The sequence below is a fragment of the Calidris pugnax genome, unplaced genomic scaffold (genome assembly GCF_001431845.1).
Source record: "Calidris pugnax isolate Ruff unplaced genomic scaffold, ASM143184v1 scaffold63, whole genome shotgun sequence".
In the NCBI taxonomy this organism is placed as follows: Eukaryota; Metazoa; Chordata; class Aves; order Charadriiformes; family Scolopacidae; genus Calidris; species Calidris pugnax.
Genome location: NW_015090852.1, coordinates 4,556,406 through 4,663,467, shown reverse-complemented (window position 1 = coordinate 4,663,467; position 107,062 = coordinate 4,556,406). Strand labels below are relative to the sequence as shown.

The 107,062-nt window shown below is 48.6% G+C and overlaps 2 protein-coding genes across 12 annotated transcripts; one reads left to right on the top strand and one right to left on the bottom strand.

Annotated features, from left to right (window-relative positions):
- Window positions 1–4,446: 4,446 nt before the first annotated feature.
- PACS2 (phosphofurin acidic cluster sorting protein 2) lies at window positions 4,447–87,740 on the bottom strand. 11 transcript variants are annotated; one of them, XM_014943494.1, is made up of 25 exons: window positions 87,562–87,740; window positions 58,531–58,618; window positions 55,153–55,242; window positions 51,245–51,370; window positions 48,819–48,981; window positions 47,704–47,777; window positions 46,875–46,955; window positions 44,537–44,596; window positions 43,091–43,248; window positions 40,885–40,975; window positions 40,191–40,268; window positions 39,521–39,642; window positions 38,266–38,401; window positions 37,447–37,551; window positions 35,796–35,902; window positions 34,953–35,107; window positions 31,477–31,587; window positions 29,254–29,362; window positions 27,269–27,301; window positions 22,063–22,105; window positions 18,408–18,450; window positions 17,120–17,255; window positions 13,563–13,789; window positions 10,965–11,078; window positions 4,447–9,996 (listed from the first exon to the last, which is right to left on the bottom strand). In XM_014943494.1, the coding sequence occupies exons 1-25, from the start codon at window positions 87,687–87,689 to the stop codon at window positions 9,878–9,880; spliced, it is 2,697 nt and encodes an 898-aa protein (XP_014798980.1). In that variant the 5' UTR covers window positions 87,690–87,740; the 3' UTR covers window positions 4,447–9,877. The 11 variants fall into 11 exon arrangements, with proteins under 11 accessions (XP_014798980.1, XP_014798981.1, XP_014798982.1 ...); XM_014943495.1 differs by having other exon boundaries at window positions 38,266–38,398; XM_014943496.1 differs by having other exon boundaries at window positions 40,191–40,265.
- Window positions 87,741–88,076: 336 nt separating this feature from the next.
- On the top strand, window positions 88,077–97,003 carry SEC22B (SEC22 homolog B, vesicle trafficking protein). The gene is made up of 5 exons (XM_014943566.1): window positions 88,077–88,261; window positions 88,517–88,626; window positions 93,303–93,463; window positions 93,971–94,117; window positions 94,974–97,003. Exons 1-5 carry the CDS (start codon window positions 88,187–88,189, stop codon window positions 95,126–95,128), a joined length of 648 nt encoding a protein of 215 aa, XP_014799052.1. The 5' UTR covers window positions 88,077–88,186; the 3' UTR covers window positions 95,129–97,003.
- Window positions 97,004–107,062: the final 10,059 nt, after the last annotated feature.

The following is a 107,062-nucleotide window of genomic DNA, read 5'->3' as shown; positions in this document are numbered from 1 at the left end:
AGCGCCTCGCCTCGCTCCTCACACACGCACACACACACACACACACACACACTCCGGCTGTCCTCACACACCCCGCCTGAACACACACACACACCGCCTGTCCTCACACAGCCCTCCTCGCCCACACAGGCTCAGCCCTCCTCAACAGCCCCCGCCTGTCCTGGTGTGGACAGCCCTCCTCACACACACACACGGTGTGGACAGCCCTCCTCATACACACACACACTCACAGCCGGCCTGTCCTCACGTACAGCCTGACACACACACACAAACGCCACCTGTGCTCACACACACACATCTGCCTGTACTCACACACACATCTGCCTGTACTCAGCCCTCCTTCCACACACACTGGGTATCCTCACAGCCCTCCTCACACACACATCCGCCTGTACTCACAGCCTTCTGTACAGACACACACGTGTCCGCCTGTAGTCACATCTCTCCTCACACAGTGGTTATACTCGCAGGCCTCCTCACACACTTGTCTGCCTGTACTCACAGCCCTCCTTCCACACACACTGGGTATCCTCACAGCCCTCCTCACACACACATCCGCCTGTACTCACAGCCTTCTGTACAGACACACACGTGTCCGCCTGTAGTCACATCTCTCCTCACACAGTGGTTATACTCGCAGGCCTCCTCACACACTTGTCTGCCTGTACTCACAGCCCTCCTTCCACACACACTGGGTATCCTCACAGCCCTCCTCACACACACATCCGCCTGTACTCACAGCCTTCTGTACAGACACACACACATGTCCGCCTGTAGTCGCATCCCTCCTCACAGGCCTCCTCACGTCTGCCTCACAGCCCTCCTTCCACACACACTGCATATACCCTCCTCACGCACACGTCTGCCTGTACTCACAGCCCTCCTTCCACACACACTGGGTATACCCTCCTCACACACGTCTGCCTGTACTCATAGCCCTCCTTCCACACACACTGGGTATACCCTCCCCACACACGTCTGCCTGTACTCACAGTCTGTGTCACACACACACAGCTGTACTCACACACAGCCCTCCTCACACCCCCACACATCCGGCCTGTGCTGACAGCCTTCTTCACACACACCAGGCCTTCTCACACACACAGCCTCCATGTACAGACAGCGCCTGTTCCTGCAGGCAGCCCCCCACGCTTCCTGTCCCCAAACACATCCACAGCCAGCTCACACCATGCAGCAGCCCCCTCACGCCTGTACCTACATCTGTACGCTGCCCAGTCTCTACGTACATCCCTCCATCCCTTCACACGCACATGGAAGTCCCATGCCGTACACACACCTCACACTCACACACTCCTACCCCTTCCACACCGTGTCCCACAGGTCCCTGAGATGGTGAGGGGCCACTTGTCCCATCCTCTCCGCCACCCCTGAGGCACTGCCATGCTGGGGCTTTCCCCCCCCCTCAGGCATCAACCCAGAAGATAAAATGTCGATGATCACCTTCGCTTTCCCTTACCCACTGACCTGGGGGTGTCACTGTCCCTTCTTCACCCACGCACTGCTCTTCTCCAGGTGTCTCCTCAGCAGCCCCTGCAGCAGTTACATGGTTGGTGATTAGTCCCCAGCTCCAGATGGCTCTGCAAAACTTGTACCTTGCCGTATTTCCTCTCCTACAGGAACTAACAGGCTGACACCAAAAAATACCCCAAGAAACTATCAGTCTTTGGTACATAACACCTTTACAGCAAGTCTGCCTGTGAGGCCTGACAAAGTACAGCACAGCAGGTGACCAGCCACCCCCCTTGAGTATTTCTCCACCTTGGAGAAGTGAACCCCAAGGAAGAGCTACACCTCCAATGGTCAGCATAGGTGGACTCAGGGCACTGCTGGTCTCTGTCACGGCAGGACATCTACACTCGCTCCTCAGCTCTGGCGCCGAGCTGGAGAATCACCTCATGTTGCCTGAGCCCAAGGTGTCAGCCCAGGATCCCTCCTCACAGTCCTGATGGCCAAAAAAATATCCCTCACGAAACTCTTTGCTGGAGTTAAGTGGTTGATGGCACAAATGGTCATACCCTGTACCAGGGCTGGGCACAGCCACCGCCTGCACTCTGAACCCCCAGTTCTCATAAAGCCCTGAAACAGCTACACAAGACTGCCCAAAACCTTGACATCTGCCAAAAGACATCTATTTGAAAAAGAACAGGGCTTTCGTTAAAATTCGCTTTGCGTGTTAGAAAAAAAAAACCCCAACATCCCAAATCTGAGAGTCCTCAGGTCCCAGTAGGGCACAGGGCTCTGCTTTCGTGCCCCAGTGTGCGCAAGGAGCACAGCTGAGCGAGGAGCGCACCTCGGGGGGTGAACATTGGTCAGCCAAAAGAGTTCAATGTGCCGGGGGGGCACCACTGTGGTATTTCCCCCTTTCAGAGCCAGGCGGGGTAGCACGTGCCGGCACAGCCATCGGGGACACCGCGGGACGGCAGGGCTGGCTCTCCCCCGGCTGCTTCTGCAACCGCTCTGCAGAGCGGAAAATAATTCAGTAGGACACAGAAAAATTATCCAGAATAAATATTTACAAATCGCATCATGGGGCGCTTGGTAGTTGCACACGAAGCAGTGGTCAGTCACATGGTGCTGGCCTGCTCTTTCCAGATGCTAAATTGTTTTTTTAAATGGATAGTAACAAAACCATGTCGGAACTTCCCTGCTGCTCCTCTTCCAGGTTAAGCAATAGCTGTGGTCACCGCCGGGGCGTTGGGCAATGGGAGGGAGGGGAGCTGGAGGATACAGCCTGGGAAGGAGCGGGCTCCTGCAGTGCCTCATCTCCCAACACCAAACCCCACTCCCACGGGTGCCGCCGACTCTCACCGTGGTGACCCCAGTCCTTCCAGAAGGCTTCTGGTGCATCCTGGCAGGGCATCGCTTGCATTTGATGCCTCTCCCGTGGCAGTGAAGGGTGCATCTCCGCTGAGGGAAGCCAAGACCTGCAGAAGGAAGATGCTGGCACTTTGAGAGCCTGGTCCAAGGTTGCCTGGCAGAAATTGGCTTGTCCCAGCATGCGTGGGTGAGGGAGGTTCTCCAGGCCCATTGCATATGACCTGACACACCCAGGTCCTGACCCATCCTTGCTCCACCCGGCTCTGTTTTCCTTCTTTTCCCTTCCAGAAAACAGGGGAGTGTCCCCATGGTCCCACCAGGACTTTGGGCTTGGTGTGAAGAGCTCATGCATGCTCCCTGGTGATGTGGGGAGCACTCTGCTCCCTATGCCAGCTCCTGAGCCTTCCCACCACCCCAGTCCCCTCTGCTTGCACTCTCCTTCCTGTGCTGAGACAAGGTTCTCCATGGGCTCTGAAAGGTGAAGCTCAGACTGCTCCTCTTCCTCGTAGCCAGGCCCTCAGTGCAGGTTTACAGCTGAACCTGTGCAAAAAATCTGTGGCCAAAACACAGCATTGACCCGCTTCTCTCCCCTAGCTGCCCCATGGTGCTCCCCCCATCTCACCAGCAGCCAGGCCTTCTCCATGGCTTTTGGTGCTGTCTCTGCACTCAAGCCCTGAATTTTCCCCCTCCTGAGCTACACTCCTTCCTCCTGCATGGAGTTCTCCAAGCCCCACTCAGTGCCACCTGGGTGGGACTTGTGTCACCTCCTCCAGCAAAGGGCTTAGGCCATAAATGCACCTGCAAGCCTGGCGAGGCCAAGAGGAGGAGCTGGGACACCCATTGAGACCTGTGTGCTTTGAGAGCAGCCTGGCCCACCGCAGGGAGGTCCCTTCACCCCCAGCTGCTTGCTCCATCAACAGCCACCCCTGCACCCACCCTCAGCCAAGGGAAGCACAGGGATGCAGGCTGCTCCAGCTCAGCATTCCCACTGCTGCCTCCAATGTGTTATACCCTGGGGACCACAGCTATGGGGCCATTTACTAAAATTTATTCACCTTTCTGCCTCAAGACCGCTGCTTAGCTCTCCTCTTTCTTTCTTCTCTCCACCTTTCCACTCCCCAGCACCAAGCCCACACATCCTGGTCCCTCTCCCACAAGCACACACAGCTTCAGGCTGTCGCAGCCTCAGGCTTTCCCCAGTGAGACCTCCCCCTCCGTGCCCTAACACCACTGTGTCCATCCAAGGCAGCCCCCAGACCAGAAATGGGCACCTGCCTGGTCCCTGCTCGCTGCGAGGGGGTGAGCATCGGGTGCTAGAGAGGGCTGTCAGATCCAGGAGAGCTGCAGGAGGCAAGCAGGTCCCTCTGGGAGAGGAAGCATCAGGAGCAGAGGAGAGGGCAGCAGGGCTACAAAAACCACAGGAGAGCTCAGTGCCCAGGAGGACATGCAGATCCACCAGCTCTGCCCTGGAAGTGCCACCGGGCAACTGGATACATAACACAAGAGATACCCCCACACTCTAAAGCCACGCTGCTGTCTCCCACTGGAGACAATTGCCCCAGTCACGCCAGAGCAGCCCCCGCTGAGAGATGACTCAAGGGACGGGTGTGTGCTTTCATGTCCAGTTTTATTAGTGTTGCATTAGTACCATAAAATAGTTGACGAGGTTGAGCACGTTGCAGTTTGTTCCAAAAAAAGGCTATTTACATTTAATCTGTCTTCATTAAAAAAAAAAAAACAAACCAAAACAAAAACAACAACCTAGAACCCAAACAATACAACAATGAAACAGATGGACAACTCGGGAATCTACAAAGTGGTAACGTCCCCTCGTATGCCACATTCCAGACGAGGCTGGTGACATGCAGCCCCAGCATACCCAGTACCCACGCTCGCAAGGTGCTTCCCTACAGCCACGGCACATACACAAATGGGAAAGCAGCAGCTGACTGGATGTTGCCCCAGGCTGGTGCTCTTCCTTAAGGAAACCAGTGACCTGCTGCTTTCCAAGCTGGCATGTCCCTTTCCTCCCCTAGTCTGTCCCAAAGCAGCCAAGTGACCCTGCAGGAGCCAGCCCTGCCAGGAGCATGTCCCACGAGAAATTCCCCATCAGGAAACCTCCGAGAGATGCTGCTGCTCATTTCTGGCCTTCTCCCTGCCAAATAAGCCTGGAGGGAGTGTCACACTAAAATGCCACCACACAGCTATCCACTGAGATTGAGATCCCCCAAAAGAAGGGGGCAGAAGTACTGCATTCAGCCTAACTTCAAGAAAGCTCCAGGGTCCCCAGCCCTTTACCGCTGCACAGCAGGACTGCCCCAATTCCAGCCTTCCCGATCCCTCGGCACACCAAGCAGCAGGAGAAGGCCACCAGCTCTGCTGCCTCTCAACAGGATTTTCTTCTTAAGCTTGGAGGTGCTGGATGCAATGCCCTCCCACCCTGGCTCTTGAGTACTCCCTCCAGCACACACTGCTGGTAAGAAGCACGGTGAGGCCTTTGCTGCGATGGCAGGTTAAGCACAGGGCAGCGTGGTTCTCAGCCAAGTTTGATGATGGAAAGCAAACAGGCCTATCTCCAGCCCCAGAAACCTCCCAGCCACCTACCACTGCCCTCTCCGCAGGGTAACGCCACAAGCGTGTGCTAATTAAAGCAGCAAAACACAGCCAAAGAGACAGTGGCTCTCCCCAAACTCATGCGTAATTAAGGAGCACGCTGCAGTTATCGCCGGGATGTAACCGGGAACAATTGAACTGGATGGAAACTGCAGCGCTGAGCTAAAAACAGCCGCCCGAGATGCCTGCGAAATCACCGGCGCCGCAGGAGAGAGCCGGCAGCTGATGGAACACTGGCAGGGCTGAGGCCGAGCCTTTGTCTCCGGGAAACTCAACCCCAAGGACCAGGAGGCACTCAAGGTGCAACGCGACGCCGCAGCAACCGTCCATCTCTCATCCGCTCGCCAGAGCTGTTAAACTAGGCCAGTGCCCCACAGCCCCGCGCAGCAGCGAGCCCTTCCCCGAGACCTCACCTCTGAGCCAGGCAGGGGCACTTCGCCCAAGAGCAGCTGGAAACCAAACTGGCAGTGCTGAGAAGCCAAAGCAGGAGATGAGCTCTGCGGGGAGCAAGGGCAAGCCACGGGACACAAAGGGTCAGGGAAACCAGGGGACACCAACTTCAAAGCACGTCCTGGCCAGAGATCAGCTCAGATGCTGCCCGCTCCAGCCCCTGCCTTTGCCATCAGACCCCATGGCTCCAAATCAAGCCCCATCTAATGCAGGAGGGCAAGATAATGCCTCTGTGTTTCTTCTTTTGAGTTGCACCTTCCTCACCAAAACCCTCAAAAGCTGAAGATGGATCAGTGCTGTCTCTGCTCTAAGCCATCCTTTTGTATTCACCAACTCGCACACAACCACCTACCCCACCAAGCTGGCACAGTTCTGCAGGCATGGACCCATCACTGTGCTGGCAGCTCTCCCTGGCCCCACAGCAGGGATCTCTCTGGCTGGTGGGGCTTGCTTGTGGGAGGGTCCCCTGGGACACTGGTGGGGAAGCTGGGAGAGTGGGAGACCCGACACTGGTCACTCATACATGCTACCAGGTGAAAAACCCCTTCCCAAAACGGCCTGAGCCACGTGCATGCTTTAACACCCATTTCCCTTAGAGACAGAAACCTGCTTCTCCTCCCGTCTGGGATAGAAACAGCTGCACAAAGTGGCTCCACGCGATTCAAGAGAAATGAAGAGGCACAACACCCTGATCAGAGCAGCACCACCAAACGTGCATGTCAGCGCTCACCCCAAGGCATGGAAACACCACGGCCATCCCCCGGGTGCACAGTTGCCCATGGGCAGGCCCAGCCTGCCGCTGACGGAGTCTGGGAGGACAAGGCTGAGAAGCCAGGATGTTTCCTTGCACGGGGGAGGCATCTCAGAGCAATGGCAGCTTTCCACAGAGGAGACGCCCTGTGGAGACACAAGCCCTCAGGTCTCAGGTGTACAGAGAGTTTCCCGCTGAATTCACTTGTATAAAGTTAGAACCAAACACAAACCAACATGAAATGCCACGAGCAGAAGTGTTTCTCTCTCACACACGTACACACGCAGGTACACACACACACACACGTACAGTAGAGCAGGGCAACACACATTTGATAGGCAGGACCCTGGAAATCCTGTCCTAGCTACCATTTGTTTCTTTACAGTAGGTTGAAATACAAAGAGGAGCACAGTGATGGTTCCCCCCCACCCCCCCCAGTAAACAAAGTTATTGCAGGCGGTCAGTCCACCCCATCTCTGCAGCCCTGACGCGCTCCGGCACCGAGAGCTGCCCAGGCTGCCTGCGGCTCCTGACGCTGGAACCCAGCCCAATCACTCTTGTCACACCAGTGTGAGACTCGAGGAAGAAATCACACACTGACTAATTTCCTTTAAAAGCCTTTTTTCTTTTTTTTTTTTTGATGTAACAGCCTCAATGAAGAAAAAGAAGGGATGTGCTTATACACCATCTCCCACGATACTGCTGCTAGGCAACGCTATACAGTTCCAGAGCATCAGCTCAGGTCAACCGAAAACACACGAACCGATGGACACCACAACACTCAAACTAGAGCTGAGCTTCTGCCACAGCCAAAAGCCAGCAGACGGCAGGCAGACCTGCCTGTGGGACTGCAGGAAGAAACAGAATATTGCAACCAGACAACATGACCTGCCCAGCAGCGTGCCACCAGGCGTGGGACCACTCCCCTGCATGGTTTGAAGGGAATACCCAGTCCCTGGCCAAGCAGGTTGCACTTGTGCTGGGAGAGGGTTCCATGAAATCGGTGCTGGTGAAGCAGCCCTTGCTGTGAGCTGCAACAGGCACCGGCGGGGACCACGCTCCCCATCAGCAGGAAAAGGCCTAACAGAACACACCACCACTGCCCTGCCCAAAACAAACCAGGAGGCTCCTGCCCAGCGAGCAGGGCAAAGCAGGTTCCCCAAGCCTTTAAAAACCCAAGGGTAAGAGATCAGAAAAAAAAAAAAAAGGAGGAAAAAAAAAAAAAAAGTATTGACCTGCAAATGCTGGTAAAGGTTCAAAAGCATCACTGCCCTCAGAAAGTGCCTTCTGGAAATGCTCACACAGCCTGGCTTGCCCACAAGGCTGGGATTCAAAAGGACTCCATCAAAAACTTCAGTCCCTTACCCTGAAATGCCAGAGATGTCTGCTCTTCCACACAGCAAGCACACTCTGCTCCCCAAACCCCGTCTGCCACCTGCTCCAAGTCCCTCCCAGGCATGCCCCGGGAAGCCTGGAGAGCAAGAGGCCACATCTGCAGCAGATGGAGCCACTGCCTGGGGCTTGTCACACTGCCTCCCTGTGAAAGCATCCCCTTGTCTTGGCACCCCAAGTGTCCCTGGCAGCAGCAAGGTGGACAAAGCGAACACGAGTGCAACCTGAGCCAAGCCAACAGTGCGAGACACCTAAAAAGCTCACTTCTTCATCTCCCAGGTCACCTTGCTGACCAAAGGGGATAGAGAACCTGGCTGGCTTCATCCTCGCTCATGTCCCAGCCACAGCTTCCACTGCACCTTGGGACTGAACTCCCTAACAAATCCTCAATCCGTAGGCCATGCTGTGCCATGGTAAAAGTAATTCTGCTGGGGAAGGGATGCAATCCACAGAAAAATGCCCGTGGGGAGGAATACTCAGGAAGCAGAAGGAAAAGACAAAGCAGCCTTCAGGAGGCTGCCTACCCCCAGCACCCTTCATTTTTGTTCCAGTCTCTGGGTCCCTACAGGAGAGGTCCTGGGTGGTTTAAGGGCACGGCAAAAACGCCCTCCTGCAGTGGCCCTGGAGCCAGGAGGTCTGCACCCAGCCTGGGGAGGTGCAGGAGGGTGAGAGCAGGCTCTGGGGAGCACAGGGTGGTCAGGGCAGGACAAAGGCAGCAGATAAAGCAGCCCACGCTCCCTCACGTGTGCGGTTGGACAGATGGACGGGAAGGCAGCTGGACATGCAGAGCGCCTGGCTGGCTCCCAGTCCAGCCACTACAGTGATGTATCACTTCACAGACAACGGCTCATCTTCCTGGGTTTGTTTTTTTGGCAACTTAATTTTTTTTTTCCTCTTATTTTTTCTTATCTTTTTTTTTTTTTTTAGAAAGCATTAAAAAAAATCTGCAGCTATTAAAAAAAATCCTTTCCCTTTAGAGGCTGGGCGAGGTTTTATTGACAGGTAAATAATCGGTGTGAGTATGTAAATAGCAGCGACCCCACTGATGTGGTGTCCCGCAGCAGCACAGCCAGCTGCAGGGACATTGTGACTGGCTTGGCTTGGTCATTGTCACAGACCTGGGACATTGGAGTTTCTTTACACCTAGTGTTTCCCTAATTCCTGTTCCTGCCCAACCCTCCTCAGGAATTGCTTCGGCGCAAACGCCTGCCCGTCCCTGTGGGCAGACTCCACGCTCCGGAGGGGAATCTGCTCTCCAGACCTCCCTAGCTATGCAAGTGGCTTGTTTTTCAAACTGGGCAGTTGAACTCCCTTCCAGACTCGCTGATCTCTCGTCCTTTGGCAGCAGGAAGAAAGACTGGCCATCTTTTTTTTTTTTTTTCCTAGAAACGCAGAGAGAGGGGGACAAACGCACCGGAACACGCATGATCTTCTGCAAAATCCGTTTGAGCTGATCCACGGCTCCCCCAGCGCACTCACACCAATGAGGTCTCAGGTTAATAAGCAGTGCAGTTATTCACTATCTGCTTGTAAGTGGTAGGTGTTCTCGGGCAGGTTGCCTGCTCCTGCCAACTCCCCCACGACTTCATGTTGTCAGCACATCTATATTTAAGACTGGGTTTTTGTTTTTTTTTGCCTTTGTTTAAAGGGGTTTCCTTCCCTTGTAGTAAACTTAAGAGTTAATAGAAAAATGTAATTCAAGAGTAATCCAAGCACATCTGTAATTAATTCTGCAGGAGAGGGCAGAGCGACGCGAGTCAGAGTTGGCACGCAATTCCTGGCTCCTGGTGTGCAGTCCCCGGGACGGACAGAAGGTCCCTTCGCCGAGCACGGCTAGAAGTTAGATTTGGAGTGTCCAAATATGCAGATGGGAAAGTGCTTGACATGAGAGGACCACTGTGCTGCCAGCTGAAAGAACTTGACGTCATTCCACTCCACCCCATCGATCAGGACTGCAGGGGAGGGTAAAAAAAGAGAGGAGAGTTAGAAAATACCGAATGGAAGTGGCCAGCCTGAAACAGCTTTGCTAGAAACCTCCCTGCAGTCAGCAGAGGGAGGCCTGGTGCTGCTCTGCCTGGCCACCCCGCCGCTGCTGCTGTAAACAGCTGCACACTCTGGGGGGAAAGGCTCAAGAGCAGACCAGGTTTAGGGAGAACAGCTCAGATTGTTGTTCCAGCATCGCTCACTGACACTGGATCTCCCCAGACTGCTGATTTCAGCATCACCTGATCCGATTTCTCCAATTTCCTAAACACACTCCATTTTCTTTTTTGGACAAATGAGCTCTTAAAGAGATGGACATCAGTCTCTCCTCACTGGCACTCTTAACCAGGAGTTCTGCATCTCCTGAAGTCATGACACATGTTCTGTGATCACCCCTCACACTCACCAGTCTCACAGGGACTGGGCCAGGATTAAGGAGGTGACCTATAAGCAGATCCCCCTGCTGTTAACAGCGGTGGGGCTTATCAACTGAACAGGCTACAGGGATATTTTTGATACTGGATGCACAGCTCCACTGACAGCCACTTTAGGTCTGCCTGCGGGATGCGTGTACATCTCCTGCCATGGCAGGCCTTTGTGCCAGAGTCCTGCCTGCAGGAGCAGCCACCCTCTCACCACTCTCCACTGTCATTTTCTAGACATGCAAGGGAAACAGAGGATGAGAGGGAGGGGAACGGACGTTGGCGCAGACCTTGTGCTCATTCAGTGCACGGATTCAGAGGAGTTCCTAGGTAAGGGAGGATTTTCCCACATCCTGCACCTTCCCACATGGTGGACACATCCAAGGCCGTTCCCCAGGAACACCCCCATTAGGTTGGCTCCAGGGCATGGGGCAGGATCAGCCCTTTGCCTGGAGGAGAAAGTTAGCAGCTGAGCCTCGCCCCAGAGCCTGAGGGGATGCAAGCACTGCACTTACCACGCAGCATGTTCTGCTGATGTTTTGCTGTGCAAATCAACCTGCTGATGCCTTCGATACACTGGCTCTTTGACTCAACCTCCTTGTCTTTTGTTTTCTTGGGCAAAAACATCACTGAAAGAGAATCAAACCAGCACACAGTGAATCTCTGCCACTCACAGGAGCTGCACCAAGACTTGTTTGGGTTTTTGAATTTAGAATTTTCAGACATGAATGTTTAACTCATTTTAACTCCTAAAATCATTCCTGTTTGACAGGAGTTTGACCATGTCAGTGCTCAGCACCATCACCTAACACACAGACATCCTAGCCCTCAGCATCTCTACGTGAAGCATTCCCAGCTCAGAACCCAGGCCCCAAAGGGCACCTTCGGAGCAATTCCAGCTGCTCTGTTGGGGACACCAGGGCAAACAGCTGCATCTGTGGTGGTCCCCAGCCTGTGCCCTGTGCTGGGCTGCCGGGATCTGCCGGGCAGCCGCACCACCTAGGGGGAGTCCCACATACTGCACAGGGCTGCAGGACAGCACCAAGCTCCACCATCCCATGCGGCTGCAGGCAAGTTCACTGAACACCAACTGCAGCCCAACATGAGCTGGGCTGCACAGACACCTGGAGAGCAGGAGGGACTACAAACTATGGGCTACTGGTGGAGAGGGAGGGCATTAGGAGAGGTAAAAAGGGTCCAATTGCCTGAGAACCTTCCAAAGAAAGGAGCAAAGATCATAGAATCATAGAATTGCCCAGGCCGGAAGGGACCTCCAAAGGTCATCTAGTCCGACCTCCCTACAGTCAGCAGGGACACCCCCAACTAGACCAGGTTGCCCAGGGCCTCGTCGAGCCTCTCCTTGAATATCTCCAGGGAAGGGGCCTCAACCACCTCCCTGGGCAACCTGTTCCAGTGCTCCACCACCCTCACAGTAAAGAACCCTCTCCTAATCTCCAGTCTAAATCTGTTCCCCTCCAGCTTGAAGCCATTGCCCCTCGTCCTGTCACTGCAGGCCTTTCTAAACAGGCCTCCCCAGCCTTCCTGTAGGCTCCCTTCAGGTACTGGAAGGCTGCTATTAGGTCTCCCCGGAACCTCCTCTTCTCCAGGCTGAACAACCCCAGCTCCCTCAGCCTGTCCTCGTAGCAGAGGTGCTCCATCCCCCTGATCATCCTTGTGGCCCTCCTCTGGACCCTCTCCATCAGGTCCATGTCCTTCTTATATTGAGGGCTCCAGACCTGCACACAATACTCCAGGTGAGGTCTCACCAGAGCAGAGTAAAGTGGCAGAATCACCTCTCTGGACCTGCTGTACACACTGGTTACACAGAAGCTGGTGGTGTTGAACACCACTGCTCCAGGATAGGCCAAGTCCAAGTGAGGAATATTTTGAGCATTTCAGGATTGCTTCTCCCACAGACATGCCACTGAAAAAGGGTGTGGTCAAGGCTGGGAGCTCTGGTGCCAGCAGTGCCATAGCTATGCTGGCCCAGTAGTGACCTGGTCGCAGAGTTATCCACCCCTGTCCTGCAGCCACAGGTCCAGAAGGCTCTGCTAGCCTTCTCCCAGAGCCCCTCAAACTCCTGTTTGCACCACAATGACTCCCAGACCCCATGGATGAGAAGATGTTGTGAAGGACAGCTACTGGCAATTGAACGTAAGTGCAGAACTGCCCTTCTGCTTCTTTGAAAACACTTCTCTGCAAAGCTGTTCTTTGGTTTCTAATGTTTCATGTTACCAAGGAGCAAATACAGAATTACTGACAATATTTCAAATGCCTTTTTTTGGTTTGTTTGGAGAAAATAAACTCAAAGCCATAATTTTAAGAGCAGGAAATTAAACAAGAAAATTGTTAACATCAGGCTTTGCACAGAGCATTTCTCTTCTGACTCCTTTTGTCCCACAAAGCAATCTGTGCATGAACGTAAGAGCTCCTGTAGAAGACCTTACATTGCTGCAGCCCTGCTCTGAGTGACACCACCTCTTGTATGGAGATGAATACCTAGCAATGGCTGGGCAGATCTGGCTGGTGCGTTTGTCCAGCTGTGACTGGTATTTTAACGTGAGGACACCACATCGAATCCAGCAAAATATCTGCTGAGACTTCTGCCATATGCTGCAACATGACGGGATGCACACATGTCCTGTCTGTCTGCATCTGTCATGTGGCAGAAGAGAGACCAGAGAATGAAGCTGTATGGGCTGCAGGGTCTGCTCTGACTCTGGTGGTTGGGGCACAAGCTCTTACCTAACCTGACACCCCACACCAGCAGGCTCACAAGGGAAGCTGTCCAGAGCAACATACCTCTTGGCTTTCTGGAAAGCCACCTGTAAAGGTCCTTGCTTCATCCCCACCTTTGTTCTTTTGGGCTATACCATCTCAGCTGTAAGTGTGTACATATCCCCTTCTTAGAGCACAAAGAAGAACCACCCTTTCAAACTCCATCACCTTATGCAGTGACTTCTCATCTACAGACAGACTTGGATTTGGGGGATAAAAATATGACTGAGGTGCTGTAAGGCAGGACTGACAAGTCAGGCAGCCCTGAAGTGGCAGAACAGGGAGAGCAGCATTGCATTCTTGGCCTTTGGCAACACTAAATGTGTCCATCTTACCTTTCTTGTTCTTTTCTTTTGTCACGACAGTCATGGACATGGTTGGAGTGGTGGCAATCTCACCACTGGCAGGTAACCTGCTGACCTGGAGGGACCGGAAAGTGCATTTCAGTGTGTTTTTGGTAGTGGAGGGGTCCTTCTTCTCCGGGTCTCTTTTTCTGTCCATGGGTGGAGCTGCAATCCAGTAATCCACCTGCAGGCCCATCAACTCAGCACCGAGGCTCTGGCTGGAAAAGAGGAGAAGGTGGTAATTTCTGCATCACACTCAGAGTTCTCTGCATCTGCATTTTGTCAGAGTGGCTGCCACTCCTGACCAGATGATCAGAGGACAAGCTCCTGGCTCTTTAGGAGATCAGGCAGCAACATTTCTTAGTGAGACCCGTTAATCACAAAAAGCACAAGTCATCATTCAGTGACGCAGTCTGGGTCATGTTACATGGTGGCATCGGCTTGGCAGCAGAGAACTGCAATGAGCTGAGACAAGCTGACCTGGTGCACACCACAAGGACGAGCAGTGGGAAAGGCAGGAGACAAGCAGTTTCCTAATGTGATTCTGAGTTCAGTGACCCAGCCAGCAAAGGCAACCCCTGAGGAGGCCCGGATCACTTCCAATTGTTGAGTGGGGAAGTGGGTCTGTAAGCATCTTGCTGCTGCCTCCCGAGCACTGATGAGTTAATGATGCTGGCCAGATACAGGACTGCCAAAACCACCTCTGAATTGGGGTGAATAAAGAGGTGGAGGGCCCCTGAGCATTAGGCACTCAGTTCTGAGCCCCCCTGATTACTTCCAACTTCTATGTCCATGAGATCTTCCTACCACCAGCTGCTTCCCTTCCTGTCCAGATGCTCCATCAGGTCACACAGGATCTCTACTCTCTCCAGGTCCCTGTAATGGAGTTGGCACTGGGCAATACACCCCATGAGCCCTGCTGTGGGCTGGGGAGTTCCTGTGCTGGGAAAATGCTGTGCCATTCCTGTGGTGTTTGCTAAACAATAACAGATTTCAGGACGTGATCTGCTGCTGAGAACTCCTGCGCATCGTGTTGTAACAGACGCGCATCACCAAAACACACTGCCAGCCTTTCCTGAGTCAGAAAACAGAAGATGAGTAGCCTGAGAAATTCCACTCCTTGCCTGTCCCTGCCTCTCACTAGCTAACCCCAAGGGAACAGGGTTCATCACTCAGCAGACCTACGGTTGACAGCCTACACTTCTTCCTACCCAATGACAGTGTTGAATAATATGCAAGTACTAGGCAAAAAATTAATAATTAATCTACCAGTTTGTGTCCATGTTAGAGAAATGGCAATTGTTAAGGAAGAGGAAACTGTGATTTTGAATGAAATATGCATCCCTTTACACCACCGGTCTAATAAGAAACTCTCAAGAACAGCCCATCATTAAGGTCCTCTCAACAGATCATTTCCTTTTCTTTGCCATTTATTCAGCTGAAAGGCAGGCTGCAAAGCAGAGTTCATTTTTAATCACCAAACCCAGGTTTTAGATTCTCAGGGCAATTTCAGAAGAGAGATGATGTTTAAAGATGATGTTTTGAAGATGCAGCTTTGGATTTTAAGGGTCTTTAGCATCACATTTCCCATCTTAGTTGTAAAGACAAAGCATCCTAATGTCCACTATGCCCAGGCAGGATTTTCTGTTCCATCTCTGGTTAAAGATGTGAACTAACTTTCAGTCTGGGTCACCCTCCACCCTCTGTGCTGTCATATACAGATCAGCAGAGATGGAATAATTTTGAACCTAAACTTCCTCATTTCTTGATGATTTTACCACACAGCATCAAGTTAAAAAGTACCCGATTCCTAGAGCCGGGGTGTCAACTTCAGATGTACCACCTCCAAAGCTCAGAACTTTAATAGCCAACGCTCTTGTGGGTACAGGTTCCCAAACTGCTTCCAACTTTGGAAAGCCCACACAGAGCTCACACTTGAGAACCTGTGCAGCCCCCAACTCTGTACTGTTGGCCAGCTGTTGCTGGGACCAGCCTGAGGCAGACAGGACCCTCCTGCCACCAAATCACAGGGGGCCAACAGGAGGATTTGGGGAACTGGGCCTCCTGGCACAGGCTAGTGGTCACTAACACCTTCCAGTCACTGTCCACCTGCTAAACTGGGAGTTCCACATTTCCATTTCCTCTTATTAGAAAGGAACTCTTAAGCCAGTTTAAGAAGTCAGAGGTTAAAGGTCACTGCAGGGGTCTCTGGGGTGGGGAAGAAAGGTCCCCATTCCATCTCCAACAAGGACAGTGGGAGATGATGTTTAGGGAGAGCACGTGAGCTCAGTCTCTAAGTGCAGAGCATTCCCTTGGATTTTCCCAGCCTGACATTAGGGATGTTAAAGGGGACATCCCTGAATCACCCTTTAGTATCCATTAGTGGATCTGCTGCCTATGAATTTGCCTCGCCCCTCTTTGACCTGCTGATCCCAATGCCACACAAGCAGCAGAGGTGACACAGTCCTAATATGCCTTTCCTACCACGTGCCGCAGCCCCTTCTTTTCTCCCTTTGAACTGACCTCTTGCCAGTGTCGCTGTGTGCCCCCAGGTCTTGTACTGCAGCTTTGGTGAATGACAGTTCAGTATTCAATGAAGCCACCACCACCACAATTTTGCAGAACCTAAGTGATTTACCTCTGCCCCCTCCTCCCCAAAACTGATTCTGGTCTCCCCTTACAAAGCAGCTGCTCTGTCCCCTTGATCCCATCGCCTGTGCTCCCCTGAACCTTTAACTTCATCATGTGTTCTGGGTACCAGAACTGCACACAAAGTGTTAGGCAGCTACACCAATATTTTGTGCAGCAACGAAATGAGAGTCCTGGCCAAGCCAATTCTTTACTGGCAGTTTTCTAGTGGTTTCTTCACTTCAACTCTAAAAATTTCAGCTAAGCCAGAGCTTTATGTTGCCTATAGATGCTGTCTCCTTGCTGTTCTGATATGCCTTCAGGCACATACATGAATGGAAACTGCAATTCCACTATGCCACCTTACAACTGTCAGCTCTCCCCTCACAGAGAAAAACCCTGCTCCTCCTACAGGGTCACTGACTTTACAGTCACTTGGTCCTTAAAAACATATTGTAAGAATTGTGAGGGATTAGGCTAGCACCCATGCGTATTAAGGTCAGTATTTTCTTTGGCAACATATCTCCCCTAAAGAATCCAGTCTCAAAGGGAAAATATCAGCAGATGGAGAACACAAACCTTCCCAAACAGGCGGCCACAATGGCTCATCAGAATCAGGGTTTCTGCCAGACTATGAGAAACAAGGCTGCCCCTTCTAGTAAATATGTGTCTGCCCTTGAGTAGTGCAGCCTTCCTATCAGGTGCAAGATCCTATCTGCCCTCCTCAACTCCTTGTTGGCCAGCAAGGACACGATCACTCCAAAGGCAAAAGAGGTGAAGGGGAAAGGTGTCAACTTCAAGTGTTTGCTACAGAGGAAGAAAGCAGAACTATGGGTTTTCCTTTAGAAGAGTTTTCCTCTCTCCTGTATATGTCAGATAAGACAGCCAAGGGAGGTGTAAAGAGACAAAACATGCTTTACCTTGAGGATGAGAAGCTGCCTGTGACAGACGGTGAGGAAGGTGGTGTGGGGGAGGCTTCTTTCACAGCAGGAGACACAGAAGGTGGGGTAGAAGAAAGGACACTGGAGCTTGAGGGAGCTGCGTCATCGGAGTCACCTTGCAGGAAAGAAGTCAAGCTGTTTGTCTGGGCTCGTCTCACAGCCCAGCACACACACTGGGATAGCTCAGTCTCTTTACTCACGCTCCTGCTGCACAGGTTTTGTTCAGACTCAATCCACAGATCAGCTATAGCCCATCCGTTCTGACTGCCTGCACACTTAAAACATGGGACTTTCTACATTTGGGTAGGAAGCAGGCACAGACATTCACTCTCCTCTGGGCTTCCCAGCCAGCACCTGCTCTCCCAGGGTTTGCTCCCAGTTGATTTTGAGCCTCTAGCTCTGCTGGGAATTCTCCCCCCACAACCACTGCAGGGCAGCATCCCTGAGAGACTCTTGGAGAATTCAGTACCCCTGGGCTGATCACAGAGATGTCCCCATTCCCCCCGCTTCCACTCTTCACAACCAAAGCATCAATCCCTTCATATTGGCTCTTTAGGGTGGTGGGAGCAGTGTGGCACCAAGGAGTGATCCCCAGAAGGGCTGTCTTCACACACAAGCCTATGTACAACCTGGGGCACAGGAATCTGGGTTTAATAGTGAAGCAATGTAAGAAACAATCCCAACAGGTGAAGAAAAAAAAAATATTCCTGACTAGTAGTGTTTTCTCCTCCTTCATACACAATTTCCCATTGATAAAATAGCACTGCCCCATGTACATGTGTGTAAGTAGGTAGTATCATGTAAGTCAGCTTCGCACTCCCCCATTAAAAAAAATGGGTCTAAATGTGTTGTCAGATTGGCAAACAGGTTGCCTGTTCTGGAGTTCCCATTGTCAGGCACATGTTTGAGACTGATTTTATTAGGCAACTGAACCCAGAGTAGGGAGATAGGCATGAACTTCTGATAAATTGCCTCCCCAGTTTGGAGCAGGAATCTCAAATAACCGCAGTGGTGAATTCACCCCATCGAGAACACACATAAGAAAAAGGGGTGTTTGCACACACAAGTGGAGCTTCCCTGAATGAGGGTGTGGTGAATTTCAGCTGGCCTGAAGCTCCTTGTAAAGTAACAAGATAAAGGGCCCCTTGAAAGACAAAGGCCAATTCCACCGTACAAAACTTCAAGACATCAGCAATGGACAAGTTTGTTCAGCCTGTCAAGCTCCCACCACCTGCATGACACAAAGTACACACAAGATGATTGTTACCTGATGTTGCAGAAGATTGTTCCACTATTCCAACCTTCACCACCTAGAGGGAGTAAAACAGAAGAGCTCTATGAAACAAGAGTCCCCTGAACTTCAGGAACCCTCAACCCCCAAACTAAGCTTAGCCCTACAAGCCCCCTTGGCACTGTCCCTGCAGTCAAAGAGTAGCGTGAAAGTATGTTGAAAAGTGGAGTCTTCTAAGAGCCAGACAGGTCCCATCAGTGTCCAGACACAACCTGTGAGCACATGGAGCTGTTACAGACCTGAGCAGCCCATTGCCAGCCCCAAGCTATGGCAACTACAGTGCCTGTCTGTGACACTTGTGGGAACAGGGCAAGACTAAGAAAGGAACATAAATATCCCTTTGGCATTGCTTTGATGCACCTGCTAATTACAGACATATTGCTTCTACCACACAAGTGCTGCCACTTCCAGGGTGCAGCATATTTGGGGTTTGTTAGGAAACCGCAAAATCAACAAAGTACAGTTTCTGATCATAATTTTCTAGTTTCCCAACAAGGACAGTGTCTGGCAAAGAAGATAAAGCTCCTGGCAAAGCCTGTGGGTACCAACACGGATAAACCTTCACATGGACATGTCAGAAAGATCCAAATCACACTGTAATAAGGATATAAATGTGTTCTGATATGAGCAACCATCTCCTAGTGCTTTTGAGTTAATGCCACTGGCAATAATTTATGGAACAGAGCATGTTCCCAACACAAGCTCCCAAGTACAAACTATGTCTAGAAAGACAAAGTGACCCATGGTGATATAAAAGCGGGGTGCTTCTGTAGCGATAATCTGCTAGGGTGCATGGGGATCATTATTGTCAACACTGCAGAAGAGAGACCCTTCTTAAGGTCCTTAAGAAACTTGTATCTGGGGTTAATATCTACCCTATCTAAATGCTGACAAATGGGAAAGAGCTGCAAAGGGAACCCAAGTCAATAAAACCCGCTTCAGAATGAGAAATTATGTCAGTCAGTCTATTTAGTTTGAAAACAAAAGATGGTTAAGTTCAGACGTGGCCATGTCTGGACCACATCCCTAGGGAGCACATTTCTGTGCTATGGGATCAAGAAAAAGGACCTAATAATTAGAAAGAAAAAACTTTGCACAGTTCAAGGTGGGGTGGTGTATGCTCAACACCAGATCTTGGAGAGCTGTCAGGCACTCCAGTGGATTCTCTATCAGCTCCAGTCTTGGGAAAGCCATCATGAACCCAGCAGGGAGTGTGTGCAGAGGCTCCCTGAAGGGGCACTGGCTTGGGAGAAGGAGGCTGCAACTCAGTTTGGTCAGTCTGCATCCAAAGAGCAATAAATCTGGCTTTGGAGTCCCAGCAGCCATTTGTGCTACGTGTTAAACCCCAAGAGGATGTTTCACAGACTGTAACTAGCTGTGAGCAAGAGGAGGTGAGGCAGAAGAGTTCGGGGAAGAACAAGCAACACAGGAAACTGCCTACAGCCACCTTGATCTGCAAGCCAGACAGGAAATCACTTTTGGCCTTTTCCCTCTTGTTTGCTGACTGAAGACGCTCAAGTTCAGACCCATGGGAGGAAGACAAGGTTAAACACTTTCCCTTCCCTCTACTCAGGGAGGCGCTTGAGACTGCTGCAGTCTCAACAAGGCCTCCATCCAGGAACGCTGCAGCAGCCAGACTTCTTTCCCTTCAGGAAGGAAGCACATCCTGCTAACTCTCCTGGCACCTGGCTGTCAGCACAACAAGGGAGCACGACCACACGGCCTCACCACCCGAGCCTGCCTTTTGCATCCGAATGGTCCCTTGCGAGGCTCCGCTTCCACCACTTCAGAGCGTGGCTGAGCAGCACAGGTCTGCCCTGCTTGCTTCTGGGTCAAAGACAGCACACAGCCCAGCTGCAGGACAGCAGTTTTTGCACCCTAAAAGCCAACAGAGTCCAGCGGATGTCAGGAGTCTCAAACCCAAACATTGCTGGCTCCCTCTCTTCCTTGGCCAACAGCTCCAAGCAGGCTCCAGCAGAGGGGAAGAGCTTTGGTGCTCATATTCAGCCTCAGACTTTGTGAGACACCTGCAACTGGGCTTTCAGAGTCTCTTCAGATGTGTCCTATAGGCAATTCTGTCAGGAACACTTCAATGATCACTTTAGAGCAACTGGACAAACACTCTGAGGCCCATTTACTTGCACATAGCACTGAACTAAATCAGTCCCAAAGAAAAGCTTTGCAGAGCCTAGCAGCCACAGTGAGATGAGTCCAGGTGCTTCCAAGCCCTTCTGGGCTTTTCCTGTTACAGGAAAAGTTGAAATGGCTGTTTCGTAACAACAGTTTTTCACCAGCAATTGCAGTTCGTGGGAGGGAAAAGATCACAGTAAAGCTCATCAGCAGGGAAGAAATTGGGAAGATGTGTCTCTCCGCTTTAGCGGAGGACATCTTTTCTTCAGCAAACAAAGGTAGATTGTCGTCACAGGAGCACTGCAGAGACACACTCTCGCTCTGAAGAGGCATCAGAGTGAAAGCAGGGTCAGCCTGAAGGCAAGAGAAACTAAGCTCTTTAAACACCTTGGGATTTCAGATTAGCTCTGACGCACTGACAGGGATACAAACAAGAATGCACACAAGTCAGCTTAACGCAGAAAAAGGTAGAACAAGACAGCCAGCGTGCAAGACAAGAGGAGCTTCAAGAGAGCAGCAAAAACTGTGAAGAGGACATCTAGTAGCTGAAGAGCAGTCAGGGGACATCCTTTTGGCCACAGGTCAATGACTTTATACCTAAAACTTAATGAATTGAAGAGCACAGTCAAGTAAGGGAAGCTAGAAAATGCAAAGTACATAGTGCACAAAATACACTGACAGAAGCAAAACCATACCCCTGCCTAGATACTCTGCACTTGGCCACCTGATCTGGGAAGATGTAAAGAAAAGGACAGGAGGAAAAGCCTGGGACTACCATCCTAAAACACGTAATAAAATGTATTAAATACCTACTGTCTCAGACTCAAACCTAACAGTGGCATAAATGATCTCCCTGGTGGAATGTACTCTCCACTTCTCAGGAGTGGATGGGATATTAAGAGGCCTGGAGACTGTTCACGATAAGCACACGCAGGACTGACACTGGATTAGCAAATTTGGCCAAATCAATCACCCAAGGCAATGCTGGGCACAGCAACCCTAAGATCAGGTTTCCCAGAACACACCACCTTCCTCTGCACATGGCCCAGCACCAAGTCTCCACCAATTTGGTCTGCAGCAAAGACAGGCTGTGGGTCAGAGCACTTCAGAGTCACGCTTTTCTCTTTGCATTGAACAAACAAGGCTACGGTGCCTGGTTCAGTGCTGGAAGGCAGGCAGCACAGAGCCACTCAGAGCCAGCTGCTTGGAAAGTAAAATACACCTAGTAGTTTGTTGAGGGATCTTTGAGGTTCACTTATGTGCCAGGAAATTGCATCCAACCATCAGGTGCTCATGCTGACACTCTACCTTAGAGCACCCAGTGCTCAATGCTCTACCCCAGAAACCAGGTAAATTTGCATCCAACCATCAGGTGCTCATGCTGACACTATCTTAGAGCACCCAGTGCTCATGCTCTACCCCAAAAACTAGGTAAATTTAGGTTAACACTTGTGGACATATTCCAGCTGGCTTGACACAGCGTAACTAAGATAACACTCACCCCGACAAAGGGAATGAACTTCTGCGAAGATTCTTCATCAGGGCTAAAGGTAAAGAGAAAAGAGTTGTTAACAGCTTGCTTCCACACCGGCCACAATGCTCGCTTTAGATGTTGCATTCAAGCATGCAGCAGGGACGGACAGTATGCAAGCGCCAGTCCAATGTCTCCTCTCAAGGCCCCCTGCCAGCACGCTAAGAGTCTGCACGGGCAGGGAAGAGCACGCAGCTTACGGCACATCTCTCAGGGGACAGGTCTCTTCCTCCCTCCCTCTCGCTCGACAGAGAAACATGCTTTGATGGCATGGCAGTCAGTACAGACACACGACCTCCTACTGCAAGGAAATGGATCTGTGCCACAACAACACGGAGAACTGTGCGTTACTTACTAGTCCCTGAGGCGCTCTGCACGCATGGCCTTCACGCGTCCCACCTTTGGAGCCATGTGCCATACCTTGCATATCCCAGCATCGCTAAAGCAGTTAGCCTGCCACGGGGTTACAAGCCGTGACACGTGGTTATTTGTTTAGCACTAGCAAGTACACACACACACACACTCATACAGATACGTGTTCCCTGCCACTGGGAGCTTGCAGTCCCTTAGACGGACACGCTAGAGAGGTCGGACACCAGAGTACCCTGGGTAGATCAGGACGCCAACTCAAGAACAGCAAACAGCTAAACCAAACCCAACAAAACATACACCATGTCCCAGAAACAGCTGAAGACAACACTACACACATTTTCAAGGCAGGAAGGCATCAGCCCCTCCTGCTCTGGCCCTGCCCAGGATTCAGGAGCCAGAAGGTGGCAAAGGACAAAGGCCACAGTCAAGCCTAGGAGGAATTAGGGAGAGACTCAACAAAGACAAGAGGGGGAAGACCTGAGTGAGGAGGAAGGCAGGCTGGGAAGGCCTGCAGAGCCACTGCTCCCTTCAAGGGTGACAAAGATGGACCCACGGGATGAGGAGAGGACTGCAGGAGCATGTCCACGTGTTCAGAGGAATTATAGTTCATCAGCAGAAGTGACTGCACAGGCAAGACACACAAAGTTTCTCAGTGGCCAAGCACAGGAACAGGTAGGAAGCAGACAAACACTAAGATTTCTCATGTTTCTCTTTTTGTGCATCTGTCAGTGCTCAGAGCGCTGCAATGTTCAGAGAAAAAACATCCAGCATTGCCTTCATCCAGAATATTGCTGGGTACAGTGCAAATACTTGAAGAAAGCAGGTTTTTCTGTGCCGTTTCCAGCACAGATTGGAAATGCACCTAATGTGCAAAGGGTACAAACCACCGCATGTCCAGCACGGGACAGTCTCCTCTAAGCCCTACAGAAAGAATGGCATAGAACTGCTGCAAACACGCCTCAGCCAGAGCTCCCTCTTGGTCCAAAGCAGAACGTCCTTTTCCAAGGGGCTTTGCTCCCTTCCTGCCTCACAATCCTGGGTACTGTACCTTCATTTTTCCCCCAAAGCACATGACAAAATGACCGAGTTCCTGATTGTGTGTTGGAAGCCCGAAAGGTCACATCTTTCCAAACATGGCTGTAGGCCCTCCAGCAAATAAATCTCCTACGAACGTGACATTTCCAGCTCCAGTTTCACAAAGGGAAACAAGAAACTCACAGAGCTGTTGGGAGAAGCACAGAAGAGAGGCTCAGCTTTCTTCTCGTTTCTTCAGCTTCACAGGCTGAGCAGCAGTGAAGAAACAAGTCCCCTTGACCAAGTGAGGGAAGCACAACAGACGCCTAGTCATTTCTCAGCTACTGGATGGCTTTGCTCTGAGCTCTCAAAAACCAAATCATGCCCGATTCCAGCAGAAAACTCATTCTTGTTCCCCTGGGAGCTCAGACTCCTACTGAGGAGAGCTCAGGGGCAGCTCGGAAATAAATAATTTGCTTCAGTCACCACTTATCACGGCTCACAATGATGCATAAACTGTTCCTGAAGCAATCCAGCTGGATTTCAGCTCAGCTAGTCTAGTCCCATCACACGTCCTCTCGGGAAGTCTGATCTTGCCCATGTGCCTCTGAAAATGCAGCTTATCACAACAGCTGCTCTTCGGGTGGATGGAACAAAAGATGAGACGACCACGCTTGTTCTCCACTTCCTCTTTCATGCTCTTTCCTGTTTCTTGTCCTTTGGGATTCAAAAACATTAATCCAGAATCCTCTTGCCTTGGTAACATTCTCTTCTATTCCTCCTACCACAGCCCTGCAACTAAAATATCCTCTGTCCCTGGAAAAGCAGCTCCCCCTTATTACCTAGGCTGCACAGAATCCCAGGCTGCAGAGGTTTTACCCCCATAGCGACGTCCACGGTATTGGTTTTATCCACAGCGCTTCTGAAGGTCCTGGTATCTCAGCTATTAATTTAAAGGCAGATCTGACCCTGGTTTGCAATTTTTAACACTGATACTTCACTGCTGTAGCTTGCGGGGGGAAGGGCAACGTGCAGATTGGAACCAACAAAAAAAAAAAAAACAAAACAACCAAAAACCAGACCTACACAGAGAAGCCAGAAAGAAAGAAAATATTTATCTGGAATAGGGAGTTGTCCACCTACTATTTTTCCTTGGAAAAAGCCCATTTACCTATAACTCTTCAAAAATGGGCTTGCAGGCTCCCTCCCTACGCCAAGAAATTAACTCAGATTGAACAAAGGCATACAGACGGATTTATATGGTTTAGAACTCTTAGAAATGAGAAGAAGCCACATCACCAGGAGTTACCCAGCTGACAAAGGGAGGGAATAATCTCTCTCTCTCTTCTGGGGTAAAGTACAAACTAAGCTGCAAAGCACTCAGATATTACAGTAATAGGGACTGAATAATCCCTTAGAGCAGCTATGCCAGTTACTAGTCTTTTAATAAAATTTCATTTACAATTTAAGCAACCCAAAGTAGATTCAAATGTCACCAAACACCTGCAATTTCCTAGCAGGAGGGTCTTAGGTACTACCCTTATTCCAGGCAAGTCCTGCAGGGGGCAATAGGAAAGAGGAGACTTTTATTGCTGAAGGCCCCTAGGCCATTTCAGACCACACACCATCACCAACTCTCCAGGGTTCATCTTTGGTATGAAGAATCTCTTCCTCCTGCCGGGCAGCTGTAGCTGTTTGCTGGTTAACACTGTCCCTGTTCCACCAAGTCTCCAGCAGTCAAACCAAACAAAGGGACAACGAAACTCCAGGTCCCCAGGACAGACACATCAGATGAGTCACCTCTGCTTCCCTGTGAAGCTCCCGTCCAGCACCCTTCATGTTCCCACAGTGGCTGGACATACTCAATAGCACATTTCTGGAGCCTTGACTCTCCTCTGCCAGGCAACGGGTGCAAGTAAACTCCTGTTATGTTTCCACAGGCTGCACAAGGAGGTTCATGCAGCAACCAGCCAAGTGATATGGATACTGCTGAACCAGAGGAGGGATGGGGTTCATCTTCACCAGCTGTGTCCATGTTCAGCAACCGCTGCAAGGTGTGTTTTAGAAGCAGCACTCAGAGAACAGACGTGGACTGTGCCTAGCCACTGCCCTGCAGAGTCAGAGACACACAGCAGGCAGAAAACAGTATTACCCTCCTTCCCATTGCCTGGGAACCCACAGTGGCTCACCCTCCAATCCAAGGCACTTGGTGCTCCAGGGAGCAAGAGCTGGGGAAGTGCTCTACAGCACACAAGAGTCAAGAGCTTTTGGAAAACCTGTAACTAAGTAAGAAATCACCCAGCCCTCACCCTGACAAGCGAGCAGTGCTTTTATTTTCAACAACCAAGCTGGTCCTCAGACTCACGCAAGCCACACGGCATGAGCTGAATTACAGTGGGCAACACCAGCCCAGGTACACAGAACTTATCAGCTATCCAGCTCCACTGGAATGAGTGTCTGCCAAGTCTCACATCTCAAATATTGCAGGGTTTCATTCAAGAAAGCAATGCATAGAGGTTTCAGCATCAATGATACCCGCCCTCTAGTGAGAGGCCAACCTCTGCCAGCATGGTCTCAGCTCCCCAGATGCTGCCAGGACTGCAGCGTTTCTCGACAATCCAGTAACCAGTAATTCTCCCAGTGTTCAGAGACAAAGCCAGTCACCCAGTGTAATGCAGAGGAGCTGAAATTGTAACTCATTTCCTTCCTGAACCCCTTCCTCATTGCCAGCCCCCTTGATTTCAGGTAAGGTCAGCAGATGCTCCAAAAGAATGGGACAAAGCTTTTGCACCATTGCAGTCCATCACAGGCAGTACATGCGCCAACCGTTTGCCATGACAAACAGAACAACGGGACAGGAAGGAGAGCAGAGGTAAGTCAAAACAGGGAGAGCTAGCAATAAAGTTATAAAGCAGGTCATCACATACAGCTACGTCCTAAAGACTGGCTTGCTAGCTTGGCTTTCCTTGGATCACTAGGGCTTGTTTAACAGAGCAAATGCTAGGATACTGGGAGGTTTGTCTTGCAATGAATTTGTAGGTAGTGCTGCTGTTTCTACATGGACCACTGCCTTGAAAACTGGCCTGGGAGAAGCTACTCACCTCTAGCCTCGAGCAAAATGGAGTCACAGTAACTTTATGAACTGAGGACAAAAACCCCAATGTCTAATAATCATATGATTTGCAGCAGGGAACCCTGCATTGCAAGGGGGGCTTGGAGGCAGCTCACTGAGCACAACTTCCCTGCTAGCATACATCTGTCTCCTCTTTCTTAAGCTCAGAGAAGACCCATATGTTTGGGATAGATTGTCAGTAAGAGACCAGTCCTCAATTTTTTGGTTAAAGGGAGAAGATTTGCTGGTCTGCACTTGGAAACTGCACAGCTGAATGCAGACCCTGAGCCACTGAGTGCCACCTACAGCACTCCAGTTCCAACAGATGGGAAGTGGAAAGCCTTTGCTCAGTCCTGATCCTTTTGGAGCTATGGAACGGAAGAAAAAACCCTACTTTCTCTGTGTTTTACTGCTCAAAGCTACACTCTCAATAACCCCTTCATTTTCACTCAATCTACACCCTGGGAACCCGTACATGTGGTCCAGAGGCAGAGCAGTCACTTTGAACAATGCATTCTGCCAGCAGATGCCATAGTTTCAAAGCAGCGAGCAGAATTTAACCTAAAGCACAAACTGTGCATCCCAGACCTGCAGGAACTGTTAAACAAGGCAAAAAAGACCAGTTTATAGAGGAAAAGATATAGGAGATGGGAGAGGGGACCTAAAAGGAACTGATACCTTATGGTAAAATCAAAATGAAAGCTCTTTTTCCTTTTCAGAAAGCAACCAAAGGAAAAGATAAATATGTTATTATACTTACAACAAAGTGATGCATTCATTTAGATAGTACTAATGTAAACACAATTTCTGTGTTGTTTTTCACAATACCCTCCCTAAATTGTGGCCAACGACAGAGAGCTGCATTTCTAATGAAAGCCACACAGGGAAATAGCTGCCTATCACTCCATGGGAGAACTTGTTCCTGTAACTCACTCTCTAGTTTGCTAATGGGGTACTTTGCTGAAAGCAGAAGTTATTTTAAAGCCGACAGAACAGAGATACTAAGAGACTGCAGGCTATGCCATAAGTCTGACTAAAAGTCTCAGCTATCTCAAGGAACCTTATGCAGGGTTTCAGCCTGATCTAAATTTATCATCAGCTCCAGGCATAGCACCTGGAGATCAAGTCCAAATGGTCTAAAAATCCAAATCTAAAAATCAGACCAGCTCGGTAAAACAGTCATGCATGCTGCTGGGAGGGCTACGTGTATGTATCACTGAAGTACATTTCAGATGTTTGTCAATAAAGTCCCAAACTGACCTTTCCTGGGCACATTAGAAACTCAAAATGATTAAATGTGTGTTAATGACAACAATAAACCTGCACCAGAATGGAGAAGGCAGTGGATATCAGTGCAGAACCCAGCAACTGAAGGGTGCAGAGAAAGAACAAGGCAGCCATCAGAAGGCGTTTACACTGCACTAGGGGAGTCTGAACTCTGTATCTGTAACTAAGGTAAGACTTCACACCAAAAACAAAATAAAAGACTGAAGCTAAGAGCTCTGAGTACCCTGCAGCTCTCCAAATCTCACCTTTATCAGGTTAAAATTACAAGTTCACAAACAGTGAAGAGAGCACGCTCTTTTTAATGGACTAGTCAGTCTGGAAATATTTGCCCTAGGAGAGCACAAAGAATGGGCTACATTTTACTTAATCATTTCTGCAAAGTAATGTAGAGCAGACACAGGAACGGAAAAACAATATACAATGAGCATTTCCAAAAAGAGGGAAAAAAGTGACTCTACCCACACCTTTAATCCCTCCCAGTTCTTATGCAAAGGAGGCACCAATGAGAGATGTTAATGGACCAAAAATGAAAGATCAGAGATAACATGGGAAGGGTAATAATTAACAATTAACATAATCCATGCTTCACAGGACATTGCTAATCACTAATCAAGAAAAATTACATGCACTGAGTGTCTGTCCTGCTCTGAGAAATTATTGGGATGTGTATGAGTTGGAGTCTATTGTTCTCCTCTGTGCCTCGGAAATGATGCATCTCTACCCTTCAGTGACAGTTACTCTTCTTCCTGGACCACAGCCACATGAGGCTCTACGTACTTCTGAATCTGATTTTCAGACCCCAATCCTCCCTCCTAAAATGCTGCTTATCTCCTAAGGGAAGTTGAAATAAAACCTCATGAATGTCAGCCCGCCCCAGGAGGAGTCCTGGTAGCCTGCAACTGCCAATCAACAAGGCTTTTGTCTCTCTTGTGAGAAGCTCTGCTATTTACACTCTAAAAAGAAAGGGTTTCAGTTTCCTCAACGCTGGTGCAAAAAGGCCAGGTCTCATGGAAGATACTTTGGTGGTGGGGGAGAGGGGGAATGCTGCAGTCCAATCTTACACAGCTAAGGTCTCTGTGGTAAGGGAGAGATCTCCAGAACATTACCAGATACAATCTGTCTGTCCCCCATCCTGCCCACTCCTTGCTTCCCCAAACCTCTCAGACCTTCAAAGAAATCACTGCACTTAAAGGAACCTCACTGTTGTTGATTCACTGTTATCTAAGTGGGACAAATCCCTGGTGCAGGCTACAGTGAGGCTTTATGGTGGTGTAGTTTGGAGTGATTTTAAGACTGCTGGCACACAAGATGAGAAAAGCACTTTGCCTTCAACCTGATGCTCATTCTGGAAAGTCAGTATTATGTTAGTGACATACCTTTTCTGCTTGTACGTCAGCATCGCTTCAGCAATGGGCAACTGGTGCGCACAGTTTGCCCCTGCTATATACTGCGTTATCCGGGAGACAACATCAGGCGCCTCTGGAACTGCAATACAACAAAGACAGAAAATAAATTAAGTGACTCCTCAGCATCAGGCGCCTCTGGAACTGCAATACAACAAAGACAGAAAATAAATTGACTCCTCAAACCCTCACCGGCACTGTCCTCCATTTGCTCAGCCAAATGGCTCATGGTAGCCAGCCAGCTGCATCTGAATTGCATCTTCCAAAGGAGTCTCTGCAGCTTACCCCAGAGCTCTGCAAAGCTGTCTAACCAAACGCAAACATCCCACAAGAGCACCTCAGTAAAAACTGCAGGAAGGCACACTAGGTACACAGACATCTGCACACAGCATTATTTATTGAAGTATTAGTTATTTTATATTTGGTAAAAGGCTTTTCTTCAAAAACGTGTGCACAGAGTCAGCTTTAGACTTTTTTGCACCTTGACTCTAGGTATCTGCTAAAGGGAGTGCCTACCCATCTCTCCCAGGGCCTTGGTGAGCTGCTTTGCTCACATCCACATTTGAGCTACCTGATTTCCTAATGAACTCATGGCTTTGCTGAGTTAATTCAAAAGACTGAGAGCCGTGCAAGGGTAGGAAGAGCACAAAGAGCTAGTATGCTTCAAGTCTGTGAGAGAGCTTGATTCAAGTTCACAGGAAGACATTTCCTAAATGCCTTTCATATTTCTTTGGCTTCAAGCAAAGAGCCTCAACTGTGAGATCAAGGGAATGCAAGCTACCTTCACTGGGCACTTCTATACCTTAATGGCCATTCTAACCCAGAGCCTCTTACAATAATTATTTGAACAATGAACTGTGAAGAGCTATGATTCTTTGCCAGATCTTATGCCATCACAGGGTTTCTGTGCAGTTCTCAGTGCACAGATGAAAATGGAGAATCTACAAGGCCTGGACTGCACAAAAACGAGGCTGCATTTTCCTCATAGCATGCAAGCAAATAAATAAGGGCTGCAGCATACAACCTACTAAAGAACAAAAATGGCTCTTGAGCTGGATTTCTATAGCTAATGAAGCATTTCTAAATCAGACACTAAAAGCCAGTCTGTATTGACGTTTGTCTGCATTTTCAAGTGTAGCAAGGAACTAAAAGAAACCTCTTCCAGAAATCTGTTCTTCCACAAGCTTATAATCAAGGAAAAGTGTAGGCTGGATGGCACACTAGTTCAGCCTCCTACTCCAAGCAGGCTAACTTCACCTCCAGAAAAGGCTGTCCAGGACCTTGTCCAGTCAAGTTCCCATCTGCTGGAAAAAGCTCTGAACAATCCCCTGTGAAGTGGTCTCTTTCTCTCCTCTTTTCTCACAGCCAGAAGACTTCCAGGATCATCCTGGGACCCTGAGGCTCTCTGCAATTCCAATAGGAGAACCCACTGCAACCTCCCCATCTGTGCAGTGCTCCAAAAACCCCAAAGCTTTTTCCTGATAGTGGTATTTCTGTGGGGAATATGCTGCCATGAGAGCATCACTCCTCAGTAAAGTCTCAAGCCTTCACTTAGCCCTCAATGTCAGATGCAAATCCTCCTTTCTCCTGTCTCTTTCCTTTCTTGAAGGAACGGATGGAAAAACTGTAAGCATTAATATTTTAAGCAAATTAGTACTTTAACACACAGTAAGGCTTTATCCTGGCCTAGAACAGATTCAGATCAGAACAGGAACTTGTTGATCTGACCTAGGGCAGCTCCCACATTACAATACTGATGAAGAACAAAATTCTTTTTTAATGAGAAAGATCCTTCCAGCAGATTTCAGAAATGTCAAGGTCATTCTCACATGCAACTAACAGAAGTTAATCTTCCCAGATTTTCCAGTTTTCCAACACTTTTAGGCTGGACAGTTTCCAAAGAGCCAAAGAAAGCAATGTACTATGCTTGGTAATGAGACCTTGACACAGCTGAGAGATAGGTAAGAACAGCATGACTCAGAAGCAACTAGTGCCTCTGGGAGCCAACAACTGTTTGCAAACCACCACATGGAGGACATACAAAGGTCAGCATTTGAAAAGGGAATGTGGTGTAGGGAGGAGAAAAGAGGAACAAAAACATTTGTCTGCTTCCTCTTGTATTTACTCGACCTTTGCTAAAATTACTCATTCAAGTCTTTTATCCCACACAGGCCAGACAAAGACACGTGGTCTTACCAGTGGTCTGTGCTTCAAGTTTGTTGAACAGATCTCTCCAGGCTAGATCTTGGAAGAAGTTGTTGTATCTATAATCTACAGACCCCAGATACTTGGCCACTGGATGAGAGCCTAAGAAAGAAAGGAAAACATGACAGTTGTTCTTCCTGCACTGAACACAGGTGTGTTTTTATCCGTAAGGAATTACATTCCAAAATCAAAACTACACTAGATACCCCTGAATTAAATTTCTTCAAATATAACAAAATAAAATAGTACAGCTTATCTCTACAAAGCATGCAAGTAGACTTCTCAACAGACAGACTGCTTCAACACCACCGATATTTTTCAGTGATACCTCCCCTTCTCTCTCACCAAATTAAATTTTAAAAGGCCAAAGAAAACAGGACTGGGAAACTGCTGAGGAAATAAATTATTTGGAAGACAGAGAGACCCTAGGGCTCTCCATCTCAGTCTCGTAGTTTTGCAAGTGACTTTCCCAGCAGACCTTCCCGCCCACAGGTTGCACCACGGCCAGGTCACCTCTGCCAAGAGGAGTCAGACCCCTTCCTCCAAACGCCATTCACACACAAAGGCTGTTTTGCAATACTGAAAAGAAGCAATTGTCTCTAGCCAGGAAAAAACAACCCAGGGAGGCTCGTTTCATTGGTGGAGAAGGGCTATAAGTTCAGTAAATAGGCTGTAATTAAAGACAGAAGGCAGAGTCCAAGGATTACAGCCCCTGGTGAGTGTTGGCATGTGCATCAGGTCCCTGCTTGCTCTAGCTAAGCCTTATGGCTCCTCTGTGAGCATGGAAAGACCTACTTACAGAAAGTTTGCATGTCCAGCCTCCATCTTGCAGCCCTGGATGGAGATTGGCCTTCACACTTACTTACAGTGAGCAGGAGGGGGAAGGCATTTAAGTGATCAACTCTGCCCTGGGAGGTGGCAAAAATCTGCCACCTTCATTTCAGGCCACATGTGTCCCCAAAGAAGATTACCTGCTCTTGCAACTCTCCAGTCTGCCAAGACAGGAGAGAAGGTGTGCCAGAATTGCACTTTCCAGTCACCACATTTCAGTCATGCTCAGCTTAAGCCCTATATATTTACCATCAGTCATGAAGTGGCCTCTGAGGTCCTTCTAATCAGCTTATTTTTATCCTTCCTGCATACCAAATTCTCACATCAAGCCACACTTCCAGTGACTGCAAAAGTTGAGTCATCAGCTGGTAACCGGTAAACCTAAAAACTCCTTCTAAGAAAAACTCAGTTGCTTTAACTATATTCACTATCCTCCAGGAAAGCTCATGGTGGAAAAAACTCCAGTCTTTTCTCAGTCCTCCAAGCCAGTGCTAATTTCCAGACTTCTAGGAAAGGTTCAAGCAGAAGGTCTCTCTGAGCTCCTCTCAGTGTCATTAGAGACTGGGACTTAAGTTCTTCCTGGACCCTCATCATGGCTACTTTCAGACTCATAACTCCTTTTGCAGTGGAGTTTTAAACAGTGCTTGTGGAACAGCTCTGCACCACGTACTGGAGAAGCTTTCCTTTGCTGGGAAAACACACTGCACATGGCAGATGCAGTTGGAAACAAGTACTATACACTAGGTCTCCCAAGAAGTTCTACCCATGGGAGCTAAACCAAATGATGAAACACCCCAAACTGCCAAAAATAACCCCCGACCATTTTTTCCTATTTTATTTGCCCCCTTTTCCATTGCTTTTACACTGGTTTGGACATCAAAGGAGTCTTTTAGCCATAGAACGAGAAACCTGAATCAGGACCAAATTTCCTTGCACAGATGCTTACAGACACTAAACATTTCTCATTGTTAACAAACCACTGTAGGTTGACTCTTCTGTCATTGCAGCATATAGTTGTGGACTAAGAAGATAAAGCCATCTTAGAAAAAACTCCACCACTCCTACCGTGCTGCTCACAGCAGAAAGTCTTTTCCTTTAAGACATTTATGGCATGGTCACCATTCTGTCTTTGGTGCTTTTTCAACTGTCAGAAAAGTGAGGTTGCTCCTCAATCACTTTAATGAACTGCCAGATAGCTGGCCAGAAATAAGCACTTGATCTGATCAGGAAATATCACAGATTTCTTTGGGAAAGGCCCTGTTAAAGAAGTTTCTATATTTAAAGTACATTTAAAAAGCATTCACAGTTCTGAAGTAGTTCCATTATCAAAGTGCTTTGTTAATTTATTTTTTTTTAATTACCAAAGAAAGTTTTAAGACTAAAAAACCAACCCAAAAACACACTAGCCGAAATTTGTGTTTCACTTTCAGAGAGAGAATATTTTCATATGATTAAAGGCTGCAGGACAGAAAACTCTTCTTCTGAGGCCAGGAGACAGCCAGCATGTGAGGACCAAAGCCCTCAATCAAACAGACTCTCATTGAAAGCACATTTAACCCTGTAGAAATATTTCTTTTGTGTTTTTACCCCCTAAAGGGCTCTCTCATCTTCCTGCCAACCTCTTTGGAAATTAAATGCCTTCCTTACAGAAGGATCCAGCCTTCCTCTTCTGCAAATCCCACCACTGAATCAACAACCTAACCCCACTGTTCATGGTGTCAGGCAGCAGCTTCTGACTCATACAGCAAATGCCATCAGCTGGTTCCAAATCTAGAAGACCGAAAAATACTGAGCAAAAGTGCTTTTTAAGTTTTCTGTTGCCTGCCCTGTTCACACAAGCCAAGCCTCGGACTAGTCCAGCTTCTGGCATCACACCCTTATAACACCAACACTGCCCAGAATGCCCCTGCCCACAAGCATCAGTGACCACCTGGCTTTCCACCCCTCTCCACTACAACATTCCTCACATTTCTGACTATGACAAGACCCCTAATGTTATTATCAGCCCACTCCACTTGCACAAGAGATCCAAGCTGGGTTACTTTCCAGCCAGGCAGGCTTGTTGAGCTCTTGGAAGGGCAGAGATAAAGTGCTGGAAAACTGAGGGAAAAACCTGAGGAGAACAGCACATGAAGGAAAGGTCAAAAGACACATGTAATTTGAATAATTTAAACTCTTAGCAGTTTCAGAGCCTTTAAAAAATTTTCAACCCCCCTCTCCTCCATAAACATTTCCTGTGTCAGTCAGAGAGGCCAGAACAGTTATCGCTTCAGGAAACACGGTGTGCAACGAATTTAAGATTTCAGCCAGGGAAAGGGCTTCCAGAACATTATTCTATGCATTCATTGTACCAGGATAAAAAGACATACAAGAGCCTCCCTGTACAGGGAGAAAGTACTGAACCCCTTGCTTCAAACCAAAAGTTTACAAGCAGATTTTGGCATCATAAACATAAAGATGAAATTCACTCACACAAGAGCAGCAACGCAAGCATTACAAAATACTATGACAGTATGACGTTTGCCTCATTTAACAGCCATATATCTAGCCACAGCTCCCAGGAGGGTTTCTCCTGAGGGAACACATCACATTTAACCCATTCAGCTTTCTATGAAGCAGAATCGTTCCTTATTTACCTAGAGGGATGATCAAAAATCTCATGTAGCCAAGCCAGTCTGGGGTTTTGTGAGACAGCTGCTCTACAAAGAGCCTCAATACAGCACTGAGGTAATTCTGGGCTCCGGCCACTGCAATTTTAATTGGGTTTGGAGGTTGTGAATTGCAGTTACAGCTAGACAGAAAAAGAGGGAACATATTCATCATCGTGCTTTCAAACAGCTATTTCAGAACAAGTGAAAAAAAAAAGTTAATAACAACTAAGGCAGAAGAGAGCTTGTTCAATACAAGGCAATAACACAATGATTATCAGCAGGTTAAAAACTTTTATTAATAAAATGCAACATTGCTCAGTACTTTCTTAATTGGTCTCCTTGCCCCTTCTTTCACACATTTTGAGAATCTAAAGGGCTGGACTAACTTTATCTAGGTTAGGATGTAACTATTGCAACTAATTCAGGGATCCACAGCCCTCAGGAGGGCCTTGAGAAATGGGAATTACTTGGGAGTGGGGAGAAAGAACTATTTAAAAACCTACCTATTAGCTTTGCATGCTTTACTGGTTATTAGATCCGACCTACGAGGCAGCCTCCAAAGCACAGTCTTTTAAAATCAGTGGTGTAAATGAATGGAGACTTGTATCACCACACACATGGCAGAACAGCAACAACTTTGCAGGACTGGCAAGTGCTGAAGAGCTACACAACTCTGACTTCAGGAGAGTAGATTGAGGAGAAGTATTGGAAGGGACCAGTATTTGTCAGTTATTGGATGGAAAACTCCCTGGGCACTGGGACACAGGAGCTGAGAGGCTTTTAGAGAGCTGAGACTCAACAAACACCACAAGCAACACGAGAACTTACTATCTCTGTATCCTGGAGACAATAGTGCTGAAAGCTGCCTGAATATCAGCTGAGGAGCATGTGCAGACCACTGGCAAGGTATGCTTTTGCAAGACATCTGATAGATACTGAGGAGAGAACAGAATATGTTATGGTCCTTTTTTTGGTACAGTTTGTCACAAGAAGAAAATCTGCCTCCCCCAGCCTCCTAGGTATTCTCGCACGCAAGTGCAGGCACTCTACCCATGTCCAATTTATAGGCAATGCAGCTGCTTCCCAAATAACTTGTCTTTGTGCATCAGCCAAAGGAAAACTGTTCCTCTAGAAAAATGGGAGCACTGCACTTTCTTCACAAACACCAACACTATATCCAAAACACAGCATTTCTGGCGACAACAACTCTAGAACAGCAGGGGTTTTATGGACACAGAGCAGGGCAGCAGCAGGCCGTTTGTCTAGCAGACAGCACTGGGTAAGAGCAGATGCTCTCTATTTGCCTGGTTCTGGAACCACAGTTGCACCTCCTGGATTTCAAAAGGACTTAAACAATGCAGCGTTCTGCCCACCCCTGGGCACTAAAAAAAAGGAAGACTAATACCAACACACACATGTTCCTCATGATGGACTGTTTCCCCTCTGTGCAGCTAACAGAAAACTAGTTAACACACACCTCAGGTATTCATGGACATAACACTGATGAGACTCAACAATTATCTCACACTTTCAAACTCTGCATTGCTAATCCATACACCCTGGCCAATGGCATCTTCACATCCTGATACTGCATGTACAAGCTGGTAAAGGAAGCTATTGGGAGAATACCAACAATACTTCCTACCTATCTACAGGAGGTATTTCTCCATCTTCCAAGTACAGAGAAACTGAAACCAGTAGCTCAGCTGTTATTTTTGATCTCAGACACTGAGACCACAGCTCTTCCAGAAGCAAAAAGCCAAACCAGTCGACATAACTCCACATGCCTGGCACAAGTTCTACAGGCCACAGTCAGCCAGTACACGTTTACTGTGTTTCTTCCATACACATTTTATTACTTTCTCAGACTGAGGTTCCAAAAGGAGCAAAATTTATTCTTAACTCCCACCCAAACCCATAACAAATCAGCCCATGTTGCCACCATAAGAAAGCACTGCCCAGGGTTCTCCTTAATACAACTGTCATACAGGAAAAGATGTGGTGACATAACTTGTAGTCAGGAATCACAAGTGTGTATGTAAGGCAATAGAGCAAACCTGAAATATCTTCTCCTATGATCAATACCTGTGCCCAGAAATCTCAGCCTAAACCACAGGTCAGTCCTCCCTGCTTTCTCTGTCCCAACCTACCACGGTCAAAAAGTAAGGTCCTGAGTGTAAGGATCTAGCCATTCCCAGTGTGCTGCTAACCAGGAGGAACGGCAATTCCTAGAAAAGGAAAAACCTCTGGGGAAAGACTGAGGTGGTAAATTCTTACAAGATCCACAGCATCTCCCAGTGAAACGAAACCCACTCTGTTGGCACTGAACCCTCAGTATACTGCCAGTCTCTGTGTACCACCACCGTTCTTCCAATCAAGCAGCAGAACATATTTGGTTAGTGGTAGAGTTCAAGGCCTGTCCATTCCTGAGGAGGAATAGTGAAGGAGAACTTTGCTTCAGGTAATCTCCTGCTTTTACCTGGCCTTGCCAATCAGAAGTATTGACAAGAATAATGTTTTCTGGCAGCTGGTCGTCCGAAACCAGGATGTGATTTAGTTGGTCATATACTGTTTTCCTGGGGATCTGGAAACAAAGACACAGAGAAAAGAACAGTAGGAGATATCAGCTCTAATCCTCAAGCCACCAGCTCCCGCTCTTGCATTCAAGCAGGTGGCTGTGCACAGTTGGCCAGTGTTTGGTCACCCCATCAACAGAAGCATGCTAGCAGCATCAACAGAAGCTGGCTACTGGAACTGACATTTATCAGCTTCTTCAATACTTTAATATTCTGCTGGGTCCTCGATCAGCCACCTTCATTTTGTCAGACATTACTCCTGCCATGCACTTTATACCAACCAACAGTAGCCCAAGGAAATTTGGATTCACAGAAGCCAGCAACACCCTCCTTGAAAGAGGGAATTAACTGAGTCCTTCAGCTAAGAGAAGCATGGCACATAGGCTCTGTACAAATCAGTTCCCTTTTGCAATTCATAGTGATTTGCCTTATTTCAACGGAGTAATTCCTCAACACATCCCTATTCGTTTCTCATTGTAACAATCTGTTCCAGTGTTTTCAGCTTATGGCTGGCTGACAAAGAAACAAGCTGGCAAAGCCCAGCAGATTGCATGGAAGATGCAGTACCAGCCAAGACATAAACTCCCTCCTTCCTGGAGCCGCGGGGCCCAGTTCCTTTCCAGCAGGGACAGCACTTGGACCAGAAGGAAAGAGACCACAGGAGACAGTTGGAGAAGAGGAAAAACTATGAGTGGCTGGAAAGACAGTAATCTTTTTCACACCTGTAAGTGGTGCCGGGTGTCTGGAGAGCGTTCATTGTCCAGACTGTTTGCTCTCTCGTTCTGCGGCCTCACTGGCTGCCTCTCCTTCAGAGACGTGCTCCTTCCCCGACGTCCCGTCTCCTTCCTTTCAGATCTGCTAGAGAGATGTGCTTGCATTCCAGACTTGGTTTGTACCCGAGCAAAATCCATCCCCCAAGTCCCAGATCACCCCCAAGTCCCAGACCACCCAGATCACCTCTCCTCCCAAGGGAATAACGACAGGACCAGAGGAAATGCTCTAAAGTTGCAGCAGGGGAGGTTTACATTAGATATTAGGAAGAATTACTTTACTGAGAGAGTGGTCAGGCACTGGAACAGCCTGCCCAGGGAGGTGGTAGAGTCACCATCCCTGGAGGTATTTAAGAAATGCATAGATGTGGCTCTTCAGGGCATGCTCTAGTGCCCAAGATTATTGGTTTGTGGGTGGGTGTGATGTGGTGAGGTGTTGTGTTTTTTGTTTTGTTGTTGGTTCTTTTGGGGGGGGAGGGGGGGGTTGAGGTTGGACTCGATCTCAGAGGTCCCTTCCAACCATGGTGATTCTGAGTCTGGCAACCTCAACAATTTGAGTAGAGGCATTGGGGAATCATGCATGTAGACCTGAGCTAGCTTAAGACCTTCTGATAGTGCAGAGCACACAGTTCAGCAGACTTCCACAGCCCATGCTAAAATCCACACCACCACCCTGCTAAGACCCACACCGTCTACACCAGCATAACAGGATCCAGCCATGCAAACTGCAGTCACACCCCCAAAAGCAGCACAGAAACACCTCTTCAAAAGAGCATCTATTGGTTTGCAAGTAACCACAGAAAATACTTGGTGGGGTTGATGAAGCTCACATTCACTACCCTATTTGGGAAGGTTTAACAGGACATAAGTTAGACTTGACAACCACCTTTAAGGCCAAAATCTGCACCAGAAATTGACTTTGCAATAGTATCTTTGAGCAAGCAGCTCCAGAGTTTTATAGAAACTCCTTTGGACATGGAGCAGGTACAACACAGGAGGCAGGATCAACCTCAAAGCAATGTTGCCCCTCAGGGTTCTGAGCATTCATCTATCCTTAAGTGCTCGAGACCCATCATTGGAGTGTCTGAAGACAATGAGGGTCTCCTTGTAGTCAGTGGCTTACGGCCATCCTGAACAAATGCTAGCAGGCTGTCCTTGACTTCCCGAGCAGCCCTGCAGCAGGCACAATTCTGTGTCACCACTCTACCTGGTGGATGGGATAATGAGAGACTCAGTCTTAGTGATCTTCCCGCTGGGTGGGAGCTTCTCAACAAACACATCTGGTGTGGGAAGTTCGACTTCCTGGACCTCAGCTTGCTGGTTAGACTCCTGCAAAAATACAGGGAACAGAGTCAACAGTGAACAAACCCTTCCCTCTGTCTCACTACCACAAGGGCTGTCAGGAGGCACCCCAGTCTCCTAATGCAATGCTGATTAATTCAGCTTACTCAAATGAAAGACATGGGAGAAATGTTACAAGCTGCATGTCCCCAGTAAAGCAACTTTAGCTTTGGGATTTTTTACCCCAGGACCAGCTTGATTCCTGCCAATTCAGATTGAAGTAATACTTCTGTCTGATAAAATGGAAAAGCCCCGAGAACACTTTTCAGGACATACTCAGTAGCATCCTTTGGGCCAGCCTCCCTCAAACCAAGAGAAAGACGTGAAGCATTTCAGTTTCAAAAGGCTGAAAGACAAGAACCTCCAACAACTAAGGTCAGGAGGAGAGCTCAGCATTATCTTCACTGCAGCAAATAATATCTTGGTAAATTGTGGTGCATATGCAACTATATGGACAGACACATGCCACAGAGCGCAGTTCACAGCTGACACCCAGACTGCCAGGAGGAATGTTAACAAGTGCATTTTCAACTTACATAAGGAACAGTGTCAGAGATACTGTCGCCTGCATGTTTGGCTCCAAGACTTTTTGTCTTTTCAGGCACTTCTACCTGCTTGAGAGAAGAAAAATCATTAGGAGGCACAGCAGAGTCTTCAGCCACACTCTATGGATCAGACACACTTCTTCGTTTAAACATGGAAGAGCTCTGCAGCATGACCAGGAATGGTTCCTGGTCAAGCTGGGACTGAATGCATTAGTGTGGGATGTGACAAAGCAGCAGCTGAAAAGGGGACGAAAAAGCAGGTGAGCTGCCCCTCAGCATTCACTCCCAGCCACCATGAAAAGTATCCCAACCATAGTAAAGTAAAGCTTCCTTGAAACAGTGCCAAGGAGTCCCTAAAACTCTCAGGCAACAGCTTTCATCCTGGCAGTCATTGCAAGTACATAGAAATCTGAAGCTATTCATATCATTAGCAAGTATTCAATACATAACCTGAAGATGTCCCATTGATTTAATACAATATTTGCTTTAAAAAAAACCACACCTACCACCGTTTCCAAAAAGCCCCAAAACAACATACATGTTTTCTTAGGAGAAAATTTGTATCTCTGCATCCACATCTTCGGAGGAGGTCAGAGAGGGTACTTTAATTTACATATGCAAATAGAGACAGTGTAGGTCTGCTATATTATCTGCAGATAGATACCCTTCTTGAAATACAACTTACAGGACTTGATGGCTCTCTCTGGCTCCTGATGCTGTGGATGCTACCAATTTCTGTCTGAGAGCTGGAGTGCGACAGTCCTTCAAAATAAGGTCTGAATAAGGAAAACAAAAAGAGTTTCTTATTATCAAAAACACTAACAGAGAAAGTCTATCACATTCACACCAAAGCAACGTGACTGTTCCCAGGTATTTCATTGCTCCCCAATGGTTCCAGTAAAATGTACAGGCAAATTTTGAAAGAAGATCTCCAGCAGAGCAAGAGAAGCCAGGAAGTCCAGGGACCCCTGTCTAGCCCTGACACTGACTGACCAATCTGCATCGAATGCACCCAACATATCACCTGTCACATAGCACACCTTATTTATAAAGCTCTTACTGGGAACACTTGCACCCTGTCACACTACACACCAAACAGCAGCTTTTGTCTCCATAAAATCCAGGGTGGGCGCATGGGTCCAGCATTTTCCCACAGCAGAACAGAATGCACCTTCACCCCTCACAAGCAGTCATGTCCTCACTACTGCAAGCATCAGGTGCAAAGTTTCACGCTGCAATTCTTGTTTCAGTGTTGCAAATGCTGATTGAGCTACATGTCATTCCAGACAGGGTCTAGCTCTTGACTGAAAGACATCAAGTAGAGTTAACCGCCCCCCACTGATACTCTGATACTTGCTCCTGCAGGGAAGTGACTCTCAATGCTAATACGCATTTTATTTCCAGCTCGCATCTAGATTTGGCTGCCAGCCCTAGGATCCAATTACACATTTGCTCAATAAGATAAGGCAGGGCGTACAATCAGATTGCACTTCCACGTAAAAGGCAGCTCATCACATCAGGCTACAAGACTCAATTACAATTTAAGGAACTGATTTTTTTGTTGTTGTTGCAGGAAAAACCTGCCTACAATCACCAGCATTTATCACATCCCTTTCAAGATATGGGCAAGAACTGGACACAGCAAACCACAAAGCGTCTCCCCAGGACCAAAGAGACATAAGTTCTTATTCCAGCAATATTCCAGCCATCACATATCCCAGAGCTCCTCAGCTCCAGGGAATAGGACATGAGCTTTCAGTGTATGCAGTACCTTGCTTTGGCTTGTTTCAAAGCAACTGCTTACCACAACACATCTACTTTCAAAACCCTTCAAGGTGGGGCCCACCAACTGGCAATATATCAGGTCAAGCTGCAAATGCCTTTATAAACCATCAGCCCCATCACTTACCACTGCTGCCCCAGTCTATCCTCGATGTCTTCTGCCTCACTGATAGGCAACAAGTCACTTCAGACTCAGAATTTATTCTTAGCCCAACTAGGTTACTCTACACTAATTAGGATATTATGACAGCTGGCAATTAGCTGGCACCTACCAGATACTGTACTGACCAACTGCAGTGGTTGGCTTTGTTTGTTTCAGCGCCGTCACAACAGTGGAGGCCTGAGCACACAACCACATGTCAGTCAGAAGCCTGTGTGCAGCTTGTACAGTCTCACATTTTCAGTCTTTATTCAGGCAGGGTATGACACAGCTCTGTTAGCTCAGGGTTCTGCACCTGCTTGAGACCCCGAGCCAGCGATGCCCAGCTCAGGTCCACAGTGCTGTGTTCGCCCACATATCATCGCCCACAAAAGCTGGTTCAGGATAGGCTTGTGTATATTTACGTGAGCTGCAGCCAGTCAGTCCCCTTGGGCCCTGAAAAGCTCCTTCCTTTCCTTGCTGTTCTGCTTCCTTAATCCCTGCAAAGACTCTCTTTCCACATAGGGTCTTATCAGCTTTTCCAGAGAGACACAGTCTGCCTTGTCCATCCCTGCCTCTACTTCTGCAGTTTCCAACTACGTCTCTTCCTGCCTCAGCACAGATTTCCTGGCTGTTTCTACCACCTCTTCAAAACATCCGTGTACAGTTTAATTCTACTGCCTCCCTATCAGCATTTCCTACCCCAATGCTCAGCTGGCAGGGAAGGCAGAACATCTGCAAAGGGGACAAGGAAGAAATGAGACTGAAGGGACATTAGATCACTCCCCCCAACTATCCCCAGTTCACACGCAGTCATACAATTTCTAATGACACACACACTAGGGCTCCAAACTAGGTCAAGAGAGGGGAAAAATCCAGGATGGAAGGGTGGCAATAGAAACAACATCTAAACTGTGCTGACAGCACGCACGGTGTCTCTGTGGCCTAGCATCAGCCACCCCACACTTACTTTAACTTTGGCTTCGGAGTGCTCAAGACGCTGTCATCATCCTCCATTTCTGGCCCACTGTCACTGGGATTCTCTATATCCAGTGTGTCATACAGAAGGTCCAAGTCCTCCTCCACCTCTGGAACGTGCTCTGCTGGGTCCTGCTCTGAATCCAGAACCTACACACGGGACAAAAGCAGGCATTGCTGACGCTGCTAGGAGCCAGACCAACCCCATGTCACCCGAGCTCCCCTGAGGGCTGCCGCACACCAGTCTTAAAAGTAAGATTCTGTTCCCAGTGCAAGGATACTATATCCAACAGAAACATTAGTATACAAGAAGTGCTTATTTTGGGTCAAGCTTGTCAGTGTTTGATTAAGCAGCAGTTACCTATTGGACTAAGCATCCACGAACAAGCCGTTAACCACAGATTAGGTCCATCATTCAGTACCGTTCTATAAACAAAGCTTTAAAAAGGCTCCTAAAGGCACCCCAGTTTTCTTAGAACAAATAAAGAAATGCAGTACTCCCAACTGCATAACCTGTCTTGGGTTTTACTGAAAAAGTTGCCATGAGACCTCCTGATTTGATACCCAAGCAGGTAGATGTGACAAAAACGTCCACAAGAGGCGCCTGGAACCTGGACAAGGATCAGCTGCCACCCACATGCAAAGCTGAAGAGAACAGGTATCTCACACAAAATTTCCACAGATTCTTTCAACACATCCACCAGAGTAAGCAGGCAGTTGTGCACAGTTCAGAGCTTGCTTTTTGAATGGCAATTCCAGAGAAGCAGCAGCTCAGCTGGCTGAGACCTCAGCTATGAGTGCTGACTCCACTGAGCTAACTGGGGAAGAACAGCAAAGCTAACAGAACTGTTTGGAAGCATAAGGAAGTATGAGGAGTTACTCACTCTTCCCAACAAGCCACAAAATCAGCACACAGACAGCAAATTGAGATGTTAACAGCTTTTATATTAGATACTTAACGTTACACAAGTTTCTTGGGTTCTGGATCTCTTTCATTTTCAGCTCTGACCAGACAGCTGACTCTCCTGCGGATCTGCATTCCCTATCCAAGTTTTTCTGTCTCGCCTAGCTGTTCTAGTAAGATGATCAAACAGGCTGGGACTTAACTTCATGGGCAACATACACAGTTGACTACTTGCCTTTGAACAGGTCAAAGATATTTCAAAGCAGTCTGCAAAACTAGTGGGTACGCATGTGGTTGCCAAAATCTGGTTTTGATAAAACTTGTTCTAGAAAATGTTTGATGACATTTTAAAGTTGGCCCTCAAGCCTCCATGCAAGGCCAGGGTGTAAGGAAAGGTCACATCCACTGCAGACTTGAAAACAAAATGAAGGAAACTACAGGGAAACAGGAGAGTGTTTCCCTGCAAGGGAAGGTGCACCAAGCAGTTAGAGGGCAACACACAAGACAGGAAGGCTTACAGATTGAATTACTTACCTCATCAGACACTTTAAACCTCTTCAGCAACGCCACAACCTTCTGTTTGAAGTTTTGTTGCTGCAAGTCAAAGACACATTTACTTTAATAAAGTGTAAGTGAACTGTTTTCTCCCAGTCTGCAAGAAGCCCAACACATCTGCCACTGGTGATCTAGCTGACGCTTCAAATCAAACACACAAACCAAGCTTCTGCTGTTCTCATGTTGAAATTACGTTTTCCAGACACTTCTTTCCTGCATTACAACAAACCCAGTCCCGCTCCACCAAGCATAATAAACCTTCTGGCCCTGATGAGCACATCACTCTTGGTTGGACACAGAGTGGATAACAAATTCTTTTAACTGCCAGATCACCTTCTGTACCTGTTTGACAAATTTCTGCCAAACGTTTGACAGTCAACTTTTCTGATTCTTAACAAGTGTGAGCCAACACCAGCCATTCTACCCACTAACCCAAAGTACAAATGTGTTTTCTACCAACAAAGCACTGTTTTTCCAAGAGCTTGCAGTTCATCCTGTCATTTATTTGACTAGCAGCACTGTAGAAAAGTTGTGGGGCTTGTCCTTAGCACTCACCTATCAGAAAAACGCGTTCCAAGTCTGATACCCACAGATCCTAGACACAGCAGGCACCAAGGCCAAAACAACATAAGCCAAACTGCTGCACTTCTTTTGTGTTTATTTGCCCCCAAGAGCACTCTCTCTCTGGTTGGACCAAACAGCTAAGATTTGCTATGAGCTGCCCAGCCTGCCTTGTCTGTTACTGACTGAACTAATACGCACACTCTGAAGAAAAAGAAGGTAAGAAGGGCTCAGTTGTGAGTGCTGGTACAGAGCATTTGAGGTGTCATCCCTGTGTCAGGAGGAAAGGGAAGAGAAAATGGCTGGCACCAAGCCACTCAGTTGAAAAAGGTTGCTCATTTGCTGGCTGTCCTGTATCTCACATGAGCTCTTCTTGCAAGTACAACTGCCTGCTCCTGCTCTGGCCTCAGACACTTCACACTGCCCCACACCTCCAAACCTAGCCCTTAAGCTCTGAACTCATCCTGCAAGCTTCAATCACCTCCTAAACAGCTAAAGTTTAGGTGAAATAAATCCACCAGGCCTCAAACAGCCAAAGACCGCCCTATCTCTGTCCCAAATGCACGTGTGAGACAAAGCCACTCTCACAATAGTGAGAGTTGTCCTCTGGCTGGAGATGCCAAGTAAAACTGTCCATCACACAGATCACCTTGGATCAGCACAGCAGTCTGCAGAGGGAGGACACACAGCATGCAGTAGCTAAGGTGACGTGGCAAGAGCTATTTGTTGGCCTGAATGGTTTGATAGTCAGCAGACATGAAACCTGTTGGGTTTGGAGCTGGACTGATGTTAACTGGCAGCACCAAACTCAGCTTTGCACCAGCTTCACACACTGGAGATTCAGTATCGTTTAGTGTTAGAAATACATTATTCTTACTAAATGTAGGTTGCTTATTTTATGCTGGCTGGTCACTAACACCTGAAAACAATACTAAGGACACCAAGGATATGAAATAGTATGCTCCTGGTTGCATACAGAGGGCCTTTTTAGTGGCAGATTCAGGTGGAAGTGGGGTTTATTTCAGACCTTATCAAAAACATGGATTTCAGGAATAACCTCACAGGAGGAACAACGATCTCCAAACTTACTCCTAAGTCCAAAAAAGAAAAACTAGTCCATCCTGGTGGTTTTGAATTGTTGTAATCACAGACAGGCATAAACACTTGTGTAAGCAGAAAGCTGCGTTACGGCATGGTCAAGCACAAGTTGCTGCTCTACACAGAAGTGCAGCTTTGCAGGCACTTACTACAAGAGGGTGGATAGCTGCATGCAACGAGCCAAAGCCTTCAATATCCAGCCACTTCTTTTGCCTCAGCACCACATACACCACCTCAGGTTTATCTGTCAAGCTCCAGTCCCTGATTGAGCTACTTAACTTCATTTTGACACCTTCCCACTGGCCTCTCCCATGCACAGCACAAACAGAAGAGCTTCCATTCACTTAAAGCTCCTTTCAGGACTTACATGAGCATGGATCCTGCACTGGTTTCTTCATGGGGGTGACTTTCACACACTTAGATGACTTTTGGAGCTCCTTAACCTTGCAGCCAAAGGACACTCAAGACAGCACATACACACACCTTGGACAGCCCCAGCTCCTGAACTGCCTGCTTCTGGTAGCTCTTCACATGCTGTGACCATGCCCCCTAGCTCTCTGCTGGGCCAGCATGTCTACTACTGCTGCTCCCATAAGCCACATGCACTGTGCATCCTGACCAAACCCCATCAGTGTTAGTAAAACTAATTTCCACCGACCCTGGTTATGGACGTCGTTCTTACTATCGATCTCCGCTGCTTCTTGGGCTTCCCCAGCTCGTACTCATCATCATCCAAATCCTGAACAGAAAGAGGATTCCTGTGTTACCTTTGTGATTTGGGGACACATAAGCATTTAAGGGCTAAAAATGTTCCCTCTAGGAAAATGAACCCGTTGCTCTGTCTTCCAGGCTTTCAGCATTTGCCTTAATTGCAGTTATGACAGCAGAGGGAAAAAGGAAGTGAACCAGGCCTGCAGAGAGCCAGGAATAACTGCTCGGAGAAGCCAAACAACCCTAGTTCTACATGCAGTGAACAAGGATAGTCACAGCCCCACATTTCATGGGTTCCTCTCTCTGCACACTCCGAAAGGTTGAAGGCAGGTGATGCCAGAGTCTGGAGGCAAGTAAGACCCAAACTCCAAAGCATCTCACACCTAGCCAGTGGGTTTTCCATAAGGACCTATTTTGCAGTAGGTATTAAAGACTAAAGACCACAGCTGGGGTTTTACTTGGGCTCTTTGAATCCAATCAGTATTACAGAAACAATCAACGGATACCTTGACCATTAAGTAGAGAAACACACAAAGATGCTAATGTTTTAGTGTTTAAAGGAGGCTCAAGTTCAAACATGTGAACAGATAAATCACAGCATGGTGGAAGAAATGGGCTACTGTGCAGGCCTTCTGCCACTGTAGCTAAACATTTGGTGACAGTCTCACACTGTCATGATTTAGCTAAGGAAATGGGCTTTTAGTTTCAAGCACAAGCTGAGAATGTACACACTCTACTGAAGCTCTCACAGGGAGAAGCCATGCCCTAAACAGTACCTGGCCCTGTACGGCATCATCACTGGCCTCCTGCTCAGAAGAGAAGCTCTCGTACTCTTCCTCGGAATAGTTGTCTGAAAGGGAAGGAAAGAGGGGAGAGATCCCGTGAAACTCCTTTAAGGTCAGGGGACAGTGTCATCTCAGGAGCAGAGAAGGCCAACTAACAGTCACAAATCAAGAAAGGAGGCACACAAGGAGATGCCTGCTAATATATCTTCTTACTGTGCTAGAACCAGTGAGATGGGAACCTCCTGAAGGTAAGGAACAAGGAGAAACACATCTAATAGCAAGGACGGACCAGCACACAGATAAGGCTCCTTGAAACACCATCCCCTTTTACCCTGGAAAGAACCACTTGGTAGACAGCAGCAAGCAAAGAGGTTTCTCCACAAGGGAAATTACTTTTTTCACTAACATGGGCATAACTCACTTAAAGGAGCAAGTAAGACTTGCCAAGAGAGTCTAAGTCCTTCATTGAAATGTTCAGGTGAGCTGCCTGGCCTCAGGCAACAACACACAAGTACCTGTGTGCACTACCTTCAACAGGTCACTCTTCTAGCAGTGAGCAGAAGGCTGGTACCACATAAAAAGACTGTCAGAAGTAGAAACCCAATGACTTCCCTATACAGTGAACACCACCATGGATTTACACTCATTAAACCAGGCCATAGTTCATGGCAAAACATGTTGCAGTTTGCAGGTCTTATCTAAGTTAGATTTATTGTAGAATAATCAGAGGAAAAAGAAGTTGGAAGAGTAGCTGAAATGAGAATCTCCTGAATACAACACTGTTGGCCAGGTGAGAAGCTACAGGTTCCCAACACGCCAATGCTCTTCCAGCATTACTGGAAGGTAAGAACACAGCTAACAGGCTCAGGTCTGGTGTGATATGCAGGAGAAGCTTTGACAATTCAATCCCCCACTCCTGTGACACTCCCTGCTCACTCAGTAACAGGTTGGCAAAGTGAGTTTTCTTTGCATTAGTCAGTTACAGACACAGCAACTTGTGCAAACCCATTCTCATTTGTCCCAGGAAGCACCTAAGCCCAGGCTGGGCTTATCTCCAGCTAGTTCAGGAAGACAGTGGTCCTCAGAGCACGTGGTTGTACTCTTACCTGTAGACTTGATTTTCTGGCTGGCCTGCATAGTGCTGTCTTCATGGTCAATTGGCTGACTTGACAAGGAGAAGATCCAGATTTCTGCTACCTTCACTGCAGCCTCTTTGATGTTGCTGAAAAGGCTCAGAACCTGGCCACCTTCTGTCGGGTGCTGCATGACCTGGGACAGAAATTAAGCAGTAAAAATCTGCATTTAGATGTACTTCAACTTGCATCGTTTGCATACTACAAGAGTTACTTATGTTAATAGGGTTACTTCACATATCCAAGTACAGAAGAAAGGCAACATCCTGCAACTGCAGGAGCCACTTGCAGGCAATACACAGTGCTAAGTTGAGATTTCATTTGACTACTAATAGAAGTGATCGAAGGAAAGAAAAATCATTCTGAGCTTGACAGTTGATTAGCTCATCCTTGAAGCACAATACTTGACTACCTCATTACTATGTATTTGCTTTCATGGCACAGTACTGATTTGAATTATCAAGTTACCAACCTTCTGAACACCTAATTAAGTAACTTAATTTTGTGCTAAATCCCAGCAGAAGAGCCAGTAAAGGCAAAAAATTCTTGATGCGATACAGACGCAAAGTGCTTCCTAAAGCAAAAATCCACGCTCCAGAGAGCTGGCACCTGCATCTCAGAGGAGCTGCCCACCCCAGGATAATGAAGCAGCGGGTCAAGAAAAACAAGACGACGGTGGAGGCAGAAGAACATCTTGGTATGGTTTTCTCCGTCCTTTGTCTCTCACATGGCTGTCCCTAGAACCTAAGACTTATGTTCTTCTTTTGCCCCACTGGAGTCAGAAAGCGCCTCCCCACAGCTGCACCTCAGCTTTCTAATACACACCAGGCTGCTTTGTCAGCTCCTCACACAGATTTAGAATGACCTGAGCTGATGAGGAACATATGCCTCCCTGCTGTTAATCTCTGCTTAGACTCACAACTCCAATTCATTGCTTTGTTTCAACAGCTAAGAGATTATTATTTTTTTTAAATAAATTTTAAGACATGCATCAGTGCTGTTTAGGGGTCATTATACTATAAACTGCAGGGAGGGGGGGGCTTGTAAAATTTGTTTTCCTGAAGTCTTCAATTTCAGAAATATTACAGATGAGCTGGAGAGCAATTATTTCCTAGCATTGTGAACCTTTGAAAATTTTTGACCTTCTAACCTCAGTCAGCTTACACCACAAAAAGACTTAAGAAAAACCACATGCAGCAGCAGCAAATGCCCAACACTTAAAAGTTCACTGATGGACCTAATTAATGGGCTCACATGTTTTTTGCCTTACAGCAGTATTTAATTTCCAGTTCCTAAACAAACCAAACAGTACAAAAAAAAAACGTTAGCTACAACACCACAAAACAAAATGTGGCCAATCCAAATGGGGAGTTCAACGTTTACTTCAAGTCTAAGGGAAGCTGAACTACGCATGAGGAGTGATCTTTATAATTAGTTGTTTAATATAGTTGTAACTCACCACAGCATAACACTAGCTTATTTTGCTTGGAAATGATTTGTTGACAGAAGGCAGTCTGATGAAAAATACTGGTGTTAAGATGAACTTGCTACTGCTAAGCCCATCTCTAAACACTCAGAAACAGAAACAGCAGAGATTAAACAGGGCATGAGATAACAAAGCATGGAGCTAACTGTTCAGAAAGCCTAAGTGAATAATTTATTCATACTTGATTCCAGCATTAATTTTCAGATGTAAATCTGAAAATTTTATCACTTAGCTCACATGACTAGAACTCCACCCAAATCACTAACAGCTATGAAATAAGAAGTGCACAGGCTATTTCAAGCAAAATGACAGAAACGACTTGATTCTGAACTCTCGTACAGTGGCACAGAGAAGAACAGCAAACCTTGCTTTAACTTGAACATTTCTTAGGCTTGGCAGGCTTGCCCGAGTGACCCTATCTGTCCATTCTGTACACATAAAACAACAAAACATTTTACACCTATGACCGACCCGAGACAAATGCATGTATTAGTTCAACTGAACGCACTGCAACTTCTGCTGTTCCTTCCAGGAAACATGATACAAAAGAATATTTACTAGTTCTAAACTTATGCTCAATTGTCCTGAATACAAAGGGGACTGCATTGTATTCAGGTGAAACGACCTGGACCTCCTAACTCCAAAAAAATCCCCACCCAACAACAAACCCCTCACAAGGTAATAAGCTTCATGAAACCTTTAGCTCTCAAGATATCATCCAGAAGATGTAAAATATTATTACTCAGTAGTAAAATCTGTTTAAAATATTTCCTTGTGAATACTGATTACAGTTATTAAGACAGCTACATGAAATTCTGTCAGGTACTTCTCAAGAAGCAAGTGACAACACTGGGTTTAAAGAACAGGAAAACGTCCCCCTTTGTAAACAGAGATCATGTCAAATGCTCCTCACCTCGGCCATGTTAATAGACCCCACAGCCAGAGTCTTGTAGCCTAAAATGGTTCGGTTCTTGTACCGCTTCCGTCGCTGCAGCATGATCTGAAGCTTGTTGCCTTCTCTCTTCAAGAAGTGAGGGTACTGCGGTGGAAACACAACGTCAAGAGACATAATAAACTTTTCCATTATCTCCCAAGCTGCCTGCTTCACCAGTAAACGCTGTTCCTAGGAATTAACCCAGGGCTTTTAGAAGTGCTAGAGCTAACTCGCACTCCGTGGACAATCCTTCATTATCCCAAGGAAGCCTTCATCTCTGCCCAAACAGCTCAGCTCTTGCCTTTCACTTCCACAGCCAAGCACACTGAAAACACAATCTGGGATGCAGAGGAGCTGTTGAGTTTGGGAAGGACTGAGACCAAGCCTGGTTCCAGAGAGATAAGAAGCCTCCAGGAGATGCTTTCCCCACCAGCTAAACACAGGCTGCCTAGAACTGGAGCCCCAGAGGTGCTGCTCGGGGCACGGGCTGCCCCTGCACATACAGCACAGCCTTCCCTCCAGCACATGGATACTTTGCAGTGTTTGACCCTCTACTGCATACGTTTAAGAGCCTATTGTGCTCTGAGTGGCAAGTAGAGACACAGCTATGAAGAGGCCAACGATTTGTTCATGTCTTTTTTGCTAAAGCACGGAGATGATGTGGTCTGCTTCAGGCACGTGGCTCTTGCAACTGTCAATATTTTCCAGAATTAACACAATCAAACTTCTGTTGCTCAAAGTGTTTTGATTTTAGGTAGTTAAGAAAAAGCCTGTCCTACTGCCAGGCTACGTTGCAAAGACATAAAGCCTTCCAAGACACATTCCATAAAAGAAAATACATTTGTTTACATATCACTCAAAAAAAAAATCCCAAGAGCAGAAAGGCTCTGAAGTAAAGCAGAGACGATCAGGCAAGAACTACATGTTTTTGTTTTTTTTTTTTCCTTGGGACATTGTGAAAACAACTTCCTCCCTATCAAAACGTTTGATAAATACAAATGCTGAGTGCCACCAGAAACCCTGAGATATTAATTTGCAGTCCAGAGCAAGCCTGACTGCTACGCAGAGAGCTGGGAGCAGTGGCCACACAAACAAGCAGAATACTAATTAACTGATCACTCTGCAAGGGCGAGATCTGCTGTGCATCGCACAAGGAAGCAGCCCTGCAGAAGAGAGAAACAGCAGTCCACGTAATTAAAATACAATCTCAAAACACACCTGCATCCAGACACAAATTGAGCCTGTGACTTTGCAGACGTGCAACATCCCTAAACAACCATCTCCCTGCCTCTGGGGCCCTTCCACGGGTTGGAAGGGCAGCAGAGGAGAGGGACTTCTTGCTCTCAGCTCCAGGCACTTGGACCACACCAAGGCTGCCTAAGCACATGTCTGCAACTAAAGTCCAAAGTCACGCTTGGTCCTAGGCCAACCCGATTTCCATGCGTACAAGTTTTGAGGGATTAAACTGGATGGCTCAAGTCCATACATGTGCAAGTTTCTGTTTTGCAAAGGTGTGCTGCCTGGCCACCTCTGATGAGAATTTACAGAGATGATAAAAGAAAGACACAGAGAGATGCAGGCCACTCAGCTCCTCAGTTAAAAGCAAAGGCCTCTAGAAGAAAAGCCAAGCCATTTTCACAGGACAAGCTATTTTTAACACCAGCCATAGCTTATCAACTCTACAGAATGGTTTTGACCAGAACTTTTTAGCAATTGTCAGTCCATGACAGAGACTGGGGAGGAAAACAGTTTGGCTTAAAACATTTGAACACAAGACTTTCCAAGGAAGCACCAACCACTTCAAGGCACCTCCGAGGAGTGAGAAGAGGGGACCATCTCACACACCAGAACAGCGAGAGTCAGGGCAAGACATTCCTTCTGAAGCCCCGGTGATGTAATTCCTTCCATCTGGAAAGGTTTATTAGATTAAACACAGGAATTAAGCGCTCCAGAGAGCTGCAAAGTTGTGCTTGGAGTATTTGGGCAATTTCATTTGATGCTGTGAAACCCATGGAGAGTCAGAAGTAGCCGCCATTCCAGCAGTAAGGTTGATGGTAGCTCACCTGCCAGAAAGTGAGCTGGCTACTGCTGACCTAGCCCTAGCGAGCAAGGTGTAACAGGATCAGGCACACCACCACTAATTCCAGTCTTATCCCAGCTGTGGAACAGAGCAACAGGAAACTCCTCCCTTGTGTTTGAGCAGGGGCCGGCCAGATGCAATGGGCGGCTTGCTGTTACACCAGCCTGCACCGTCACCTTTCCAGCTTAGCTCTGACAAGGAAATGCTCCATGCAAAGGACAAGCATTTCACCCAGGAGAAGCAGCTGAGAAGGCGGTGGCTGTGAAGATACAAGGGGCTGCAGTTCCAGACAGCCAGCACAAAGCCAGGCATACAGTTTGAAGAGTTAACAGTGGGATATGCAGATACCAGCTGCTGCAAGACACTGAGACCTTCTTGTGCTGTGACATCCACATGCTTTTACTTTGTGGCCCATCATCACTCTCAAATATATCCCAGGCACTAAATTCAGACTGTATCTGGCTTAAGCCACAGTTGTTAGCTAGGAGTAGCTCCCAGCTAACGTCCAATTAAGAAACAATAAAAGCTGTCATAAAAATCCTGCTGTTCCATTTCAGGAAGTTTTCCCAGGCCTAACTGCATTCAAGACCACCAATCCATCCCGGAGTTCAGAGACCAGCAGCACATCTCTGCATTAAGCTTGCTCACCTCTTCTGAAGGCTCAGTGCCACAGACATTGCTCTCCCCTATTCTGGCTCAATTCCCAGCCCCCTCAAGGGAAATTGAGATAGACAACGCTCTGCATCCTGCTGCAGCACTGCTCTGAGTCCCAGAAAAAACCAAACATATTCCCAGTTAATTCCAAAAAGATCTGCAGAAATCTTCGCTCCTTGCTGACACAGGACTGGCAGAAGGACACCTGGCTCATCTTACAGCCCTGCTCTCAACCATGGGAAAGCTGCAGCCCCAGGACCCAAGCACAGGTATTCCTGGCATGCAAATTTGCTATTCCTGCTCGAAAAGGAGGGGATGCTATGCTGCAATTAACCCAGTCTGTGGGCTGCATCAGGACAGAAGCATCAGCCATCTGTGTATCTCCCTGGGCAGTCGCAGGATTATCATCTGTCTGCAATGAAATCTTACCTGCTTCGAGTCTGCACAGGTCTCAGAGTATCAGAGGTTCATCTGTCCCATTCCTACCATTGCCTTCAGTCAGCCTGATACTCCATGCCACTCCCCATGGCTGCCCCTCTCCAGTGCCCACTCATAAGGCAGACAACAAAAGGCAAAAAAGAGTCATCCCACTCAGCTCCAGTTCACACCACAGCCATAACATGAAGAGGACAGACAGCAGCAAAGCCCTCGTGTTCCTGAGCTCCAAATACAGAAGGCACAACAAGGAAGGTTTCCTAACACTGTAAACCAGCACCCTGCTCCAAGTCCTTAATGCCAAGAGGCAATTCAGGCAGATTTGTGTTGTTGAGCTGAGGACATGCAAATTGCAGCTAGTGTCTAACCTGCCTTTTACCCCTAGACTAGTCAGGATTAGAGACCTGCCTTCCATGATGCACGGCTGGCCCCAAGAACAACTCTAATGGTTTATACGGCAGCTTTCCTAATGGGCTTCCTACTCCCCGGATCTTGGAAGCATCTAGGCCATTTTTGCACAAATTCCCCACTGTTGACTGCCCAGAGATAAGTCAAAAGAGCTCCAATAGCTTTTCAGAAATGGCTGGGACTGCCTTAAGAACAAGCATCTCTGGCACCACTAGAAGGATCTTCACCTCAGACCCACAACACACCTCTGCTCACCGCAAAGCAGTAAGACCAGCAAATACACATGCCCCAAGGCCACATCCCACCTTACCTGCAGTGAGAAGGTCAGTGCAAGCTCGGTCTCCACATGTCCACTCGGGGGCAATACAATCTCGTGAGACCGCAGGATGCGCTTGGAGCCCTGTACAGAAACAAAGTCCATCGGGTGAATTCCCCAGAAGCCAGCACTTAGATCCCACTCCAGTCCTAGTTACTGAAAACCAGGAAACATTGTCAAGGACTACCACAGAGAAAGTGAACGGATGCGTCTGACCTTGCACTTCTGTGAAATATTAATGAGATGAAAGGGAGTTATTTCACTAATAAAGATTTGGGCATATTTACTGTCTCTAACTGCAACAAAGCAGCTTTTGTTCTGCCAAACCCCAGCATTCAAAAGCTATGAGTCAGCCCCCACCCCTCAAGTTCAAGTCTCGTATTTTTACTTCAGCCAATAGGTACAAGGCTTATCTCTTGCGTTTGGAGGCTGCAGAGTGATGCTTAAATCTTTGGTGTTAGCCATGATGGACTGGTCTTTTTGTGTGCTTACCCCTTCCTGGGGACAGTGGAGATTTTAATCTGTTTAAATAAAGGTGAGTAGCTGGGGTTATAAACGAAAAAAATCTTCAGCAGAGCCTGGAGACCTGAGACTATTACAGGACAACTCCAAACCAACACTGTGTTTGGGCTGCTGTGCACTGACTGAGCTACTGGGCTATTTACTGGGAGATTTCATTTCAGGGAAAACTAGCAGTCTGTCGTGCTTTTCTGCTGCCTAGCAAATCCTTCTGCACTGTTCAAACACAGTGGCAAGTTTCAGAGGTCCCTGGCTCAACGTTCTGCTGAGGCTGCAGATCTGTCTTTGTCCAGACGGGCTCATCTCCCAGAAGCACCAAACTAGCTCTCAAAAAAGCAGCATCTGGGAAATCAGAGACAGACTGGGGGGAGTAAACCCCTCCCAGCTACATCCAAAGGAAAATCTGGTCTGCCCATATCAGCCTCAAATAGCATCCTGAGATGAGAGAGAAGCAGAGGCTTGTTTACATCCCTTCCTCCCCAAACACATCGCTCAGGCAGCCAGAGCGAATGCTGTGATTTGCAGCGGTGCCTCAGCTCCTGCAAAACACAGTGCAGGCTCCTCTGTGGAAAAGCCGAGGTGCATAAACTCCAGCAGATCAGAAAACAGATAGCAGAGCAGAATGAGAAACTGAAGGGCTCCCCCCAGGAAAAGTAGCACACATGGAAGTAAAGCACAGCTAGCCTCACCGCTGGCAACAGCGGCATCTGTTCCGTTGGTGTAAAGCTCCTAATAGCAGCAATCTTGCTTTACTTGTTATGCAACTCGAAATCTAATGAAAGACCAAATATAGCTGCTTTTAAAAGAGCACAGCAGATAAATAGAGCAACGGCTCAGGACATACAGTTGACAACTCTTTGAACATCACTGTTCAGGAGGCTGCAAGGAGACACGGGAAATGCAGGTAAGATGCTCTCATTAGGTCTGAATTCAGTCATCCCCTCTGGAAGGGCTCCAGTGCCTGACACCTCTCTCTCGCAATCCCCCATACAAAGGCAGTGAGTCATTTGACAGAGATCGTATATTTGATGATCCAGTACCACCAGCCTCAAATAATAGCCATGTCAGAAACCTGAGTGCTGGCAAATTAAGTGTCCCTGAAAGAGCTTGTCAGCAGCATCATAACCTGCAAGCTATAAAGGGTCTTTTAATAACAGGGCTTCAAATCTGCCTGCGCCTGAGACAGTTGCAGTGCTACTGACCCACCGTCAAACAATACATCACAAAGAAATATGGGTGCTGATTCAGCACAAGGGACACCCAAGCTGAGGCACCCTCTGGGACAGCAGTCATTCCAGCCACTGTCACCTCTAGGTCAACTGGAAGGACAGATCAAAAGCAAAAGAAGGATGGCCTGGGGATGGGAGCTGCAGCCTGGGACGTGGCAGATGAGCATCCCAAACAGGGCAAGTCCTTCTGCCTTCCCGTTCTACAAGGATCTGCTTTGGTGTAGAAATGACCGCAGAAGAAGTGTTCAAGTCCAGTGTCCGACTGTGACAAGGCAGATCACAACACATACTCGAAATTGACAAGAAAGTCCCACATGTTAAAACTCCCTCTGAACTTGCAAGCCTGGGGCAGCATTTCCAACCTTTTCACCCATAAAAAGTGTAAGCAGTCAGCAGTAACCTGGACAGGAAAAGAAGGTTTTGCTCTAGTAAAAGCTACTGAGTTCTCCAACCCGAGTCTGACATGATTTACACATAGATCATTCACTGACAAGCCTCAGGCCCTTGCAGTGACGCACTCACTATCTAGGAGTACAAACATATGGAAAGCTTTCAGCCCCGATAAGAAATATCTGACAGCCTGGGAACCCACAACCGTGCTTCTTCCAAGGTTCCCATGAATCCAAGTGTGTGACATGATTCCCTACCTTTCTGCTCCCTGCTGTGGGTGTGTGAACCCCCTCCAACAGAGAGCCACATTTTTACCCCAGCTGAACTGTTCAGAAACATGAAAAATGCTGGTTAAATCCTCAGCCGCGTGTTCTTGCACCATAGAGCCTTCATGATTTCAGTTTCAAAGGTAGATTTTGTGTGTTTTGACACAATCAGCTCTCTGCAGGGGTTTTGCTGGCTCTTTAATTGAAAAGCAGCAGCTTTTCAGCATGGTTAATGGTATTTTTCTACTTATAGGTCTGCTAGGCTTTAACTCACTAAGTACTCGAGCATTTGCAGTGGTGGGAGCACGTGAGCTGAACTGATGCTGTGACACACTGTGGAACCAAGACCCCTTCCTTCCTAGCCTGCCTCCAGGCACTGTGACCTACATGTAGGCACCTAATTAAATGGCATAGACGTATGCTGTAAAGTGGGTTATTTACCTAGGATGACAGCTGTATTTTATAGAAACAAATTAAAATGTACATGCATCCTACAAATCCACTGACAAGCACCTGGCTACGAAATGACTTGGACTCCTGATAGCAGAGCTGCCCATCAGCAGAGGAAGGCCCAGTCTCCAGACACCCCAAACCAGGACCAAGTTACCAAGATGTTCAGCCCTAAAGTGAGATGAAGCATGTTAAATAGTGAACCAGGCTTGGATTTAGTGACAGCTCGGAGGAAGAGGTGACAGCATATGATATGTAAAGAGCATTTTTTACATTTTATCAAAGCTCATGCTGAGCCCTCAGCAAACAACTTTCCTTGCTTACAACAGTGAAATTCAATAGGAACACGGGGGAAGGACCACAAGAGACTCTACACACACCCAGAATGCCCTGATGTACTTGAGAAGAAACCCGTGGCTGCAATGGACCCTAACATGGAGGTGAAGCTCAGTTTAGGCATCTGCCAGTATTTTTTCCCCAAGCAACACATTTAATTCTCAGAACTGAGCAGCAATTACCTGCATTTTGACAGCAATGACCCCAGAAATAAGCTCCTTATCCAATTCCTTTAAGACTACCAGTTTCTTTAATGTCAAGCTGCACAACCTGCAAACAGGAACAGAAGAGAAACAGTTACAATCATGCCTGAAAAAGGAAAAGCTCTGAACAGCTTTTACACACAGCAGTATCCCCATTTGAGGGTGAACAGGCTCCGGGCATAAGCCACACACTGATACAGACATAAAGACAGTAGAAATACATGAGTCTTCCCTGGCTTTTCAGACTGAATTCCTGCAAACTTTCACAAATACAAGAAGGTGGACAGGAGGGACATCTCTCTGTTTGATACAGACCCATAGCCACATGAGAGCGCCCCACAGCACTTCCACCGACCACAGCCTGGGAACTCTTGCTCTGAGTCAGACCAAAAGCTTTAGGGTCAGAGGAATTAAATTCCAGCAATATAAAAGGACTGGGTCAGTCTAATTTTAAACTTGTCCACAAAGCTTTCCTAGATTGTTGGCTTTTTCATTTTCAGACTGCTGGCTCCCAAAGATCTCAACTCCCACCTCCTCTTGTCAACCCACGCATTCTCCTCCTCACCCCCAAACAAAAGTGCTAGCAAGTGGCTCAGACATCTCTAATGGGAAAGGGAAAAAAAAAAAAAGAAGGAGAGGACTCAAGCAGTGCCCTCTGGCCCTGGTGTTCACATGCCACACATAAGCAAGTAAATCACATTCTTTACCCAGGCAATGCTACATTGTTCTGGTTAAAGCTGTTTGCACTTCTGCCTCCCAGCACAGAGAGCTTGGGAAGGGATGAAGTTTGGCCCAGGTAGAGCTGAGCTGAGGCTCTGAGGTAATGGGACCACAGTACTGGCACTGCCACAATTTCACAAAAGTTACCACCAGCTGATGTAATTAAGAAAGCATGCCCAGAAACAAACTTCAAGGAAAGATAAACCTGAAGCAAAGGCAGCTTAGCTTGAGGAAAGCAGGGGCCAGGGAAAAGCTACCGGGTGGGCTCTAGTGACTAGACATCATCCGTCACTCTGGCCAGGAGCCAGCACTGCCTTTGTGTCAGGTCCCTACCCCATGGCATGGGCGGCTTTGGCCTCTGCCATGGGATGTTAGCAAGCCTCAGCACGGCTCCTCTGAAACCCGCTGCAGAGCTCTTTCTTCCAAATAAAGTGTAACTGTTGACGAAGGGGCCAAGTCCAGTAGGAGACAGGAAGAGAAGAGGAGCTGATGCTGGATTCCGGTGAACGCTCAGGCAGCAGCAGCACAAGTGCTGCTGACTGAAGCCTGCACTTAAACTACAGGACTCCACGCTGGTGCCAGGAACCCCACAAGCCACCACCGCAAGGGCGACTTGTACCTCCACCACATTCTTCACCACAATGGGAAGCTGAAGCATGGCTTTGCTGCAGTGCCTGAAGACAGACACGATCAGCCTGGGTGCAAAATTGGAGGAGGGACGCAGCTAAAGGCTCTTCCCCACAGGAACAGACCTTGAAGCAACAGCTGCCTGCCTCATCCAGGAACGCCTGTGGCTCTGCCTCAACTCTGTCCTCTTGTGCACAGCAAGGGACAGGGAAGAGCACCATCTTAGCTCTTACGGTCTTCGCTCAAGCAGTTCTCCAAATGCCCTTGCCAGCTTCTTCTCCACCCCAGCCCATGCTATTTGCTCTCCCTGCTCATTTGCAAAGCACTGGTTCCTGCTATCAGCACCTCACTCGCAACCCCCCCCCCAAAAAAAAACAAAGAAAGAACTAAAAGCTCTCTCCTTTGCAGAGTTCTGCATCAGAAGACAGCACAGCCAGAGATACTGTAGAAATTACAAGGAAGGTGGAAAAACCAGGCTTGCCAGGGTCTCCCTTCCCCTCTGTCACACCACCAGCAGCTGTGCGTAGTGTCATGGAGACAAACGTGCCAGAGAAGGCGAGCCAGGAGGTGCTGGGTGCTGGAGCAGGGATGGCAGAAGCAGGCAGGACCAGCTGCAGCTGCTGCCGGGCTGGCAGAGGGGGGACCGAGCAGGCTTTCACCTGGGGGAGAGCCTCCCCCCTGGGCAAAGCAAGCGCCTGGGGAAGCGGGAGAACACAGGCCAGCATGTTCATTGGAAAACCCAAGCATCCCTGTGTGCTGGACGTCGCGTGAGGCTGCATCCAGGAGAGGCTGCCGGGTTTCCCTCTGCATCCTGGACAAACCAGCAAGCACAGACACACACGGCCACTGCTGTGAGGCAGCCGGGGCCACGGCCTGGATGGAAGAGGCCGTGGTGCCGTTTGTTTTCTTTGTAAGGCTGTAGCTGGAGGACAATCGCGCTGGGCTTGCCAAAACCCACAGAGCCGAGGCTGGTCAGGTGCTGCGAGCAGAGGTAGCACAACACACTGGCATTGTCTCGGCTGACAGGCAAGGAACAAAGGCCTTTTCTCTCCAGCCCCGAGCTCGAGGATGAAAAAGGTACGGGAAGAAACAATGGTGTTCTGAGCACACACAGCAGAGCACAAGGAGGGCGTTCTGTTCTCCGCCGGGCATTCCTTCAATTCATCATTTATGAGCTTTGATCAAACCCTGCGGAGCACTTGCTGCTTGGAAAAAAAAAAATTAAAAAAAAAGTAAAAGCCTCTTTTACAGCCATGAGAAAAACAAAAGCAGTTAAAAAAGACATGGGACGCATCTGCTTTCTTTATCCTTCATTGCTGGGCTGCTGGTACTAAAAGGCGCTTCACACAAACAACAATGAAATGTTTATATTCTCCACTGGGGGGGAGGGGAAATAAAATCAGAGTTTAAATACCAGCAAATAACTCTGACCCTCAACATACTTATTGTTCTGCATCTTCTGCTGTCTAGGTTTGCAGCCTAGAAATCAAAGCAACCTCCAGAATGCATAGCAGAAAGAGGCCGTACCTTACTCAAGAAATCATGAAAAGGCATATTCCAGCATGTCACTGCATCCAGAGCCAGCATGGTGCCCCTGCTACCAACACAGGAATCCTGAACCATTCACACCCACAGGTATGGCAAGGATTTGTCTGCTGTAACTGCCTCTGATAACGGCAACACCTCCTTCCATACACTTAGCTTTTGCCTAGATTTTGTGGTACTTCCCTCAAATCTCAGGCATCAGGAAAGAGACCAATCTCACAAAACATTTCTATCAATGAGCCTGGTAATTTGTAAGTTTCACATACATACGTATATATCTGTGAACACAGCTCAGGGCTGGAGCTGAAAGAGCCCAAAGTATTTCGAGTGGTCTATAAAAAGCCTGGGACTGCAATACAGGAGGTGCGGGCAAATGTTTTCTTTGCATGTTTGTTTCAGCATTGACCTGTGGTTGCACGTAGGGAGTTAAGCTAGCAAAAGCACTAAGTTAGCCAAAACAGTGTTAAACAAGGGCAACAGAAATCTGAGCGCCAAGACTTCCACCCGTTTTTTGAAGGTTCACAGTAGATCTCCCTGCTAGGAGCACAGTTGGGTCCCACACAGCAGCAGGCAGTGCCTGCGGAGGAGCTCATGTCCCCTCCGGTCACACACATGTCCCTCACATCCAGCAGGCACGAGGTCTGTGGCTGACCCCGTTCTCAGGTTAACAAATCATGAGCCAGCTTAATGCGTTCCACAAGAATAAAACTCTTCATCTTTTTACATCACTGCTGCAAGAATGCAGTTTTAAAGAGGAAACCTGGCCCTGGCCCAATGGTTTTGACTCGCCCTGCTAATGCAAGTTGTGCTGAATAGCTTCATCACGAGCTCTTTACTCAGGGAGGCAGTTATCTGCAAAGAACATAACATTTCGGTAACCGAGATCCAGCAAACATGCCCGGAACAGCCAAATAAAGTGTCACAGTCTTTACTCACTGGATGTTTTGCTTTTGCATCCCCCCGAGTAGGAAGATCAGGAAAATAAACTCCCTCCAAGAAAGAGTCTGCCTCAGTGAATTAAATGTCTGTGTCTCCACAGGGAGCATGGTAATTGCACTGAGACCTCACTCACGCAGAGACAGTCGAATCAACAGGAAGGAAAAATTAAAAATTAAAGACCTGTATTTTAATTAAGCCCCATAGAAGTCAAGAATAATAACAGCTGCATCCACAGCTATAGGGGACTCCAAGTGCAAGATGGGAGCTGGGGCAGGAAGACTCTATCTCACTACACAGATATCCTTTGTCCAGGTTAAAAGCTGGGAAGACATTGTTCCTAGAGAAAACATTTCATGCCAGGAGCACTCTCCTCTGAGGTCTTTAAGCCTCCATCAGCCGATGGCTGTAAGGAAAGAACTGGTCTCCATTTGGTCACTGGTCAGTTTCACCTCACCCACATTATTTCAGCATTTTAGGACCGCAAGCAGCCTCCCACCCCGATGCTTTCAACCTCAACTTCGAGCGTTTTGCTCCGAGCTGACACTACACCCAAGTCAGTCCCAAAATAAATTGCGAGGCACTTGAAGGAGAAGTGGAGGGAGACACCCGCCTACACACACACTTGCCCAGACAAACAGAGCCATTCTGCACATAGCTACAGGGGCGGCTGTGCAGGAGAGGCCGGAGGGAGAAGCCCTGCACAGCATTTTTTGGAGACAGCTGCTTAAGTAAGGTATGAACGCGTGCAGCACACAAACAGCCAACTGCACAGGGGGCTTCTTACACCCGCTTCCCCTATGCCCAGGAAGGGACGGACAGCCCAGGGATGTACTCATTGCTGCACCCATACGCCGAGGGCAGGGCTCTGTACTGGCCTAAGAGAGTTAGCCTGGGGAGAAAACGGGGGAAAAGAGCTGTCCTGTAATGCCACTAAAGGATCAGAGTGGGACCTCCAGGCAAGGAGATCAATGGTAGAAGCCACAGGAAGAGTGTTTCTTCACTTGCCAAAGCATGAGAGATAATTCTCTCAAAATTACCTAATCTCAGTCCCATTCTCAGGTAAACTCCAAAGCATGAACCAAGTCAACGAGGAGACAGAGGTCAAGCACCCCAGTTTCTGTCATGCCAGAAACGTAACCTGAGCAACTTGCAAAGAAGCATAATGGTCCTCTATTAGCCTCTGCTTACTTCTCCTTCGTTCACACTTACCACACTTAGCTTCACAAGCTAAACAGCAACCTTCAGCCTGCTGTTTCGGTTACAGAACCATTATAATAAGCTTTAAGAAGCCAGGAAATAATTGCAGAACAAGTATTTCCATTGTTCTTATTCTCAAGGATCTTGAAATCCTCTTCCCAGCATTAATACAGAGAATTAAGCTCTTAAGATTCTAGAGACTAAGATCCACAGAAGTGCTGTAGCAAGCAGGTCTTGTTCAGACAGGTAAGAGGATGGCAGCTTATTTTACGCAACAGGCTCTACCCAGGACCTCACAATGACACACACGCACAGCCAGACACCATCCCTTTATAGCCAAAATACTGTCCTACTCACTTCAAATATATTGCAGACACACCTGCTACAAACTGAGCATGCAAAAAGGGGTGGAGGTGTCAAAATTTTGCGGACCCACAACATTTTTAAAAGATCCTAGAATTCTGCATGGACACGTTTGCTATTTGAGGAGCAACATGCAGTTAATATGACTGAGGATTGAAGTGCATCCAAGCTTAGATACCCTAATCCACCGTATCGGTTGGAAAATGCTGAGATACATCTTACTTCAATGAGCCAAGATATTGCTGGATGGCTGTAGAGGCTTCATCCAAGGCAGAAAGGGATCAGGATCCCCGCAAGTAAGATAACTCTAGCTCACAAAACAGAGTTTACATATTCCATTGGCACATCTCACCTCTTGATGCTTCAGTAGTCCGGAAAGGAAGGGGCACTGCTGAGGCACAGCAATGCTGGTGAAACCCACAGGGGTTCATGTTAAGTCTCCACAGCCTCTTCAGGTAGCCAAGCAAAACATTTTGTGCAGGCTGGCAGTTGTGTCACACCGTGTTCTGACTACCTAGCTGAGACCTGATGTATTCCAAGTCACACTGACAGGAAATCAGCCTGTCTGTCACCAACTGCTTACCTCCCAGGTACGTGCTCTGAACTGTGCTATTGAGAAACAGCAGCTTTCTCTCCCTTTAAGAAGTCGTTTCAGCGAGAGCTGAAGCAGCTCTCTTCACACATTTGTTGACCTCAGTCGAGATCTCAGTTCTTGCACACACTGCTATACACTTGGCTTCTCAGTCTTCACTTTGATGTTTTCAAAGCCCTTTACAGGGTGACTTAGAGGGGAAAAAAAAAAGACACAAAGCAGGGATTAGGTCTGTTTCTCAGGCAAGCAATGGAGTTAGACAAACTTACCTATGTGTTCACACCAGGACTGCCCACAAAGCCAAGCACAGACACAAGTCTAGTTAAATGCACCTCTCCTGGCTTGCCTCTTTCAAACCCAGCACCAGGATTGCACAACACCCTGACACCGAAGTGAGCATCAATGAGAGAGCCTATGGTACTGGTGGGTCAGGTTTGATCAATGTTTTTGAAGTTTTGAGGCAACAGGAAGGTGTTTTATTAGCTTTAAAGACTAAAGTCAGCAAATAATGAAAAGCTGATTCATGGTTAAGGCTCCTTTGACAGACTGTCAGGACCACACTTCCCACATTACAGATGACACAAACACATCTGATATTTGTTGCATTAATTTAGTAGTAGCTGGAGTAACAAGAGGCACCACCCTCAAGGAACAAGCAGCGAGATGGAGACAGACCAGGCACAGCCACATCCATTGGACAGTGGTAGCTATGGGTCAAACAAGCCAGGACAAGATACCCATGTGCTGCAGTACAGCCTCTCGCCCAGAAAGCCTCACAGCACCCAAATGCCAGTCTCCCATTTGAGCACCTGATGAGAGCAGTCAAAGTGGCACATGTCAGGGAGGGGGAGCCTTTAGGACATGGACTGGTCAAGCCGTTTCTGCAGTGAGGGCTTCATTTCTCAGCCAGCCAGCAACAAAACAAAGGCACAACCCACTAAGCTTATGCGAGCCAGCCAGGGTGGAGGGTGGCTCCCCACCACATGCCTTACAGATTGGCGCAAAAGCATATACACAAATGAGCAAACGAATCACGCCCCAAACCAAAATGAGACTCTGGGAGTAGGAATGTGAACACAAATTGGGGATAGGGGATGAAGAAGTTGAGATTTTCAGCTGGAACAAACCCAGCAGCCCTCCCCTCCCTGGCTCATTCCTTCCTTATGCAACCTGCCTTCTCCTTGCTGGCCCCCTGCCCCAGACAGCAATGCTTGTCACACAGCAGGCTGATCTCTGGGGTTGGCTATTCCAGGCATGCTACGGGAACACTCTGCCTGCCTGCCAGGAGCCGTTCCCATCTGCCCCTGAACCCTCTGGGACTAGCGGGAGCTGCACAAAGTAGCCATCAGGCGAGAAGGACCATCAGAGCTAAAGGTTTCCTGATCTGTCCACAGCTTGCCGCAAAGCACAGAGCAGCACATCTCTGCCTTCTTTTGTACCAACACTTCCCTGCCAAGCTGCCAGAGCTGCAGTCGGCTGCAAGGACAAAGACAGCACCCAGCCTTTCAGCACACACCCCGGGAAATCCTTGCTCTGTTACAGGCACCACTCACCGAGATAAAAGGGTTAAAGAAAATGCACACGTTTTCTCCAGCGTGTGCCTTGTCTGGATGATAACCCTCACTCTCTCCCCTGCCCTCCCCCTCCAACACATCCAAGCCTCAACCCTGAGCACAGCATCCCCAAACACAGCAGCAGCAGCATCAGGTTGGGAGCTGTAACGTCTCCACAGCAACTGGGGATGTCACAGCCCGCACGTGACCAGCTCCCTGCAACAAATGAGACCAGCTCCTCTGACAGCCTGCTTGTTCCTCCTCACTCCCCTCCGGAGCAGTCTCATGGCAGATGCTCCTTCACTGCTGCCTCAAGAACTCTGTTCTCCAACCAGCCACTTCCCCAGCAGCTCCCCTGCCCCATTCCCAAGCCCGTACGTGCTTGGCAGCAAGGAGCTGGCGTGCATCTGTGTGCAGGCAGGCTCAGAGGGAGGTCTCCTGGCCAGTCTGGTTCAGTATTTAGTGTTTTCTTTTGACAGTAGGAAGGACTTGTCTCCAAGGAGTCTTGCATTCGACTATTTCAAAATGCTAGGTGCTATTCTGCTTTTTGTTCCCGCTTCTGAACAGCCCACAGCTCCCACATTCCCACTACTGTGCCACCTGGTGCTGTGCTCTCTGGGCACTCCTCTTAGCCCCCGGCTACCCAGGGGAGACACCAGAGTCCCAGCCACAGCACATACTGTCCCTAAGGTCTGCAAACCCTTAGAGGCCAGGACTCAGCCTGAAATATCCTGATCCTCCCCTTTGTCTGTAAATCAGCCATCAAAGGTGCCCATCGATAGGAGAAAACTATGCCAACAGGAGCCTTGACTTCAGGCCCATGTCAGAAGAGCCTGTAATGAAGAGCTCAGTTCCGCTCAGGTTACCCGTCACTGTGATCTCTTCGTCGTGAGAAATCAGGACTAGGAAGCCTCCAGCTAAGAAAGCAGGCAAGGAAAAACAGATGGCTTCCCAGTGTCCCCAAATCAGAGCTTGCTCTCAGGGCATGAACAGTTTGCCGTCTCTCTGCCTTATTTCTCTCCACTTTGAACAGCTTCCACAACACCTTCTGATGCAGAAGAGAGCTGAACAGCCTGTCAGGGACCAGACAGGCTCACACCAAGGGTCGCATCAAATTACTTCTCACTCAGCCATCCCCGAATGCTGCCCCACTCACGAGGCACAGTCAGACACGTGGCCCTCCCAGCCAAAGCCAAGATCCCAATGGCATGTAATTCTTAAGACTTGGTGCTTCTCTGAAAGACAACCACCTTACACCGCTCTGAATAAACAGACTTTCTGAAAACTGTTGTAGGAGCTTTTTTTTTTCCAAAGGAGTTTTAGATTTGGGGGTGGGGTTTTCTGTTTGTTTTTTAAGCTTGTTTTTCCCTTGCTGACCCATCTGGAGCCAAGGCAGCAAAGCCAGGGTTAGGTGGCCCATTCCTAACAGTCTGTCATTCTGAAACCTTGATTCAAACCAGGTGCACTGATTGCCAGATGAACAGGGTTTTGTTTGCAAAGCTCGCAATATGGTCTGAAATAAACAAGATGGGAGAACCACATAGGTGTAATTTATAGCCCAAATGGCTGTTTGCTCTCTTACTGAGAGCTCAAAATGTCCTATAAGGGTAAAGGCAGAGCAGCCAGCAGCAGTGAAAAACAGTTGTGAACTTTGATGGTACGTTTGGTATCAGCCAGCACAGCAATCAAATATTCAAAGCATCTCGCTGGCGGGCTTGCTTTCAGACTAGAAGAACACTTCACAGATCCCAATGCTGTTCTCATTGCAGAAGACAGTCAGAGCCAGCCATTCCAGCCGCCTTACACGTTGGCACGTGCAGCCACCACCCCAATACCTCGCAGATCCAATGCTCTACTCTGCTCCTTTACCTGCCCCATGTTTAACACCGTCTCCCTCCTCCCCTAACTCTGAAGACGAACAGGGTGATGGTCAAAGAGATATCAGAATTCATCACTTAAGTTAGAAACATATTTTCTTTTCTACAATTCTCACCGTGCCTCAAACACAGGAGGACTATTAAGTACCCCAAAGTACGACTTCTTTCCACTGAATCACAGAATGATACAGGGTTGGAAGGGACCTCTGGAGATCATCTAGTCCAACCCCCCTGCCAAACCAGGTCCACCTAGAGCAGCTTGCACAGGAACGTGTCCAGGGGGGTTTTGAATGTCTCCAAAAATTAACACTCCACCACCCCCCTGGGCAGCCTGTTCCAGGGCTCTGCCACTCTCAAAGTAAAGAAGTTCCTCCTCGTGTTTAGGTGGACCTTCTTATATTCAAGTTTGTGCCCATTTCCTCTTGTCCTGTCCCTGGCCACCACTTAAAGACCGGCCCCATCCTCTTGACACCTCTCCTTTTAAGTATTTATAAGCATTGATCAGATCCCCCCTCAGCCTTCTCTTCTCTAGACTAAAAAGACCCGAGTCCCTCAGCCTTTCCATGTAAGAGCCCTCTAATCATCTTTGTAGCCCTCTGCTGTACCCTCTCCAGCAGTTGCCTGTCCTTCTTGAACTGAGGAGCCCAAGTGGGCAAAGGTTCCAAAAACACAGCACTCATAACCTGAACTACAGGGAAGGAGCTGCAGAGGGGAAGTTGCAACTCCAAATCCCAACGTATTCAACAGCAGGTGGGGAGGAAGGTTAGGAGAACCACCAGCTCCACGAAGAGCAATTTCTGCAGCTGTACCAACCACCCTGTCTGATGCCCTCAGTACCTCATCTGTTTATTCTGGCAACCCCATGGCACAACAGGGACCGAGCCCCACAGCACCAGCTCATCTCTGGCACAGGTGCTTCCAACAGGGGACTGCGATGCCGACAACCAATTTGCTCTCTGGCCACAGCTCAAAGGATGTTTCCAAGTCAAACACATCAAAATAGTTATAAAAGGAAGGTCCTCCTTTCCCAGCGGCATTTATTTAGATTTGAATGGTGCCAGTTTTTACGAGGCAACAACACACAGCTGACAAAGCAGCCTCCATCAGCGCTAAATATAATTCACAAAGAACTCTGGATCCTGTCACTAAAGCTGGGGAACTCTATTCAGCATTAAACACATCGGGAACACTAGTCAATATCCCTCAAACTGCAAAGAAAACATGGAGGGTAAAGCAGGCGAAATTTACTATCCCTTGCAGAATTGTCTCTCCAGAAAGAACAGGGCAAACTGAGAGGAGCTTGGCAATATTGACAGCGGTCAAAAAAAAGGTCTGAAAATGCAAAAGCATCCAGCACTGCTTGCAAGGAAAAGAAATGCCTCCTGATGCCTTTGGTTGAAGCTGCATTGTGCTCCGGCACCCAGTCCTTGCATATTTTTTTTTTCATCAAATATTCTGGGCAGCGCTTGCTTATTTGCACACTGTCTGCTGGAGTGCTCGAAGTGTACAGATAAATGGGGAAGGAAATCACCAAAGAACAGGAATAATGGATCTAGTGAGATTCTAAAAGCCAAACAGTGAAGCACGTTGCCCTGGTTGAAGCGAGAATGAGATGGCTGAAGTGAAACGACCACCGCTACTGCCAGGGAAGGAACTTCAGCACTAACCAGAAGCAATATTTTAACTTCCAAAAGCAGCCAAACTGGACTGAAAAGGCTTACAGGGAGTGCAGTGCCTAACCTGCTGTCAAGCACAACACAAGCTCTCCACCAAAGCTTTGAAAACTACAGAACCCACCACAAAACTGCGCTAATGAACAGAAACTAGGAGCTTTTGTAAAGAGATCTCTCTTTAAAGCTGATCTGTGGAAGTTACTTTACAGTGAAGCAGCAGCAGATTTTGCACTGACAAAGACCACATCAAACATCTTCCTCCCTACTCTGAGGAGATACCTGAACAGGAAGGTACCCACACCACCAGACTGTCCTTACAGCTTGGGGGATGGCCAGGAGAAGATGCATTTCCATGCCTGGCAGTGGGACTGCAGACAGCTCAGGTTTTCAGAGCACTTCTGGTCCCCTCTCAGTGAGAGCAGCTTCCTTTAGGGAAACTCCCAGTCTCCAGGTGATCTCAAAATGTCTCTCAACAACACTTTAAAAATGTCTCTCCCCCCCCGCAATCTTTCTCTTCACATCTAAATATACTCTGTATGCTCTACTTTAAGGAGCTGCTACTGAAAAAGAACACACTTGTTTGGAAATAACTCAGCGCAAAGGTTTTCTATTTGTTTTCTGTAAAAGCCCCTCATGACTGAGATTTCACTGCATTTTTCATGGAAAAGGGAGAAAAACTCAGCAACTCAGACTTTTCTTACCTTCTGAAAGCTTACATCACCTCTAAGTTTATCAGGGAAAAAAGGAACCAAAATTTTTACTAAAGGAGTACAGAAGAACCAGCAGTGTCAAACGCTTGCAGTGGCAGGCAGAATGCAGGGATTTGCTCTGGAGAAACATTTGCATTTGCTTAATATTCTAAACCTCTTCAGGAGCTGTCGGAAGTTGAACTGGCAAGCAGAGACTCAATATCATTTAGATACTACATTTCTTCAGCATCATTGCTGGTGGTATTTCATTCCTAAAAGCAATAAGGGACCAGCAAAGCAAATCAAATGCCTGAACTTGTTAGTTCAATTTGTCAGGAACATTTATTAAAACATAAGAGTGACCTGTGTAAACAAGCAAAATGGTAAACTGTGATAAGACACAAGGTACTCTGAGATGCTGGTCATCACTGCTCAAAACTTCTTCCAGACCCCCATAAGATTTTTAATGTTGAATATAAGCACTGTAAGTGATTTATAACAACCATAACCTGTTCAGTCCCCACAACCTTTCATCAGGCCTACGAGTTCCCACTGAACCCACATTTATCAAGATAAACTGTAGACGCTCTACAGAATAAGCAGACGGAGGCAAATGAGGCATGAACAAGCAGGGGCTGGATGAGAGGCGGCTCTTTCTCAGCAGGATATGAAGGTTCACTGCTGGGAGGGATTATAGAGGAGCCTATCTAGCACTAAAAGTTACTCCATTTGTGAGCAGGACCAGACCATGAGATCACTCACAGCGACCAAACTCTACAGCCAGTTCCCTGAAAACGTTCTCTTCAAATACATTTGCCTGATGCAATCAGCTAACGCTAACATGACAGTGATGCTAAGAGCAAGCAATAGGTATCTGCATCATTTTGTGGTCTGTGCTTCTGTTTATGGATGAGGCAAGGAACATCCTTAAAGCAGATGCACTTACTCAGGCTGTCAAACAGCATTTCTGTCACAGAAACAGCTGAGGATCATCAGTGGGGATGAGACAGGGACAAGTACCACAACACTTTTTCAGCCACCAGGATGGGAAGTATCCCTAATTTTATGCCTTCCTCAATCAGAAGACCACACTCAACCTCTCATTTTCATCACGTGACTACAGCTAATACCAATCACATCACACTTTGCATCAGGGCCTATGGCTAGTCAAACACGAAATGTATTTATGTACATGATATGTTTCTGACTGCTGAGATTTTTTTCATCAATATGCTCAAATACACTAACGGGCAAATGATCTACTAAACTTTACACTTTCTACAGCTGTTAAATGCTACACATCTGGCAGATTGAGCTAAGATTAAAAAGGATGATGCAAAAAGTTCTCTGTCAGAGCACCTGTAAAATATTAAACCCGCTTCCCTGTGCCCATCTGTTAACAGGGCAATCCAAATCCACCACCCCTCACAGCCTTCTCCTTTGGAGCCTGGGTACTTACACTGAAGCCTTGATGAGAGGGGTCATCCCTACCGTTTCACATCTCACAAACAGTAGAATAATGCCTCCCATTTTAAGATTTTGCATGCAATTTGCAAGAAGTCTCCCAGGCCATGGTTTGGCATGGTAAGTCAGCACTGAGGCAGTCAAATCCACATCTCTAAAGGAATCATACTTCCCTACACACAGAGAGAGAGAACAAGACAAGTGATTTTGGGGCTCCTACAATCCTGGTGAGCCCAAAATCTCTGGACAACCAGTGCAGATTTGCTACTATTCCCCAGGTGTTTATTTTGAGCCTTCATTTTGACCACTATGAAGCAAAGGTCAGCTCATTGGCTCACAGCAAGCACCTCCAAACGAGCTGAAGGGAAACACTGGAGCCAAGGAGAGCACATGCTACGACTGTTTCAGTAAGTTATTTTTGTATATCACATATATAAGAATCCTGACCACACATAATTGTTCATATAATTACACATTACTAAGTCATTTTTCTGTTTTCACACCTGAATCAGCAAGAACACTGCAGAGACAGATGGCTCCCTGTGGCTGATACTCAGCAGGGTCCTTTGTTTGCAGTTGGACCATTTCAAACACAGATTAGCTCCTGCTCAGAACAGGTCCTCTTGGAATGCTGGTGGAAAGTGTGAATTCACTCACAGGAGAAAAGCCCCAAGTTATTAATGCAATAGCTTGGAAAATCTGGTGATAATTTTGGAAGCAAGATGGCAAGCTTGAGAAGAAGCTTGGATTCACTGTCCAAGAGACAGGAACTGTGGGAGACAAGATGAACTGTTGAATTTCCAGAGATTAGAGAATTGTTTACACTAAGCTACACCAAATTCTGCCTCTAAACTGATACTTCTGTGATGTTCTGAATGTCACTAAATCTATTTCAACTTACCTATAAAGAGATGTTAGCTCTTGGTATGGCTGTGATTCATTCTGGTATGGCAGGCCTGGGCCACAGTGACTGTGACAGAATACAGTATGCCTGCAGCTTCCAGTTGCTGGGCTTTGTTATGCATCACATAAAGCAAGAAATCACAAAAGCATCAAGTTTGAACGATTCAAAGAGGAAAGAGAGCTGCAACATTTCTCCATTCAGTGGGAAAGTAGAGGAGAGCTGCCGCATGCAATACTGGATAGTCCTGATGCTTCAAACATCAATACAACTTTTCGTCTAATGTGTCCTTTATTGTACTCCAACTGTCATATGATTTCTGCAATACAATGCAGGGAGAGCAAAGGAAAACTCAATTACATACCCTTTCCTCAGGGACACATCTAATGTATTTCCCCACTGTGGATCTACCCTGCTCCAGATACTTCCTATTTGTATGCAAAAGAAGTGAGGGCTCAAAACATTCTGAGAGCTTGATAAAAGTCAAAGTCAAGTGTTTTCAACAAAATCCTTTTTGTTACCGCATCCTGATCACTTGGCTACTGGAACTGCAAACCTGTTCAGAGAGAAGCCCTAACAATGAAGTATCATTTAAAAATGCATTTGCAGCTGTGCATATTTCACTTGAGTCGCTCAATTGTGAATTATACCTCAGCATGTCCTTGTAGGAAAGAGGTGGGCTGTCAGAGGGATGGGAAGGGGGAGAGAAAAGAAAGGAATTTCCACTGAACAAAAGAGTTCCAAGAAACCGATACAACTTTGCTGGAAGCTATTCGCAGCCCACTCAACATTTTTGATTGTAGACAGACATACCAGAATCCCAACAAGGGGCATTTTTCCCAGCTAAAATATGAACCGTCAGCAAATCTGACCACCACCAGAAAGAAGCAAAGAAAAGCAAAGTGAAATCATTTTACAGTTGTCCTAAACCAAGAGCTACCTCTGAGAGCTCACCATGGTGGCAGCCTCCCACAAATATATACCCAGTACACTGCTAGGTGTGAAGAACTGTATGACTTTGCCAATATTCACCAGATAATTTTATAGTGAGCTATTCTGCAGGAAAGCATGCATTCAGTCCAAGTCCGCTGGGAAGCCAAGCGCTACGTGTTGCTTTCACAGCCCAAAACCACAGCGGTGGCCTGCGGCAACCCTGGGAGAAACCAGAGGAGAAATACATACCGCAAGAACGCGGCGGGCAGCACGTGGCTGGGATGCTGGTGAGATCAGGCTAAACCTACTCACAACCCAGCTCTGGACCAGTGCTCGAGCACCTGGGTGCAAGAGGCTTTGTCATCCAGAGATCTCCTTGAACGCTAGTGCTGTTCAAAGAGAGGAACACCAGGAACCAGGCTACTCGAACCTGCAGGAGAGCAGTGCTGCAAAACAAACCTTAGCATCTGAACCCAGAAAAGGCAGATGCACCTTCAAGATGCAGTACCATCAGCATCTGTGCAGCGCACCAAGAAGAGCTGAGCACTTTGCACTCAACATGTGCATGGCAAGGGACCAGCACCAGAAAGCTGGCCTTGAACGCACGTGCAGGAGGAATATAAACAGAGCCGCTCGGCTCTGCCAGGCTGCATGTGCTTTTAGGTTATGATCCTGGAACAAGGAAACAATTAAGTGAACAGCAAAAGCTTATTATAAGTGTTTTTTTAAGGACACCCAGCAGGGATCTGCCACTTACGTGTGAGAAAAACAGGAGCATGCTGACCAAAGACTGAACTGAGAAAATCCACCTCTGAAATGCCTTCTCCCTGGAAAAAAACTCTACCTGCTTGTGTGAACTAAGCACTGCCCAGGTTTCTGATCCTCAAGCACGTCCCCATTGGGCCAAGGGGAAAGAACCACCAGAGTTTTGTCTCAGTGAGCAGCTTTACACCTGAGCTGCTGAACGTTACATGTTGGGAGGAAAAAATCCTCTGATCTGCTTTGGTATCTGCAAGCAGCTGTCTTGGATCCTCACTGGGACTGAACACGAGCAAGTAAAGCTTATCAAAGTACCTGGAGACACTCAAAAGTCTATTTGTGAAGCAAGGACAAAGCCTACATTAATGGTCTTCAACTCTATTAAGCAAAATAAAGCAGAATCCTGGCAGAAAGAAGATACAGATCCCGCCAGCCTGAAAGAGAAATCGGAGCACCTTAAATTCTGGCACGCTCTCAGGCGCAGCATAGGGAAGAGATAGAAGAGCAAATAAAAGGGAGTTCAGCCCCTAGCAAGCCACTAGCAACATGAAATATATATGATCCAGTTCTTGCAGTTCTCAGCTTTCCTTGCAAATCCTTCATTTTAAGGCAGTGGGTGCAACTTGATCGGGAAAGCAGCATATCATCTTTCTACCAGTTAGAAAGCATGCAGATATATTTTCATGAAAGGGGTCATTTTGGAATGATCCTTTTGACACTGAAAACTGCCCATCCAAGAGGAAGAGACCACAGAGGAAGGCTGCAGGACAGCCCCAAGAAACTCAGAGCAGACCCTTCAAGCTGTAAATCAGTAGGCAGATGGAAGGGTGAAAAGGGCTGTGGGAGGAGAGCAGGATTAGAAGTACTAGAGATTTATGATAAATGATGCTCTAACAATAGCTTTCTTTTAAGAAGGAAGCTCTTCCTGCTGTAGTTAATCTATTTAGTCTGAATATAAATTTATACACTGGGGAAGGACTGCATACAGGACAGGCAACTCCTCGATCTACTAAAACCACCATTTTAAAACCTCTGCACAAACCACCCTGTAACACGTACCGTGGCAGAGGGGTAATAGTCGCTCAGCCAAGCAGCTGCCAGGGGTTGTTCAGTGGAGCTGCTCCAGCCTTTGCATGGGCTAGAAGATGACCTAGGAAGGTCTTTTTCAGCCATGTTTTCTAGTTTCATCATTTCTCCCCACCTCAAGAGGTCATGCAGATGAAAACACCAATTTAACTAATGCCAGATGGGAAACAAGTTAAGCCATATGAATCCTTGCTTATTATACAATTACCTTCATTTCTTGTAGAAACATGGAAATGCTTACAGTCACTGGCTGAATATTTTGTATATAAACAAACATTTCTAGGCTGTTTATATTTTAAAGAAATTAAGACCACATGGTTTTGACCAACTGCTCCATTACCACGTGGTGCATTTATGAAGAAAACCAAGCCTAATTTTGAAGCTACGCCAGGAGGTTGCAGACACTAATTTCACCCCCAGGAGTCCACAGTAATACTTATCAAATGTTCTCATCAACTCACGGCCATAGATTTTCTGGGTAGAAACTTCAGATTATTTGCACTCAGTGTAGAGTACATCAAATTATTTTCTGCAGAACTTAAGGTAATTTAATTTACCTTCAATAAGCCCCGACACATGAGCAAAGAAAACAGCAATGAAATCTTTAAGCTCATTTTGCTACTGAAGCAAAGCAGTATGGCAATGGGCAGTTTCAGCACCAAACCACGTGCCAGAACCTCCACAGGTCACTTATGCAAAATCTACAGAGAACCTTCATGCCTACAGGTTAAGAGCAGCACTGAGAAACAGTTACAGACGCAGCTCTGCAAGTCACGCTCTTACTATAAAGTCATTAGCAATTAAAGATCCAGTGCACGAATGCCGAGTTCTGAATGGAGCCAGCTGTATTTGTAGGTGTCCCATTAGAAACCAGAAGCACATGTTTGAATTTGCATAAGAATCGGTGTGAAAGATTCAGTTACATCCCCACCAATCTCCAGTAGCTTTGGTTACACGGTCAATTATTCAAGCTGGAAAGTGCCTGTCTGACAATCTCCTTGCCTAGCTCCCAAAACCTACTTCCCACCAGAGACTTTCCCTTAGTGCCCAAAAGAAGGAAACACCACCTCCACCCAAACCATCTCTTCCTCCTGACTCACTCTGCAGCTCTGACAACAGCAGCCCCGAGCTGGAGAACACACACAAGACTTTGGACCACCCAGGGTTTGTAGCCCGCAGCTAAAACACAGGCCTCTAAACAAGGGGCTGGACTTTTCCTCCCACAGTCATTAAAAATCATTTCCTTGTTCGAAAGAGAAGCTCTGCTAAATTAGAAATGTGGTGCATATATTGGGAGCATGCAAAACCGCTGATTGCTTCCACTTGATGCCTTTCCAGCAGAAGCCCCAGATAAATGAGTTACACACAACTAGCCACTGCACAGATGGAATGGTAAAAAGGTAGAGAGCCCTGATGCTGGTTCCTCACAGCTGGGAAACGGGTACAATCGCTCTGCTGAGAATGGCAGTGTCCCTGTCCCCGTTACACACCACCGAGTTCACGCAGTTGAGGCAGCAGTGAAATCAGGACACGTGTGACAAGGCAAAATAAAGACTGCACGTGTATCTGATGAGCTGGAAAGTTTGCAGGGCTGTTTTGAGATCAGACCCCACGTTATAGACACCCATTTTCAGAACAGCCCCTCCAGAGGCAGTCAGATCTAGCTCTGGCACAGCCTCCAGCTGAAGTGTGCTCTCCCCGAAGAAACTCAAGACTGAGTGACCTCAAACGATCCTGCTATATTTGTAAAAATGTGAGCAAGGAGACGTCCTCGAACAGCCCTACGACTTTCATGGGCTCAGGGAAGGCAGAGCACATCTTGTCAAGGTTCCAGCCTGAGCAGGGTTAAGAGTTATGCTGCCAGACCAGCTCCCTAAAAGACAAGAGAAAGGCATCAGCCTCTCCAGCACAAAAGATAGGGCTGCTCTTCTAAAACAAAAGACCTAGACCCACAATCCCAGAGCCAAATGCTTCCAAAGAGAAGCTGTGCCTCCAGCAGGTCCGACAGAACCTCACGAGCTGTTCACAGAGTGACATTTCAAGCTGGTACAAAGCTTTCCAGGCTCTCACTTCTCCAATTTCAGGATGCACTGCAAAAATGCTAGGTGGGCAGCAGCTTCTCTGCAGTAGAAAGATCACTGTGCTCCTCTGCGGCTGGCCCTCAGCAGCCGCCAGGACAACTACAAAACCCAGCGGTGCACCAGTTGGAAAAAGTCATGTTCTGTATGGAAAGGAAGGCTGGCTGGGAATGGCCTCAGGCATCCTACCAGTGAAACAGCTCCTCCACATAAATTAATAGGAGACCACACTGCTGTGTGAAAGGGCAGCCTTGTCCACCTCGCTGTGTGTTCCCACTTCTGATCTAAGCCACCTGCTCGTTGCTTGGTTTTTGGTTTTTCTGCTGTGTTAGGATGAAGCAGGTGGGCTGAGCGCTGCAGATTGCTTCTCATTCCAGAAGAAGCCATGTATCTGCACAGGTTCCTATCATGGTCTGCCCTGGTAAGCAGCTGCAAGGAAAGGGAATTGCACTGGCACGAAAACCCTGTTTCATGACATGTCATTGCCAAGCTACAATCTCACTGCTTTAATGAGAGCACTCAACAGACCAACGTGCTCCGAAGAGGCGCAGGCACCATCGGCTCGGCACGAAGGATGCGGCCCAGCCTGCGCAGCTGTTCCCTCTGGCCGACGGCTGCTGCGTGCTCCTGCAGAGGATAAGCCTGACCGGCCGCAGGAGCGTGTCACCAGCTTGCCACAACAGCACGGTCACGGCACAGGGTAGCACAGCTGGGGCCCTTGGCAGAGAATTCCCCGCTGCAAACCCCTCGCAGCACGAGCCAGGACACGTTCGGGATCGCTCGCGCAGGATGCAGCAGACGTGACACTTGTGGACCTTTGCCTGGTTCTCAGGAGCTGGGGTGTATCTGCATTAACCATGTTGCCCAGGCAGAGATTGTCCTCTCAGCAGAAAGGGGATACAGACTTATATAGACTATATATAGATAAGGCTTCCTAAGAATCTCTCGATGGGGGTTATTCTCTGCTCTATATCTAGATCTGGCCTAGTGCCTGTTGGGAAACACATATCAGACAAGCTTATGTGCTAACTGCAGCTTGTTTTGGCCATTAAGGAGAGCCCTGCACTAGAAACCCTGGAAACACGGGCCAGAACCACATTATGAGCTCCATGGTTTTCCCATGACTCCATTTGCAGCCCTCCATGTATTTCCCCACAGAGGTGAAGATCCCTTTAGAAATCTCTCTCCTGCACGTGACATTTACTTACCAGCAGCTAGGAGAACCTCCAAGCCCTCGCACTACAGTGGCTTTGTAGAAAAATCAAAAGAGCAGGGAAGGATTTTTGAACAGTCAAGCTTAACAGAGCAAAGAGGTATGATGGAAGGAGAGAGTGTCTTTCTTCAGAAGATTTTTAACAGTAAAGAACATTGCTGAGCGGTGAAAACGTGTATCCCTTCATCCTGCACACAGGCACACACTTAATCAGCCTTTACAGCCTCACGCCTTCAAACCTCCACCTCTCTCCAGCCCCAGCAACACACATTTAAAAAAAAAAAAAAAAAAATAAAAAAAAACCAACCTGCTTGTCCAGGGTAAATTTTTTTTTTTTTTTAAAAAAAAAAAAAAATAAAAAAAAACCAACCTGCTTGTCCAGGGTAAATTTTTTTTTTTTTTTAAAAAAAAAAAAAAATAAAAAAAAACCAACCTGCTTGTCCAGGGTAAATTTTTTTTTTTTTTTAAAAAAAAAAAAAAATAAAAAAAAACCAACCTGCTTGTCCAGGGTAAATTTTTTTTTTTTTTTAAAAAAAAAAAAAAATAAAAAAAAACCAACCTGCTTGTCCAGGGTAAATTTTTTTTTTTTTTTAAAAAAAAAAAAAAATAAAAAAAAACCAACCTGCTTGTCCAGGGTAAATTTTTTTTTTTTTTTAAAAAAAAAAAAAAATAAAAAAAAACCAACCTGCTTGTCCAGGGTAAATTTTTTTTTTTTTTTAAAAAAAAAAAAAAATCTATCCTGGATCAGCAGGCTTGTTTTTTTTTTGTTGTTTTTTTTTTTAGAACAAAAGGTACTACCTCCCCAAGGCCTCCCCAGGACCTGCAAGCTGTGTAGGTTTTGGTTAAACACCAGTGTTCCCTCTTCCCGACTCCCTCTCACTGAATCTCCTACAAGCTCCAGAGCATCTCCCTGCCCAAAAGTGAGCAGTAGTGTTGGTTTGTCTTTAGACCAAACTAGAGCTTCAGGAAGGGAGGGGGAAAATCCCACACACCTTAGAGCACTGGGAAAAGATGGCTAAACTTCCATTTCCTAACAACAACAAAGTGCTCACATTTGTATATTTCACTTGAATTCAGTTTGAATGAGCCGCTACAGAAAACAAGATGAGTTGATCAAAACCTCCCAGTGTCCCAGAGCTGTTCCCTGCCCAAATGGCACACACTGGCCTTGGGGGCATTTCCCAGAACGTTCAAACATCTATGAGACAGTTGACTCCCCAAACTGGCACAGAGGCTACGGATGAGGAGCACACTGCACACAACATCAAAGTTGATATTTTATGCGAATCTGCCTGCTTAGAGGAGAACAAATGCTATTTTCCTTGACAACTCTTCTGAAATAAGATCTGAGCAACCATGCAGATTTCAAACTCTTTTGAAACATCAGTAAAACAAACACTCTTAATTCCAGTGCAAAAACTCCCAAAAACAGCCACTCGGCAGGCAGATTGTGACTTCCACCAAAACACACAGCGTCCAGGAGCTGCACCCAAAATACAGGTACTGAAAAGATGCAGCAGCCACCATGCACCATCCCAAGCCTGGCAAGAAGAAACAGCACGCTTTCTGGCTTACAGACCCCAGCTCTAGTTTATATGCCTGAGAGCCTCCACCAAGCAAATTTCACAGTATACAGGCTGCTCTGATTTTTATTTTGGCTGCACACTTTAAAAATTAGATGGCTTTCCCACTGGAGCAGGGGAGATCCAACGCTGGCATTTGAGCTCCAGATCAAAAATAGGTATTGCCCTACAAGAAACTGCACCTGAAGCCAGACTGGCCCGCAGACTCGCAGACGCTACATGAGAAAAAACAAGCAGGCCACCTCAGAAATAAGGCACAGCTCGTGACAAGCAACACAGCCACAAAAAGTGCTGCAGGAAAGGCTGAAGTGGTTCTAGAGGAGGAAACAGGTTCCAGGCACCAGCACGCAACAAGAAAGCCCACCCAACTACTTTTCCAAACATAAGGAGCACGTCTCCTCCTCTTTTCCCCAGATTTGGGCTCACAAGGCAGATCCACAGACCCTCTACCCCAGTTACACTGACCCAAGGACAGGGTCTATGTGTGCAGTAGACACCAACAACCCTTGTTTTTGAGCTCCTGGCTACAGCATGCCCATCAGAGGTCTCTAGGCAATTAATTGTTTTAAACAAATGAGTGATTAGCAAGGATCCACTCTCTCCTTGTGAAGCTGGCTGCATGCCCTGCAAGCCTGCACATCACTGTACAGTGCTATAATCCAATTAAACCTCACCATGAGAGGAGCTTCACGCTATCACATTCAATTAGGCAGTTAAGCTTCTTATCATCTGCACGTTAGGATCCATTCGGACTAAAACTCCCCCAGCACAGTTTGGGAGGTGGTATTCTTCAACCAAGCAAGGACACACAGATGTCACATCTGGAGCCACAGGAGCACCATACAGGTTAGGAAATTCATATTGTTGGCTTACAGGGAGGAAGAAACACAGGAAAAATAAAATATAGTGACCAGCTCCTGCCTGCTCAGTTACACATGCTCTGAGGCTCCCTGCTCCCCAACTTCCCAGGGAAATGGGGCAGCTTGAAAGGAGCACGAAGGGCCCAGAAGAATTTCACTTTCTCTCATAAGTCAATGGAAAGGCAAAGGCTAATGGAGGACCTGGCAATACAGAGTCATTCTGGCAGCCACCCACCAATTCCATAGGAAATACCCTCCCTAGAAGGTCACCATAACGGTGGCAAAATTTGGCCCAAAAGGATTAGAAAAAGCTGCCAAGATGTGACGCAAATAAAGCCAGTGAGCAGGCCAGCTTCCTGCGCGAGGCCAAAACACGAAGTGCTCTTGGAAAAAGAAAGATTAAGGGTTGCAAGGAACATAATGGCCTCTTGTAACGGCAGAGTTGTTGCTTTTCTTTTCTTGGCAGAAAAGGGGGATGTTTTGTTGCTGGTTGATTAATCTATTATGCAAATCACTTCATAGCTAATTTGATACAGCCACAAGCTTGCCACAGAAATCATCCACACGCTCAGAGCTGACGAAAGGTGGAGCATCAACAACTCCATTTGATAAGAGCTTTTGTTTCCTGGACAAGCAGCTGCAAGGTCGCCTCCTGGCACACAGGGCTGGAGGAGCACGGGCCAGACCTACCAGGGAACACAAGGCGAAGGTCCCTTGGGCACCTTCACTTGGTAGAAGACAAGGAAAGAGGCCCTTCAAAAGAGCAGCCCTTTCCTTCCACTCCCAACGCCCTTCTGCACTGGGCATGCACAAAGCATTCAGATGAAAATCACATACAACTGCATCCAGAGCCCTTCTGCTAGCAGCTCTGAGATTTTAAGACTTTTTCAGAACTGTTCTTGACCTGCACAAGCTTCACCTTATGTCAGCTAAAAGATGACTCAAAATAGGCTTAACTGGAAGTTTGACTCCAACAAACCACTCAGCCTCTAAACAGATTTTTTTTCCCACTGAATACAAGACTCCAAATTACATTTAGTGGTATCATACAAAGTGACAAACTCAGTAACTGCTGTGATAGGATTTACATGCGGAGCACTAAGGGATAACTTGATGTTGCCCAAAGTAACGTTATTTTAGTCTTGATCTCTTCCACGAAGACTAAAGAGGAGAAATAGGATCTCCTGGCTCTAATAATAAAGGGGTTGTTTTTGACCACTGCGCTCTACCCCAAGCATTTAATCCCCATTGCTCGGTTGTAGGTGTTTTTCCTCACGCATCTCAAATATTCATCGCCTTAGCATTTTTTTTAAAGCCTACCCTGTGTGCTCACTTGCATTCAATTTCCTCCAGCGGTAAAACGTTAGGCATTCCATGCTATTCAAACAAAGTCAAAACAAAGCTTCCAAATAAGCACTTCTGAAAGGTACCTAGTCATCTGAGTAATTAGACATTTTCCTAGTTCCAAACATACTGAAAACCTACAGTCAGCTCCCAATGAACATGCCAGCAGTTATCCTAACAAACAAGAGATCTCTTCTAAATGTTAGTCTACCAATAGATCTCCCTTCTGAGCGCATTTGCAGCAAACCCTCATGAAGAACAGCCATCTATGGACTTCATGCAGGTCACAACTTCCCCCATGTAGGGGTGGAAACATGCAGACTGCTGTAGTGGCTCCCCAGCAGTCCTCACTGTGTCCCTCCTGGTCACACACCTGTGCTGTTACCTTTACATGTTTGCAAACCCCTCTGCAACTCATCAACCTGCAGGAAGCATACAGTGAGACAGATCAGTGGAAGAAGATGGGAGATGGCACAGGGAGAGGAGCACACGTAGCCCAGAGCATGAGCAAACTGTCAGAATCCACTCAGCTGCTGTGAATCTGCATCCTCACCCCAATCAGTTTCCATTGCCCCTGGGGATGTCCGCATCAGGGCTGGTGTGAAAGTCCACGTGCTGCAAGGCCACGCTGAGCAGTAACATCCACACACTAGCAGCCTCCTGTTTGAGTCCAAGGGATGCATGTGGATGCCCTTCATGTTTCCTCACCCAGCAGGCAAGCTACAGGGGCAAGCCAACATGTGAAATGCTCAGGCAGTGTCCAGTAAACAACCTCAGATCTCCAGCACCATGTTTTCCCAGGTCTGTTTCTCAGGCTTCCTTTGTATATCCAAGGGACACCAGGTCACACCTGCTCCATGAGCAGTTTGGTCTCAATACACTCCACTTTACTTGAAAAAGTTTCTGCTAAGATTTGAACTGTATGTGACAATTAAGGCAGTAGCCTAAATCAAAACTTACTCTGAATGGGAGCACTGACCCCAGCCTTCTCCTGCTCCAGCAAACCCCGTTCCTACAAAACCTTCCCCCCCCAAGACCACTCTTCCTCTACACAGCCTCCCCAAGGCGCTGTCTCCTCATAAGGCTCCTTCAAGATGGGACACTATTGCATCCTGCCATTCACACCCACCGTTAGATCCAGAGATTGGAAAGAAAAAAACCCTAAAACCTAACAAAATCCACAGAATAATTATTTTATTTTCAGCGTGAGGGAACCGAGGGAAAAAATGTTCATTCTCTCGCAGCCATGCAGTGAGAAGATCACGCTCAACTTCTACAGGTGGCAGGAAGAACTTTACGTAATGTAACCTTCCTCAAAGGAAACTATTTCAATACACAAAAGAAAGAAACAGCAGGAAAAGGTAGGCATCTCTCCCTTCTGGTATGTAGTGGTTACGCCCAGATAGTGAGACAGTTTGAGTCACATTTCTGCGATGACTAAAAGAAAGTACTTGCATTTCAGAAGCAGTATGGTCAAAACCCCCGGGAGCTACGTGTGCTGAAGAAAGAAATCAGGAAACCATTTCTGCAAATGGCAGAAGAGAAAGGGAGACTTCCACAAGTGCAGAACACCATCTAACCTCGTTTTTCACTCAAAACGCACAATTGCAGAACAATACTATGACTCTTCACTATTATTCTTCCCAAAGTTTAGACACAGCCTTTTCACACAAGGAAACTCCATGGATGCACCAAGGCAACCTCCCAGATTTTACAGACACCCCCCGAAGCAGAATGGGCTTTCAGTAAATCACCCACCAAAGAAGAGCGTGTTGAAGAGCAGGGCTTTAGAGATCTCCCTCCCGCAGTCCAGTTCTCAGCCATCATCTGGGAAGCACACACCACATCTGCATGAGGCCCTCCACCTCAACACCCACCACACAATTTAGGGCAATGCAGGCACAGCCCGCTCCAGGCACTGCTTTCACCCAGCCCCTCCTGCTCCAGCTTACTGTAGGAGAAAGGGTTTAGAAATAGGGTACGATTTATTGTACCAAAAAGAAGAGGGAAGGAAGCAATGCTCCCTCCCCAAACACATGCCCCTCTTCCATGAATCCTCTGACTTTCTGCCAAGTTCAAGCCTCTTCTCAACTAGGAAGTCCCATCCCGTCACCAGAAACCCAGAGGGGAACTCGTAACTGGTGGAAATCTCAGAAGAGACCAAGGCAGTTCCACAGTACTTGACCACACACCAAGGCCCACTCTTCTCCACAACCTCCTTTCATATCCCAACAGATGTCTGCTTGAAAAACAAGCCTGTTTTGAATATTGTTTCCCCCCCCAAGAACAGTTTTCATCCCAGTCTCTCTCACTTCAACACAAAGACTCTTAAATGCCATTGTGCCACAGGAAAAATCATTACAATAAGTTATACTGCTGCCTCTTGAGATACAGAGGCAGCAGTATAACTTAAAGGTATTCAAACTCCTGCCTTCTCTGGCAGAGAGGTTTGTTGCAAAGCCTGTAATGAAATGCAAGGCATGGACCAGATGTAGCATCACAAGACGCGATGTTAAATGATGAGAAACAACAGAATTGAGCGTCCAGGCTCCGCGCTCCCGCTGCTGCTACAGAATTCAGTGTTTGCCCAGCACATGCAGCACAGCACACACCTCACCGTGCAATCAGACCCACAGCCCTGCAGGAGCTGCAGCCTCAGCTGCTCCTGACTTCGCTTCAGATTAACAAAAACCACTTGGCGCTCACAGCTACAGCTGCAGACCTGCCATACGTTGCAGCCCATACACAGCCCTTGCAAGCTTTCCCAGCCCACGTGGGGCAGTCCACATCCAGCTGGGCCCTGGAAAGAACCTGCTCGTTCGGCCAGCAGCAGTGGATGTGACAGATGAATGTCCACTTACTCCCCCGGGCTCTAGGAGAAAAGGGCACCCAGGAACAGCAGGCAAAGGCGATGGCAACAACAGGGCTGAAACCAGAGGGACCCACCACTACACACAAACTCCCTCATATAGAAGCTATGTTCCTAGAAGGTCCCAATTGCCCCACTTCTCTCATTAATGCCTCAGGCTTTGGGGCATCCAATCTGAGCACTTTCACCAGCCTTTGCTTCACGGCTTGTTTCAGTGACTCCAAAATTTCCCCCTCAAGCCCTAGTTCTGCCCCACCAGCCCAGATACCAACATGTTCTTTGCAGGACCCAGATTTCTCCAGGCACCTCTACCAGCTGCCTGCAATCTGCAATTCAAGCACCCAGAACCCACCCTAAATGCCAAGTCCTGTGCAAACACACCCCCACCCCTTACCACATCAAGGCAGGACCAGTGTCCTTACACTGCATTTTCTGGTCATCTACAGATTTGCAAACAAGCAAGCTATGTTGTGAGCTTGTTTTCAGATCTGCAAGTATCAGCATAAATGATAATGCAGAACTAAAAGTCCTTGACAGCAACGGACATTTGTTTTTTCATTTCAATTTAACAGCCGCTGCTATGAGTGGATGAGATGGAAACCCAACCGCCTTCCTGCAGTAGTAGGGTACAATGGAGAGAACAGTTTTCAAAATGGCATTACAAGACAGCCTCCATGTCCTCTGCACAACACCAGGGTCAATGTGAATCACACTGGAATCTAGTGCAAAAATCAAAAGTGCACCAACTGCTCCTCTCATAGAGGCAACTCCTTCCACAGCAAAGGGACTCCTTGAAGAGGGGCGCATTTCCCTTGATGCTGCTCCCCTTCTAAGACCTCCCGCTGCAGAGAAGGAAGGCTGAACAAGACACAAGTGGTAAAAGTTGCTGCCCAACAGATACTCCAAGGTGCTGTCCGCACAGATAAGCTGTTAGAAACCAAGATCATCTGCAATTGCAGGACTTGGGTTTTCTTCTAGCCCATGCTATCTTCCCGCCCACGGTGTCAAAGCAGTATGACTGTAGGTAATGTTTAAGCTGAGGCAGTTACCAGTCCCATGAGCAAGCTGCTAGCTCTGCAGCACAGGGGCATGGCCATTTAGTCCAATCTGCTATCGGGATGGCACAGAAGACAGAGGGATTTGGGGGGTTTGTAAAGCTTGCAAAGCTTTACATTCCTGCGAGGTCAGCCCGATGACTCTGTTCTCTTTTTGCTCACTTGCTGCGTCCCCATTAAAAAAAAAAAAAAAAAAAAAATTTCCTAGAACTTTTTTTTTTTTTTTTTTTTTTTTTTTTTTTGCACCTTCTGCGTCCCCATAAAAAAAAAAAAAAAAAAAAAAAAAGATAAAGAGGAGGGCATCAAATATTCATCTTCAGCGTGCGTAAATCCCCAAAGGCGTTCTGTTAAAGCCAGACTTGAAAAGCGCAAATTTTATAAAAACTAAAAGGGATCCCTCCCATGCGGACTAAAAAAAGCGCAGAGAGGGATGCATCCACGTGTTTATACACACACACACACACCAGAGACGCAGAAAGATTCGAGACTGGGAGCAGGCGAAAAACCAACAGAAGAAAAACTGATGCCCACCCCAAAGCAACCGACATGGGGCATTTCCCAGGCAAAACCCCCTGTTAAGGGGACACCCCAGACGGGATGGTGGGGCACGGGGAGCACAACCCGGTGTGAGAAGGAGCCAGACACCACAAACCCTGCTACCAACACAACTCCCACACCATATTTTTTTTTTTTTCTGGGAGGGGGAGCAGCAGGGGGGGCATTCAAATTCATGGAAGGGGGACCACAGGGTGACCCCCTCACAGACCTGATGTGGAGGGCGGCAGCCACCCTCCTCCCCCCTTTTAGAGTCAGAGGCTCCTTGTACTCCCCCCCGTCCTCCATCTATCCCTAAAAACCACTGAAGCCTGTCGCTGTGGAAATGGTGAGGGATGGGGACACCCCAAAATGGAGGGAGGGGACCTCAAAATTGAGGGAAGGACCGCAAAACTGAGAAGACAGAGGCGTTGAGGGAGCAGCACCCGGGGCCCCGTGGTTGGGCGCGGACCCTCCGACCCGCAGGCCCTCCGACTCCGCGGGGTCCCGGGGAGGGGCTGCCCGTTTAGAGGGGAAGGGTCCGTCCGCCGTTTACCTGGGGACGCAGCTGGGGCTGGAACCGTCGATCTCCCAGGTAGCGAAGAGGTTCATAGGCACGGGCCGCCCCAGGGCCCCGGTACCACCCGGGAAACTGAGGCGGCTCCGTTCCGCCGCCGCCGCCATGGCTGCCGGCCTGGCGCGCGCCCACCGGGCCGCCGCCGCCGCCGCCGCCTGCGCCGCCACCCCGCCCCAGCGGGGAGGGGGGGGTGACGTCTGAGGGGGCGTGGTCTCGAGGGGGCGTGGCCTCTAGGGGGGCGTGAGCATTGGATAAGGGCGGGTATGGGGCGTGGCTAACGCAGGAAGGCGTGGCTTCAGGGAGAGGGCGTGGCTTCGGAGAGAGGGCGTGGCTTCAGGGAGAGGGCGAGGCTTCAGGAAGGGGGCGTGGCCAGCGGTCAGGTTGTGGTTGCGCCCCGGTTTCTGCCGCGTTTCCGTGTTGCCGCCCGGGCCGCGTTTCCCGGCGCGCGGCCGGAAGTGCCCCGTGCGTCTGGTGGCCGTTGGACCGGATGTTGCCGTGGCAGTTTCCGGCCAGCTCCGTGGCAGGGGCAGGGGCAAGGCGGCGGCGGGGCTGAGGCTGAGGCTGAGGGGCGGCGGCGGCGGGCGGGCCGCAGCGGGGCGCAAAGATGGTGCTGCTGACGATGATCGCCCGCGTGGCGGACGGGCTCCCGCTGGCCGCCTCCATGCAGGAGGACGAGCAGGTGGGCGCGGAGGGAGGGGGGAAAGGGTTTGGGCTCGCTGTGTCGGTGAGGAGTGGGCGGCCCAGCCGGGCCCTGACACCCCTCCGACGTCTCACAGGGTCGCGGGTGGGAGGTGGAGAGCGGCCTCTGTGCTGCTGAGGGCAGCTCCTCCTCGGGCCGATCCGCGGGCCCCCACCGAGACCCTCTGCCTGCAGGCGGGTGGGTGGTGTTTCCCCGGTAACAGCTGCCCCCAACGGCCTTGTCCTCCCTTCTCAGTCAGGCCGTGATCTGCAGCAGTACCAGAGTCAAGCGAAGCAGCTCTTCCGCAAGCTGAATGAGCAGTCTCCCACGAGATGTACTCTGGAAGCAGGAGCCATGGCTTTCCAGTAAGTATTTGTAGGGGTGACGGAGGAACAGGCTTCTGCCCCCGTGGAAATAAGCGAAGGCACTTCTGGGCCAGGGTGAGGATCTGTTAGAAATCAGACTGCCTGAGAGAGGGTGAGTTGGTCAGCTCTCTGCCCTGCTGGCTGAAGTGTAATAGCCATTTGAAGGGGAGAACGTGTGAGTTGTTACTTCTTGGCGGTGCTGTCTGGCACTTGTTTTTCAGTCAAGTTCATAGTTCTGCCTTTGCTGAAGACCACGTAGGTTCTATTCCCTTTGAGATTTTTTCTGTTTGTTTGCACCCTCTAAGAGTTTTTTTCTGTTTGTTTTCACCCTCTAAGATACCTTCAGCGCGACTTCTGTGCCTTCTCTGTCTTGCCTCTTTTAAAAAGAGATGGCCTTGGTAAAAACAGTCTGGCAGTATCACTGTAAGCTCCTCTTGCACAAGATTTTCCTCTCTGTATATCCCATGGGAATGTCCCTTTTCATGCATTAACTTCATGTGTAGAAGCACGTGGAGCATTATTGATTTTTTTTTTTTTTTTATTTCCTTACTTCATGACAGTATTTTTTTTTCTCACCCTGTAGATTCAGTTGTATTGTTGCCACATATGTTGGGTGTGTTTAGTTCATGTCCTAAACCATTTGGAAACTCTCAACTTAAAAGCAGTTTTGTCTTTCTCCAATAGCTCACTAACAAGGGAACTTGCATATAAAATAATGAACACTTACAGGGACTGCAGGTCAGACATCCTTATTCCCTAATCAATAGCAAAGGAGCTGGAAAGGCAAGTAAATGGAGGAAGAACTGATAGTGAAAGGCAAGAGAGCAAGCTTATGTTTGAGACAAGCAAATGCATCTTTACATGACATGTAAGTACATATCAGAGTAATGACTGAGAATTTAATCAATCCCAACATCTTGTCAAGAATCAGGATAATACTATTATACTATATTATATTATGTTAGAATTCTCTGAGATCAGGTGCCACATGAGTTGTGCAGTTTGGCCAGTGATGCACAAAGTTTTCCCATGTTTGGCACCACTTTTGCTGTGCCACCAGCAGCAGGATCCCTCTCGACTCCTCAGCCCTGGTGAGTGGGTCTGTGTTTACAGCTGGGTGAGTGGGAGACAGCCTTTGAATGCAGGGAAGGTTGGCTTTAGGTCTCTGCTTCTATAACAAGGGTCCTTTAGCAAATCTTCTGCCCTGTCCTTTTCTTCAGAGAAAGCAGTGTGAAAAGGCAGGAACAGCAGTTTTTTTGGAAGGGCAATCTCTGGCAAAAACCATGAGGTTTTGAGGGCAGCTTTTCTTGTGGTTGACTTACTTATGATAACTGACGAGATTTTTTTTTTTTTAATCTTTTTTTTTCCTTGGCTTCTGGTTGCCTTTGATAGGGAGTTATAGTGGTCAGAGGATGGCCCTGATTAAAATAGTCTGGCCATCCATATCTCCTGTCGCGTTTGGGGTGCAGAGTTAACTGCAAAGTCCTGTTCTGCATCGTAGAACAACTTCTTTGTAGAAGTTAGAACTTCCTAGAGTTTAAAAACTCTCATTTTAAATGTTTCTATGGCACTGCAGGGGTGTAGCTCTGACTGGCAGTGAAGTCTTGGAAAAGAGTCTGTGTAGATCCTAGTAAATCCCTCCTTGCGTTGCTTCCATGACGCAAGCGGAGCGATGTCTGGGAAGGCTGTGCTACTTGCAGTGCCGAGGAAATCAAAGCTGCTTAACCGTGGCTGTAATGTCAGCGGTTCTGACAAGGTGGAAGGACTTGGGCAAGCTCATGTTTTGTCTCAAAGAAACAGGCAGGTTACCTGGCTGGCAGATAAGCAGGGAAAGGAGGGTTTCTCTGTGTTGCCTTAGTCCCTAGACAGGTTCCACAGGCGACTGACAGCAGCTGCTGCAAAGCATTCAAGTGCTGCCTCTCTTAAGATGAGGCATTGAGACCTATGTGAAAAGAAGAATGCTTTCAGATCAAAAAATCTGCTGTGATAACAGTACAAGAAGAGTAGGAAATGGGGGAGTTGGAGATTTAGTCTACAGTAATGCTGACCGATGACCATACTGTTCGTTAACGTAGCACATCTTTTTTTCTGCCAAATCAGAGCTCTGACTGCTGAGGGCAGCACAAACCAGGATAGAGCATTTTGTGGTGTGAAGGTGCAAGTGTGGCTAAGGGTATTGCTGAACTTGCTGAGGTGGTGGTGAACATTTTTAGCTTGATGAATTCAGAGAAGAGTCTAGTCTTGCTGAAATGTGAAACTTAGACTACAACTGCTGAAGCAATTTCTGTCAAATGTGATGTCTAGACCATCAAAAAAAATGCCCAAAAGCTGTGTCACCCTTTCAGCTACAGCACTCAGCGTGCACGGCTGTGCAGGTACAGAAACAGCCAGGGAGTCTGCTGTGCTGTCAGCCAGTAGTTGACCTTTGGCTGATGAATGGCTGAACTGGCTCTTACCTGTCGTGTTGAAAACAACCCTTGGCCTTTGCTACTCTTACCAGGATAAAGCTTTTTCTTTCTCAAAATGATCCAAGGTAATTATAAGAAACGTTCTGGCTATGCAGCATGCAGAGGACAGGAGTTAGCAGTGGCAAATGGCGTCGTCTGCCCGTTGTGTGTGTACACTGGCAAGCAGTGGGCACAATCAGGTGCTGTCCTGTAGCTCAGAGGCACAGACAAAGTGTAAAACAGAGAAGCCCAGCTGCTGTGCAGGAACTCTGCTCTGAGGTTGACAAAACTGTCTGAATCAGGGACAGGATTGAGGTGTGCTTGCTCTCTGTGGTACTGACAGTTCCATTTTAAATCCAACACATCTAATACCACATCAGGGGAAAAGCAAGTGGGAAATACAGCTGAAGAGCTCCAGGCAGGACCAGCTGGCCCAAGCAGAGATAACAGAGAGAGATAACATTCCTCCAATGGCTCTCATCTTAAGCATGCTGCTCTGGCTCTCAGGGAATGCTGTCAGAATTCCCATCTGACACAAGTCTTGCTTATTTCAAAAGACTTTCAAATTATAGCTGTTCATGACAGCGACTAAATCAAGCTCCAAGTGAGGATTTGTAGCAACTCTGAGTTGTCAGGCAGCTCCCCGACGGTGAGGGAAGAACAGAAGCATGATGTGCTGTGGGATTAGTCTTACACACTGATGCAGTCTGGGCTGAGGGATGTAAAAAGGAATAAAAGCAGGGGCCTGTGGGGATGCACTTGTGGAATGGAGTTTCTCACTTCTGTTTGGGTGGATTGAAGGCTGTCAGGATTCACACATATAGAGGCAGGAGAAATGGATACTCCTGAGCCCAGAAACACATTGAAGATGGTTAATTTAAACTACTTGGACCTGTTGGGGTATCTGGAAAAACAATGGGAGGAGGAAGTTGTCTTGTAAGCCTGATGCAGCTATTAACAAAATTTTAAGCTACTTATTTAACTACGGTGCCCTTGTGACTGGGTCAATTCTTTAATGCACTGTTAATCTTTATGCTAACTAGACTGCTACATAATGGCATTATGCAGAAAGTCAAAAGATGGTAACATGAAAGTAATGTTTAAATTCCACCCTGAATATTATAGATAAACATTGAAAAGTCTATGCAGGGCTATCTACTGTCTCCACTCCCTTGGTTTTTGTGGAAATATCATTGCCTTTAGTTTTCTGTTGGCTAACTGAGGAGGAAAATGTAGTTGGGAATGTGCAGCAGCAGACAGGTATAGTGAAGCCTAAATAATATCAAGATTGGTTCTATTTTATCCCTTATTCCAGAAGGCTTTTTAGCTGGATTGTAATGAAAGGCCCCTGCTCTCAGTGCTGATGGAGGCACTGGAGCTCACACTGAAACAAGGTCAGCACTAAACCTCTGCGAACAAATACAAATTAGATGGGAATGGGGTGGTGGGAGGAGGAGAAGAGGACCTCTCTGCCCATTCAGCTGCAGGACAAGCCAAACAGCATTACACAGCAAGAGCAGCTCCTATTCCAGTGTGTATTTTGGAGCTCCTAACTTTGCAGCCAAAAAGCTGGTAGCACAGTCATCCTTACCTATGGCAAACCTGTAGGAGAAGTCACCAGAACCCATTTATTTTTCTCCAGCTGCCTTTGAAGTCGTGCATGTGGCTAGCCACACCCCACCAACAGGCTGGTGTTGAGGGACAAAGGGGATACCCAGCCTTCCAAAACAGAAAGCAGGAGCTGGCAGTCACAGAGCAAATTCTTGTGTGTGTCCTAATCTCAGGGCAGAGCTTCCCGTTCATGGGCCAGTGCCTTAGAGTTGTTTTGGCCACCCTCTCCTCTACTCTGCTGGCAAGCTTTCTTGTGCTCCCCTCCTTCTGACTGCAGTGGGGAGGGAGGATGTCCTTCCTTTGTTACTCCAAAATTATAACTTTTTGTAGCTGGTATTTTGTTAAACTAATGCTACTCACAGACAAACTTTTGTTTCATTGAAGTCCAAGTTCAGGGCTGTTCACATGGGGGTATAGGGTCTGAGGCTACAAGAAAATATATTTTAGGTAAAGAAAAAAGAAGCCATTACTTTGTGGAAAGGTTTATACCAGATCCAGACATGGCAAACTGGAAATCCAGTTCTCGTTGCCTCACATGGGAATAAAGGTATGCAGGGTGGTGTTTGGTAGGATGGATTCAAAATTGATGGATTAATGCTCGGTCTGCTGTTTTTCTAGCTACATCATTGAGAAAGGAGTGTGTTACCTGGTCCTGTGTGAAGCTGGATTCCCCAAGAAACTGGCCTTCGCATATCTGGAAGACTTGCATTCAGAGTTTGATGAGCAGCATGGCAAGAAGGTGCCAACGGTCTCCAGGCCCTATTCCTTCATTGAATTTGGTGAGGTCCCTCTCCTTGTGGTTAGCTGGGAAACATCTTGCTTGGGGTGGGAGTAGCAGTTGCAGGATCCTCTCCAGTTTGGCCTATGGAATTGACAGTTCAGCCTCTTCTTGGCAGTAGAGAAATGGGTGTTTTGAGCAATAGAATAGAGCAAGAGAAGTGGTAGGGAAATGCTAAATGTTGCTAAATGTCATAGAATCATAGAATGGTTAGAGCTGGAAGGGACCGTAAAGACCATTGAGTTCCAACCCTCTTGCCATTGGCAGGGACACCTCCCAGTAGACCAGGTTGCTCAAAGCCCCATCCAGCCTGGTCTTGAACACTTGCAGGCTGGAAGTGCATGTCCTTTGATTCATATTTCCTGCTTTAAGTCTCTTGGCCTCACTCCAGTGAATATTTGCATGCTGTCTTAGTCTGCTGACTGTCTCAGCAGTGCTCCCACTCCTTCAGCAGCCTGGCTGCTCTGTGTTAGGTGAGATTCCCTCTGAAAGCCTCATCTCGTTCCAGATACCTACATCCAGAAAACCAAGAAGCTCTACATTGATAGCCGGGCAAGGAGGAACCTGGGCTCCATCAACACAGAGCTGCAAGATGTGCAGAGGATTATGGTGGCCAACATCGAAGAAGTCTTACAGCGAGGAGAGGCACTTTCAGGTACAGGGAATGGACGATACTTATGGTTCCTCATTCCCTCGGTCACCTGGGTGGGTGGGGCATACCAGAGGGAAAGACTTGCTATTTCCTGAGCCTCCTGAGAAAAGCAGCAGACTCAGTAGGTGTATCAGTTGCATCCTGAAGCACATGGCAGATCACAGAATCACAGAACGGTTAGGGTTGGAAGGGACCTTAAAGATCATCGAGTTCCAACCCCCCTGCCATGGGCAGGGACACCTCCCACTGGAGCAGGTTGCTCAAAGCAAATCATACTGTTTTAGTATAGTGTTGAAAATCTTGAAATATCAGCATCCTTGTAAGATCAACTTATGTTTGATAGTGTGTAAAAACTAACAAATGGAAGGGCTTCACCTTTTCCTTGTCACATTTTGTTTCCCTGAGTGATCATTGCAGTAGCAATGGAAATTTAATTTATATGGAGAAGTAAGCTGTTTTGCTGTTATAGAATCATAGAATGGTTAGAGTTGGAAGGGACCTCAAAGATCATCGAGTTCCAACCCCCCTGCCATGGGCAGGGACACCTCCCACTGGAGCAGGTTGTTCAAAGCCCCATCCAGCCTGGCCTTGAACACCTACAGGGATGGGGCATTCACAGCTTCCCTGGACAACCTGTTCCAGTGTCTTCTTTTGTGTGAGACCAGGATCTCACCAGTTTGGGTGGCTCTCACCCCAGCAGGACATGCACTAGAGCGCTGCAGGTAGGCACAGGGCACGCTGCCACGCGAAACTACTGAGCTTCCAGCTGCTCCAGAGTAACTTGCACAGTTAATAAAACATTTGGGGAATGTTACCTGTTTGGGTTAATCTTAACTTCTCTCCCCTTTCCCTTTAACAGCTCTTGATTCCAAGGCCAACAACCTGTCCAGTTTGTCCAAGAAGTACCGTCAGGACGCAAAGTATCTGAACATGCGTTCCACTTATGCCAAACTGGCGGCCGTAGCTGTGTTTTTTATCATGTTGATTGTCTATGTGAGGTTCTGGTGGCTGTGAGCCAGTGGTGGTCACGGAAGAGGGAAAGCCGGTAGCCTGGCAGGTGTATGTGTGCAGGACACTGTTCATGGGGGATGTGCATTAGAATCCACGCAGGACCGTCACCTTTACGGGAGTGTCCTGAAGTTGTTAGGTGACACCTTGACTACTACATCTCTCGGTGAAGCCTAACAATAGGTGTGAAGGCTTGTTGACTACAGGCTTTTCCTCTGAGGCAGTTTGCACTAGGGTACTGCAGGGTTTGGCCTCCCACCGTTCTGCCCCCCTTCCTGGGGGCACACTCTGGGAACAGTCAATCAGTGCGGTTTAGCATAATCACATAACGTCCTCCTGTTGAGTAGCTCTAGTGGGAACTGGACTCTAATGAACATTCCTTGTGTTGGCAATGTTTGCTTTTTTTAGAATCTGGGTCTGCAGTTATTTTTTTTTTTTTTTTTTTCAGACAAGACTCCCCTGTTTGAAGGCAAATACTGCACTGTACATATAGACTAGCTTTCACCTCTGTCAGAATAGCTATTGTTGAGTTTTCTGTGTCTGACATCTTGGCTTGTTACACTTTAAATTGTTTTAGGAAGAAATGGATGTTAAACTATGCCTTAAAATACGTTCTGTCTAGAAGTAGGAGGGGCAATGAAAGGCTTCTATATTACTGATTCCTAGAAAATTAAACTGCAGGTTTATAAGTGTCCACTTTCAATCTCCTGACAGCTGTGTGTGAGAGTAAGTTTCCACGTGAACAGGGTGTGTAATTCAAGTGCTGTTGGGGTGGGCACAGTGCAAACTATGTCAGTGCTCTGTAATTTTCCCTTCTATCTGCAGATTTACTGCATTATTTCCTTCCTTTTTATAACTGTGCTTTCCTTCCAAAATGTGTCAAAACTGCCAGCATTTCATCTCTGGGATGCTTGTTTTCTTTCTCCCTCTTTCCCTTACCCAAAACAACCAAAAAACCAAAACTCTGAATGTTGTTGTGAAGAAAAGGCTGTGTTTTCTTAAAAGAATGCTTTAACTTTACATGAAGGATTCGAAAGGATACCTTTAAAACAGTGGAATCCTTTGGAAACACCACCTTTTTTTCCTGTGGTCACCCTCTCCCTACCTCACTTGGGAAGTTGAAACTGTAGGTGAAGAAAAACTCATCATGGGGCAATAGTATATAGCTTCTTCTTTCTCGTGGGCCAATCTGTATATGTCCAGTGTAATGTGATTATTTTTTTTATTATTTTTTTGGTCCACCTGTGCTAAGAATAACATTTTATCAGTGAGCTTTTGTTTTTATTTAAAAAAAAAAAAGAAACCCCACAGCTCAGGCACTCTTCTGCACTCAAGTGTCTGCCACTTCGTGGGAAGCAGGCAGTGTCACAGAAGGAAGTTTCAGGACTCCCCAGCACCTTTTACAAGCACATAACCTTGTGTAGTTCTGGAAGTATAAGCTGTGACCTGGAAGTGTTTCCTGCCACTGGGTAGGAAACAGGGAACTGTTGTCCCATCTGGGGCCGCTCCCCAGCTTGGCACCGTGTTGGATTGGGAGGGAAGCAGTTAGCACTCGTCCACCTAGCAAATCTGATCTGCTGTTTAGTCTAAAATCGTCTGGTTTCTGCATGATGCCTCCAAGTGTTACTTTGTAGATCGCTTTATTATTATTATCATCATTATTTTTAAGCCTTTTAAGTGGTGTCCCTGACAGGTGAACGTCCCAGTGATGTAGGTCTGTGTAATGTAGGTGCTGAAAGGTGAGCAGACACCGACCTTGTGTGGATTGTCACGATCGAGGGGAGTGACGATTCTGCAGCGAAGGGCAGCTTGGTGAGCAGTTGCCTCCTGCAGCCCCAGTGTCAGCAGTGAAATAAACGCTTCTGAAAAATCCCCTCTGCAGTGTGGAGTTTCCCATGTCTTGTTTCTGTGACCTCGGAGGTTGTTTTCTTTCTTTCCAGGGAACCAAGAGGGGAATGGCCCCGTAGATGAAGCCATCTGGGATAAGGGCTCCTTTTTGGAGGCAGAACTCATTGAAAAACATGATCTTGGCCATTTTCTGGCAAAGAGACTATACTTTGGTTATAACAGGGGTCTCTGCCTCTTGGATGGTGGCAGAGAAGAGCCCTGTAGGGTGCATGGGAATGGGAATAGGTGCGTGGGCAGGTTTTGATGGAGATGGTTTTGTGGCAGTGCTGTTCATGTGGGGCACGTGTGAAGCAGAACAAACTGGGAGTGGGGTTTGTGTCCTCTGGGACGTGCAACATGGAGCTGCAAATGCTGCTGCCTAAAGAGGAAAGCAAGGAAGACTCCTTTCCCACAGGCCAGCCTGGAGCTCCAGGCAGCACTTGGTAAGCAACTCCTTCACTGAATTTCACTGAATTTCAAGGGACCATAGAGATCATCTAGTCCAACTCCCCTGCTGAAGCAGGACCACCCAGAGCTTGTCAGAGCATGTTACTCAGGACTGCATCCAGGTGGGTCTTGAAAATCTCCAAGGAAGGGGACTCCACACCCTCCCTGGGCAGCCTGTTCCAGGGCTCCGTCACCCTCACCGTGAAAAAGTTCTTCCCCATATTCAAGTGGAACCCTTTATGTTCCAACTTGTGCCCATTGCCCCTCGTCCTCTCACTGGGAACCACTGAAAAGAGTCAGGTTCCCTCCTCCCTCAGCCCGCCCTTGAGATACTTGTAGGTATTAATAAGGTGTCCCCTCAGCCTTCTCTTCTCCAGACTAAAGAGTCCCAGCTCTTTCAGCCTCTCCTCATAAGGGAGATGCTCCAGTCCTTGAATCATCTTTGTAGCCCTACGCTGGACTCTTTCCAGTAGTTCCCTGTCCCTCTTGAACTGGGGAGCCCAGAACTGGATGCAGTATTCCAGTTGTGGCCTCACCAGTGCAGAGTAGAGGGGGAGAATGACCTCCCTTGACCTGCTGGCCACACTCTTCCCTATGCAGCCCAGGATTCCGTTGGCCCTCCTGGCCACAAGAGCACACTGCTTGCTCATTGTCATTTTGTTGTCCACCAGGACACCCAGATCCTTTTCTTCAGAGCTTGTCTCCAGCAGGTCCGTGCCTAACCTGTATTGATGCCTAACATTCTTCTTCCCCAGGTGCAGGATCGTGCATTCTTCCTTCACTGTATTCAAAACAGTGCGTCCCTTTTCCTCCCTCCCACAGGGCAGAGGCCCCACGGATGGTCTGGCCCCGCTGTCCAGTGGCAAGCGGTGGGTGCAGCCCTGCTGGGTGTGGGTGGCCATGCTTGCCCGGGTGCTGGGAGAGGTGGCTCCGGAGCTGCTGCCTGCAGATGGCAGTGCCTGCCCAGAGCTGGTGCATGCACAGAGACTGGAGAGGCAAAGAGGGCTCTTTCTGAGGGCACCCTACCTCATTGCAATAGCCTCGTCACCCTGGCCTCCCCAAAGACCCACAGCCTCGCTGGGCATGGGTCACATCCCCACGAACCCAGGGGTCTGCCTGCAAGGGCTCCCGGACAGCCCCACACAAGGCTGTGCCTCCTGGCCTTGTTCTATCACATAGCCAGAATGCTGCGGCTGAGCTGGATGGTGACACTTCCCAGCAGGGCTTTTGTCTGAGTCACCTCCTACCCAACACCCATCTCTTCTCTGTTCCTGAGCAGCCCTTCTGCCTCCAGAGGCTCTGGAGCTGATTTTGCCTGCTGGGTTCCCCTCCCAGGTGTTAAGAGGTAGTGGGCACAAACTTGAACATAAGAAGTTTCATCTAGACATGAGGAGGAACTTCTTTACTTCGGGAGTGGCAGAGCGCTGCAAGAGGCTGCCCAGGGAGGTGGTGGAGTCTCTGTCTCTGGAGACATTCAAAACCTGCCTGGACATGCTCCTGTGCAACCTGCTCTAGGTGAACCTGCTTTGGCAGGGGGGGTTGGACTAGATGATCTCCAGAGGTCCCTTCCAACCCCATGTGATTCTTGTGTCCCCCTGGTTCCTGTGCCTCATCCCCTCAGCCCAGCAGAGGCTGAGGGTTTCTGTCCCACCCTAGGCACGTGTGGAGCGGAGGAGAAACAAGACCTGGGAGCAAAGCAAAGTCCTGGCATCCCTGCAGCACTCGAGCCCACTGTCCTGGAGGGTGAAGAGGGCAGAGCTGGGCTCTCCCTGGCCCCACGGCATGTCCATTGTTGCTGGGAAACCCTCAGCGTGGGGTATGGGCAGAGAGCAGCAGGATGCAAAGGAAAAGGGGATGCTAAAAGCAGCTCCTGAGGTGCCCCGGGTCCTGCTCTGCACAGAGGTGACAAACCTCATCGCAGGAGTGGTTTTTCAGAAAAAGCTGTGGGTTTTGGCTGCGCTTGCTGCCACCGCTGCTCAGCTCGGGGCTGGGCACCCCTGGCTGTCCCTGTGTTCACAGGGCTGGGGTGCTGCTGGGGGTGGTGCCTGATGGAGGCACCGTGTGTCACCGTGTCCACCCTGGCCCGTCACAGGGCTGTGCTGGGTGGTTTGCGCTGCTGGGCATGTCGGTGCTGGGTGGCAGGGTCTCAAAAGCAAAGCAGCGAGAGCAGAGTGGCAGAGCTGGTTCCAGGAGGATGCCAAACCTGCCATGGGTGGGGCACGGCACTGCGGGGAGGAAGAGCACGGCAGGGTGGTGAAGGCTGGCAGGGTTGCTCTGGCCGGGATGTCAAATATAAACCAGGTCCCACCTGGTACGGGCTGTGAGGATGCTCTGCACCATCACCACTCTGGGGAACAGCTGCTCGGGCGCTGCAGGGTTTTGGTTTCTGTGTTTACTTGGGCACCAGCTGCTTGCCCTGCTTTGAACCAGCTCCTCACAAACCCCTATTTTGGGCAGGTTTTGAGAAAAATCCTTTTTCAGCACCTTTCCTTTTGGGGCCTCTGGGAGGTTTTGACTCTGGGTGGTTTCTGGCAGCTGCTTTGCCATGAGAGAAGGTCCCAGCGGTGGGGAGGGCTGTGACAGCATCTCTGTGGCAGGGCAAGTGCCTGCCCGGGGCACCCGAGGCCAGATAACTGCCTGGGCAGCAATGGCCAGGGTCGTAGGGCTTGGGGTTCAGCCTTCGAGCACCCTAGTCCTTGTCCTCCCTCCCTTGGGGGCTGCTGGGGCCACAGCTCTGCCTCTCTGAGGGGACTCTCGATCCCTCTGGGGCCAGGGAAGGATGCCACACAGCGCCTGGCTGAGGGGCTCAGGAGGTCACCTCCCCTTCCCTGCCCCCCATCTTGTGGTTTGCTCTGCTGTGCTGCTGCCAAAGTGACCTTCTGCAAATGAGGATGTTGACTTTCTGCTGCCCGAAAATGAAGGCTTTTCAGATGGCAGGGTGCTGGGCTTGGTGGCCAGCCACAGGCAGCTGGCTGCTGCGACCAGGTCTCCCTCACAGCCCTGAATCAGGGCCGTGTCCTGCCCCCGTGCCCTCCTGAATTGTCCCGTACCCCCATCCCTGGTGACGCAGCTGGGCTGGTCCCCAGTCCCGAGCAATTGGCAAGCCCCAGGGCAGGACATGGGACACCCACCCAGCCCCTGGCAGCTTCCTCACTCTGTCCGTTTGTCCCCCAGACCTGAACCCTTTTGGGGGTCCCTGGGGGTCTGGCTGCTCCCAAGTCCCCACAGCTGGCACGGGGGAGAGGTGGAGTACAACCTCTCCACCGCGGATGCTCTGCTTGAGCTTCCTGCACAGCCTCCTACCCAGCTGCCCATGCATGTCCCCAGCTCTGCTTCCCTGGGGCTGCCATCCCACCTCCCTTCCCAGCCTGGCACCTTTCTCCCCCAGCTTGGGCACCGCTGGGGTCCCTTGTTGGTGCAGGGGCACCCCAGGGTACGTCAGGGGGCCGTGCCTGCAGCACTGAGCCCTGCAGTGTCCCACATGGCTTCTCCCGTCCGGCTGCGGTCACGCCTCGGCTCACAAACCCGCTGGAGGGGATAAAGCAGAAGTTTGGGAGTCCCCACACCCACCCCAGTGGGGCTCCAGACCCCCGCCACGGGGCTTTCTCTGGGCTGCTGGCTGCCGGGAGGAGCCCAGCATGATTTTGAATCATGGCTCAGAAAAACCCCTGCGGCTGAGTCCCAGCGCTCTGCAGAGACACGATAAACCGGTTTCCTCTGACATTGCTTTTTTTTTTTTTTTTTTTTTCTTCCTTCCCCCAGCCTCCTGCCAGCAGCACCCTGGTCCTATGGGTGCTCCCCTCCCCAGCCACCCTGGCACTCTGTGCTCCCCTGGCACATTGCCTGCAGTGGCTGGAAAAGGGACTCCCCAGTCCCATCTCAGCACAGCACCCAGAGCAGAGACTGCACCCTCCCTCCCCACCAGCCACCACTGGTGCCCCTGCAAGTGGCAGCAGACACGGGCTTTGTGTAGAGGAACAGAAGTAAAGGTGTTTGCTTGGGTGACCTCAAGTCCTCTGCAGGGGGACCTGCGTGGGTCCCTGTGGTGCTGGAACCTGTGTGGCTCCCCAGGACCTCTCCTGGAGCTGCATGTCCCCCATGCACTGCTGGGAGCCTGTTTCAGCTGCAATGGCATCTTGCCCTGTGATGTGTTGACCCTGGCTGGATGCCAGATGCCCACTGAAGCTGGTCTATCACTCCCCCTTCTCAGCTGGACAGGGGAGAGAAAATATAATGAAAGACTCATGGGTCGAGAGAAGGACAGGGAGAGATCACTCACCAATTTCCATCATGGGCAAAACAGACTCGACTTGGGGAAATGAGTTTAATTTATTACCAATCAAATCAGACTAAGATAAAGAGAAATAAAAACTAAATCTTAAAATACTTTCCCCTCACCCCTCCCTTCCTCTAAGGCTTAACTTCACTCCTGATTTTCTCTACCTCCTCCCCTCGAGCGGTGCAGGCGACGGGAAATGGGGGTTGTGGTCAGTTCATCACACGTCTTTTCTGCTGCTTCTTCCTCCCCAGGGGGAGGACTCCTCACACTCTTCTCCTGCTTCCCACGGGAAACAGTTCTTCATGTACTTCTCCCATGTGAGTCCTTCCTACAGGCTACATTTCTTCAGGAACTGCTCCAGCGTGGGTCCCCCACAGGGTCACAAGTCCTGCCAGCAAACCTGCTCCAGCGTGGGCTTCCAACGGGATCACAGTCTCCTTTGGGCATTCACATCCTCCAGCGTGGGGTCCTCCACAGGGGGATATCTGCAAGTGGATATCTGCTCCACCATGGTCTTCACCGTGGGCTGCAGGGGAATCTCTGCTCCAGCACCTGGAGCACCCCCGCCCCCTTCTTCCTCACTGACCTTGGTGTCTGCAGAGTTGTTTCTCTCACATCTTCTCACTCCTCTCTCTAGCTGCAGTTTCTGTTGTGCAGGTTTTTTTCCCACTTCTTAAGTATGTTATCACAGAGGTGCTACCTCTGTTGAGGTGCTACCGTTGCTGATGGGCTCAGCCTTGGCCAGTGGCAGGTCCGTCTTGGAACTGACTGGCATTGGCTCTATCAGACATGGGGGAAGCTTTTAGCAGCTACTCACAGAAGCCACCCCCGTACCCCTCTGCTACCAAAACCTTACTATGCAAACCCAGTACATGCCTTCAGCATCTGCCTCAGGAGAGGAGGGGACTGTCAAGGAGAGAAGGGACCTGGGTGGTCAGCACAGACTTGGAGCTGTGCAGAAGCTCCCGCCTGGTGCCAAGAGGGATGTAACGGCATGTCCGGGGTCCCATAGGAGTGGGAAGAAGCCTCTGTTCTGCTTTCCCTTGCCCCTACCTGCATGGGGACCACAGGTGATGGGGACCATGCCCAGGTGAGCAGCCCACAGTGAAAGGTGCCTGGAGGGGTGGTTTGCACGGGTTGTGTGTGTGCTGGGAGTGGAGCGGGATGCTGGTGTGCTGCAAACTGCTGCTTTAGCTCCCCAGTGGCTGCAAATCACTGCTTTAGCTCCCCAGTGGCTGCCGACTGAGAGGGAGAGCTGCAGGCTCCCATCTCCACAGCTGGTCCTGGGTACAGACCTGCAAAAGGATGGATCCGAGGGGTGCTGCCATGCCAGCCAGGCTTGGGGAGGCCACTGGGCTGTGCCGCAGGGGCTCATCAAGGTAACGAGCACTTGTTGGCATTCCCGTTCCCATCACCTTTTGCTTGTGTCTGTTGCCTCGCGTTGGGGTCTCTGTGGGAAGGGGCCACCTGTGCTGGTGTAAGGTGCTGGCTGCTCCACCGCTGTCATGACACCTGGGGGTGACCACAAATCAGTGAACCCTTGCTCCATCGCATCACCAGAGCTGGGAGGATTTCAGGAGCCTCATGGCCCCACCGTACGTCAGACCAGCTTTGGAGAAGCTGTGCGGCTCCGTCTGCAATGTAAATTCTCTTGGGGCTGCTGGCAGGGAGGGAGGCAGCGGCGGGGAAGGCAGAGGGTACGAATTCCCCGGGCGATTAAGCGGAGCAGCAGAGGCGGCTCAGGGTGCATTCCTGCAGGGCCCGATGCAGGAATGCCTTTGCAGTTCTCTGTTTCTTTTTAAGAGGAGGCTAGCTGGCAGGTAAGGTAATCGCGGCGTAAGCCAAGTCATGTGAACGCTAAGAGTTAGCAGATGAGCCACAGGACAAGCTATTTGCGGCGCGAGCACAAGGCTGCCAGCCCTGAGGATTTTGTTGGAAGCCTCTCTCCCTCCTGTTTTCCTTAAGCCTCTTGGCTGCTGACGTCTCGTAACTATGAAATACCCTCAGCTTCCATTTTAACAGGGTTCAGGCTCTCCCGCCCGGGAAAGAGAAAAGCTGGAATATATGACTCAAGCATGTCCCGAGGACCCCCAGACCAGGGGCAGGTAAAAATGAGGCAACGTTTATCTGGCTGTGTAAAATGCTGGGATTTAAGGCAGGCATTTGGGTGTGGGCTGAGCTGAGGTTTGAATGCCTGACCCACCAGCAATGTCACCGAAAGGTTATTGCGAGAGAACACCACTTATTCTGAAAGAGCCAGCGCAAAGCTGGTGGACCTGGCAGCTCCTCCAGGGTGAGGGGCAGAGGAGAAGCACCACGCTGCTCGCTGAGAGTGTACAGACACCCCAAAATCCCCTCAGACTGTTTAAATACGTTTTGCCTTGGGTGGGGAGAGCACAGCAGAGCCCTCAGGCACCTCTGCCTCGCAGCATGTCCCCCCCTCCCCAGGTTGCAGAGCCACAGGGGACATGGAGAGGTGCTGTCCTGGTGGGCTTCCTCCCCAAGGGGAGCGAGCACAGGTGGGGACAGGACACCCTCACCCCCTTTCCCAGCCAGCCACGCCGTCTGCAGAGATCAGATGCTCAGCATCACCCGGGAGGTCCCTGCTGAAGGTGGGGACCAGGACCCCGGCAGTGCCAGCGAGGGCTCGAGGGCCAGCACTCGGGGCTGGCTTTGAAGCAGTGGGGCAGGAAACCTGAAGAGCGCTGGGCCTGGAGATTGTTGAGTGTTGCTCATGTTGAGACCCAAATGAGCGCTCTGTGGGGCAGGCAACCGAAATCGTTTGTGGAGTGTGAGACTCCTAACATGGAGCCTCAGAGAGGGCTTGATCTCCCTGCCTTTGTCAGCCAAAGTGCCAGGATTTCCCTAATTGCCGGGGCTGTTTAACTAGCGATCCTGTGGATATGGAGTCTGTTCAGCCCTCCTAATCCCTCAGCTGGCAGGGCTTCCAGTGCCGGGGCCCTCTGCCAGGCACCAGCACCCTACCCACCACCCTACCACCACCCTGCCCACCTCCCTGCCCACCACCCTACCACCACCCTGCCCACCACCCTGCCCACCACCCTGCCCACCTCCCCTCCACACCCCAGGGCCACCAGGGCTTGGCTCCTGCACCCGAGCCAAGGAGCTCTGTGGGCAAAGTGGGGCAAGGCATGGGGGGAAACCCCTGCCAGAGCCCTCCAGTTCCAGTGCTGGCCGCTGGTGACCTCTGGGTGAGGAACCAGCTGGGAACCGGTGCATGGTAGGGCTGGAGGGTCACTTCTACCAGTGGGTGCCCCGCGTGACGAACCTTTGCTTATTTGCATAGGGTGGTGTTCGTGGGACCGTAAAGGGGTGTATAAGATGAAGCACTGCTCAAACATATTTTTAACTCCTCTGCAAGCAGCCGGTTGCTCAATGAGACAGACCCATGGGGATGATGGGGAACTAACTGAGGAGCTTTGACAGGGGGATGCAGCTGGGCGCCTGCCCCTGTCCCTGCCCTCCTGGCATGGGCAACCCACCTGGCCAGGGCCACCATGGGTGGCTTTGTCCTCGCATTCCCAGCTGCAAAACCCATGCTTCCTGCCCAGGTCCAGCCTCTCCAAACCTCTACCACGTAGAGGACATGCTGGTGGCTGCTCTCACCCCTTTTCTCTGCCTGACAGATCTGCCATGGGATGCTCTTCCCCACGGACAGCTAAGCCCATGTGCACCCACAAGAGCGGGGTGAGGGTGGAGAGATGGGAGCTATCAGCAGGTTCCCCAGACCTGTGGCAATGAAGCGATGCCTTCCCTTGTCCAGGCTGGATTCCCTCCAGGAGCCGCCTTTGTCGGATGGAGCTGGATGCCCTCATGGCAGCTGTGGTGGCAGATGCTGTCTCTGTGCTGGGGTTCAGTGCCTTGTGCTCAGGCCGAGTGAAACGCAGAGAATGGAGGACTAGGTCCAAGTCAGGGATGCTCGGCACTAAGGGGAGCTGGAAATGGCAGGTTTTGGTGAAACACCAGAATTCCTCCTGGATTAGCTGCATTAGGGAGAGCAACCCCAAGCCCTCCCTGTTCCAGTCACATTCCTGCCCGTCCCCTCTTGACCCCCAGCTTGGCTTCATGATGAGCACATTTATTCACACGCTCATGAGACCCTGCCTAGAGTGCTGTGTCCAGCTCTGGAGTCCTCAACACAGGAAGGACATGGACCTGTTGGAACGGGTCCAGCGGAGGGCCACAAAGATGATCAGAGGGCTGGAGCACCTCTCCTACGAGGACAGGCTGAGAGAGCTGGGGTTGTTTAGCCTGGAGAAGAGAAGACTCTGGGGAGACCTCATAGCAGCCTTCCAATATCTGAAAGGAGCTACAGGAGAGCCAGAGAGGGACTCTTCGTCAGGGAGTGTAGTGACAGGACAAGGGGTAATGGTTTTAAATTGGAAGAGGGGAGGTTTAGATTAGATACCAGAAAGAAATTCTTTACTGTGAGGGTGGTGAGGCACTGGAACAGGTTGCCCAGAGAAGCTGTGGATGCCCCATCCCTGGAGGTGTTCAAGTCCACGCTGGATGGGGCTTTGAGCAACCTGGTCTGGTGGGAGGTGTCCCTGCCCATGGCAGGGGGGTTGGAACTTGATGGTTTTTAAGGTCCATTCCAACTCTGACCATTCTATGACTTTAACTTAGACATTGGTGGCCACCACTCATAATTTTATATGTGGAGAGTTTTGGGCATTCTGGGGGTCTGGCCTCCACCTCAGCAGACGAGGGAAGGCGCAGGAAGGGCACAGGAAGGACGGGACATCCATTGTGGCTGCAAGACACCATTGTCTGGTGGTGGGAAGCTCCGGTGGGACGGGGACGGTGGGACATTCATCACCCAGGCTGCATCCCCACACCTGGAAACAGCATCGCGGTGGTGATGAGGCACCCACCGTCCAGCTCCATGCTCGGGAGGAGGAGCTCCGGGATGCGGTGAATTCCAGGCGAGAAAACAGTGAGGTTTATTCATTGACACACACACCCCCCTCCTCCCTTTTCTCTCTCTCTCTCTCTCTTTCCCCCCCACCCCGCCTCAAACCCGGCACAATCCTGCCTTCACCAGCCGGCCCCGCACACAAAGGGCTCTCAGTCTGCGGGGAGAAGGGATTTTTAACGCTTTAAATGATGGCCAAGCACTTGGAAGAGGGGGGGGGAGGGATCTCCAGGGCCCCCGTTACCCGACATCACCGGTGGGATGCCTGCATCCTCCACCCCTCCATCCTCTTCACCACCTGCCCCCAGCCCCACCACCCTCTTCGCCCCGTCCTGTCCCCGCCCGACGCCGCCAGGGGGCGCCCGCCCAGGTTCCCCGGGCGGGCGCCCCC

Excerpts from the sequence above, each read along its gene's own strand:
- PACS2 (XM_014943494.1), bottom strand. The coding sequence starts at position 87,689 with ATGGCGGCGGCGGCGGAACGGAGCCGCCTCAGTTTCCCGGGTGGTACC. Across the intron at positions 55,243-58,530 it reads TCATTGCTGTCAAAATGCAG|GGCTCCAAGCGCATCCTGCG; the intron begins GTAATTGCTGCT and ends GTTTCTGTACAG. Across the intron at positions 22,106-27,268 it reads CATTTTGATTTTACCATAAG|CCCTGATGAAGAATCTTCGC; the intron begins GTATCAGTTCCT and ends CTTTACCTTTAG.
- SEC22B (XM_014943566.1), top strand. The coding sequence starts at position 88,187 with ATGGTGCTGCTGACGATGATCGCCCGCGTGGCGGACGGGCTCCCGCTG. Across the intron at positions 93,464-93,970 it reads CTATTCCTTCATTGAATTTG|ATACCTACATCCAGAAAACC; the intron begins GTGAGGTCCCTC and ends ATCTCGTTCCAG. Across the intron at positions 94,118-94,973 it reads GCGAGGAGAGGCACTTTCAG|CTCTTGATTCCAAGGCCAAC; the intron begins GTACAGGGAATG and ends TCCCTTTAACAG.